This window comes from Melozone crissalis, unplaced genomic scaffold, assembly GCF_028551555.1.
Source record: "Melozone crissalis strain CALT ecotype California unplaced genomic scaffold, PUWL_Pcris_2 ptg000077l_1, whole genome shotgun sequence".
In the NCBI taxonomy this organism is placed as follows: Eukaryota; Metazoa; Chordata; class Aves; order Passeriformes; family Passerellidae; genus Melozone; species Melozone crissalis.
This window is the reverse complement of record NW_026535854.1, coordinates 2,060,546-2,202,808: the sequence shown is the minus strand read 5'-3', so window position 1 is coordinate 2,202,808 and position 142,263 is coordinate 2,060,546. Positions and strand designations below refer to the sequence as shown.

Genomic DNA, 142,263 nt, shown 5'->3' with positions numbered 1-142,263 from the left:
GTTTAAAATGTAACACAGTACGGTAATGAAACGATTCTTATAGGCTGTATGTAAATGCTGTGGGATTTGTATATTGGACCAGATTGGTTAGTGAGAATTAGAATATTCAACAGAGAAGAAGATTTATTGTATTGTGGTCGGAACCTCACTCTCTTACCCTTTTATGCTCTTAGAGTTTTATGTTCTTACCCTTTTACACTCTTACCATTTTATGCACTGACTCTTTCACTCTCTTACCCTTTTTATTCTCTCACCCTTTTACTCATTTACCTTTTTTACTCTCTTACTCTCTCACCCTCTCATCCTCTCTCCCCTCTCTTCTCCCAGCCCTGCTCCAGCTGTGCCTGGCAGCTCCCAGCAGGGCCCTGCAGTTCGTCCTTTGCAATAAACCCCAAATGCCACAACCTGGCTGCAGAGATCTCTCGTGTCCATCCGTCTGTCCTGACCGTTCTTCGCCCGGATGCTCCTGCAATGCTGGTTGGGGAATGGGGCCAAGCCCGGCACATCAATAGCACCAGCATCAGAACTGCAACCACCAGTATAAGCACATTTCCCACAGAAATAGGATCCAGAATCCTCGTCCTTGAGGTTGTTCATGGTCAGCATCACCGAGCTCTGCCCGTTGTCCCTTGAGATCGTGACCTGGCCCTTGACCGATGGCGCATACTCGGTGGAGCCACCAGTGTTGCTGATATCTGCAACAAATTCCAGCCCTTGCCCAGGTCTCTGGCGGACCCAGAACATTTTATAACTCCCGAAATTGAACCCGGACCCTTGGGAGAGGAGGCACAGGGAACCCCCGGGGGGCTGGAGGTCCCCCCCTCACTCCAGCAGGGTCACGGCCGCCCGGAGCCCTGCGGGACAAAGCGGAGATGGGGATGAGGGGTTGCAAAAGTCAGGCAGAGCTGTCCAATTAATTAATGAGTGGACTGGGGCTCATTGCAGGGCTTAAAGCACTTTACAATTCTGGAAATCTCTGTTGGAGATTTGGGGCAAGAAAAAGGGAATTTGGGGCAAACCAGTGAAGGTTTGGGGATGCGGGAGAAGCCGTGACCCTGCTGGAGTGCGGGGGGGACCTCCAGCCACCTGGGGGGTCCCTGCGCCTCCTCTGCCAAGGGTCCGGGTTCGATTTTGGACAATTTGGGATGGGCTGGATGCGCCAGAGACCTGGGCAGGGGCTGGAACACATTGGAGGGATCCAAAGCGATGGCAGCACCTACTACGATCCATCGTTCAGGGGCCAGGTCACGATCTCCAGGGACAACGGGCAGAGCTCGGTGACGATGACCATGAACAACCTCAAGGACGAGGATTCCGGATCCTATTTCTGTGCCAGATGCAGTGATGGTGGTTGGAATGGTGCTGCTGTTGCTTATGGTGACAATCCTCAGCATCGTCCCAAGGCCGCAGCCCGAGTTCCCAAAATTTCCCTAATTACTTCTCCCAAATCCCAACCCTTGACCCCTTTCTTGACCTTACTCCCCAGTTTCCACTATTGCTGTCCGAATTCCTGATGTTTTCCCAGATTTGCCCATTTCACCCAAATTTCCCCCAGTTCCCCGGGCCCTGATTGGCTGAGTTGGCACAGGCAGAAATGGGAACTCTTGGAGAGCAAGGCCTGAACTGGAGCCCAGGCTTGAAGGTTTGGGGCCAATGGTTGAGTTTTGGGGCAGGAGCAGGGGAGGGTTTGGGGTCAGTGCTGACCATTGGTGCAAATGGGGGAGATTTGGAACAAAGAGTCAAGGGCTGAGGTGTGGGGGACAATTTGAAGGAAGGGTCTGGGTTTGGGGACAGGTGAGGACACAGAGATGGGGACAGATCCACCACGGCCATCGTCACTATAAGCAGCAGCACCACCACCATAACCACTACCAGCAGCTTTGGCACAGAAACAGGATCCAGAATCCTCGTCCTTGAGGTTGTTCATGGTCAGCGTCACCGAGCTCTGCCCGTTGTCCCTGGAGATCGTGACCTGGCCCTTGACCGACGGTGCGCAGTCGGTGCTGCCACCACTGCTGCTGATACTGGCGATGTATTCCAGCCCCTGCCGGGGTCACTGGTGGATCGAGAACATTCCATAAGTCCCAAAACTGAACCCAGAGGCACGGCACAGCAAGTTCAGGGACCCCTCGGGGGGATGGAGGTGCCCCCGCACTCCAGCAGGGTCACGGCCGCCCATAGCCCTGCGGGACAAAAGGGAGATGGTGAGGAATAAAAAAACTACCCAAATTTTAATTCTTGCAGGCAGATCCTGATGTTGGCCCCAAATTGGGACCCTTGGACGGCCCCATCCTCCTCCTGCAGCACCTGCTGGCCCTCCCAGGTGGATCCCACACCCTTTTTCTGGCATGGCGACGCCCACTTTAGGTCCAAAACCAATCCAGCTCCCCAACCCCATCTCCCCTTTGTCCTGCAGGGGTCCGGCCAGCCATGACCCTGCTGGAGTGCAGGGGGGACCTCCAGCCCCCCTGGGGGTCCCTGACGTTGCTGTGCCACACCTCTGGCTTCAATTTCACAAAATCTGCAATGTTCTGGATCCGCCAGAGACCTGGGCAGTGGCTGGAATTCGTCGCAGGGATCAACGGTGCTGGTTCCACCCCCAGATATGTGCCATCATTCAAGGGCTCAGTCAGGATCTCCAGGGACAACGGGCAGAGCTCGGTGACGCTGACCATGAACAACCTCAAGGACGAGGATTCCGGATCCTATTGCTGTGTCAAAAACGCCTATGATGGTTGGGGTTGGGAGGCTCATGCTGCTGGTTCTACTTTTGGTCCTGGCCACATCCGTGTGTCCCCACCTGTCCCCGTTCCCCAGGTCCTTCCCCCCTACCCTTGACCCCATTGTTGACCCCCACAGACCCAAATCTGGACCATTTTTCCTAAATCTTGACCATTTGCACCCAGGTTTGGGGGACCTTGGTTGAGCCTTGTAGCCAAGAGCTGAGGTTAGGGGCCGAGAGCAGAGATTTGGGGCACAACCAGCAGAGTTTGGAGCCAATGGTCACAAGTGAACCCCGCTGTGATCTGGGGAACACAGGGCACGGTTTTGGGGATGAACCTTTGAGAATCATTTCAAATTCTGAAAGCCCCATGGAAATGTGTGAGGTGAGACAGTGATTGGGGAGATTGGGGAAAACGGTCAAGATTTGTGGCCAACACTAAAGATTTGGAGGAAGAATGTGGGGTTTTGGGATGTTTGTGGGCACAGCATCGAGGAGGGGCCACCATAGGCATCGTCATAATAACAAGCATCAATATTAGGACCACAACCACTGCTGTAACATTTGGCGCAAAAATAGGACCCGGAATCCTCGTCCTGGAGGTTGTTCATGGTCAGCGTCACCGAGCTCTTCCCGTTGTCCCTGGAGATCGTGAACCGACCCTTGACTGAATCCGCGTAGCCGGAGTTGCCACCATCGTTCCTGATCCACGCGAGCCATTCCAGCCCCTGCCTGGGTCTCTGGCGCACCCAGAACATGTCGTAGCTACTGAAACTGAACCCGGCCCCTCGGCAGAGGAGGCGCAGGGACCCCCTGGGGGGCAGGAGGTCCCCCCTGCACTCCAGCAGGGTCACAGCCACCTGGAGCCCTGCAGGAAAAAGGGGAGAGGATGGAAATCAAAAGTCTGATAGGTCAAGGGCCTCCAAGTGGGTGTGGCCAGCTGGACAAAGGGGTAGAATCCTCCTGGGGGGAGGGTGATAAACTCCAAGGGTCCCAATTTTGGGCCAAGAGTCAGGATTGGGGTCAAGGGTTGAGCTTTGGCCCAATCCCCATCTCCCCTTTGTCCCGCAGGGCTCAGGGCGGCCGTGACCCTGCTGGAATGCGGGCGGGACCTCCAGCCCCCCGGGGGATCCCTGCGCCTCCTCTGCCGAGGGTCCGGCTTCGATTTTGGCAGTTTTGGCATGGGCTGGTATCGACAGAGGCCTGGACAAGGGCTGGAGTACATCGCAAGGATCAGTGACAGTGGAGGTTACACCAAGTACGCGTCATCGGTCAAGGGCCGGGTCACGATCTCCAGGGACAACGGGTGGAACTCGGTGACGCTGACCCTGAACAACCTCAAGGACGAGGATTCCGGATCCTATTTCTGTGTCAAAGCTCCTGGTGGTGGTGGTGCTCCTGCTGATTATATTGATGGTGCTTGTACTGTCCCCATCTCCTCGTGTCCCCCTGTCCCCATTGCCCAGACCCTTCCCCCAGACCCCCAGCCCACACCCAGCCCTTGACCATTGATCCCAACCTTGCTCTGCCTCGGCCCCAATTCTCACCCGCTGACCCCAAACAACAACTCCTGACCCCAAATCTCCACTCTGCACCCAAAACTTGATTCTGAAAGTGGATACTTCTGGTCATGGGTTAAGATTTCAGTAAACTTTGTGGTTGAGAGTGGAGAATTTGGGGCAGAGCCAGGGCAGGGTTGGGAGATGGGGTCAGAAATGGGGTCAGGGGCAGGGTTTGGGAGAAGGGTCTGGGGAACCTGGACAGGTGGGGACACAGCCATGGGGATGGGGTCAATACCATCAGCAGCAGCACCCCAAGTATCATAGGCAGCTTTCCCGCAGAAATAGGATCCGGAATCCTCGTCCTTGAGGTTGTTCATGGTCAGCGTCACCGAGTTCTGCCCGTTGTCCCTGGAGATCCTGAAACGACCCTGCACTGATGATGCGTAGGCGTAGCTGGATCCATCTTTCTTGATCGCTGCGACGAATTCCAGCGTCTGCCCGTGTCTCTGGCGGATCCAGTACATGGTGAAACTCCCGAAACTGAACCCGGACCCTCGGCAGAGGAGGTGCAGGGACCCCCCGGGGAGCTGGAGGTCCCCCCCGCACTCCAGCAGGGTCATGGCCGCCCGGAGCCCTGCGGGATAGAGGGGAGATGGGGATGAGGCCAAAGCTCAACCCTTGACCCAAACCCTGACTCTGGGCCCCAAATTTTGACACTTCTGCCTCCACATCCTCCCTCGACTGCCCTCTCAAGTGGGTCCTGCCAATTTTTTCTGCAAGCCATGCCCCTTTTCGTGTTCTGGACCAATCTGAGTCCTTGTTTCCATCCTCTCCCCATTGTCCCGCAGGGCTCCTGGCGGCCGTGACCCTGCTGGAGTGCAGGGGGGAACTCCAGCCCCCCGGGGGGTCCCTGACGTTTCTGTGCCGAGGGTCCGGGTTCAATTTTGGCAGTTTTGGCATGCAGTGGTTGCGCCAGAGTCCCGGGCAGAAGCTGGAGCCAGTTGCAAGTATCAGCAAATGTGGCAGCACCTACTACACGCCATCGGTCTAGGGCCGGTTCAAGATCTCCAGGGACAACGGGCAGAGCTCGGTGACGCTGACCATGAACAACATCAAGGACGAGGATTCCGGATCCTATTTCTGTGCCAAAGCTTTTTGTGCTGGTTGTTGGGCTCCTGTTAGTCATGGTGATGGTGCCTGTGATGGTGTGAAGCTCCTGGTATTTGCTCTGGTCTCATCATTTTATTCCCAAAGCTCTGATTTTCATCCCAAACCTCACCCATTGACTCAGATCTTCATCCTTTCTGCCCGTTTACACCAATGGTCAGCACTGACCCCAAACCCTCCCCTGCTCCTGCCCCAAATCTGAACCATTGGCCCCAAACCTTCACCCATGGCCTCCAATTCAGGCCTCCTCCAATCAGGGCCCGGGAGCTGGAGGGGATTTGAAGACATCGGGGAGATTTGGGGTGAATTTTGCTGCAAACTTTCCTTGTTTGGGGCAGAACCTGTCGGGGCTTTTTGGCTCCATGGTTGGCGTTGCTGAAAATGGGGGAGATCGCTGGGAAAGGCTCAGGAATGGGGCTAAGAGCAGTGATTTGGGGAAGGGTCTGGGGACTGGGGACAAGAAGGGCTCACAAATGGTGGTGTGACCACCGGCAGGGTCAATATTAGCAGCAGCATCAGCACCACCACCATAAGTAGATTTGGCACAGAAATAGGTGGCGGAATCCTCGTCCTTGAGGTTGTTCATGGTCTGCATCACCCAGCTCTGCCCGTTGTCTTTGGAGATCGTGACCCGGCCCTTGACTGAAGGTGCGTAGCCGGTGCTGCCACCACTGCTGCTGGTACTGGCGATGTATTCCAGTGTCTGCCCGGGTCTCTGGCAGATCCAGAACATTCCATAACTCCCGAAAGCGAACCCGGCCCCTCGGCAGAGGAGGCGCAGGGAACCCCTGGGGGGCTGGAGGTCGCCCCCGCACTCCAGCAGGGTCACGGCCGCCCAGAGCCCATCCCCAAATCTTCACGAATTTCACTCATAACTCCCCCTCTTTGGTCCCAAATCTCCACCAGATTTTTCTGGTATCCTAAGGTTTCTCAAACCCTGCAATTTAATTCAATATTCTCATTAATTAATTGGACACCTGCTCCTCAGTTTTCCACATTGACTTCAAAAGTAATATCGTATTAACGACCGCCAAAACGTTCCAAGACCCCAACCCTGTCACATCCAAGCCACGGCCTTGAGCTCCCTCCGGCTCCTGGCCCTGCTGATCCTGCTGCCCTTACCAGGTGGGTCCTGCCCCGTTTTCCCACTGGCCACGCCCACTCTGAAGCCCACGACCAATCAGATTACTCATTTTTAATCACCCGTTCTTCCCGCAGGGCTCCGGGCGGCCGTGACCCGGCTGGAGTGCAGGGGGGACCTCCAGGCCCCCGGGGGGTCCCTGCGCCTCCTCTGCCGAGGGTCCGGGTTCAGTTTAGGGAATTTTGACATGTACTGGATGCGCCAGAGACCCAGGCAGGGGCTGGAATATGTCGCAGGGATCACCAGCAATGTTGGCAGCACCTGGTACGCGCCGTCGGTCAAGGGTCGGTTCAGGATCTCCAGGGACAACGGGCAGAGCTCGGTGACGCTGACCATGAACAACCTCAAGGACGAGGACTCCGGATCCTATTTCTGTGCCAAATATGCAGGCGCTGGTTGGGCTGTTACTGCGAATCCTTTTGTCCCCATCGACATTGGTGTTTCCCCACTTGTCCCCATTTTCCAAATTCTTTCCCCAAACCCCAGCCCCTGACCCCATTCCTGTCCCCGTGTCCCAGCTCTGCCCTGCTCTGGCCCCAAATCTCAGCTTCTGGACCCAAATCAGGGCCAGTTTCACTCTGAGCTCGGCCTCATCCCTCCTATCCCAACCACTGCGCCCAGACTTGTTCAATTTTACCCCAAATCTCCCCTGCGGGCACCGAGTCACAGCCACCCACCCAAATCTGCCCGTTGGCCTCACATCAGGAATTTTGGGTCAAATTTGAATTCTTGATCCCTTATCCTAACTTTGGGCCCAAATCCAGGCATTTCGGGGACATTTGGAGATCGAGGGCACTGAGAGTGGCCCAAAGGGGACATTTAGGGCAGAGCCAGAGCAGGGCTGGGACACAGGGTGAGGAATGGGATTTGGCGGAAGGGTCTGGGGTGCGGGGATGCAGACAGGGACCCAGTGATTGGATCAGTTGTATCAAGAGCAGCAGCACCTCTACAACAAATCACCACTACTTTTTGCACAGAAATAGGAACCGGAATCCTCGTTCATGAGGTTGTTCATGGTCAGTGTCAGCGAGCTCTGCCCGTTGTCGCTCACCTTAGTGAACTGGCCTTTGACGGAGTCCGCATAGTAGATGCTTCCAATTTTTCTGCTGATCCCCGCCACCCATTCCAGCCCATGCCCAGGTCTCTGGCAGATCCACAGCATAGCAAATTTTTCGAAATCAAACCCAGAGGTGCGGCAGAGGAGGCGCACGGACCCCCCGGGGGGCTGGAGGTCCCCTCCGCACTCCAGCAGGGTCACGGCCGCCCGGAGCCCTGCGGGACAGAGGGGAGATGGGGATGAGAAACCTGATTGGTCCAGGGACTCAAGGTGGGTTTGGCCAGTTCGAAAAAGTGGCGGGACCCTCCTGGGGAAGGATGATGAAAACCAAAGATCCCAATGTGGGGCCAAGGGTCAGGATTTGGGTCAAGGGTTGAGCTTTGGCCTCATCCCCATCTCCCCTTTGTCCCGCAGGGCTCCGGGTGGCCGTAACCCTGCTGAAGTGCGGGGAGGGCCTCCAGCCCCCCGGGGCTCCCTGCGTCTCCGCTGCCAAGGGTCCGGGTTCAGTTTTGGCAGTTTTGGAATGAGCTGGGTCCGTCAGAGACCCGGGCAGGGGCTGGAGTGACTCGCAGGGATCAGCTGCAATTGTGCTTACACCGAGTACGCGCCATCGGTCAAGGGCCAGTTCACGATCTCCAGGGACAACGGGAAGAGCTCAGTGACACTGACCATGAACTACCTCAAGGACGAGGATTCCGGATCCTATATCTGTTCCAAGGGTGCTGGTGCTACTGCTGGTGACAATGATGCCTATGGTAATGGCCCCACCCCCATAGCTCTTTCACCACTTGCCCTCACCTGTCCCAGACCCTTCCCCAATCCCCAGGCCCCTGACCCCATTCCTGTCCCCGTGCCCCAATCCTGCCCTGACTCTGCCCCACATTCTCAGCTCCTGGCCCCACACCTCAGCTCGGGGCCCACTCGGGTCCATTCGGGCTCCTGAGCTCTAGTAGGCCATTCTGACCCTGCCCTGCACCGATGGAACGTTCCAGGTGACTCCACCCTTGCACCCATCTGCTTCTCTCAGCAAGGAGCCCTTGCCTCGAGATCAATTTCAACAATTTCATCTCCCCTAACTTTCATGTGTTTTTGGGAAAAAAAAAGGGTTTTTTCTCCATAGATCCCTGAGAGGATTCCAGCCCAGCCCCAAGGAGCAGCCCCAGACACCGAGGCCGCTGAGGGAGAAGTGAAGCACCAGGTGGGAGTGACAGAGGGAGGGAGGGAGGAGAAGACGCCGTGATTTTGGGGCTCCGCAGCCTCCACCCACTTCCTCCCCGGCAGCTGCTACGGCACGGCTGGGGTGGGAAAGGAAACAGAGAGTTCCTGGTTTTGGTCATTGTGAACATCTGTGTTTGGCAGAGGGCAGCTCAGCCTCTGGGTGCTGCGGCAGAGCGCCGGCTGCACAAAAAGCTTTGTGTGCAAAGGGCCCTGGAGCGATCCCCGTTCCACACTGGGACGGAGGGGAAGGGACAGACTGTGGAGGAATGGGGAAAATTGGGGGGAAATTGGGAATTGCGGAAGTGATGGTGGAGTTTGGGGGAAAATATCTGAGATGTGAGAAAAAGAGCCGGGATTTTGGGGAAGGATATGAGAATGCTGTGATTTGTGGAAACACAGAAGAAAGGGCTTAAGGCCACAACCACCATCAACACCATAAGCATAAGCAGCATTACCACAACAACTGGTGTAACATTTGGCACAGAAATAAGCGGCGGAATCCTCGTCCTTGAGGTTGTTCATGGTCAGTGTCACCGAGATCTGCCCGTTGTCCCTGGAGATCCTGAACCGGCCCTTGACCGATGGCGCGTACTAGGTGCTGTCACTGTTGCGTATAGCTGCGATGTATTCCAGTGTCTGCCTGGGTCTCTGGCGCACCCAGCCCATCCCAAAACTCCAGAAACTGAACCCGGACCCTCGGCAGAGAAGGCACAGGGACCCCCTGGGGGCTGTAGGTCCCCCCCCGCACTCCAGCAGGGTCACGGCCGCCCGGAGCCCTGCGGGACAAAGGGGAGATGGGGATGGGAAATCTGATTGGTCCAGAAGGGGAAAAGGGGAGTCACTTCCAGGAAAAAGAGGCAGGGCCACCTGGGAGGGGCAGCAGGAGCAGCAGGGCCAGGAGCCGGAAGGGAGCTCGAGGCCAAGGCCGGGATGTGCCGGGTTGGGATCCCAGGGGGAATTGGGTGTCGTTCACGGTGTATTAACTGTGCAATCAATGCAGAATGCTCAGGATGAGGTGTCTAAGTAATAAAAGAATGGATTGGGGTTAATTGCAGGTTTTGAGGCATGTTGAGATATGGAAAACTCTGGGGGGGTTTTGGGACCAAACAAGGGGAGTTATGGGAGAAATTGGTGAAGGTTTGGGGATGGGCTCCGCGTGGCCGTGACCCTGCTGGAGTGCGGGGGGGCCTCCAGCCCCCCAGGGGGTCCCTGTGCCTCCTCTGCCGAGGGTCCGGGTTCGATTTTGGCAGTTTTGGGATGGGCTGGATGCACCAGAGACCCAGGCAGGGCTGGAATGGATCGCAGCGATCTGGAGCAATGGTGCCACCTACTACGTGCCGTCGGTGCAGGGTCGGTTCAGGATCTCCAGGGACAACAGGCAGAGCTCGGTGACGCAGACCATGAACAGCCTCAAGTATGAGGATTCCAGATCCTATTTCTGTGCCAAGGATGCTGATGGTTATGGTGCTGCTCCTAATGCTGGTTGGGGATGGGGTGACCTTCACCGTCAGTATAACCAGCACCATAATTATAGTAACCAGGAGCAGATCTGGCGCAGAAATAGGATCTGGTATCCTCGTCCTTGAGGTTGGTCATGGTCAGGGACATGGAGCTCTGCCCATTGTCCCGGGAGATTGTGAACCGGCCTTGCATCGACGGCGCGTAGAAGGTGTAACCCCCACTGCCGTAGTAGATGCTGGCGATGAATTCCAGCCCCTGCCCAGGTCTCTGATGCATCCAGAACAGGTCAAATTTTTCAAAATCGAACCCAGACCCCAGGCAGAGGAGGATCAGGGACCCCCCGGGGGGCTGGAGGTCTCCCCCGAACTCCAGCAGGGTCACGGCCGCCAAGAGCCCTGCGGGACAAAGGGGAGATGGGGATGGGGCCAAAGCTCAACCCTTGACCCAAATCCTGACAGTTGGCCCTAAACCGGGACCCTTGAATTTCATCATCCTCCTCCCAGGTGGGTCCTGCCCCTTCTTCCCGCTGGCCTTGCCCACTAAGAGGCCTTCGACCAATCAGGTTTCTCATCCCCATCTCCCCTTTGTCCCGCAGGGCTCCGGGCGGCCGTGACCCTGCTGGAGTGAGGGGGGGACCTCCAGCCCCCCAGAGGGTCCCTGCACCTCCTCTGCCGAGGGTCCAGGTTCGATTTCGGGAGTTTCTCCATGATCTGGATCCGTCAGAGACCCGGGCAGGCTTTGGAATACTTCGCAAGCATCTACTACAATTTTGCCAACACCTACTACGCGCCATCGGTCAAGGGCCGGGTCACGATCTCCAGGGACAAAGGGCAGAGCTCGGTGACGCTGACCATGAACAACCTCAAGGACGAGGATTCCGCCGTTTATTTCTGCGCCAAACGTAGCAGTAATGGTTTTGGTTCTGCTGGTCCTGCTCGTATTGACAATTCCTGCCATGGCCCCTGCTCCATTGCAGTCCCAAGTGCCCACAAATCCCCAGAGATCCTGCCCCGACTCCCAGCTCTGTTCATCAAATCTTCACCAGTTCCTTCCAAACTCCGCCCCTGCTGCCCCAACTCTACGCTTTCCCCCAGTTTTGCCCATTTCACCCAAATCTCCCCCAGCTCCCCGGGCCCTGATTGGAGGAGGCCTGAACTGGAGGCCAGGGGTGAGGATTTGGGGCCAATGGTTGAGTTTTGGGGCAGGAGCAGGGGAGGGTTTGGGGTCAGTGCTGACCATTGGTGCAAATGGGGGAGATTTGGGACAAGGGGCCAAGGGCTGAGGTTTGGGGGCAGGGTCTGATGACTCGGGGCATTTGGGAACCCATCAAGAAAGGCAGGGCTGAAACCAACATCAATACCAGCAACGTATTCCCACACCTGCCCGGGCCTCTGGCGGATCCATTGCACCCCAACACTGCTGAAACTGAACCCAGACCCTCGGCAGAGGAGGCGCAGGGATGCCCCGGGGGGCTGGAGGTCCCCCCCACACTCCAGCAGGGTCACGGCCGCCCGGATCCCTGCGGGACAAAGGGGCGAAGTGTGGAGAGCTTTGTGGACAGCTGGTTGGCTGTTAAAGGCGACATCGACATAATGCCGCTGGTTAAGCTTGAAGGGGACAAGTACAGGAGCCAGCAGCCAGTGTCCAATGACAGGCGAAAACATTGTGCCCTTGGTGCAGCAGGAGGAAAAGGGGAGAACATCTTTGGCAGAAATACGAAGAGAAGTTTCAATAAAATATCCACAAGATTGCAGAAGGAGGCGCAGTTGGCTGATAAGTAACCGCCCAATTGTGAGCTCGCCTTTGCAATACGCATGAGCCCCATTAACACCGATATAAAGATGTGTGCCTGTCAATAAAGTTCAAGATTTGCTGATCACTCATATCGCGTGCCACGTTTCTCTCGCCCATCCCAACAGAGATGGGGATGGCCAAAGCTCAACCCTTGACCCCAACGTCCCAGCTATTTGCACCAGGTTGTGACAATTTGTTATTCTCCTCCTGCTCCTGGTCACCCTCCCATGTGGGTCTCATCCCTTTTTCCAGCTGGCCACATCCACTTAGGGCCAACAGCGAATCAGGTTTCTCATCCCCATCTCCCCTTTGTCCCGGAGGGCTCCAGGCGGCCGTGACCCTGCTGGAGTGCAGGGGGGACCTCCAGCCCCCCGGGGGTCCCTACGCCTCTTCTGCTGAGGATCCGGGTTCGATTTCGGACAGTCTGGAATTATGTGGATCCACCAGAGACAGGGGCAGGCTCTGGAATGGGTCGCAGGGATCAGCAGTGGTTCCTACACCGCGTACGCTCCATCAGTGCAGGGCCGGTTCACGATCTCCAGGGACAACGGGCAGAGCTCGGTGACGCTGACCATGAACAACCTCAAGGATGAGGATTCCGGATCCTATTTCTGTGCAAAATCTCCTTATGCTGGTTCTAATTACGAAGCCTATTGTATTGATGTTGTTTTCAGCCCTGCCTTTCTAGATGGGTTCCCAAATGTCCCCAGTCCTCAGACGATTCCCCCAAACATCAGCCCTTGACCCTTTGTCCCAAATCTCCCCCATTTTCCCCAATGGTCAGCACTGACCCCAACCCTCCCCTGCTCCTGTCCCAACACTCAACCATTGGCCCCAAAACTTCACCCCTGGCCTTCAGGTCAGGCCTCCTCCAATCAGGACCCGGGGAGCTGGGGGAGATTTGGGCGAAATGGGCAAAACTGGGGGAAATGCGAGAGTTGGGCAGCAGGGGCAGAGTTTGGGGGAAAAGGGCTGAGATTTCAGGAGAAGGGCTAGGATTTTGGGGAAGGATCAGATAATTTTGTGATACTTGGGAACTCAGAAAAAAGGGCTCGGGACCACAACCACAATCAACACCATAATCATAAGCGCCATTACCACAGCCACTGCTGTAACATTTGGCACAGAAATAGGATCTGGAATCCTCGTCCTTGAGGTTGTTCATGGTCAGCGTCGCCGAGCTCTGCCCGTTGTCCCTGGAGATCATGAACCGGCCCTTTAACGATGGCACGTAGAAGGTGTTGGCACCACCACTGCTGATCCCTGCAAGCCACTCCAGTGCCTGCCCGGGTCTCTGGCGATGCCAGCCCATCCCAAAACTGCCAAAACTGAACCCGGACCCTCGGCAGAGGAGGCGCAGGGAGCCCCCGGGGGGCTGGAGGTCCCCCCCGCACTCCAGCAGGGTCACGGCCGCCCGGAGCCCTGCGGGAAAAAGGGGAGATGCGGATGAGGCCAAAGCTCCATCCTTGACCCACGTCCTAACTATCGGCCCCAAACTGGGAGCCTTGGAGTTCATCCTCCTCCTCCCAGGTGGGTCCCGCCCCTTTTTACAGCTGGCCTTGCCCACTAGGAGGCTCTGGACCAATCAGGTTTCTCATCCCCATCATCCGGGCTCGATTTCGGGAGCAATGGAATGTTCTGGATGCTCCAGAGACCCGGGCAGGGACTGGAGTGGGTCGCAGGGATCAGCAGGGACGGTTCCATCGCCCACTACGGGGCGTCATTCAAGGAGCGCGTGAGGATCTCCAGGGACAACGGGCAGAGCTCGGTGACGCTGACCATGAACAACCTGAAGGACGAGGATTCCGGATCCTATTTCTGCGCCAAAACTGCTGATAATTATTCACGGAATAATGCTTATAATGTTGACCCCATCCCCATGGCTGTGTCCCCACCTGTCCCCGTTCCCCAGACCCATCCCCCAGTCCTCAGCCCCTGACCCCATTCCTGTCCCTGTGTCCCAGCTCTGAACTGGTTCTGCCCCAATCTCATTTCCTGGCCCCAAACCTCAGCTCTGGACTCCACGTCCCAAACAATTCCCCAAAACTGACGAGGATGTCCCAGATCTGGCCCCACTGTGTCAATCTGCCTTTGCTTTGTGTGATTGGGCACAAACCTCTCGCGGTGAGCGGCGCCATTGAGTTCTGTTTGTGCTGCCAGGGCCGTGAGCCACCGGCACCTCCCCATGGCCACAGCCCGGTGAGGGGAGCGATGGTGGGAAACCGAACGGCTCCAGAGGGGTCCCCACAGCCCCGTCCCGGTGGGGATTGGGACAGAGACCCCCGGGCGAGGTTGGGCCAAGGGCTGAGAATTGGGGGAAATGTTGGGGGTTTTGGGACAGGAGGGGACGCTGAGATGGGGGCGTGGATCCACCATTGAGGTCTTCAGCATAAGGAACAGGATCCCAATCACTAGCATAACCAGATTTGGCACAGAAATAGGATCCGGAATCCTCGTCCTTGAGGTTGTTCATGGTCAGCATTACCGAGCTCTGCCCGTTTTCCCTGGAGATCCTGAACCAGCCCTTGACTGATGGCGTGTAGAATGTGCTGCCACCATTGCTGTAGATGCTCGCGAGCCACTCCAGCCCATGCTCGGGTCTCTGGCGCACCCAGTTCATGGCAAAATTGCAAAAATCGAACTCGGACCCTCGGCAGAAGAGGCGCAGGGACCCCCCAGGGGGCTGTAGGTCCCCCCCGCACTCCAGCAGGGTCACGGCCGCCCGGAGCCCTGCGGGACAAAGGGGAGATGGGAATGAGAAACCTGATTGGTCCAAAGCCCCAAAATGGGGGTGGTTGGCTGGAAAAAGGGGTGGGACCCACCTTGGAGTCCAAGCAGGAGCAGCGGGAGAAAGCAGATGGGGAGACCCAAGGGTAAAATTCTGGGTCAAAGAATCAGGATTTTGGGGTCAGTGGTTGAGCTTTGTCCATCCCCATCTCCCCTTTGTCCCGCGGGGCTCTGGACAGCCGTGACCCTGATGGAGTGTGGGGGGGACCTCCAGCCACCCAGGGGGTCCCTGTGCCTCCTCTGCCGAGGGTCCGAGTTCAGTTTTGGGAGTTTTGGATTCAGTTGGCTTCGCCAGAGACCCAGGCAGGGGCTGGAATGGCTCACGGGGATCAGCAGTGGTGGTAACACCGAGTATGCGCCATCCTTCAAGGGCCGGGTTACGATCTCCAGGAACAATGGGCAGAGCTCGGTGACGCTGACCATGAACAACCTCAAGGACGAGGATTCCGCCATCTACTTTTGGGGAAAATCGGTTGGTACTGGTGATGGTGGTGCTTCTGCTAATATAGGTCCTGATGATGTTTGTGTCCCCATCTCCGTGTCCCCCCCTGCCCCTTTTCCCCAGACCCTTCCCCCAAACCCCCAGCCCACACCCAGCCCTTGGCCATTGATCCCAACCTTTCTCTGCCTCGGCCCCAATTCTCACCCGCTGACCCCAAACCACAGCTCCTCACCCCAAATCTCTTTGTGCCCCAAAACTTTTCTCTGAAGGTCGGGGTTTGAGGCCCAGGGTCCCGATTTGGGGACAAAGGTTGAGGATTTGTGTCAGCAGCTGTGGCTGGGAGCGCTAAGTGGGGTGTTGGGGCAGAATCGGGCGATTTCTGGTGCAAACTTAGTTGGATTTGGGGCAGAACCAGTTCGCGGGTTTTGGCTCTGTGGTTGGTGGTGTTGGAAATGGTGGAGAACTGGGACAAAGGGTCAAGAATGGGGTCGAGGACTGAGATTTGGAGGAAGGGTCAGAGATTTGGGAAGAGGAGGGGCTAAGAAATGGCGATGCCACCTCCGGCACAGTCAGTATAAATAGCAGCAGCAGCGCTACCAGTGCTGTAAGATTTGGCACAGAAATAGGATCCGGAATCCTCGTCCTTGAGGTTGTTCATGGTCAGCGTCACCGAGCTCTGCCCGTTGTCCCTGGAGATCCTGAACCGGCCCTTGACCAAATCCGCATAGTAGGCGCTGCCACTGCTGCTTATAATTGCGACTGCTTCCAGCCCCTGCCCGGGTCTCTGTCGATGCCAGCCCATCCCAAAACTGCCAAAATCGAACCCGGACCCTTGGCAGAGGAGGCGCAGGGACCCCCCAAGGGGCTGGAGGTGCCCCCCGCACTCCAGCAGGGTCACGGCCGCCCAGAGCCCTGCGGGACAAAGGGGAGATGGGGATGGGAAACCTGATTGGTCAAGGGCCTCAATGCAGATGTGGCCAGCTGGAAAAAGGGGTGGGACCCTCCTGGGAGGAGGATGATAAACTCCAAGGGTCCCAGTTTGGGGCCAAGAGTCAGGATTTGGGTCAAGGGTTGAGCTTTTGCCCCATCCACATCTCCCCTTTGTCCCACAGGGCTCTGGGTGGCTGTGACCCTGCTGGAGTGCGGGGGGGAAACTCCAGTCCCCCGGGAGGTCCCTGCGCCTCCTCTGCCGAGGGTCCGGGTTCAGTTTTGGCAGCAATGCCATGTATTGGGTTCGCCAGAGACCCGGGCAGGGGCTGGAGTGGCTCGCAGGGATCTGGGGCAATGGTGGAGACACCCGCTACGCGCCATCGGTCAAGGGCCGGTTCAGGATCTCCAGGGACAACGGGCAGAGCTGGGTGATGTTAACCATGAACAACCTCAAGGATGAGGATTCCAGATCCTATTTCTGTGCCAAGCGTGCTGGTGCTAATTGGGCTGAACATGCTGGTCACAGTGACAATGGCCTTTCTGTCCCTACCCCGATCTCCGTGTCCCTCCTGTCCCCGTTGCCCAGACCCTTTCCCCAAACCCCCAGCCCACACCCAGCCCTTGACCATCGATGCCAACCTTGCTCAGCCCCGGCCCCAATTCTCACCCACTGACCCCAAACCACAACTCCTGACCCCAGATCTCCTCCTTGGGGCCCAAACTTTGCTCTGGAGGTCGGGGTTTGAGGCCCAGGGCCCTGATTTGGGGATAAAGGTTTAGGATTCGTGTCAGCAGAGTTGGCTGGGAGCGCTAAGTGGGGTTTTGGGGCAGAACCAGGCGATTTCTGGTGCAAACTTAGTTGGATTTGTGGCAGAACCAATTTGGGGGTTTTGGCTCCATGGTTGGTGTTGTGGAACTGGGGGAGATCTGGGACAAAGGGGCAAGAATGCGGTGAAGGGCTGAGACACAGGGGAAGGGTCTGGGGACTGGGGACAGGAGAGGACACTGTGGTGGGGGCTTGGATCCACCATGGCTGTCATCTAAATTAGCACCAGGACCCACATAACCAGCATAAGCACGTTTGGCGCAGAAATAGGATCCGGAATCCTCGTCCTTGAGGTTGTTCATGGTCAGCGTCACCGAGCTCTGCCCATTGTTCCTGGAGATCGTGACCCGTCCCTGCACTGAACCCACGTACCAGATGCTGCCACCATCATTGCTGATATCTGCAATGTATTCCAGTGCCTGCCCGGGTTTTTGGCGCACGCAGTTCATGTCGTAGCTCTCGAAATCGAACCCAGACCCTCAGCAGAAGAGGCGCATGGACCCCCCCGGGTTGCTGGAAGTGCCCCCCCCACTCCAGCAGGGTCACGGCCGCCCGGAGCCCTGCGGGACAAAGGGGAGATGGGGATGAGGCGAAAGCTCATCCCTTGACCAAAATCCTGACTCTTTGCCCCAAATTGGGACCCTTGGAGTTCATCATCCGCCCCCCAGGTGGGTCCTGTCCCTTTTTTCCTCGATGGCCACGCCTACTTTGAGGTCCTCAACCAATCAGGTTTCTCACCCCCATCATCTCCCCTTTGTCCCGCAGGTCTCCGGGACGCCGTGACCCTGCTGGAGTGCAGGGGGGACCTCCAGCCCCCTGGGGGGTCCCTGCGCCTCCTCTGCCGAGGGTCTGGGTTCAGTTTTGGGAATTATGGCATGTACTAGGTGCATCAGAGACCCGGGCAGGGGCTGGAGTTTGTGGCGAGCCTCACCAGTGATGGCGCCACTCCCAGATACACTCCATCATTGAAGGGCCGGGTCACGATCTCCAGGGACAACGGGCAGAGCTCGGTGACGCTGACCATGAACAACCTCAAGGACGAGGATTCCGCCGTTTATTTCTGTGTCAAACTTTGCAATGGTTACGCTGGCAATGCTATTTATGCTGGTTTTGGCGTCACTTCTGGTAGTGACCATGATGGTCACCAAATGTCTCCAATCCCAGAGATCCTTCCCCAAAATCCCAGCCCTTCTCCTATAACTTCACCATTTTCCCCCAAACTCTGCCCCTGCAGACTCAACTCTCCGTTTTCCCCCAATTTTGCCCATTTCTCCCCAGTCTGGCCCTTCCCCTCCATCCCAGTGTGGAACGGGGATCGCTCCAGGGCCCTTTACACACAAAGTTTTTTGTGCAGCTGGCGCTCTTCCGCAGCACCCCGTGGCTGAGCTTCCCTCTGCCAAACACAGATGTTCACAGTGACCAAAACCAGGAACTTTCTGTTTCCTTTCCTGGCCCAGCCGGGCCCCGGCAGCTGCCGGGGAGGAAGCGGGGGTGTGGTAGATAGGGAAAAGGCGCTGCGGAAGATCTCGCGATGTCACGGAAAGGCAGGACCCTGTGTTCCCCTTAGGTAAGACCATCTGCTTCCCGTAGATAAGAAACTAACATAGGAAGGTAGCCTCCCTCAACCAAATACCGGTAATTTTCCATCCCCTACCCAGTAACAGTCCACCCCTTACTAACCATAGATGGTAAAGACAGACCCACGCTGATGTAGAGACCCCTTAGACTATAAAAACCCAAGAGAGGAGATAATAAAAGCCTTTTGACCGTCCATCACATTGATGCCTGCGTGTGTCATTGGCCCGAGCGGCCCTGGAGAGTTTGGGCCGCCGTGCTGTTCCTCTGAACCAGGTCGCCTGCCTTGCTCCAGAAGGCAATATACTAGTGCCGACACCCGGGAAAGCTGCAGGGCCTGGGGAACGGGAATTCTCCTGGACAGAGGACGGCGGCTGTAGCGGCGGGTCCGACTACAGCGGGAGGGATGCCTCCGGACCAGCGTGGACCATGGGATCCACAGTGAAGGTCGTAAGTCAGGCTCATGAGCAATGGGGAATTAAAGGTGAGCTCAGGAACTCTAATCTTGCTATTGCAAGGCTCCTAGAGCTGGGGACGATCGAACGTCTGGTAAATATATTATATTCGGAAGCGCGGGAGAAGTGCACTGCCGCCTCAGCAGAGGACTCAAAGTCCGCAGGCAGTGGTAAAAACCTCAAAGCGTGGGGGAAAGTAGAAGAGGCCCTACGCGAGACGTTAGAAGAACAGGAGACACGGAAAGCCGCGCGTACACGTTTATTAGCTACACCAAAGCTGGGGGTGGGGGCCGCGACACAAACCGCCTCTGAGAGCAATCGGATTGACGGCGGGAACATGCGGGGGCCGGGCGCGTTCCACCCCTCCCCGAGCCCGAGCTCAGACTCCCCGGAGCCCCCAGGAGACCCCCCATAACCCCCAGGGGACCCCCCGACCTTCCCACGGAGCCCGCCGGGTCCTAGCCCCCCCACGGAACCATCCGAAAAAACCGCGGTTTCTCTATCCGTCCCTTCCCCGCCGGTCGCCCATCCAGCACAAGAGGCAGAGCAGCGCGCGCGATGCTTCTGGCAGAGACCCGCGGAGAAGGCGTGGAACGCGGCCGGATTGTCGGGCCCCATAGGGATCGGTAAAAACTCGCCCCTGCCATGTGCGTTTAAAAATGGCGCCGAACCACATGGCGAGGGCGGAAGGGAGGAGGAGAAGGGCGGAAATGCAGTCAGCCTGCTTAACAACGTATGCGCGGGCGAGCGGGAAGGGGGGGCGGTCCCCGCGGTAGAGTGCAAAACCAACCAGAGCGCTCTATTCAAATTAGGTCCTTATAGGGCAAGGACCTCCCCCGGCAGGAGGCAGGGGGACCCCAGGGGGAGGGAGCGGCACCACCCCCAAAGGGAGGAGCGGGATCGGAGCTGCACAAAACGGCACAGAGCGCCGGAAGTGTACCGGCAGTCAGCTTCCGCCTCAGAGTCAAGTAACATCTGCTCAGACAGCTCCGAAGAGCCGACCGAGCCCGGCTGGGACTCGGAAACCGAGAGAGCAGAATCAATGCGGTTTCGAGCGAAACCGAATAAAGCTTCAAACAATATCGGGAAACAATCACAACACAAACTCACCGACTGGGGAAAAATAAAAGCAGCCTGTGGGGACCGGGCACCGGCAGCCTCCATGCACGCTTTCCTGGGGGGTGTTGCCTGAGCACAGGGGAACCAACAAAGGGCATATACCCCAGTTAACCCAAAAGAAGCCAAAGCGGTTTCAGAAATAGGGATCAACTCAGCTGTAGTACCCACTCTTGAGGACGACCTTTCTAGCAATAACGATCTGCTCACTTTTGATATTACGCAAATAAGCCGCATGCTTTTTGACGGGGCGGGGCGGATAATATTTAAGCAGGAATGGCAGGACGACTGCGTTAGCCCAGGCTTCTGGAGAAGGGCAGCAACTCAGCGAGCTGTCCCCAGCCGGCACAGCTTTCCCTGGCAGCACCCTCACTCCAAGCATCCCAGCCCTGGGGAAACGGGAGAGGGAGGGGGCGCGCGGGCCACACTCAGCCTCCTCCCGCTGCAAATGCGAGACGGCCCTGCTACAGCAACCCCCAGTGGGGCAGGGGATCCTCATACCCCATGTCCCCACAGGGAGCAGTCAACTTTGCAAAATTCTCCACCCCTGTTAGGAAGGGACGTCCTTTCCATGCTCGGATTTCGGATCACAAATTTACCATGAGGGCCACTGCCGTACACCCTCCGCTGCCAATCAAATTGACTTGGAAATCATCAGACCCTGTATGGGTTGAGCAGAGGCCCCTGACAGAGCCTCGAGCGGCAGCCTTGCTGGAACTGGTCGATCGAGAACTGCAAAAGGGTCACATAGAACCCTCCACCGGCCTATGGAACACCCCTGTATTTGTGGTCCCCAAAAGGTCCGGACAAGGCTATCGTCTTGTCCACGACCTGAGAGAAGTGAACAAGACTATCAGACCCATGGGTCCAGTCCAGACACTGCTTCCCGCGAACTCAGCCATCCCCGCAGGGCAGCCATGCGCAGTACTGGACATCAGGGACTGCTTCTTTTCAATACCCCTGCGCCCTGAGGACAGAGAGCGATTCGCCTTTTCCGTGGCACTTCGGAACGGCGAGCAGCCTAACCTTCGCTTCCAATGGAGAGTGCTTCCACAAGGCCTGGTCGACAGCCCGACCATATGCCAAATCACCGTGGACAAAGCACTGATGCTAGTCTGACACTCCTATCCCACCGCAACCATCATCCAGTATATGGACGACATCCTGGTCGCAGCACCATCGACAAGCCAAGTGGATCACCTGGTGACCACAGTCACGGAGACCCTTCAGGCCAACGGCTTCGAGATCGCGAGCGCAAAGATCAAGAGAGGACCCTGCATGACCTTCCTGGGAGTAGGTATCACAGGCTCCTACGTGACACCCCCTGAGATGAAGGTCAACCGAGACACCGAGACGCTCCACGACGTGCAACGCCTGGTAGGATCGCTGCAGTGGCTTCACAACATCGTCCAGATTCCTCCCGAGGTCATGGACCCTCTATACGACCTCCTGAAAGGAAAGAACCCCTGGGATCCCAAGGAGTTGACACCGCAAGCAACGAGCTCCCTCGACTTCATCGAAAACCAGATGTCCACTGGCACACTTGCCAGGTGGAACCCAGCCATGCCACTGGACCTGTACGTCCACTTTACACCGAAGGGGGGAGTGGGAGCGTTGGCCCAAGGATTTGCAGAAAAGGCCCGACCGATCCAATGGGTGGTCCTCGGAAGACCCGCTCGTGCATTTTCCCCAGCAATCGAGTGCATCGCCAGCCTCATCATGAAAGGCAGGAGACTCGCCTTGAAACACCTAGGGACAGAGCCGACAAGCATCCACCTTCCGTTTCGCAAGCAGCCGACCACAGAGTCAGCCGCAATATCGGAGCACCTGGCCCTTGCTCTCTCCGGCTTCAGAGGAGAAATCTCCTACTCCTCCAGACCACCCTGGACTCAGCTGCTGACCGTAGTCGACATGGACACGCCACCGAAGGTCAAGGACAGACCGCAGCCGGGACCAACGGTCTTCACAGACGCTTCCTCCACGACTTCAACCGCAGCAGCAGTGTGGCAGGCAGGAGAGCAATGGCACTGCGTCAAAGCGTGTGACTCCACGCTGTCAGTGCAACAGCTGGAGGCAGCAGAAATGGTTTTGGCGTGCGGGCTCTTCCAAGACGAACACCTCAACATCGTAACGGACTCTATATTCGTGGCAAGGCTCTGCCTAGCCATGGCAGGACCAGGAATGTCAACATCAGCAGCAGCCCTAATGCTGGAAGAAGCACTCTCCTCGCGACAGGGCACCGTGTCAGTCATCCACGTCAACAGCCATGACCCAGTCAAGGGTTACTTCCAGATCGGCAACGACAAAGCGGACGCCGAAGCAAAAGGCGCTGGGACCTTGCAAAGAGCTCGTCAACTGCACGAGTCGCTCCACATCGGAGTCAAAGCACTGGCGAAGAGATGCAAAATTTCAACAGCGGATGCAAAACATGTGGTAGCCACCTGCCCTCATTGCCAGAAGTCACCCCTTTGGACCTACAGAGTCAACCCGAGAGGTCTCAAGCCCTCAGAAATCTGGCAGTCAGATTTCACCTGGAGTCAACTGCTGAAGCCCCGAGCATGGCTAGCAGTGACAGTGGACACTTATAGCGGAACGACCATAGCTACACAGCACCCCAAAACTAACTCCAAAACCACAATTCAGCACTGGCTGACAGCCATGGCTTGGCTTGGTATCCCCAAGCAGATCAAAACGGACAACGGCTCCAATTTCACCTCCAAACAAGTACAGGAATTCGCCTCGAAATGGGGCATCACGTTAGTGCAAGGCATCCCATATAACAGTACCGGACAGGCCATAGTTGAGAGAGCAAACCAGACCCTGAAAACCAAGATAGAAGTGTTGGCAAAAGCAGAAGGCTTTGCCAATGCCATTCCCCCAGGAGATCAGGCACGTATGCTGGCAACCGCTTTGCTGGCACTGAATCAATTCCCTAGGGGAGATGAAACAAACAGTCCCATCCAAAAACACTGGGCCACTCAAACGCTAGAAGAGGGCCCACAGGTGGTAATCAGAAACGAGCTAGGCGAGTGAGAACGGGGTTGGAGGCTGATGCTCACGGGGTGAGGGTACGCAGCAGTCAAAAAGGACGGCAAAATCAGGTGGTGTCCACTTAAGTCGATTAAACCGGACCTTCATAGCGAGCAGAATGAGACTGACGAGAATTGCAAGCATTTGTTTACAGGACCTGCTCGTGAGACGTCCTCGTGACGCGCACATCCCGGTTCCAGATGAAAGAGACAGACCACCAAGCCGCCAGGCAGCACCCGAGAGACCCGCACGGGTGAGACCCAAGCACCAAGGGTTTCTGTGGGATTTTGCTGTTGGGGCTTGTTGCCAGGGAGCAAGCCAGCCCAGTCCACTACCCCCATCGGCCCTTCAGGTGCGTCATGCGACACCTTAGTAGGGGCAAAGTACTCAGAGAAATCGCCACACCGTGCTCCGCATCACCGACCGGTTTCCAGGACAGCCAAAGGTACACCCCTATTCCCCACACGTCACACACTCGTACCTATCCTACTGGTGCCCAGCCTCAAACCCTGGGAAAAGCTACTGCAATCAACCAGGGTGGGGATATTGTGGGCACTGGGGCTGCGAAACCATAGTTACAGATGCCAGACCATCAGGGCCTGGGTGGGATCCACAAGAGCCAGACAAATTCTTACAATTCACCTGGGCACCCATCGGCTGCAGAATACCCTTCTTCTCTCACGGAAACTTCCATCGAAACCAACATAAAATCCCTAGATTTCGGGCATGCACTGACTACAACATGACGGTCTTGTAGCCAGATCACCCTAGCTGGGCCACAGGCAAAACGTGGACAGCGGTCCTTCAAGGGTCAAAAGAGAGGGCGAACGTGCAAATTATCAGGCTCCAACTGTCAGCACCCCGAGCGGTCGGACCCAACAAAGCGACTAAAAGCGTACCGAAAGGGAGAAATGTAACCTACCCCAAAACCTTACCCACAGGGGTCAGCAAAGTCCCGAACGGTCAAGCGGAAACCTTTCAGATGAGCCGCTTAACTGAGTCAGACTCAGACCCAATCCTTCGTATGTTAGAAGCTACCTTTGTAGCCCTGAACGAATCCAACCCTAACCTAACCGAATCCTGCTGGCTTTGTTACAATGTCAAACCCCCCTTTTACGAAGGAGTCGCTCTAAACACTCCCTTCAGTTACTCCACAGCCAATGCCCCTCACCAGTGCAGATGGGATACCCCTCGCAAAGGAATCACCCCGAGTCAAGTCACAGGCCGAGGCAGATGCTTTGGCAATGCAACCCTAGCTAGGCGGAGGAGCAACGTCTGCACTAAAATCGTCTAGCCTAACAGGAAAAACAATAAGAGGGCAGTCCCATCCGCATCTGGGAGGTGGGTTTGCCAGTGATCCGGAGTGAGTCCTTGTGTGTTCCTTCCCAAATTCAATGACTCTAACGACTTCTGTGTCCAAGTTCTGATTGTTCCTAGGGTCCTGTACCACTCAGACGAAGAAATGTACCATCTTCTTGAGGGACCCAGCCGGATCCACAAAAGAGAAATATTGACAGGTTTCTAACAGTCGCCTTCGGACCATGCCTGCTGAACAAGCTGGTCTCGTTCGTTCAGAGCCGCCTGGAACGGACCAACATTCGGTTCTTAGGCCAACGACAATTGCAGAGAATTCAACCAGGGAATTCAACCAGGGAACACAGCCAGTCACAAGACTTTCCGAACTTGTCTGGCAAAAGCTTACTCAGGTTTCCCAAGACCCCTTTCCCTTGTCGAACTTCAACCTTATACCTCACTTCAGTACCTATGTATATGACTACCTCATTCATTTGTGAAAAAGGCGGGGGAGATGTGGTAGATAGGGAAAGGCGCTGCGGAAGATCTCGCGATGTCACGGAAAGGCAGGACCCTGTGTTCCCCTTAGATAAGACGATCTGCTTCCCGTAGATAAGAAACTAACATAGGAAGGTAGCCTCCCTCAACCAAATACCAGTAATTTTCCATCCCCTACCCAGTAACTGTCCACCCCTTACTAACCATAGACGGTAAAGACAGACCCACACTGATGTAGAGACCCCTTAGACTATAAAAACCCAAGAGAGGAGATAATAAAGGCCTTTTGACCGTCCATCATATTGATGCCTGCGTGTGTCATTGGCCCAAGCGGCCCTGGAGAGTTTGGGCCGCCGTGCTGTTCCTCTGAACCAGGTCGCCTGCCTTGCTCCAGAAGGCAAAAATCCCCATCTGCCCTTTGTTCCGCAGGGCTCCAGGCGGCCGTGACCCTGCTGGAGTGCAGGGGGGACCTCGAGCCCCCCGGGGGGTCCCTGCGCCTCCTCTGGCGAGGGTCCGGTTTCGGTTTTGGAAATTTTGGGATGGGCTGGCATCGCCAGAGGCCTGGTCAGGGGCTGGAAGCAGTAGCAAGTATCAGCAGCAGTGGCAGTGCCTACTACATGCAATCAGTCAAGGGCCGGGTCACGATCTCCAGGGACAACGGGCATAGCTCGCTGACGCTGACCATGAACAACCTCAAGGACGAGGATTCTGCCACCTATTTCTCTGCCAAATCTTACAATACTGGTAGCGCTTATGCTGCTGCTTATATTGACCCTTCCGGTGGTGGCACCACCCCATCAGAGCCCCTCTTGTCCCCAATCCCAGACCCTTCCCCCAAACCTCAGCCCTTGACCCTTTGTCCCAAATCTCCCCCATTTGCCCCAATGGTAAGCACTGACCCCAAACCCTCCCCTGCTCCTGCCCCAGAACTCAACCATTGGCCCCAAACATTCAAACACGTCCCCCAGTTCAGGCCTTGCTCTCCAAGAGTTCCCATTTTTGACTGTGCCCATCAATAAATCAGAGTTCAGGGAGATGGGGAAGATTTGAGTGAAATGGGCAAAACTGGGGAAACTCCAGGGCTGCGGCAACAGGGGCAGAGTTTGGGGGAATATAGCCAAGATTTGAGGAGAAGGGCTGGGATTTTGGGGAAGAATCTGTGGCAATTGGAGACATTTGGTGACCATCAAGGGCATGGGATCGCTGAGAGCATAATCAATAAAAACATAACTAGCGCCGCAATATTTGTGACGTCTGGCACAGAAATAGGATCCGGAATCCTCGTCCTTGAGGTTTTTCATGGTCAGCGTCACCGAGTTCTGCCCGTTGTCCCTGGAGATCTTGAACCGACGCTGGACCGATGGACTGTAGATGGTGTAGCCTCCATTGTAGGTGATGTGGGCGACAAACTCCAGCCCCTGCCCGGGTCTCTGGCGCACCCAGAACATGTCGTGATTGGCCAGAGTGAATCCAGAGTCGATGCAGAGAAACTTCAGGGACCCCCCGGGGGACTGGAGGTCCCCCCCGCACTCCAGCAGGGTCACGGCCGCCCGGAGCCCTGCGGGACAAAGGGGAGATGGGGATGGGGCGATGCAAAAGTCAGGTGGAGCTGTCGAATTAATTAATGGGTGGATTGGGGCTAATTGCAGGGTTTAAGGTACTGTACAATAATGGAAACCTTGGTAGAATATTTGAGTCCAGACAAAGGGAATTTGGGACAAAACTGGGGAAGGGTTGGGGATCAGGGAGTGGCCGTGACCCTGCTGGAGTCCGGGGAGACCTCCACTCCCCCGGGGGGTCCTTGCGCCTCCTCTGCCGAGGGTCTGGGTTCAGTTTTGGCAGTTTTGGGATGGGCTGGCATCGCCAGAGACCCGGGCAGGGGCTGGAGTGGATCGCAGCGATCTGGAGCAATGGTCCCACCTACCACGCACCATCGTTCAATGGTCAGTTCAGGATCTTCAAGGACAACGGGCAGAGCTCGGTGACGCTGACCATGGACAACCTGATGGACGAGGATTCCGGATCCTATTTCTGTGCCAAGGGTGCTGATGGTTACGATGCTGCTCCTAATGCGGGTTGGGGATGGGGCCATGGTCGGCACTCTCAATATAACCAGTAGCATAAGCGCCATCGGTACCAGGAGATTTCCCACAGAAACAGGATCCAGAGGGGCCAGGAGCTGAGATTTGGGGCCAGGAGCTGAGATTTGGGGCCAGAGCAGGGCAGGGTTGGAACGCAGGGTCAGGAGTGGGGTCTGGGGTTGCAGGGAATGATCTGGAGCATGGGGACAGGAATAGGCCAGGAACACCATCACCAACATCAGCAGCAGAAGCAGCACAACAACTGTAAGCACCCTTGGTACAGAAATAGAATCCGGAATCCTCGTCCTTGAGGTTGTTCATGGTCAGCATCACCGAGCTCTGCCCGTTGTCCCTGGAGATCGTGAACTGACCTTTGACCGATGGCGCGTAGCCAATGTTGCCACCGTTGTTGCTGATCCCTGCCATGAATTCCAGCCCCTTCCCAGGTCTTTGACGCATCCAGCCCATGTTGAAATTCCCAAAATCGAACCCAGACCCTCGGCACAGCAACGTCAGGGACCCCCCGGGGGGCTGGAGGTCCCCCCCGCACTCCAGCAGGGTCACGGACACTCGGAGCCCTGCAGGAAAAAGGGGAGATGGGGAGGAGGAGCTGGATTGGCTGCGGACCCAAAGTGGGCACCGCCATGCCAGAAGTGTGTGGGTTCCACCTGGGAGGATTGGCAGGTGCTGCAGGAGGAGGATGGTGAACTCCAAGGGTCCCAATTTGAGGCCAGCATCCGGATCTGCATGCAAGATTTAATATTTGGGTTGATTTTTTTCCCCACCCCCATCTCCCCTTTGTCCCGCAGGGCTCTGGGCAGCCGTGACCCTGCTGGAGTGCGGGAGGGACCTCCAGCCCCCCGGGGGGTCCCTGACATTGCTGTGCCAAACATCTGGCTTCAATTTCACAAAATCTGCAATGTTCTGGATCTGCCAGAGACCCGGGCAGGGGCTGGAATTCGTCGCAGAGATCTGGAGCAGCGGTGCCACCTACTACGCGCCGTCAGTCATGGGCCGGTTCACGATCTCCAGGGACAACGGGCAGAGCTCGGTGACGCTGACCATGAACAACCTCATGGACGAGGATTCCGGATTCTATTTCTGTGCCAAAAGTTGGGATGATTGTTGCGGCCCTGCTGCTGGTAAAGACATTGATTGTGATGATGTTGGTCACGGTGGTTTTTTCTGAGTCCTCAATTTTGAGTTCCATCCTCTCCCAAAACCAGACCCTTCCCCCAAACCTCAGCCCTTTACCCTTTGTCCCAAATCTCCCCCATTTGCCCCAATGGTCAGCACTGACCCCAAAACCCTCCCCTGCTCGTGCCCCAAAACTCAAACATTGGCCCCAAACATTCACCCTTGGCCTCCAGTTCAGGCCTCCTCCAATCATGGCCTGGGGAGCTGGGGGAGATTTGGGTGAAATGGAAAAAATTGGGAAGACAATCGAGACTAGGGGAAGGATGGGGCAAAGTTTGGGGGAAAATGGTGAACATTTGACACAAAGGGCTGGGATGCCCGGGAAGGATGGCTGGGCATTGGAGACATTTTTTGACCAACATGGGGGTGGACCGCTGACAGAATTGTCGACAATAAGAGCAGGACCAGAAAAACCATACTCATTATTGCTACGTTTGGTGCAGAAATAAACGGCGGAATCCTCGTCCATGAGGTAGTTCATGGTCAGCATGACCGAGCTCTGCCCGTTGTCCCTGGAGATGGTGAACTGACCATTGATTGATGGCGCGTGGTGGGTGGTGCCAACACCATTGATACTTGTGAGGTATTCCAGTGTCTTCCCAGATTTCTGGCGAATCCAGAACATTCCATAATATCCGAAATCGAACCCGGCCCCTCGGCAGAGGAGGCGCAGGGACCCCCTGGGGGGCTGGAGGTCCCCCCCACACTCCAGCAGGGTCACGGCCACCTGGAGCCCTGCGGGACAAAGGGGAGATGGGTATGAGGCCAAAGCTCAACCTTTGACCCAAATCCTGACCCTTGGCCCCAAACTGGGATCTTTAGAGTTCATCATCCTCCTCCCAGGTGGATTCCACCCCTTTGTCCAGCTGGCCACACAAACTTAGGGGCCCTTGACCAATCAGGTTTCTCATTTCCATCATCTCCCCTTTTTCCCGTGGGACTCTGGGCGGCCGTGACCCTGCTGGAGTGCGGGGGGGACCTCTAGCCCCCCAGGGGGTCCCTGCGCCTCCTCTGCCGAGGGGCCGGGTTCTGTTTTGGCAGTTTTGAAATGGAATGGGCTCGACAGAGGCCCGGGCAGGGGTTGCAGTGGGTCGCAGGGATCAGGTATGATGGTTCTTACTATGGTTCTTACCTACTATGCGCCATCATTCAAGGGCCGGTTCACGATCTCCAGGGACAACGGGCAGAGCTCGGTGACGCTGACCATGAACAACCTCAAGGACGAGGATTCCGCCACTTATTTCTGTGCCAAACGTGCTTATGGTGATAATTGGGCTTATGCTGATGCTTATCATTTTGTCCTCGTCCCCGTACCCTTGCTCCCCTCCTGTCCCCATTCCCCAGGCCCTTCCCACAAACCCCAAGCCCTGACCCCATTGCTGTCCCCTTGTCCCAACCCTGATAAGACCCAGATGTCTGATTTGTGCTGATCCCCGAGCCATGCTGGCCAATCTGGATAAATCTTGGAGACAGAGAGCCCCAACAGCCAATCAGCTCAGAGATGCCACCATCTCAGCAAGCTCCGTGACTTCAGCTCTTTAGTGATTCTCAGCTCTCAGGATTCCAGCTCTTTTATTGATTATAGCTCTCAGGGTTTCAGCTCGTAAGGGATTCTCAGCTCTCAGGATTCCAACTCTTTGCTCACTCTGTGGGGCGCCTTTGGCTGGGGCAGAAACAGACAGACAGAAAGGAGCAGGAGAGGTCCTGGTGGTTCCACAGCCATGGTTCATTGAGGGATCTGTGAGGGGTTCCAGCGACAGCTCTTCTCCAGTCAGATGGGATAAACCAGCCCCTTTTTATAGGGTACAGGGGGATCCAAACGTGCCCAACAGTGAGGGTCAGGGAGAAGTCACCAATGGGGTTACAGAGATAAGCTCTGGTGTGAGAGGCAGAAGACAGGAGATCATTTTGCTGTCCCATCATTACTGAGCAGTTCCAGCTGTTACGTCTCAATCCTGCATGGAGCTCGCGCAATCTCTGTGGACTCTGCTAAAGGACATGAGGTCAACACGATAGGCAACAGTCTCCCAGCCAGTACCATCATCAACACATTAGGCGCAGAAATAGGATCCGGAATCCTCGTCCTTGAGGTTGTTCACGGTCAGCGTCACCGAGCTCTGCCCGTTGTCCCTGGAGATCGTGACCCAGTCCTTGAAAGACGACGTGTAGGCGGTGGTGCCACCACTGGTGATCCCCGCCAGCCACTCCAGCGCCTGTCGGGGTCTCTGGCGGATCCAGTACATGGTGAAACTGCCGAAACTGAACCCAGACCCTCGGCAGAGGAGGCGCAGGGACCCTCCGTGGGGGTGGAGTTTCCCCCCGCACTCCAGTAGGGTCACGGCCGCTCCCCCATCCCCAAACCTTCAGTGGTTTTGCCACCAATTCCCTTTGTTTGTCCCCAGACATCCAACAGTGGTGTCCTGAATGGTAAAGTGCCTTCACCCCTGCAATTAGCCCCAGTGCACCCATTAATTATTCTGACAGCTCTGCCTGACTTTTGCACTTGCTCACCCCCATCTCCCCTTTGTCCCGCAGGGCTCCGGGCGGCCGTGACCCTGCTGGAGTGCGGGAGGGAACTCCAGCTCCCCGGGGGGTCCCTGCGCCTCCTCTGCCGAGGGTCCGGGTTCAGTTTCGGGGGTCACTCCATGCAATGGATCCGCCAGAGCCCTGGCAGGGCCTGGAATGGCTCGCGGGGATCCACAGCTCTGGGGGTTTCACCTACTATGCGCTGTCGGTCAAGGGCCGGGTCAGGATCTCCAGGGACAATGGGCAGAGCTTCACAGCCCTGACCATGATCGATCTGCAGGATGAGGATTCCGGATCCTATTTCTGTGCCAAAGCTGCTGGGGCTGTTGGGGATGACCATGATGCCAATGCTATTGACTCCACCCCCATCGCTGTGTCCCCAAATGTCCCCAAACCCCAGACCCTCCCCCCAATCCCAGCGCTCGTCCCCACTCTCGGTGACTGAATTCATGTCCCCAGCCCCGGGCCCAGCGCTAAGCTTTGGGGCAGAGTTTGGGGGAAGATCAATGGCCAAGGGTTGGGGTTTGGGGCCAGAGAGGGGAAAGGGAAATGGAGAAATGGTCATGGGCTGGGTCGGGGGCTGGGAGCTGGGAAAGGTCTGGGGAATAGGGACAGGGGGGGACGCAGCAATGGGGATGGGGTCAATACAGCAGGCATCGTTATCACCAGCATAAGCAGCAAAACCCTTGGCGCAGAAACAGGATCCGCAATCCTCGTCCTTGAGGTTGTTCATGGTCAGCGTCACCGGGCTCTGCCCGTTGTCCCTGGAGATCCTGAACCGACCCTGCACTGATGGTGCGTAGTCGGTGCTGCCACTGCTGTGGATACTCGCGAGCCACTCCAGCCCCTAACCTGGTCTCTGCCGATACCAGCCCATCCCAAAATTCCCAAAACTGAACCTGGACCCTCGGCAGAGGAGGCGCAGGGACTCCCCGGGGGGCTGGAGGTGCCCCCCGCACTCCAGCAGGGTCACGGCCGCTCCCCCATCCCCAAACCTTCACTGGTTTTGCCCCAGAAACCTTTTTTCTTGCCTCAAATTTCTAGCAGAGCTTTCCTGTATTGAAAAGTTCCTTAAACCCTGCAATGAGCCCCAATCAACCCATTAATTAATTGGACACCTCAGCCTGAGTTTTGCATCGCCCCATCCCCAACTCCACTTTGTCCCGCAGGGCTCCGGGCAGCCGTGACCCTGCTGGAGTGGAGGGGAGACCTCCAGCCCCCCGGGGGGTCCCTGCACCTCCTCTGCCGAGGGTCCGGGTTGCGTTTCGGGAGTTTTGGATTCAGTTGGTTTCGCCAGGGACCCAGGCAGACTCTGGAGTGGCTCACAGGGATCACCAGCAGTGGCAACGCCTACTACAATCCATCCTTCAAGGGCTGGTTCAGGATCTCCAGGGACAACGGGCAGAGCTCGGTGACACTGACCATGAACAACCTCAAGGACGAGGATTGCACCATTTATTTTTGCGGAAAATCTGCTGGTACTGGTGATGGTGGTGCTGCTACTAATTGGGGTCATGATGATGGTTGTGCCCTCATCTCCATATCCCATCCTGTCCCCGTTCCCCAGACCCTTCCCCCAAACCCCCTGCCCACACCCAGCCCTTGACCATTGATCCCAACCTTGCTCTGCCTCGGCCCCAATTCTCACCTGCTCACCCCAAACCACAACTCCTGACCCCAAATCTCCTCTTTGTGCCCAAAAACTTTGCTCGGAAGGTCGGGGTTTGAGGCCCAGGGTCCCGATTTGGGGACAAAGTTTGAGGATTCTTTTCAGCCGCTGCTGCTGCAGGGAGCACAAGTGGAGATTTGGGGCAAAATCGGGCGACTTTGGGGGCCAAAGCAGTTGGGTTTGGGACAGACCTAATCAGGGGGTTTGGCTCTGTGGTTGGTGGTGGTGGAAATGGGGGAGATCTGGGACAAAGGGTCAAGAATGGATCAAGTGCTGAGATTTGGGGGAATGGTCAGGGAATTGGGGACAGGAGGGGACACTGAGATGGGGAGGGATCCAACATGGGGGCCTTTAGCAGAAGCACCAGGACTCCAATTATCAGCATAAGCACGTTTGGCGCAGAAATAGGATCCGGAATCCTCGTCCTTGAGGTTGTTCATGGTCAGCGTCACCGAGCTCTGCCCGTTATCCCTGGAGATCGTGAATCGGCCCTTGACCAATGGTGCGTAGTAGGGGCTGCCACCTCTGGAGATACTTGCAACCAATGCAGCCCCTGCCAAGGTCTCTGGCGGATCCAGCCCATCCCAAAACTGCCAAAATCGAACCCGGACCCTCGGCAGAGGAGGCACAGGGACCCCCTGGGGGGCTGGAGGTCCCCCCCGCACTCCAGCAGGGTCACGGCCGCCCGGAGCCCATCCCCAAACCTTCACCAATTTCTCTCATAACTCCCCTTGTTTAGCCCCAAAACCCCACCAGAGTTTTCCATATCTCAACATGCCTGAAAACTGCAATAAACTCCAATCAATTCTTTAATTAATTAGAAACCTCATCCTGAGCATTCTGCATTGATTACACAGTTAATACACTGTTAACGACCCCCAATTCCCCCCGGGGCCCCAACCCGGGCACATCCCGGCCACGGCCTCGAGCTCCCTCCGGCTCCTGGCCCTGGGGATCCTGCTGCTGCTTCTATGTGGGCCCCACCCCTTTTTTCCACAAGCCACGCCCCTTCTCCCCTGCTTGCTCAATCAGGCGCCCCATCCCCATCTCCCCTTTTTCCCGCAGGGCTCCGGGCGGCCGTGACCCTGCTGGAGTGCGGGGGCACATCCAGCCCCCTGGGGGCTACCTTCACCTCCTCTGCCGAGGGTCCGGGTTCAGTTTTGGGGATTATGGAATGAACTGGATCCACCAGAGACCCGGGCAGGCTTTGGAATACATCGCAGGCATCTACTACAATAGTGCCTACACCTTCTACGCGCCGTCGGTCAGGGGCCGGTTCACGATCTCCAGGGACAACGGGCAGAGCTCGGTGACGCTGACCATGAACAACCTCACGGACGAGGGTTCCACCGTTTTTTTCTGCGCCAAGTGTGCTGCTAATAATTACCCTGAAAGTGCTGTTCATAGTGACGATTCCCATGGTGTCCCCACCCCCATCCCCGTTTCCCCCTCCTGTCCCCGTTCCCCAGACCCTTCCCCCAAACCCCCTGCGCACATCCAGCCCTTGGCCATTGATCCCAACCTTGCTCTGCCTCGGCCCCAATTCTCACCTGCTGACCCCAAACCACAACTCCTGACCCCAAATCTCCTCTTTGTTCCCAAATTTTGCTCAAAGGGTTGGGTTTTGGGCCCAGGGTCTCAATTTGGGGACAAAGGTTGAGGATTCTTGTCAGTGGCTGCTGCTGCAGGGAGCACAAGTAGGGATTTGGGGCAGATTCAGGCGATTTCTGGTGCCAACTTATTTGGATTTGGGGCAGAACCAGTTCGCGGGTTTCGGCTCTGTGGTTGGTGGTGTTGGAAATGGGGGAGATCTGGGACAAAGGGTCAAGAATGGGGTCAAGGGCTGAGATTTGGAGGAAGGGTCTGAGATTTGGGAAGAGGAGGGGCTCTGAAATGGTGATGCCACCACCGGCATGGTCAGTATAGGCAGCAGCAGCAGCAGGGCTACCAGTGCCGTAAGATTTGGCACAGAAATAGGTGGCGGAATCCTCGTCCTTGAGGTTGTTCATGGTCAGCATCACCGAGCTCTGCCTGTTGTCCCTGGAGATCGTGACCCGGCCCTTGACCGATGGCGCGTACTCGGTCCCACCAGCATTGTTGGTGATCCCCGCGACCCATTCCAGCCTCTGCCTTGGTCTCTGGCGGACCCAGTTCATCTCATAACTGCCAAAACTGAACCTGGCCCCTAGGCAGAGGAGGCGCAGGGACCCCCCAGGGGGCTGGAGGTCCCCCCCGCGCTCCAGCACCTTCACGGCTGCCCGGAGCCCATCCCCAAACCTTCACTCTGGTTGTTTGGTCCCCAATCTCTACCAGAGATGTCGGAGGAAGGAGACCCAGACACCAATTGGTTCATCCAAATCCAATTTATTGATGGAATACGGCGGGTTAAATACAGTTCTTAATAAGCTTCATACATATTGCAAAAGTTGAGCTCAGGATTGGTTAGTTACATATCAGCAACTACACCTACTTCTGCATTCTTGTGCTTATTCTTTTGTTACATTCTGCAGATATTCAGGACTAATCTCACCTCCCTTTCCTCATGTTGCAGCAAGGTCATCCGGCATTCTTGCCTGTCAGCAGTCACTGAATCAGAGACTGCTGACCTCCCTTTCAAGCTTAACCAGCGGCATTATGTCAGGATGGCCTTTCTCACTTAACCAGCTATTAACCAACCTCTCCACATTTCCCCCGTTTTCTTCTTGAGCAAGGAGATTAGTTTGCCAGGTTTTTGCTATCATACGGCTAACCATGCTTTGAATATAATTAAAGACACAAGGTAAAATAAGCAAAAACATTAAGATCACACCCAGTAAGCCGATAGCATATGTCACAATGTTCCTTAGCCATGGTCCAAGCCCTAAGCTTTTAAGCCATTTGTCAATTCCTAAACCTTCTTCTTCTTTAAGATGGTGAAGTCCCTGTTGCAGTTCTTTTATCTTAGTGTGAATGCACACCGAATGATCAAATTCATGCGACACATTCCCTCAAACTCTTCACATCCATGCCCATGTGCTAAGAGCAAAAAATCTACAGCAGCTCTATTTTGTAAAACAGTATGGTTAACACTCTGCACATCTGCAGTTAACATGTCCAGAATTTGGGATGTCTTGTTTAGCTCATTTCTTGTCCAGCACCCTAATTGCTTTGCTAAATTCATAGCCTTATTGGCAGATCCTCCTGGCAAGACAGTTGAAACTACTACTTGTCTGAATGTACCCCAAAACTGTGGATCTCCTATCTGGCTGTAGTCCAAGTCATGTATGCTACGTCTCTTCCTGTGTGAATTTTGACTCAGTTGCATTAGTAAGGACACATTAGGGTGGAACAATGACAATTTTCCCAAATAACAGGGTCCGCCCTGTGGTTTAGCTGGTACACCATTCCACGCCCTGTCTCCACAAATGAAAAATATTCCTTCGACAGTGTACCGTATTCCCTACCATGCACCAGCTGCAGGCAAAGTGGAGAGGTACAACGGACTGCTAAAAACCCGGCTGAAAGCTTTGGGTGGGGGATCTTTCAAAAATTGGGAGCAGCATTTGGCAAAAGCCACCTGGTTAGTCAACACCCGAGGTTCCACCAACCGAGCAGGTCCTGCCCAGTCTGATTCCCTGAATGTAATAGAAGGAGACAAAGTCCCAGTTGTCCCTTCCTCGGCTGTTTTATGGCCTGGAAAGTCTCAGAGATGGCCTTGGGCAGCCCGTGCTTCAAAGGACGAGAAGAGGCTTCAGGTCTTTCTCGGACTTCAGTGTTTATTGGTTGTTTATCTAAAAGATTTTTCTCTCTGCCCGACAGAGGTCCGCACAGCAAGCCAGCCACGTGCACACTGCGAGCCCCCGGGACGGTCACATATCTTTATACTCAAAATTACTCAAATCCTCCCATTCTCATACAGGTGCACACTACTCTAATTAACTTATCCCTTCACCATTTATCCCCGTGAAATCCTCCCATCCTCATACAGGTGCACACTACTCTAATTAACTTATCCCTTCACCATTTATCCCCGTGAAATCCTCCCATCCTCATACAGGTGCACACTGCGAGCCCCCGGGGCGGTCACTTATCTTTACACTCAAAATTACGTATACAATATTTACCTATTCTTTCCAATACCTTTCACCCTTATTGACCGGTGCACTTTTAGCAAGAACCAATCCCAAAGTGCCACCGCCACCACAGAAGATGGAGGCCAAGAAGAAGAAGAAGAAGAAGAAGGACAGGACACGCCCCAATTCCTCCATCTTACTTCTCCAGACCCCCCTGTACCGAAATCCTAAACCCTGTGTTTTACACTCTAATTAACTCATCCCTTCACCATTTACCCCGGTGAAATCCTCCCGTCCTCACACAGGCGTCGTCTCCCGTGCAGGATCAAAGTCCAGCCACCAGACACTTCTGGCGACATTCCAGGACCCCCGAGCCCCCCAAGGGTGGTCTCGGTCACTCTGCACCTCAGTCCTGAGGGGCTGAAATCCCACACCAGTGGTACATAGCAGAGGTTTTTTAGGGAAGACAGTTTGGATCAATCCTGCCTCAAATACACACAAACCCATTCGTGGGGTTGTTTTTGCTCAGCAAACCGGTTGCACGTGGTGGGTAATGCAAAAAGATGGAAGGACACGGTGTTGTTGTTCAGGGAGATCTGATTGTGGGGTGAGAATGATTTGGAAATGTCACCGTTCGTTGGGTGTTGCTGCCGTTGTCTGTACATCAAACGACACAGACATGAGATAGAGGGAAATGTGTAAGGGGGATTTGATGGGGATTCCAGGCATTTTGGGGTGAAATTCGCGGGTTTTGGGGGGATTTGGGGCATTTTGGGGGAATTTGGTGATTTTGGGGGGAATTTTAGCGAATTTTGGGGGGGATTTGGGATTTTTTGGGGGGAATTTTGGGGGGGGTTTTAGCGAATTTTGGGGGGGAATTGGGATTTTTCAAGGAGGATTTGGGGGGGTTTTGGGGAGAAATTTGGGGGAATTTGGTGATTTTGGGGGGGATTTTAGTGAATTTTGGGGAGGGATTTGGGATTTTTTGAGGGGAATTTTGGGAGGGATTTTAGGGGGAAATTTGGGGGAATTTGGTGATTTTGGGGGGGGGGTTAGCGAATTTTAGGAGGGGATTTGGGATTTTTCGGGGGGGATTTTGGGGGGGATTTTGGGGGAATTTGGGGGAATTTGATGATTTTTGGGGGGATTTTAGCGAATTTTGGGGGGGGGGAATTGGGATTTTTCTGGGGGAAATTTTGGGGGGGTTTTGGGGAAATTTGTGGGAATTTGGTGATTTTGGGGGGGATTTTAGCAAATTGTGGGGGGCAATTGGGATTTTTCGGGGGGAATTTGGGGGGATTTTGGGGGAATTTGGGGGAATTTGGTGATTTTGGGGGGGATTTTAGTGAATTTTGGGGGCGGATTTGGGATTTTCCCCAATTTTTTGGGGGGGAAATTTGGGGGAATTTGGTGATTTTGGGGGGGATTTTAGCGAATTTTGGGGGCGGATTTGGGATTTTTCCCAATTTTTTGGGGGGGAAATTTGGGGGGAAATTTGGGATATTGGGGGGATTTTGAATTTTGGGGGCATTTGGGAGGGGGTTTTGGGGGGCGTTTGGGGTTTTTTGGAGCGTTTTGGGATTTATGGGAGAGATTTGGAGATTTTTAGGGGGTCCCAGGAGGGTTTTGGGGTGTCTTCAGGGGGAATTTCGGGGGATTTTAGGCAGATTTGGGGTCCCGAGCAGTTTTTGGGTGATTTTGGGGGATTGTTTTGGGGGGGCCCAGAAGATTTTGGGGAGATTTGGGGGATTTTGAGGGGGTCCCAGGAGGATTTTGGGTGGATTTTGTGGGTTCTGAGTGGGATTTTGGGCGGTCCTGAAAGGGATTTTGGGATTTTGGGGTCATGGAAGGGATTTTGGGGCGGTTTTGGGGTCTCTGAGGGAATTTTTGGGGGCATTTTGGGGCGATTTGGGGTCTCTGAGGGGATTTTGGGGCAAATTTGGGTGTTCTGAGTGGATTTTGGGGTCTTGAAAGGAATTTTTTTGTCATTTGAGGTTTCTGGGGGGATTTTGGAGTCCTTGAAGTGATTTGGGGATTTTTTTGGGTGGTCTCTGAGGGGATTTTTGGGCGATTTGGGGGCTCTGAAGGGATTTTAGGGGATTTCAGATTTCTGAGGGGCTTTTGGAGCTCTGAGAGCATTTTGGGCGAATTTTTGGGATTTCTGAAGAGATTTTTAAGGGGAATTTGGGACTCTGAGGGCATTTTTGGGCTCCTGGAAGAGATTTTGGGGCGATTTTGTGAGTTCTGAGGGGATTTTAAGGGTCCTAAAAGGGATTTTGGGGCGATTTTCGGGGGGTTTGGGGGCGCCCTCAGTGAATTCGCGGCCGTGTCTCGGGGATCCCTGCCTCTGATTGGTTCCCCGGGGCGCCTCCGGACCAATCAGAAGCCGTCGCTGGGCAGATTTCCCCCCCCAAGGGCGCTCTTCCCGCGCACGGTGCTGATTGGTTGCCGCCCTTTTCTCTCGACCAATCAGCGGCCGCTGTTGAGGAGGAGGCGGGAAACTGCGGATTTGGGTTTATTTTAATTAATTTTTAAATTATAATTAATTGATTTGGGATTTTATGGCTATTTTGATTCCCTTTTTTGGCGTTTGGTTTGTTTAGTTTAATTGGATGCAATTGCAGTTTTATTTCGGTTTATTGGAGTTTGTTTAGTGTAATTAAATTAATTTCAAGTAATATAAACTTATTTTCAATTAGGACAAATTTTAATTTTTCTAATTATTTATTTCAATTAATATGAATTTATAATTTTTCCAATAAAAGTATTATTGCAATTAATGAAAGCCTATTAATATGTTTTATTCGTTTAAAAAAAAATTATTTATTTTATGAATAAATTATTATAAATTTTCTCAATCAATAAAAACCTATAAATGTATTTTATTGTTTCAAATTAATATCCATTTATAAATGTTTGAATTAAAAATTTTCTTCAATTACTAAAGCAGATTAATTTATTGCAATAATTTCCATGAATATAAGTTGATACATTTTATAAAAAAATCAATAAAATTTTTAATTAATAAAGATATACCTATTTATTCTATTTATTCCGATTATCATAAATTAATAAATTCTACCAATATAAATTTGTATTTTTATTTATTAAAAATCTAAATATTGTTATAAATTAATTTCTCTCAATATCAATTTTCTAATAATTCAATTTCCTATAAATTTATTTTTCATTTTTTATAATAAGAAATCATTGATAAGATTAAAATTTAATTAAAAAATAAAATCTAAATAACTTAAATTAAATTAAATTAAATTAAATTAAATTCCTCTTCTTGTATTTTATCAAATTTTGGGATTTAATTCCTGGATTTTCATCCGTTCCTTGAATTAATTTTATTTAATTCAATTTATTTCAATTAATCTCCTTTATTTGTTTTTCATTCCTCTGCTTTAATTGATTTTTATTTCTCTTTTCCCCCCATTTCCTCCTTAATTTGCATCAATTTCCTGCCTCTGTTTTTGCCGTTTTCTATTTTTATAAATTTATTTTCATTCCCTTTTTTCAATTGTTAATCTTGCCCTTTCTTTCCGATTGAATTCAATTTTTTATTTTAAAAATACAAATTATTAATTCCACTTATTTCCTATAATATTTCTTTTATTTCATTTTTATTTCATTGGTTTTTTTCTGATTACTCTTTTGCTCCCATTCTTTTTTAATCGTATTTTATTTTATTTTATTTTATTTTATTTTGTTCGATTTTATTCTATTCTATTCTATTTTATTTTAATTTTTTATTTTATTTTATTTTATTTTATTTTATTTTATTTCATTTTATTTTATTTTATTGGTTTTTTTTTTTCCTGTCTTTTATTTTTCTTTTTTTCCTCTTTTAGTTTAATTTAATTTTTATTTCATTTTATTTTATTTTATTTTGTTCGATTTTATTCTATTCTATTCTATTTTATTCTATTTTATTTTATTTATTTTAATTTCATTTCAAATTAATTCTAGATTAAATTTTGGTTTCTTTGAAATTCAAAATTTTTAAAATTTAAATTAATGATTTCATTTTAATTTTCATTCAAATTCATTTTAATTTTAAAATTTTCAAAATCCATTCATAGAAATAAGAATAAAGAATACGCCTTAATGAATAAAAACAAATAAAAATAAATTTTTTGTGATTAATAAAAATAATAAAAATAAATCTTAATAAATTCAATTGAATCAAAATGCAAATAATGATAAACGAATAGATTTTAATAAAATAAAGTAAAATAAAATAAAAGCAACATTAATTATATTGAATTATTTTATTTTATTTCACTGAATTTTCTATTAAATTTTGAATTTTTTTCAATTTTCCATTTATTTCATTACAATTCTTTTATTCCCTTTAATTCCATTTTCTTTCATTGATCCCCAAAGGGAAAAAACGAAAATAAGGAAGAAAACCCAGAAGAAAATGGAATTCTTGATTTTTGATTGAAATAATATTAATTAATAGCGATTAATAAACGGTCATTGACTTTAATCGATGTTAATAAAGATTAGAAAGGAAGGAACCTGGCAAAATATTAAAATAAGAAATAAAAACAATAGAAATAAAAGCAATAAAAATAAAAATAAAATAAAATAAAATAAAATAAAATAAAATAAAATAAATGAAAACAATATAAAATAAAATAAAATAAAATAAAATAAAATAAAATAAAAAATGATTTTTTTTTTTTAGTATTATTATCAAAAATATATAAATAAAAAATATTGTCATTCATAAACCTCAAATAAACAAAGTTAACAAATAATTGATGGAAGTAATTAATTAAAAATATAATTTAAAAAATAAAAATAATATAAAATAAAATAATATTTTATTGTTTTAGTATTATAATATTAATATTAATATTAATATAAAAATAAAAATATAAATTAAAACTATTGTCATTAATAAACCTCCAATAAACAAAATTAACAAATTAATGATGGAAGTAATTAACTAAAAATAGAATTAAAAAAAATAAAATAAAATAAATTTACTTTCAATTAAAATTCATTTAAATTGAAAATAATTTAATTTACTAAAACTTCCTTAAATAAAAAGGAAATAAAACAAAATAAAACTTCAAATCAATTAAATTAAATGAAAATAAACTCAATAAAAAAAAATAAAATAAAATAAATTGACTTTAAATTAAAATTCATTTACACTGAAAATAATTATATTTACTGAAACTTTGTTAAATAGAAATGAAATAAAACAAAATAAAACTTCAAATCAATTAAATTAAACTAAAATAAACTCAATAAAAATAAAATAAAATAAAAAATAAAAAACAATAAATTGACTTTAAATTTAAATTCATTTAAATTTAAAATAATTTAATTTACTGAAACTTTGTTAAATAAAAAGGAAATAAAGCAAAATAAAACTTCAAATCAATTAAATGAAACTAAAATAAACTCAATAAAAAGAAAACAAAATAAAATAGAAATAATCTACATTAAACTAAAATAAATTAAATTAAGTTAAATGAAACTAAATGAATTTAAAATCGTACTTAAATTAAAAAATTCACCTGGAAACCAATAATAACAGAAAATCACAAAAATCGGAATTAAAAGTTCAAAAATAGGCAAGAATTAAAATTCAATAAAAATAAAAATTAAAAGGAAAATAAAAATGAAACTTTTAAAAGAAATTAAATAAAAAAAAACTTTCCAAAAAAATTCACGATATGATTTAATTTAAAATGGAAATAAAAATATAAATTTTAAAATAAAATTGAAGTTATCAATAAAGAAAACATGTAATTTTAAATTAAAGTGAAATAAATCAAAATTAAAAATAAATTAAAAATAAAAAGAAATAAAAATGAAATTAAAGTTAAAATTAAAGTAAAATAAAATTAAACAAGATAAAATTAAATATATAAATTAAAAAGGAACTTAAAGGTAAAATTGAGGCTGAAATTCCATTTAGAAATTAAGATAAAATTGAAAACACAATAAAAAAATAAAATTAAAATGATGTAAGGAAAAGAAAATTAACTTAAAATAAATTTTGAAATAAAATTAGAATTGAAAATAGAATAAAAAGTTAAAATGAAGAGAAAAAAGCAAATGAAAGTTGATGTTAAAAATATAAAATAAATGCAAAGTGAATTATAGTAAAAATTAAAATTCCAAATAAAATAATCATTAAAATAAAATGATTATTTTATGTAAATTTAATTGAAATTTCAATTTAATTGAAATTTAATTGGAAAAGAACAGGAAAATTAAAAGAAAAATAAACTTAATATGAAATTAAAAAATGAAAATATACTCACAATTGTAATTAAAATTTAAATAAGTTCAAATGAGTTTAAAATGAAAATCCAAAATAAAAATTACAAATAGAAATAAAATAAGGTTGAAATTAAATTTTAAACTAAATTTAAAAATAAAAGCAATAGAAAATTAAGTTAGAAAATGGAAATAAAATAAAAATAAAATTAAATCAAACTTAAATGAGAATAAAAAAAGAAAAATAACATAAAATCATAAATTAAAATGACATAAAATGAAATAAAAGAAAAGAAAATAATAAAATAAAATAAAATAAAATAAAGCAAAATAAAATAAAATAAAATAAAATAAATTACATAAAATTGAATTAAAAAATAAATTAAACTAAAAGAGGAATAAAAAGAAAAATAAAATAAAATAAAAAAAAATGAAATAATAAATAAAATTTAAAAAAATAAAATAAGGTAAAATAAAGTAAAATAAAATAAAAAATAAATAAATTAAACTAAAAGAGGAATAAAAAGAAAAATAGAATAAAATCAGATAAAATAAAAATATAATAAAATAAAAAAATTAAAATAATTAAATAAAAAAATTTAATTAAAGTAAATAAAAGAATATACTAAAATAAAATAAAATAAAATAAAAAAAAATAAAATAAAATAATAAAATAAAAAAAGTAAAATAAAATAAAATAAAATAATATAATAAAACGAAATAAAATAAAATAAAATAAAAGAAAATAAAATTCTTTACCCCAAATCCTTACTCTGCAACCCAAATCCTCATTCTTGGCCCCAAATCTCAACCTTACACCCCAAATCTTCGTTCTTGGCCCCAAATCCCCACTCCAGGCCCCAAATCTCAACCTTTTGCCCCAAATCTCAGCTCCTGGCCCCAGACCTCTGCTCTTGGCTCCAAGGCTGAACCAATGTCCCCAAACCTGGATGCAAATGGTCGAGTTTTGGGGAAAAATGGTCCAGATTTGGGTCCGTGGACTTCAGCAATGGGGTCAAGGGCAGGAGGGAAGGACCAGGTGAACGGGGATGGGGACGGGACCAAAATTAGATCCAGCAGCATGAGCCTCCCAACCCCAACCATCATAGGCGGTTTTGGCACAGAAACAGGATCCGGAATCCTCGTCCTTGAGGTTGTTCATGCTCAGCGTCACCGAGCTCTGCCCGTTGTCCCTGGAGATCCTGAACCGGCCCTTGACCGATGGCGCGTATCTGGGGGTGGAACCATCACCGTTGATCCCCGCGACGAATTCCAGCCCCTGCCCGGGTCTCTGGCGCATCCAGAACATTGCAGATTTTGTGAAATTGAACCCAGATGTTTGGCACAGCAACTTCAGGGACCCCCCGGGGGGCTGGAGGTTCCCCCCGCACTCCAGCAGGGTCACGGCCGCCCGGAGCCCTGTGGGACAAAGGGGAGATGGGGATGAGGCCCCGGATCCAGGTGTGGGTCCGGCTGGGGGTGACCAGATCCAAAAGGGGTCCTCGAGCCCCCTGGGAGGGCCAGCAGGATCGGGAGGAGGAGAAAGTGCCAATATTTGGGGCCAACACCAGGATCTGCATGCAAGAATCAACATTTGGATGGATTTTTTCCCTGATCCCCATCTCCCCTTTGTCCCGCAGGGCTCCGGGCGGCCATGACCCTGCTGGAGTGCGGGGGAGACCTCCAGCCCCCCGGGGGGTCCCTGCGCCTCCTCTGCCGAGGGTCCGGGTTCGATTTTGGCAGTTCTGACTTTGAATGGATCCGCCAGAGACCTGGGCAGGGACTGGAATACGTCGCCTATATCAACACTGGCAGCACCACCTGGTACGCGTCGTCGGTGCAGGGCCGGTTCAGGATCTCCAGGGACAACGGGCAGAGCTCGGTGACGCTGACCATGAAGAACCTCAAGGACGAGGATTCCGCCGTTTATTTCTGCGGGAAATCTGCCTATAGTAGTTGGGTTGCTGCTGTCTATGACTTTGACCATGGCCCAATCCCTGTGTCCCCATCTGTTCCTGTTTTCCAGACCTTTCCCCCACACCCCAGCCCCTGACCCCACTCCTGACCCTTTGGCCCAACCCTGCCCTGCTTTGGCCCCAAATCTCAGCTCTTGGCCCCAAACCTCAGCTATTGGGTCCGAGTCTCAACCAAGGTCCCCAAGTCTGGGTGCAAATGGTCGGGATTTGGTGAAAATGGGCCTGATTTGGGTCTGTGGCTGTGACTCAGTTTCACCGCTGCAATTTTGGGCAAGAATGGGTCCAGTCGGGTAAAAATCTTTGGGATTTGTGGGACGAGGGTGAGCTGAGGGTGAAACCGGCCCTAATTTGGGGCCAAGAGCTGAGATTTGGGGCCAGAGCAGGGCAAGGTTGGGACAAAGGCTCAGGAGTGGGGACAGGGGTTGGAGGGAAGGTTCTGGGGCATGGGGACAGGAAGAAAATGATAAACAAAAGCACCAGCACCCCAACCAGCGCCAGAAGTAAAAGCACATTTGGCACAGAAATAGGTGGCACAATCCTCGCCCTTGAGGTTGTTCATGGTCAGCGTCACCGAGCTCTGCCCGTTGTCCCTGGAGATCGTGAACCGGCCCTTGACTGAATCCGCGTACCAGGTGCTGCCACCATCATACCTGATCCCCGCGACCCATTCCAGCCCCTTCCCAGGACTCTGACGAACCCATTCCATTTCAAAAGTCCCGAAAAGGAACCCGGACCTTCGGCAGAGGAGGCGCAGGGACACCCCGGGGGGCTGGAGGTGCCCCCCGCACTCCAGCAGGGTCACGGCCGCCTGGAGCCCTGTGGGACAAAGTGGAGATGAGGATGGGAAACCTGATTGGTTGAGGACCTCAAAGTGGGCGTGGCCATCTGGAAAAAGACATGGGACCCACCTGTGAGGAGGATGATGAACTCCAAGGGTCCCAGTTTTGGCCCAGAGTCAGGATTTGGGTCAAGGGTTGAGCTTTGGCCTCATCCCCATCTCCCCTTTGTCCCGCAGGGCTCCGGGCGGCCGTGACCCTGCTGGAGTGCGGGGGAGACCTCCAGCCCCACGGGGGGTCCCTGCGCCTCCTCTGCCACACATCTGGCTTTGATTTCATGACATTTGGCATTGGTTGGATGCGCCAGAGATCTTGGAACACGCTGGAATTCATCGCAGGGATCAGCAGAAGCAGTAGCAAAATGTTCTATGCAGATTCAGTCACGGGCCAGTTCACATTGACAAGTGACATCTGGCAGAGCTAGGTGACGCTGACCATGAACAACCTCAAGGACGAGGATTCTGCCACCTATTTCTGTGTGAAATCTGGCTTTGACAGTCGGTATGTTGCTTCTGATATTCGTTATTCTGGTGGTTGAGTTGGTTTTTTCACAGTCCCCATCTGTATCCCCATACCCCAGACCCTTCCCACATTCCCCATCCCCTGACCCCACTCCTCACCCGCTGTCCCAGCCCTGCTCTGGCTCTTTCCCAAATGTCCCCTCTGGGCCACACTCAGTGCCCTCGCACCCCAAATGTCACCGAAATGTCTGGATTTGAGCCCAAAGTTGAGCTGAGGGGTCAAGAATTCAAATTTTTGCCCAAAATTCCCATTGTGAGGCCAAGGGGCAGATTTGGGTTGGTGGATGTGACTCGGTGCCCGCAGGGGAGATTTGGGGTAAAACTGGATAAGTCTGGGGGCAATGGTTGGGATTGGAGGGGCGAGGCCGAGCTCAGGGTGAATCCAGCCTTGATTTGGGGCCAGGAGCTGAGATTTGGGGCCAGGAGCTGAGATTTGGGGCCAAGAGCTGAGATTTGGGGCAGAGCCAGTTCAGAGCTGGGACACGGGGACAGGAATTTGGTCAGGAGCTGCGGTTTGGGGAAAGAATCGGGAAAATGGGGACAAGTGGGGAAACAGCAAAGCGGATGGGGACAAAAGGATTCGCAGCAACAGCCCAAGCAGCACCAGCAGATTTGGCACAGAAATAGGATCCGGAATCCTCGTCTTTGAGGTTATTCATGGTCAGCGTCACCGAGCTCTGCCTGTTGTCCCTGGAGATCTTGAACCGGCCCTTGACTGAATCCGCGTACCTGGTGCTGCCACCATCACTGTTGATGCTGGCGATGAATTCCAGCCCCTGCCTGGGTCTCTGCCGCATCCAGCCCATCCCAAATTTCCCAAAATCAAACCCGGACCCACAGCAGAGGAGGCGCAGGGACCCCCCGGGGGACTGGAGGTCCCCCCGCACTCCAGCAGGGTCACGGCCGCCTGGAGTCCTGCGGGACAAAGGGGAGATGGGGAAGGGGAAAAAATCAACCCAAATATTGATTCTTGCATGCAGACCCTGATGCTGGCCACAAACTGGGACTCTTGGACCTCACCATCCGCCTCCTGCAGCACCTGCCAATCCTCCAAGGTGGATCCCACACACTTCTTCTGGCATGGCGGTGCCCACTTTGTGTCCATAACCAACCCAGCTCCTCCTCCCCATCTCCCCTTTGTCCTGTGGGGCTCCGGGCAGCCGTGACCCTGCTGGAGTGCGGGGGGTCCTCCAGCCCCCCGGGGGCTCCCTGCGCCTCCTCTGCCGAGGGTCCGGGTTCAGTTTTGGGAATTTTGACATGCTCTGGATCCGCCAGAGCCCCGGGCAGGGGCTGGAATGGCTCGCAGGCATCTACAGCAGTGGTTCCAGCACCGCCTACGCGCCATCAGTCAAGGGCCGGTTCAGGATCTCCAGGGACAACGGGCAGAGCTCGGTGACGCTGACCATGAACAACCTCAAGGATGAGGATTCCGCCACCTATTTCTGTGCCAAGAGTGCTCGTGCTGCTGCTGGTTCAAATACTGCGTATGCTATTGGCTCCTCCCTCATGGTCGTGCCCCCTCCTGTCCCCGTTCCCCAGACCCTTCCCCCCAGTCCCCAGCCCCTGACCCCACTCCTCACCCTCTGTCCCAGCCCTGCTCTGGCTCTGACCCAAATGTCCCCTCTGGGCCACACTCAGTGCCCTCGTTCCTCAAATTACATTTAATTTTTCAAATTTTGGGGCCAAAGTTAAGGTCAGGACTCAAAAATTCAAATTTTGGCCTGAAATTGCCGATGTGTGGCTAATGGGCGAGATTTGGGTCGGTGGCTGTTACTCGGTGCCCGCAGGGGAGACTTGGGGTAAAACTGGACAAGTCTGGAGGCAATGGTTGGGATTGGAGGGATGAGGCCGAGCTCAGGGCGAAACTGGCCCAAATTTTGTGCTGGGAGCTGAGATTTGGGGCCAAGAGCTGAGATTTGGGGCTGTGAGCTGAGATTTGGGGCCAGGAGCTGAGATGTGGGTTCAGAGCAGGGCAAAGTTGAGACAAAGGGCAGGAGTGTGGTCAGGGTTTGGTGGGAAGGGTCTGGGGAACAGGGACAGGTGCGTCCCAATAGCCGGCCAATAGCACCAACATTATAACCACCAACAGCATCAGATTTGGCACAGAAATAGGATCCGGAATCCTCATCCTTGAGGTTGTTCATGGTCAGCGTCACCGAGCTCTGCCCGTTGTCCCTGGAGATCCTGACCCGGCCCTGCACCGACGGCACGTACATGGAGCTCCAGCCCTCCTTCCGAATGCTCCCAACCCACTCCAGCCCCTGCCCGGGTCTCTGGCGCACCCAGAACATGGTGATGCCACCAACATCCAACCCGGACCCTCGGCACAGCAATGTCAGGGACACCCCAAGGGGGCTGGAGGTCCCCCCCGCACTCCAGCAGGGTCACGGCCGCCCGGAGCCCTGCGGGACAAAGGGGAGATGGGGATGAGAAACCTGATTGGTCAAGAGTGCCCAAATAGGCATAGCACGCTTGAAAAAAGGGATGTGACCCACCTGGGAGGAGGATGATGATGTCCAAAGGTCCCAATTTGGGGCCAAGAGTCAGGATTATGGGTTCAAGGGTTGAGCTTTGGCCTCATCCCCATCTCCCCTTTGTCCCGCAGGGCTCCAGGCGGCCGTGACCCTGCTGGAGTGCGGGGGGGACCTCCAGTCCCCCCAGGGGGGGTCCCTGCGCCTCCTCTGCCAAGGGTCCGGGTTCAGTTTCAGCAGTTTTCCCCTGCAATGGATCCGCCAGAGACCCGGGCAGGGGCTGGAATACGTTGCGGTGATCTGGAGCAGTCCTGCTTACACCTACTACAGTCCATCGGTCAAGGGCCGGTTCACGATCTCCAGGGAAAACAGGCAGAGCTTGGTGACGCTGACCATGAACAACCTCAAGGACGAGGATTCCGGATCCTATTTCTGTGCCAGGGGTGCTGATGATAATGGTGCTGTTAATGATGCCTATGGCATTGAGGCCACGCCATGGCTGTGTCCCCCCATGTCCCCATTCCCCAGACCCTTCCCCAATCCCCAGCCCCTGACCCCATTCCTGTCCCCGTGTCCCAGCTCTGAGCTGGCTCTGCCCCACATTCTCAGCTCTTGGCTCCAAACCTCAGATCTTGGCTCCACGTCTCAGTCTAGGTCTCCAAACCTGGGTGCAAATGGCCGAGATTTGGGGAAAATGGGCCAGATTTGGGTCTGTGGGAGTCACCAATGGGGTCAAGGGTTGGAGGGAAGGATCAGGGGAAGAGGGTAGGGTGGCACACAGGGATAGGGATGCGGTCCAACAGCAGCACCAGCAGCATAAGCACCCAAACCAGCAGAAGCACATTTGGCACAGAAATAGGATCCGGAATCCTCGTCCTTGAGGTTGTTCATGGTCAGCGTCACCGAGCTCTGCCCGTTGTCCCTGGAGATCGTGACCCAACCCTTGAACGCAGACGGGTATCTGGTGTATCCATCGCTGTCAATGTCTGCGTCAAATTCCAGCCCCTGCCCAGGTCTCTGGTGCACCCAGCTGATCCCAAATTGTCCAAAACTGAACCCGGACCCTCGGCAGAGGAGGCGCAGGGACCCCCCGGGGGGCTGGAGGTCCCCCCCGCACTCCATCAGTGTCACGGCCGCCTGGAGCCCTTCCCCAAATCTTTACCAATTTCCCTCATAACTCCACTGGTTTGGTCCCAAATCTCCATCAGATTTTTCTGGAATCCTGAGGTCCCTCAAACCCTACAAGTTAACTCAATATTCTCATTAATTAATTGCACACCTTGTCCTGAGTGTTCCACATTGATTTCAAAACTAAAACCAGCATTAACCATCCCCAACCCCGGCACATCCCGGCCACGGCCTCAAGCTCCCTCCGGCTCCTGGCCCTGCTGCTCCTGCTGCCCCTCCCAGGTGGCCCCACCCCTTTTCCCCTTCTGAACCAATCAGATTTCTGATCCTTATCTCCCCTTTGTCCCGCAGGGCTCCGGGTGGCCTTGACCCTGCTGGAGTGCGGGGGGGCCCTCCAGCCCTCCGGGGGGTCCCTGCGCCTCCTCTGCTGAGGGTCCGGGTTCAGTTTTGGCAGTTTTGGGATGTTCTGGATCCGCCAGAGACCTGGGCAGGGGCTGGAGTGGGTTGCGAGTATCAGCTACAATGGTGGTTGGACCGCGTACACGCCATCGTTCAAGGGTCGGTTCACGATCTCCAGGGAAAACGGGCAGAGCTCGGTGACGCTGACCATGAACAACCTAAAGGATGAGGATTCCGGATCCTATTTCTGTGCCAAACGCACTGGTGCTGGTGCTGCTCCTTATGCTGCTGATGTTTGAGGTTTCGGCCCCATCCCTGTGTCCCCTCCCGTCCCCGTTCCCCAGACTCTTCCCCAAAATTCCAGCCCCTGACCCCACTCCTGTCCCAGTGACCCAACCCTTCCCTGCTCTGGCCCCAAATCTCAGCTCCTGGCCCCAAATCTCAGCTCCTGGCCCCAAATCAGGGCCGGTTTCACCCTGAGCTCGGCCTCGTCCCTCGAATCCCAACCACTGCCCCCAGACTTGTTCAGTATTACCCCAAATCTCCCCTGCAGACACAAAGTCACAGCCACCGACCCAAATCTGCACCATTGGCCTCAGATTGGGAATTTTAGGCCAAATTTGAATTCTTGATCCCTGATCTTAACTTTGGGCCCAAATCCTGACATTTTGGTGACATTTGAGGAACGAGGGCACTGAGTGTGGCCCAGAGGAGACATTTGGGAAGAGCCAGAGCAGGGCTGGGACAGAGGGACAGGAATGGGGTTTGGGGGAAGGGTCTGGGGCGCGGGCATGCAGACAGGGACACAGTGATCAGATCAGTTTGATCAAGACGAGCTGCAGCATTACAACAACCATCTGTACTGGTTTTGGCACAGAAATAGGTGGCGGAATCCTCGTCCTCGAGGTTGTTCATGGACAGCATCAGCGAGCTCTGCCCGTTGTCACTCGTCAATGTGAACCGGCCCTTGACCGAGTCCAAGTAAAAGATGCTGCCACTTCTTCTGCTGATCCCTGCCACAATTTCCAGCCCCTGCCCGGGTCTCTGGCGGATCCACAGCATTGCAAATTTTTCGAAATCAAACCCAGAGGTGCGGCAGAGGAGTCTCAGGGCCCCCCCGGGGGCTGGAGGTCCCCCCCGTGCTCCAGCAGGGTCATGGCCGCCCGGACCCCATCCCCAAACCTTCACCAATTTCTCTCATAACTCCCCTTTTTTTAGCCCCCAAAACCCCACCAGAGTTTTCCAAATCTCAACATGCCTCAAACCCTGCAATTAACCCCAATCCATTCTTTAATTACTTAGACACCTCATCCTGAGCATTCTGCATTGATTACACAGTTAATGCACTGTTAACGACCCCCAATTCCCCCCGGGACCCAAACCCGGGCACATCCCGGCCACGGCCTCGAGCTCCCTCCGGCTCCTGGCCCTGCTGCTCCTGCTGCCCCTCCCAGGTGGGTCCCAACCCTTTTTCCTGGAAGTCACGCCCCTTTTCCCCTTCTGGACCAATCAGGTTTCCCATCCCCATCTCCCCTTTGTCCCGCAGGGCTCCGGGCGGCCGTGACCCTGCTGGAGTGCGGGGGGCACCTCCAGCCCCCCAGGGGATCCCTGCGCCTCCTCTGCCGAGGGTCCGGGTTCGATTTTGGGAGTTATAAAATGTTCTGGGTGCGCCAGAGACCCGGGAAGGGGCTGGAATACGTTGCAGATATCAGCAACACTGGTGGCTACACCGACTACGCGCCATCGGTCAAGGGGCGGTTCAGGATTTCCAGGGACAACGGGCAGAGCTCGGTGACGCTGACCATGAACAACCTCAAGGACGAGGATTCCGGATCCTATTTCTGTGGGAAATGTGCTTACACTGGTGGTTGTAGTTCTGATGATGGTGCTATTGACGTGCCGGGCATGACCCCATCCCCAACCAGCCTTGCAGGAGCATCCGGGCGCAGGACGGTCAGGACAGACGGACGGACACAAGAGATCTCTGCAGCCAGGTCTGGAATTTTGGGTTTATTGCAAAGGACGAACTGCAGGGCCCTGCTGGGAGCTGCCAGGCACAGCTGGAGCAGGACTGAGAGAAGAAAGGGGAGAGCGGGAGAAAGGGTGAGGCGGTAAAAGAGGAAGAGAGTAAGAGAGTAAAAAAGGTCAGAGAGTAAAAAGCGTGAGAGAATAAAAAGGGTAAGAGAGTGAAAAAGTGAGTGAATAAAAGGGTAAGAGCATAAAACTGTAAGAGAAAAAAAGCATGAGAAAGTGAGATTCCCACCACCATACAATAAATCATCTTCTGTGTTGAATATTCTAATTCTCACTAACCAATCTAGTACAATATACAAATGCTATAGCATTTCATCCAGCCTATAAGAATCATTACATTACTACACTTTGTTACATTTTAAACCCTAAAAACTCCTCTTTGGAGTTACTTTAAACCCTAAAAACCCGTCTTTGGAGTAACTTTAAACCCTAAAACTCCTCTTTGGCCCCTTCTGCCAAGCTGTGGGGTCTGCTGTGACCCTTGGAGCTGTCTGCAGGCAGAGGGTGTTGTTCCATCAAAATGGGATCACCTTCAGCTGGCCACACCGTTATTTTCCAGTTGTTCAGTCACTGAGGGATCTCAAAGCTTACTTTCATTTCAATCTTGCTGATGGTTTCCATATTCTCAAAATCTTTTGCCAGGCAATCATAGTGATAAGGCTTTGCTGTTCCATCCTCCCCAAACAGCATCAGCATAAGCACCGTGACCATCGGTGTTCTTGGCGCAGAAATAGGATCCGGAATCCTCGTCCTTAAGGTTGTTCATGGTCAGCATCACCGAGCTCTGCCCATTGTCCCTGGAGATCGTGAACCGGCCCTTGACGGAATCCGCGTACCAGGTGCTGCCACCACTGCTGGTGATGGTTCCGACCCACTCCAGCCCCTGCCCAGGTCTCTGGCGGATCCAGGCAATCCCAAAATTGCCAAAACCGAACCTGGCCCCTCGGCACAGCAACGTCAAGGACCCCCCGGGGGGCTGGAGGTCCCCCCCACACTCCAGCAGGGTCACGGCCGCCCGGAGCCCTGCGGGACAAAGGGGAGATGGGGATAAGGCAATGCAAAACTCAGGCAGAGCTGTCCAATTAATTAATGGGTGGATTGGGGTCAATTGGAGGCTTGAAGGCACTGTATAATACTGGGCATCTCTCTTGGAGATTTGGGGCCAGACAAATGTAATTTGGGACAAAGCCAGTTAAGGTTTGGGGATGGGGGAGGGGCCGTGACCCTGCTGGAGTGCGGGGGGGACCTCCAGCCCCCCAGGGGATCCCTGCGCCTCCTCTGCCGAGGGTCCAGGTTGAATTTTGACAGTTTTGGGATGGGTTGGTATCGACAGAGACACGGGCAGGGGCTGGAATTAATTGCACAGATCAGCAAAGGTGGCAGTACCGACTACGCGGATTCGGTGCAGGGCCGGTTCAGGATCTCCAGGGACAACGGGCAGAGCTCGGTGACGCTGACCATGAACAACCTCAAGGACGAGGATTCCGGATCCTATTTCTGTGGGAAAGCTTCGTGCTCTGGTCGTGTTCCTAGTGCTGGTTATGTTGATGATGCCCGTTATGGCCTCCAGCTCCTGGTTCCGATACCACTCCCAGCACTGACTCCCAAGAGTTCTGATTTTCGTCCCAAATCTCACCTCTTGACCCAGCCCTTGACCCTTTGTCCCCATTTGCCCCAATGGTCAGCACTGACCCAAAACCCTCCCCTGCTCCTGCCCCAACACTCAACCATTGGCCCCAAACCTTCACCCCTGGCCTGCAGTTCAGGCCTCCTCCAATGAGGCCCAGGGAGCTGGAGGAGATTTGAGGACATCAGGGAGATTTGGGGTGAATTTTGCTGCCAACTTACTTTGGTTTGGGGCAGAACCAGTAAGGGCTTTGTGGCTTCGTGGTTGGTGTTGCTGGAAATGGGGGAGATCTGGGGGAAAGGCTCAGGAATGGGGTCAAGAGCTGTGATTTGGGGAAGGGTCTGGGGACTGGGGACAGGAACGGCTCACAACTGGTGGTGTGACCACCGGCAAGGTCAATATAAGCAGCAGCATCATCACCACCACCATAAGCAGATTTGGCACAGAAATAGGTGGCGGAATCCTCGTCCTTGACATTGTTCATGGTCAGCGTCACAGAGCTCTGCCCGTTGTCCCTGGAGATCGTGAACCGGCCCTGCACCGATGGCCCGTACCAGGTGCTGCCACCACTGCTGCTGATCCCCGTGAGCCACTCAAGCCCCTGCCCGGGTCTCTGACGCACCCAGAACATTTCAAAATTCCAAAAATTAAACCTGGCCCCTCGGCAGAGGAGGCGCAGGGACCCCCCGGGGGGCTGGATGTGCCCCCCGCACTCCAGCAGGGTCACGGCCGCCCGGAGCCCTGCGGGACAAAGGGGAGATGGGGATGATGAGATGCAAAACTCAGGTGGAGGTGTCCAATTAATTATTGGATGGATCGGGGGTAATTGCAGGGTTTAACATAAGTTAAAATATAAGGAACCTCTGTTAGATATTTGAGGCCAGACAAAGGGAGTTTGGGGCAAACCAGAGAAGGTTTGGGGATGGGGGAGCGGCCGTGACCCTGCTGGAGTGCAGGGGGGACCTCCAGCCCCCCGGGGGTTCCTTGCAGCTCCTCTGCCGATGGGCAGGGTTCAGTTTCGGGAGTGTTGCCCTGAAATGGCTCCGACAGAGACCCGGGCAGGGGCTGGAATGGGTCGCGGGGATCTGGAGCAGTGGTGTCAACACAGAGTACGTGCCATCGTTCAAGGGCCAGGTCACGATCTCCAGGGACAACAGGCAGAGCTCGGTGACGCTGACCGTGAAAAACCTCAAGGACAAGGATTCCGGATCCTATTTCTGTGCCAAGGGTGCTGGTGCTACTGCTTCTGATAATTATGCCTATGTTATTGTCCCCGCCCCCATCGCTGTGTCACCACTTGCCCTCACCTGTCCCAGACCCTTCCCCAATCCCCAGCCCCTGACCCCATTCCTGTCCCCGTGCCCCAACCCGGCCCTGGCTCTGCCCCACATTCTCAGCTCCTGGCCGCACACCTCAGATCAGGGCCCACTTGGGGCCATTTTGGCTCCTGAGCTCTCCTTGCCCATTCTGACCCTGCCCTTGACCAATGGAACCTTCCAGGTGACTCCACCCTTAGACCCATCTGCTTCTCTCAGCATGGAGCCCTTGGCTCGTGACAAATTTTAAAAATTCAATTCCCCCAATATTTTATGTGTTTTTGCGTAAAAAAACAGGGTTTTTTCTCCATACCTCCCAGAGAGGATGCCAGCCCAGCCCCAAAGAACAGCCCCAGACACCGAAGCCGCTGAGGGAGAAGTGAAGCCCCAGGTGGGAGCGAGGGAGGGAGGGAGGAGAAGACGCCGTGATTTTGGGGCTCCGCAGCCTCCCCCCACTTCCTCCCCAGCAGCTGCCGGGGCCCGGCCGGGGCAGGAAAGGAAACAGAAAGTTCCTGGTTTTGGTCATTGTGAACATCTGTGTTTGGCAGAGGGCAGCTCAGCCTCTGGGCGCTGCGGCAGAGCGACGGCTGCACAAAAAGCTTTGTGTGCAAAGGGCCCCAGAGCGATCCCGGTTCCGTATTGGGACGGAGAGGAACTGGGGGAGATTGTGGCGAAATGGGCAAAACTGGGGGAAACCAAAAGCTGGGGCAGCGGTGGAGTTTAGGGGGAAATGGTCAAGATTTGAGAAACAGGGGTGGGGATTTTAGGGAAGCATAGGAGAATTCTGAGATATTTGGGAACAGAGAGGAGAGGACTTTGGACCAAAACCACCATCAACACCATAACCAGCACCACCACCACCACAACTACTACTGTAACATTTGGCACAGAAATAGGTGGCGGAATCCTCGTCCTTGAGATTGTTCATGGCCAGAGTCACCGAGCTCTGCCCGTTGTCCCTGGAGATCCTGAACCGGCCCTTGACCGACGGTGCGTAGTCGGTGTAACCTCCAGTGTAGTAGATCCTTGCGACATATTGCAACCCCTGCCCGGGTCTCTGGCAGATCCAGAACATGTCAACAATCCCGAAACTGAACCCGGACCCTCGGCAGAGGAGGCGCAGGGACCTCCCGGGGGGCTGGAGGTCTCCAGCAGGGTCACGGACGCCCAGAGCCCCGCGGGACAAAGGGGAGATGGGGATGATGGAAAACATCCGCTCAAATGTTGATTCTTGCATGCAGATCCTGATCTGATATTGCCCAAAAATTGGGACCCTTGGACCTCACCATCTTCCTCCTGCAATTCCTGCCAGTCATCCCGGGTGGATCCCACACGCTTTCTCTGGACTGGCAGCGCCAACTTTCACCGCACAGCCAATCCATCCCCTCTGCCGAGAGTCCGGGTTCAGTTTCGGCAATTTTGCCATGAACTGGGTGCGCCAGAGAACCGGGCGGGGGCTGGAATTCGTGGCGTACATAAACATTTGTGGAGCCACTTACTACGCGCCATCGGTCAAGGGCCGGTTCACGATCTCCCAGGACAACGGGCAGAGCTCGGTGACGCTGACCATGAACAACCTCAAGGTCGAGGATTCCAGATCCTATTTCTGTGCCAGGGCTGCTGATGGTTATGGTGCTGCTGCTAATGCTGACGATGCCCCTGATGGTCACAAGCTCCTGCATTTCATCCCACTTCCATCATTGAGTCCCCAGAGTTCTGCTTTTCATCCCAAACCTCACCCATTGACCCAGCCCTTGACCCTTTGTCCCCTTTTGCCCCAATGGTCAGCACTGACCCCAAACCCTCCCCTGCTCCTGCCCCAAAACTCAACCATTGGCCCCAAACCTTCACCCCTGGCCTCCAGTTCAGGCCTGCTCCAACCAGGTCTTGGGAGCTGGTGGAGATTTGGGAGGAATGGGAAAAACTGGGAGAAATTCGGGGGTTGGGGCAGCAGGAGCGGAGTTTGGGGTAAAATGGCCGAGATTTTATGAAAAGGGCTGAGATTTGGTGGAGAGATCAGAGGACTATGGGATATTTGGGAACAAAGTGGAGGGATCTGGGACCAAGATCAGAACCAGCAATAAATGCCACACAAACAGTACCATCACTATTGGCACAACCACCATCAATGCATCTGGCACAGAAATAGGATCCGGAATCTTCGTGCTTGAGGTTGTTCATGGTCAGTGTCACCGAGTTCTGCCGGTTGTCCCTGGAGGTCCTGAACCGGCCCTTGAACGATGGCGCGTAGGCGATGCTGCCACCATTGTCCTTGATACCTGCCACGAATTCCAGCCCCTGCCCGGGCCTCTGGCGCACCCAGGACATGGAGAAATTCCCGAAATTAAACTCGGACCCTCGGCAGAGGAGGCGCAGGGACCCTCCGGGGGGCTGGAGTTCCCCCCCGCACTCCAGCAGGGTCACGGCCGCCCGGAGCCCTGCGGGACAAAGGGGAGATGGGCACCAGGACCAGCTGTGCCATTCTCATTCCCAGCACGAAGTCAGACACCATTCCCTCTCTCTCTCTGTCTCTCTCTCTCTCTCTCTCTCTCTCTATCTCTCTCTTTCATTTACATGATTTTTCCTGGAGCAGCACAGAGAGAAGATGAAGAGGAAACAATTCCCACCTCTCCTCGCTGCTCCTGCTGTTTCTGCACGTGTGGAAAGTGTCAGGGGGATTGTTCCCCTCCAGGGATTCATCATTTGGGTTCTGCTGCAGATTGTTTTGTTTCCTTGGCCAATGGGCTCCAAGCCATGACCTGGCTCTGTCAGACTCTCATGGGGATTCTTTAGGATTTTTTCGTGTCTTTTGTACGGAATTCTTTTAGTATCTCTTTAGTACAGATGTAATATAGCATTAATGAGATATAATATAGTATTAATGAGATATAATATAGCATAAATGAGAAGTTATATAGAATTAATGAGATATAGTATAGCATTAATGAGATGTAATATAGTATTAATGGGATATAATATAGAATTAATGAGATATAATATAGTATTAATGAGGTATAATATAGCATTAATGAGATGTAATATACCATTATGGAGATGTAATATAGTATTAAAGAGATGTAATATAGTATTAATGAGATATATTACTAATGAGATGTAATATAGTAATAATGAGATATAATATTGTAATTATGTAATAAAATATAATATTAATGTAATATAGTAGAGATTAATTAGAGCAATTGTTCAGCATTCTGCATAATGGAGTCAGATGCCGTGACCCTGCTGGAGTGCGGGGGGCACCTCCAGCCTCCCAGGGGGTTCCCTGCGCCTCCTCTGCCGAGGGTTTGGGTTCAGTTTTGGGAATTTAGGGATGCAGTGGGTCCGCCAAAGAGCCGGGCAGGTGACGGAGTGGCTGGGGGGGATTAAGAGTGATGGTTCCAGCACCGGCTACGCACCCTCAGTAAAGGGCCAGGTCCCGATCTCCAGGGACAACGGGCAGAGCTCGGTGACGCTGACCATGAACAACCTCAAGGACAAGGATTCTTCCACCTATTTCTGTGCCAAATCTGTTAATGTTTGGTATGATCCTGCTGGTGATGTTTATAGATTTGACATTGCCCCCCATCCCCGTGTCCCCCCCTGTCCCCGTTGCCCAGACCCTTCCCCCAAACCCCCAGCCCACACCCAGCCCTTGACCATTGATCCCAACCTTGCTCTGCCTCGGACCCAATTCTCACACGCTGACCACAAACCACAACTCCTGAGCCCAAATCTCCTCTTTGTTCTCAAGACTTTGAATTAAAAGTGGAGATTTAAGGCCAAGGTTAAGACTTGGGTCAACTTTCTTGCCAGGTATGGAGAATTTGGTGAAGAACCACTCTAGGGTGGGGACAGAGTCAGGATTGGGCAAAAGTGTTTGGGTTTTAGGGAAGGGTCTTGGATTTGAGAGCAGGTCGGGACACGGCCACGGGGTCCAGACCAAAACCATCCACACCAGCACCAGTGCCCCAATTGTTATAAGCAGATTTCATGCAGAAATAGGATCCGGAATCCTCGTCCTTGAGGTTGTTCATGGTCAGTGTCACCGAGCTCTGCCCGTTGTCCCTGGAGATCATGAACCAGCCCTTGACCGACGGCGCGTACCAGGTGCTGCCACCAGTGTTGATCCCTGTGAGCCACTCCAGCCCCTGCCCGGGTCTCTGGCGCATCCAGTTCATGTCGTAGCTCCCGAAACTGAACCCAGATGCTCGGCAGAGGAGGCGCAGGGACCCCCAGGGGGGCTGAAGGTGCCCCCTGCACTCCAGCAGGCTCATGGCCGACCAGAGCCCTGCGGGACAAAGGGGAGATGGGGATGAGGCCAAAGCTCAACCCTTGACCCAAATCCTGACTCTTGGCCCCAAATTCTGACCCCTGGACCTTCTCATCCTTCTACAAAGTGGGTCCCAACTCTTTTCCAACTGGCCACACCCACTTCATGCCCACAGCCAATCAGGTTTCTCATCCCTATCTCCCCTTTGTCCTGCAGGGATCCGGGCGGCCGTGACCCTGCTGGAGTACGGGGGGGACCTCCAGCCCCCCGGGGAGTCACTGACTTTGCTGTGCTGAGGGTCCAGGTTCAATTTTGGGAGTTTTGCAATGCAATGGGTGCGCCAGAGACCCGGGCAGGGGCTGGAATTCTCGCCTACATCAGAAACACTGGTGGCGCCATCTACTACGCGCCATCAGTCAAGGGCCGGTTCAGGATCTCCAGGGACAACAGGCAGAACTCGGTGACGCTGACCATGAACAACCTCAAGGACGAGGATTCCGGATCCTATTTCTGTGCCAAAACCTCTGCTACTGGAAATGTTAATCCTGGTTATGGTATTGGCCCCGTCCCCATCTCTGCATCCCCCCCTGCCCCCGTTCCCCAGACCCTTCCCCAATCCCCAGCCCCTGACCCCATTTCCTCACTCTCTGCCCCAGCCCTGCTCCGGCTCTGAACTACATGTCCCCTCTGAACTACACTCAGTGCCCTTGTTCCCCAAATGTCACCGAAATGTCAGGAATTGGGCCCAAAGTTTAGATCAGGGATCAAGAATTCAAATTTTAGCCCAAAATTCCTGATGTTAGGCCAAGGGGCAGATTTGGGTCAGTCGCTGTTACTCGGTGCCTGCAGGGGAGATTTGGGGTAAAACTGGACAAGTCTGGGGGCAATGGTTGGGTTGGAGGGCCGAGGCTGAGCTGGGGGTTAAACCGGCCCTGATTTGGGGCCAGGAGCTGAGATTTGGGGCCAGGAGCTGAGATTGGGGGCCAGAGCAGGGTGAAAGGAACAGGAGTGGGGTCAGAGGTTGGAGGGAAGGGTCTGGGGAACCGGGACACAGTTGGGGCTGAAACCACAAATATCAGCAACATAACCACTAGCACCAGTAGCATCGTGTTTGGCACACAAATAGGATCCGGAATCCTCGTCCTTGAGGTTGTTCATAGTCAGTGTCACGGAGCTCTGCCCATTGTCCCTGGAGATCCTGAACCGACCCTTGATGGAATCCGCGTACCTGGTGCTGCCACCATCACTGTTGATGCTGGCGATGAATTCCAGCCCCTGCCCGGGTCTCTGGCAATACCAGACCATCGCAAAACTGCCGAAACTGAACCTGGACCCTCGGTAGAGGAGGCGCAGGGACCCCCCGGGGGACTGGAGGTCCCCCCGCACTCCAGCAGGGTCACGGCCGCCCGGAGACCTGCGGGACAAAGGGGAGATGGGGATGGGGCCAAAGCTCAACCCTTGACCCAAATCCTGACTATTGGCCCCAAATTGGGATCTTTAGAATTCGTCATCCTCCCAGGTGAATTATACCCGTTTGTCCAGCTGGCCACACCCACTTGGAGGCCCTTGACCAATCAGACTTTTGATTTCCATCATCTCCCCTTTGTCCCGCAGGGCTGCGGGCGGCCGTGACCCTGCTGGAGTGCGGGGGGCACCTCCCGCCCCCCGGGGGTTCTCTGCGCCTCCTCTGCCGAGGGTCCGGGTTCGATTTTGGGAATTTTGGGATGGGCTGGATGAGGCAGTACCCTGGGGAAGAACTGGAGTGGGTGGCAGGGATCAGCACCAGTGGCAGCACCATGTGCAGCCCATCAGTGCGGGGCCAATTCACGATCTCCAGGGACAACGGGCAGAGCTCAGTGACGCTGACCATGAACAACCTCAAGGACGAGGATTCCGCCACCTCTTTCTGTGCCAAGGATGCTTATGATGCTTCTGGCAATGCTTCTGAATATATTGAAGAGGGCAGTGTTAAATCCATCCCCATCTCATTGTCCCCTCCTGTCCCCAAAGGCCCAGACTCTTTTTCCAAATCTCAGCCCTTGACCCCATTCTTGACCGTTTGTCCAAAATCTCCCCCATTTTCACCCATGGTGACCACAGACCCCAAACCCCGACTGGTTCTGCATCAAACCCAACTGAGTTGGTGCCAAGATTTGCCCACTTTCACCCCAAATCTCGACCCTTTGAGATCTTTCGGGGAACGAGGGGGAGATTTGGGGCCGAGAGTTGAGTTTGGGGCCAGACCCAGGGGAGGGTTTGGGGCCAATGGAGAGCGTTGGGGCTAAGGGGGCGGGGCTGGGACAAAGGGTCAGGGGTGGGTCAGGGGGGTTTGGGGAAGGGTCTGGGGACAGCTGAGGACAGGGACGGCGCCAGGACCCCAAACACCAACCCAACCACCCATAAAAAGCAGTAAGAGCAGTGCTAACGCCAGAAGATTTGGCACAGAAATAGGATCCGGAATCCTCGTCCTTGAGGTTGTTCATGGTCAGCGTCAGCGAGCTCTGCCCGTTGTCCCTGGAGATCCTGAACCGGCCCTTGACTGAACCTTCGTACCTGGTGCTGTCACCACCACTGTTGATGCTGGCGATGAATTGCAGCCCCTGCCCGGGTCTCTGTCGAACCCAGCCCATTGCAAATTTCCCAAAATCAAACCTGGACCCTCAGCAGAGGAGGCGCAGGGACCCCCCGGGGGGCTGGAGGTCCCCCCCGCACTCCAGCAGGGTCACTGCCGACCAGAGCCCTGCGGGAGAAAGGGGAGATGATGGAAATCAAAAGTCTGATTGGTCAAGGGCCCCCAAGTGGGTATGGCCAGCTGGACAAAGGGGTAGAATCCTCCTTGGGCGAAGGTGATGAACTCCAAGGATGCCAGTTTTAGGCCAAGAGTCAGGATTTGGGTCAGTGGTTGAGCTCTGGCGTCATCCCCATCTCCCCTTTGTCCCACAGGGCTCCGGGCGGCCGTGACCCTGCTGGAGTGCGGGGGCGACCTCCAGCCCCCCGGGGGGTCCCTGCGCCTCCTCTATCGAGGTCCGGGTTCAGTTTTGGCAGTTTTGGGATGGTCTGGTATCGACAGAGACCCGGGCAGGGGCTGGAACACATCGGAGGGATCCAAAGCGATGGCAGCACCTACTATTTGCCATCGTTCAGGAGCCAGATCAGGATCTCTAGGGACAACGGGCAAAGCTCAGTGACGCTGACCATGAACAACCACAAGGACGAGGATTCCGGATCCTATTGCTGTGCCAAAAACGCCTATGATTGTTGCGGTTGGGAGGCTCATCCTGCTGGTTCTAATTTTGGTCCCGTCCCCACCCCCGTTCACCAGGTCCTTCCCTCCTACCCTTGACCCCATTGTTGACCCCCACAGACCCAAATCTGGACCATTTTTCTCAAATCTTGACCATTTGCACCGAGGGTTGAGAGCCTTGGTTGAGCCTTGGAGCCAAGATCTGAGTTTTGGTTCCAGCAGCTGAGATTTGGGGCAGAACCAGCTGAGTTTGGAGCCAATGGTAACAAGTGAACCCCGCTGAGATCTGGGGCACAAAGGGCAGGGTTTTGGGGATGAACCTTTGAGAATAATTTCTGAATTCTGAAAGCCGCATGGAAATGTGTGAGGTGAGACAATGATTGGGGAGATTGGGGAAAATGGTCAAGATTTGTGGCAAACACTAAAGATTTGGGGGTAGAATGTGAGGTTTTGGGAGGTTTGTGGGCACAGTATCGTGGAGGGGCCACCACTGGCATCGTCACCATAAACAGCAGCAATATTAGGACCACAACCACTGCTGTAACATTTGGCGCAGAAATAGGATCCGGAATCCTCGTCCTTGAGGTTGTTCATGGTCAGCGTCACAGAGCTCTGCCCGTTGTCCCTGGAGATCCTGAACCGGCCCTGGACTGAATCCGCGTAGCCGGAGTTGCCACCATCGTTCCTGATCCACGCAAGCCATTCCAGCCCCTGCCTGGGTCTCTGGCGCACCCAGAACATGTTGTAGCTCCCAAAACTGAACCTGGAGCCTCGGCAGAGGAGGCGCAGGGAACCCCTGGGTGGCTGGAGATCCCCCCCGCACTCCAGCAGGGTCACGGCCACCTGGAGCCCTGCGGGACAGGGGGGAGATTGGGATGAGGCGATGCAAAAGTAAGGCAGAGGTGTCCAATTAATCAGTGGGTGGATTGGGACTAAATGCAGGGTTTAAGGCACTTTACCATTCAGGATACCTCTGTTGGATGTTTGGGGCCAGACAAAGGGAATTATGGGCAAAACCAGTGAAGGTTTGTGTATGGGGGAGCGGCCGTGAGCCTGCTGGAGTGCGGGGGGGACCTCCAGCCCCCCGGGGGGTCCCTGCGCCTCCTCTGCCGAGGGTCTGGGTTTGATTTTGGACAAACCAGTTTTATTTGGGTTCGCCAGATGTCTGGGCAGGGGCTGGAATGGGTTGCACGGATTGACTACGATGGAGACACCTTCTATGGGGATTTGGTGCAGGGCCGATTCACGATCTCCAGGGACAACGGGCAGAGCTCGGTGACGCTGACCATGAACAACCTCAAGGACGAGGATTCCGGATCCTATTTCTGTGGCAAAGCTCCAGAAGGAAAATATGCTCCAGCTTCTGTTTATGGTTTTGACCCCTTTCCCATGGCTGTGTCCCCACCTGTCCGGGTTCCCCAGACCCTTCTCCCAAACTCTTCCCCTGACCCCATTTCTGACGCCATCTCCCAACCCTGCTCTGGCTCTGCCCCAAATTCTCCACTCTTGACCACAAAGTTGACCGAGATTAACCCTTGACCAGAAGTATCCACTTTCAGAATCAAGTTTTGGGGAACAAAGTAGAGATTTGGGGTCAGGAGTTGTGATTTGGGGTCAGCGGGTGGGAATTGGGGCCAAGGCAGAGCAAGGTTGGGATCAATGGTCAAGGGCTGGGTGTGGGCTGGGGGTTTGGGGGAAGGGTCTGGGCAATGGGGAGGGGGGGGACACAGGGATGGGGATGGGGACACCATGGGCATCGTAACTACGAGCAGCATGTTCAGAGTAATTATTAGCAGCACACTTGGCGCAGAAATAAATGGTGGAATCCTCGTCCTTGAGGTTGTTCATGGTCAGCGTCACCGAGCACTGCCCGTTGTCCCTGGAGATTGTGAACCGGCCCTTGACCGATGGATTGTAGTAGGTGGTGCCACCAGTGCTGTAGATGCCTGCGACGTATTGCAAACCCTGCCCGGGTCTCTGGCGGATCCAGTACATTCCATAACTCCCAAAACTGAACCCGGACCCTCGGCACAGCAACGTCAGGGACCCCCCGGGTGTCTGGAGGTACCCCCCGCACTCCAGCAGGGTCACGGCCGCCCGGAGCGCTGCGGGACAAAGGGGAGATGATGGAAATCAAAAGTATGATTGGTCTAGGGCTTTTAAGTGGGCGTGGCCAGCTGGACAAGGGGATAGAACACTCCTGGGAGAAGGATGATGAACTCCAAGGGTCCCAGTTTGGGGCCAAAGGGCAGGATTTGAGTCAAGGTTTGAGCTTTGGCCTCATCCTCATCTCCCCTTTTTCCCGCAGGGCTCCAGGCGGCCGTGACCCTGTTGGAGTGCGGGGGGCAATTCCAGCCCCCCTGGGGGTCCCTGCGCCTCCTGTGCCGAGGGTCCGGGTTCAGTTTCCGGAATTTTGGGATGGGCTGGATCTGCCAGAGACCCGGGCAGGGGCTGGAATGGGTTGCAGTGATCAGCTGGGGTGGTTCCTACACCTACTACGCGCCATCGGTGCAGGGCCGGTTCAGGATCTCCAGGGACAACGGGCAGAGCTCGGTGACGCTGACCATGAACAACCTCAAGGACGAGGATTCCGGATCCTATTTCCGTGCCAAGGATTCTTATGGTGGCTGGAATGCCGCCGATGCCATTGGTTTCACTCCCGGTGTTTGGGTTGGTGTTTGGGGTTTCAGCCCCGTCCCTGTCCCCAGCTCTCCCCAGACCCTTTCCCAAACCCCCCTGTCCCACCCCTGACCTTTTGCCCCAGCCCCACCCCCTTTGCCCCAACGCTGCCCATTGGCCCCAAACCCTTCCCTGGGTCTGGCCCCAAACTCAGCTCTCGGCCCCAAATCTCCCGCTCGTGCCCCAAAAGTGCCCAAAGGGCCGAGATTTGGGGACAGCGGGTGAGGTTTGGGTCAGCGGGTGTGCCTGGGAGCCCAAAGTGGGGATTTGAGGAAGAATCGGGCGAGTTTTGGGGCCAAAGCAGGAGGGTTTGGGACAGAACCCGTTTGGGGGTTTTGGCTCAGTGCTTGTTGTTGGACTGGGGCATGGTTCTGGGCAAACTCTCCAAGGGCGAGGAGGAGAAGGCTGAGATTGGGGAAAAATGATAAAAACTGAGGGGAAGGGCAGAGTTGGGGCAGCAATGGCAGAATTTAGGTGAAAATGACAGAGATTTGGGGGAAAGGGCTGGGATTTGGGGAGGGATCAGAGAATTCTGTGATACTTGGGCACAGAGAGGAGAGGGCCTGGGACCACAGCCACCAACACCATGGTCACCAAAAGCAACAGCATCACAATCACAACTACTGCCGGCACATTTGGCGCAGAAATAGGATCCGGAATCCTCGTCCTTGAGGTTGTTCATGGTCAGCGTCACCAAGCTCTGCCCGTTGTCCCTGGAGATCGTGAACCGGCCCTTGACCGATGGCGCATAGCCGGTTTTGGAACCACTGCTCCAGATCCCTGTGACGCATTCCAGCGCCTGCCCAGGTCTCTGGCGGATCCAGAACATTCCATAATCACCAAAATTGAACCCGGACCCTTGGCAGAGGAGGCGCAGGGACCCCCCGGGGGACTGGAGGTCTCCCCCGCACTCCAGCAGGGTCACGGCCGCCCGGAGCCCTGCGGGAGAAAGGGGAGATGGGGATGAGCCCAAAGCTCAACCCTTGACCCAAACCCTGAACCTTGGCCCCACATTGGGACCCTTGGAGTTCATCATCCTCCTCCTCCTGCTCCTGATGCTCCTCCCAGGTGGATCCCACTCCATTTTCCAGTTTAACATCCCCACTTTGACCTCACTTCCAATCAGGTTTCTCATCCCCATCTCCCCTTTGTCCCGCAGGGCTCTGGGCGGCCGTGACCCTGCTGGAGTGCGGGGGGTACCTCCAGCCCCCCGGGGGGTCCCTGCGCCTCCTCTGCCGAGGGTCCGGGTTCAGTTTCATGACTTTTGAAATGGATTGGGTTCGTCAGAGTCCTGGGCAGGGGCTGGAATGGCTCGCGGCGATCATGTACGATGGTGGCAGCACCTGATACGCGGATTCAGACAAGGGCCGGGTCATGATCTCCAGGGACAATGTGCAGAGCTCGGTGACGCTGACCATGAAAAACCTCAAGGACGAGGATTCCGGATCCTATTTGTGTGCAAAATCTCCTTATGCTGGTTCTCATTACGAAGCTTATATTATTGATGTTGGTTTCAGCCCTGCCTTTCTTGAGGGGTTCCCAAATGCCCCAAGTCCTCAGACCCTCCCCCCAAACCTCAGCCCTTGACCCTTTGTCCCAAATCTCCCCCATTTGCCCCAATGGTCAGCACTGACCCCAAACCCTCCCCTGCTCCTGCCCCAAAAATCAACCATTGGCCCCAAACCTTCACCCCTGGCCTCCAGTTCAGGCCTCCTCCAAACAGAGCCCGGGGAGATGGGGGAGATTTGGGTGAAATGGGCAAAACTGGGGGAAAGCCGAGAGTTGGGGCAGCAGGGGCAGAGTTTGCAAAGAACTGGTGAAGATTTGATGAACAGAGCTGGGAGTCGGGGAAAGATCTCGGGGGATTGTGGGCACTTGGGACTGCAGTCGGGCTGGGGCCACGGCAGGAATTGTCAATACGAGCAGGACCAGCAGAAACATAATCATAACTGCTACGTTGGGCGCAGAAATAAACGGCGGAATCCTCGTCCTTGAGGTTGTTCATGGTCAGCGTCACAGAGCTCTGCCCGTTGTCCCTGGAAATCGTGACCCGGCCCTTGACCGATGGCGCGTAGTAGGTGTTGGCACCACTGTAGTAGATGCTTGCGAAGTATTCCAAAGCCTGCCTGGGTCTCTGGCGGATCCAGTACATGGAGAAACTCCCGAAATCGAACCCTGACCCTCGGTAGAGGAGGCGCAGGGACCCCCCGGGTGTCTGGAGGTCCCCCCCGCACTCCAGCAGGGTCACGGCCGCCCAGAGCCCTGCGGGACAAAGGGGAGATGGGGATGAGGCCAAAGCTCAACCCTTGACCCAAATCCTGACTCTTGTCCCAATACTGGGACCCTTGGAGTTCATCATCCTCCTCCCAGGTGGGTCCTGCCCCTTTTTTCCCGATGGTCACGCCCACTTTGAGGTTCTCAACCAATCAGGTTTCTCATGCCCATCTCCCCTTTGTCCCGCAGCGCTCCGGGCGGCCGTGACCCTGCTGGAGTGCGGGGGGGACCTCCAGCCCCCCGGGGGGTCCCTGATCCTCCTCTGCCTGGGGTCTGGGTTTGATTTTGACAAATTTGACCTGTTCTGGACCCAGCAGAGACCCGGGCAGGGGCTGGAATTCATCGCTAGCATCTACTACGCCAGTGCGGGTTACACCTTCTACGCGCCGTTGGTGCAGGGCCAGTTCACGATCTCCAGGGACAACGGGCAGAGTTCCATGTCCCTGACCATGACCAACCTCAAGGACGAGGATTCTGGATCCTATTTCTGCGCCAGATCTGCTCCTGTTTACTATAATTATGGTGCTGGTTATACTGACGGTGAACATCACCCCATACCCAACCAGCATTAGGAGCAGCAGCATAACGATCAGCATCTTTGGCACCGAAATAGGATCCGGAATCCTCGTCCTTGAGGTTGTTCATGGTCAGCGTCACCGAGCTCTGCCCGTTGTCCCTGGAGATCGTGACCCGGCCCTTGACCGATGGTGCGTAGCCGCTGCTGGAACCATTGCTGTTGATGCTGGCGATGTATTCCAGCGTCTGCCCGGGTCTCTGGTGGATCCAGTGCATTCCAAACTGTCCGAAACTGAACCCGGACCCTCGGCACTGCAACGTCAGGGACCCTCCGGGGGGCTGGAGGTCCCCCCCGCACTCCAGCAGGCGCACGGCCGCCCGGAGCCCTGCGGGACAAAGGGGAGATGGGGATGAGGCAAAAGCTCAACCCTTGACCCAAATCCTGATTCTTGGCCCCAAACTGTGACCCTTGGAGTTCATCATCCTTATCCCAGGTGAGTCACATCCCATTTTCCAGCAGACCACACCCGCTTTGACCCCACAGCCAATGAGGTTTCTCATCCCCTTTTTCCCACAGGGCTCCTGGCGGCCGTGACCCTGCTGGAGTGCGGGGGGAACCTCCAGCCCCCCGGGGGGTCCCTGACGTTGCTGTGCCAAGGGTCTGGGTTCAATTTTGGGGATTATGGAATGTATTGGATCTGCCAGAGACCCGGGCCCGGTTTGGAATATGTCGCAGGGATCTACAGCACTGGTGGCACCATCTACTACTCACCATCGGTCAAGGGCCGGTTCAGGATCTCCAGGGACAACGGGCAGAGCTCGGTGACGCTGACCACGAACAACCTCAAGGATGAGGATTCCGCATCCTATTTCTGTGGGAAAGCTTCGTGCTCTGGTTGTGTTCCTAGTGCTGGTTATGTTGATGATGCCCGTTATGGCCTCCAGCTCCTGGTTCTGGCACCACTCCCATCATTGAGTCCCAAGAGTTCTGATTTTCGTCCCAAATGTCACCCATTGACCCAGCCCTTGACCCTTTGTTCCCATTTGCACCAATGGTCAGCACTGACCCCAAACCCTCCCCAGCTCCTGCCGAAAGCTCAACCACTGGCCCCAAACCTTCACCCCTGAGCTCCAGGTCTGACCTTGCTCTCCAAGAGTTCCCATTTTCACCTTTGCCAGCTCAGACAATCAAGGCCCGAGGAGCTGGGGGCGATTTGAGGAGAACGTGGGGATTTGGGGCGAATTTTGGTGCCAACTTACTTTGGTTTGGGGCAGAACAAGTAAGGGCCTTTTCGGCTTCGTGGTTGGTGTTGCTGGAAATGGGGGAGATCTGGGGGAAAGGGTCAGGAATGGGGTCAAGGGCTGAAATTTGGGGAAGGGTCTGGGGACTGGGGACAGGAAGGGCTCAGAAATGGTGGTGCCACCACCGGCAGGGTCAATATCAGCAGCAGCATGAGCACCAGCACCATAAGCAGATTTGGCACAGAAATAGGATCCGGAATCCTCGTCCTTGAGGTTGTTCATGGTCAGCACCACCGAGCTCTACCCGTTGTCCCTTGAGATCATGACCCGGCCCTTGACCGATGGCGAGTAGCAGGTGCTGCCACTTTTGGTGATACTGGCGACTGGCTCCAGCCCCTGCCCAGGTCTCTGGCAATGCCAGCCCATCCCAAAACTGCCAAAACTGAACCCGGACCCTCGACAGAGGAGGCGCAGGGACCGCCCAGGGGGCTGGAGGTCCCCCCCGCATTCCAACAGGGTCACGGCCGCTCCCCCATCCCCAAACCTTCACCGGTTTTTCCTCAAATTCCCTTTGTCTGGCCTCACATCTCCAACAGCTATTTCCAGTATTGTAAAGTGCCTTCAACCCTTCAATAAGCCCCAATCCACCCATTACAATTTCTTGTCATCCTGCTGCTCCTGCTGGCCCTTCCGGGTTGGTCTCCCCGTGTTTTCATCAGGCAACACCCACTTTAAGGCTCTCGACCAATCAGGTTCCTCATCCCCATCTCCCCTTTGTCCTGGGCAGCCGTGACCCTGCTGGAGCGCGGGGGGGCCCTCCAGCCCCCCGGGGGGTCCCTGCACCTCCTCTACCAAGGGGCCGGGTTCAGTTTTGGGGATTATGGAATGCACTGGATCCGCCAGAGACCCGGGGAGTGGCTGGAATTCGTCGCCTACATCAGCAACACTGGTGGCAGTACAAACTACGCCCCATCGGTCAAGGGCCGGTTCACAATCTCCAGGGACACCGGGCAGAGCTCGGTGACGCTGACCATGAACAACCTCAAGGACGAGGATTCCGGATCCTATTTCTGTGCCGAAGCTGCTGGTGCTGGTGGTGGTGCTGCTGCTGATAGGTTTGGCCCTGTTCCTGTCCCCACGTCCCCTCCTGTACCCGTTCCCAAGATCCTTCCCTCAAACCCCAGCCCCGGACCCCGTTCCTGTCCCCTCTCCCAGCTCTGAACTGGCTCTACCACAATCTCAGCTCCTGGCCATGTACCTCAGCTCTTGGCTCCAAGTCTCAACCAAGGTCTCCCAAACCTGGGTGCAAATGGCCGAGATTTGGGGAAAATGGGCTGGATTTGGGTCCATGGGGGTCAACAATGGGGTCAAGGGCTGAAAGGAAGGATCGAGGGAACGGGGTGGGAGGGGCACACAGGGATGGGGATGGGGTCCAACAGCAGCACCGGCAGCATAAGCACCCCAACCAGCAGAAGCACATTTGGCTCAGAAATAGGATCCGGAATCCTCATCCTTGAGGTTGTTCATAGTCAGCGTCACCGAGCTCTGCCCGTTGTCCCTGGAGATCCTGAACCGACACTTGACAGAATCCGCGTACCAGGTGCTGCCACCATCGTACCTGATCCCTGCGACCCATTCCAGCCCCTGCCCGGCACTCTGACGAACCCAATCCATCCCAAAACTGCCAAAACGGAACCCGGCACCTCGGCAGAGGAGGCGCAGGGATCCCCCGGGGGGCTGGAGGTCCCACCCGCACTCCAGCAGGGTCACGGCCGCCTGGAGCCCTGCGGGACAAAGGGGAGATGGGGATGAGAAAACTGATTGGCAGTGAGGTCAAAGTGGGGGTGTTAAACTGGAAAATGGGGTGGGATCCACCTGGGAGGGGAAGCAGGAGCAGCAGGAGGAGGATGATGAACTCCAAGGGTCCCAATTTGGCGCCAAGGTTCAGGGTTTGGGTCAAGGGTTGAGCTTTGGGCTCATCCCCATCTCCCCTTTGTCCCGCGGGGCTCCGGGCGGCCGTGACCCTGCTGGAGTGCAGGGGGGGACCTCCAGTCCCCCGGGGGGTCCCTGCACCTCCTCTGCCGCGGGTCCGGGTAAAGTTTTGGGAGTTTTGGAATGAACTGGATCCGCCAGAGACCCGGGCAAGGGCTGGAATACATCGTCAGTATCAGGAGCCGTGATTCCAGCGCGTACTATGCGCCATCGGTGCAGGGTCGGTTCAGGATCTCCCGGGACAACGGGCAGAGCTCGGTGACGCTGACCATGAACAACCTCAATGACGATGATTCCGGATCCAATTTCTGTGCCAAACATGCTGATAGTGGTTGTTGTAGTACTGCTGCTTATAGTGACGATGGCTGTGGTGGATCCATCCCCATCTCTGTGTCCTCACTTGTCTGCAAACTGAGACTGTCCCTTCAAATTGTCCCCCAAACCTCAGCCCTTGACCCTTTGTCCCAAATCTCCCCCATTTGCACCAATGGTCAGCACTGACCCTAAACCCTCCCCTGCTCCTGCCCCAAAAATCAACCATTGGCCCCAAACCTTCACCCCTGGCCTCCAGTTCAGGCCTGCTCCAATCAGGGCCTGGGGAGCTGGGGGAGATTTGGGTGAAATGGGCAAAACTGGGAGAAAGTGGGAAATTGGGGCAGCAATGCCAGAGTTTGGGCGTAAGTGGTGAACATCTGAGGAGAAGGTCTGGGATATTGGGAACGGATCTGCTGGGATTGGGGACATTTGGTGACCATCATGGCGGGTGGGACCATTGCCGGAACTGTCACTAAGAGCAGCACTATCATAACCGTAACTACTACCAGTACCACGTTTGGCACAGAAATAGGATCCTGAATCCTCATCCATGAGGTTGTTCATGGTCAGGGACACGGAGCTCTGCCCGTTGTCCCTGGAGATCGTGACCCGGCTCTTGACCGACGCCACTTAGTCGGTGTAAGCACCACTGCTGATACTCGCAATGTATTCCAGCGTCTTCCCAGTTTTCTGTCGGATCCAGATCATTCCAAAACTGCCAAAATCGAACCCGGACCCTCGGCAGAGGAGGCGCAGGGACCCCCCGGGGGGGTTGGAGGTCCCCCCCGCACTCCAGCAGGGTCACGGCCGCCCGGAGCCCTGCGGGACAGAGGGGAGATAGGGATGAAGCCAAAGCTCAACTCTTGACCTAAATCCTGACACTTGGCCACAAATTGGGACCCTTGGAATTCATCCACCTCCTGCAGAATTTGCTGTCCCTCCCAGGTGGATCCCACACCCTTTTTCTGGAATGGCAGCGCCCACTTTGACCGCAAAGCCAATCCAGCTCCTCATCCCCATCTCCCCTTTGTCCCGCAGAGCTCCGGGCGGCCGTGACCCTGCTGGAGTGCGGGGGAACCTCCAGCCCGCCGGGGGGTCCCTGATGTTGCTGTGCCGCACCTCTGGCTTCAATTTCACAAAATCTGCAATGTTCTGGATCCGTCATAGACCCGGGCAGGGGCTGAAATATGTCACGGGGATCAACAGTGATGGTTCCACCCCCAGATACGCGCCATCGGTCAAGGGCCGGGTCACGATCTCCAGGGACAACGGACAGAGCTCGGTGACGCTGACCATGAACAACCACAAGGACGAGGATTCCGGATCCTATTGCTGTGCCAAAAACGCCTATGATTGTTGCGGTTGGGAGGCTCATCCTGCTGGTTCTAATTTTGTTCCTGTCCCCATCCCCGTTCACCAGATCCTTCCCTCTTATCCTTGACCCCATTGTTGACCCCCACAGACCCAAATCTTGCCCTTTTTTCCCAAATCTTGACCATTTGCACCAAAGGTTGAGAGCCTTGTTTGCGCCTTGGAGCCAAGAGCTGAGGTTTGGCGCCAAGAGCCGAGATTTGGGGCAGAACCAGCTGAGTTTGGAGCCAATGGTAACAAGTGAACCCCGCTGAGATCTGAGGCACAAAGGGCAGGGTTTTGGGGATGAACCTTTGAGAATAATTTCTAATTCTGAAAGCCGCATGGAAATGTGTGAGGTGAGACAATGATTGGGGAGATTGGGGAAAATGGTCAAGATTTGTGGCCAACACTAAAGATTTGGGGGTAGAATGTGGGGTTTTGGGATTTTTGTGAGCACAGTATCGAGGAGGGGGCCACCACTGGCATCGTCATCATAACCAGCATCAATATTAGGACCACAACCAGTGCTGTAACATTTGGCACAAAAATAGGATCCGGAATCCTCGTCTTTGAGGTTGTTCATGGTCAGCGTCACCGAGCTCTGCCGTTGTCCCTGAAGATCATGAACCGGCCCTGGACCAAATCTGTGTACCTGGTGCTGGAACCATCGCTGTTGATGCTGGCGTTGAATTCCAGCCCCTGTCCGGGTCTCTGGCGGATCCAGCCCATTGCAAAATTCCCGAAATTGAACACAGACTCTCGGCAGAGGAGGCGCAGGGACCCCCCGGGGAGCTGGAGGTTCCCCCCTGCACTCCAGCAGGGTCACGGCTGCCCGGAGCCCTGCGGGACAAAGGGGAGATGGGGATGAGGCCAAAGCTGAACATTGAGCCAAATCCTTACACTTTAGCCAAAACTGGGACCCTTGGAGTTCATCATCCTCCTCCCAGGTATGTCGCAATCCTTTATCAAGCTTTCCCCTCCCAGTTTTTGGCCCTGAACCAATCAGGTTCCTCATCCCCCTCTCCCCTTTGTCCCGCAGGGCTCCGGGCTGCCGTCACCCTCCTGGAGTGCGGGGAGGGCCTCCAGCCCCCCGGGGGATCCCAGCGCCTCCTCTGCCGTGGGGCTGGGTGCGATTTCTAGAGCAACGGAAATTTCTGGATGCGTCAGAGACCCGGGCAGGGACTGGAGTGGCTCGTGGTGATCAGCAGGGAGGGTTCCAGCGCCCACTACGGGGCGTCATTCAAGGAGCGCATGAGGAGCTCCAGGGACAACGGGCAGAGCTCGGTGACGCTGACCATGAACAACCTGAAGGACGAGGATTCCGGATCCTATTTCTGTGCCAAATCTGCTGATAATTATTCGGGGAATAATGCTTATAATGTTGACCCCATCCCCATGGCTGTGTCCCCTCCCGTCCCTGTTCCCCAGACCCTTCCCCCAGTCCCCAGCCCCTGACCCCATTCCTGTCCCCGTGTCCCAGCTCTGCCCCAATCTCAACTCCTGGCCCCACACCTCAGCTCTGTGCTCCAAGGCTCAACCAAGGTCCCCAAATCTGGGTGCAAATGGTCGAGATTTGGGGAAAATGGGCCAGATTTGGTCCGTGGCTAGGACTCAGTTCAACCACTGGGATTTTGGCACACAGTGGGTCCAGTCTGGGGGCCATGATTGGGATTTCATAGACGAGGCTGAGGTCAGGGTGAAACCGGCCCTGATTTGGGGCCAGAGCTGAGATCTGGGGCCAGAGCAGGGCAGGCTTCAGACAAAGGGTCAGGAGTGGGGACAGGGGTTGGAGGGAAGGGTCTGGGGAATGGGGACAGGGACGGAGATGAAACGACAACCAGCAGCAGCATTCCAAACACCAGTGCGTGGTTCTTTGGCACAGAAATAGGTGGCAGAATCCTCGTCCTTGAGGTTGTTCATGGTCAGCGTCACCGAGCTCTGCCCGTTGTCCCTGGAGATCCTGACGCGATCCTTGAACGATGGCGCGAGGTTGGTGCCGGAACCATCGCTCCTGATGCTCCTGACCCATTCCAGCCCCTGCCCGGGTCTCTGGCGGACCCATTGCATGGCAACACTGCCAAAACTGAACCCGGACCCTCGGCAGAGGAGGCACAGGGAACCCCTGGGGGGCTGGAGGTCCCCCCCGCACTCTAGCAGGGTCACGGCCGCCCGGAGCCCTGCGGGACCAAGGGGAGATGGGGATGAGGAACCTGATTGGTCGAGGACCTCAAAGCAGGCGTGGCCATATAGAAAAAGGTGTGGGACCCACTTCGGAGGGCCAGCAGGGGCAGGAGCACACACCTGCTCCTCCCAACCGGTTCGGGAGGGATTCTTCAGAAATGAGTAGTAAGCACCTGTTTATTTCACAGGCACGGCACCCCCCAGCACAGAAAATAAACAACACCAAATGACGCCACTCCTTCATTGCTCTGAAAAAGATGACAAATTCAGAAAGTCTCCCTCAGGGTTTGTCGCTCTGTTATCAGTCCCTCCGGTGCTGGGGCAGCTGCTGCAGCCACAAGGTGCAAACTCTCGGTGTTTCCCAGGTCCTAGTCCAGAGCAGGTCCAAAAAAGGGAAAGGAGAAACAGTCCAGGGAAAATTCTGATTGCCAGGTTGAACTAACTAAAGAGCAGGAGCAAAAAGCAAGAGCAAAATATGCCCTGCGTACTGCCCCGTCTCTGTGTGCCACCGACTGCTGGGGGAGTGAAAAGCTGATAACAAAATAAAAGAAAACAAAAACAAAACAAATCAAAACAAAATATTCTCTCTTAGAGCCATTCTTGAAGTCACAGACCATAATAGCCAGCAAAAAAGAAAAATTACAGGGGATGCAAGACACCTACTGACACCCTAGGACAACAAGGAGTCAAAAACTGGAACAAAGGCCAAGCTTTGGGGCAAAACTCGAGTGTTTGGGGACACAATGATGAGTGCGGATCAAATACCAGAGCTCCAGGCCATGGCCAGCACCGTAGGCCAACAACTGGTACAAGAAGATTTCATGCAGAAATAGGATCCGGAATCCTCGTCCTTGAGGTTGTTCATGGTCAGCGTCACCGAGCTCTGCCCGTTGTCCCTGGAGATCGTGAGCCGGCCCTTGAACAACGGCGCGTAGTAGGTGCTGCCACGGCTGCTGATACTGGCAATGTATTCCAGCCCCTGCCCAGGTCTCCGGCGCACCCAGCCCATCCCAAATTGTCCGAAACTTAACCCGGACCCTCGGCAGACAAGGTGCAGGGACCCTCCGGGGGGCTGGAGCTCCCCCCCGCACTCCAGCAGGGTCACGGCCACCCGGAGTCTTGCGGGACAAAGGGAAGATGGGGATGAGGGAACAAATCCACCCAAATGTTGATTCCTGCATGCAGATCCTGATGTTGACCCCAAATTTTGGAACTTTCTCCTCCTCCCGATCGTGCTGCCCCTCCCAGGTGGGTCGAGGCCCCTTTTTGGATCTGGTCACCCCCAGCACAGCCCACTCCCGGATCCGGGGCCTCATCCCCATCTCCCCTTTGTCCCGCAGGGCTCCGGGCGGCCGTGACCCTGCTGGAGTGTGGGGGGGACCTCCAGCCTCCTGGGGGGTCCCTGCGCCTCCTCTGCTGAGGGTCCGGGTTCGATTTTGGGGATTTTGGAATGATCTGGATCCGACAGAAATCTGGGAAGACGCTGGAATACATTGCGAGTATCAGCAGTGGTGCTTACACCGACTACGCGCCGTCGGTCAAGGGCCGGTTCAGGATCTCCAGGGACAACGGGCACAGCTTGGTGACGCTGACCATGAACAACCTCAAGGATGAGGATTCCGGATCCTATTTCTGTGCCAAACGCGGTACTGTTAGTAGTTACGGTTATGATAGCGCTGCTCTTAGTGACAGTTCCGGCAACGGTCCCACCCGCCATGATGGTCACCAAATGTCTCCGATCCCCGCAGATCCTTTCCCAATATCCCAGACCTTCTCCTCAGATGCTCACCATTTACCCCCAAACTCTTGCATTACTGCCCCAATTTCCCACTTTCTCCCAGTTCTGCCCATTCCATCCAAATCTCCCCATGCTCCCTGGGCCCTAATTGGAGGAGGCCTGAACTGGAGGCCAGGGGTGAAGGTTTGGGGCCAATGGTTGAGTTTTGGGGCAGGAGCAGGGGAGGATTTGGGGTCAGTGCTGACCATTGGTGCAAATGGGGGAGATTTGGGACAAAGGGTCAAGGGCTGAGGTTTGGCTGACAATTTGAAGGAAGAGTCTCAGTTTGCAGACAGGTGAGGACACGGAGATTGGGATGGATCCACCACGGCCATCGTCACTATAAGCAGCAGCATCACCATAACCACCAGTAGCACGTTTGGCACAGAAATAGGTGGCGGAATCCTCGTCCTTGAGGTGGTTCATGGTCAGCGTCACCGAGCTCTGCCCGTTGTCCCTGGAGATCGTGACCCGGCCCTTGAACGACGGCGCGTAGTTGGTGCTGCCACCGCTGCTGCTGATACTGGCGATGTATTCCAGTGTCTGTCCGGGTCTCTGGCGCATCCAGAACATTCCATAGCTCCTGAAAGTGAACCCAGAGGCGTGGCACAAAAACGTCAGAGACCCCCCGGGGGGCTGGAGGTCCCCCCCGCACTCCAGCAGGGTCCCAGCTGCCCGGAGCCCTGTGGGACAAAGGGGAGATGGGGATGAGGCCAAAGCTCAACCCTTGACCCAAATCCTGACTCTTGGCCACAAATTGGGAGCCTTGGACTTCATCCTCCTCCTCCCAGGTGGGTCCCGCCCCTTTTTCAAGCTGGCACTGCCACCCATTCATGCCCACAGCCAATCAGGTTTCTCATCCCCATCTCCCCTTTGTCCGGCAGGGCTCCGGGCAGCCGTGACCCTGCTGGAGTGCGGGGGGGACCTCCAGCCCCCCGGGGGGTCCCTGTACCTCCTCTGCCGAGAGTCCGGGTTCAGTTTCGGCAGTTTTGGATTCGGTTGGTTTCGCCAGAGACCTGGGCAAACTCTGGAGTGGCTCGCAGCGATCAAAAACGATGGCAGCACCTACTACACACCGTCGGTGCAGGGCCGGTTCAGGATCTCCAGGGACAACGGGCAGAGCTCGGTGACGCTGACCATGAACAACCTCAAGGACGAGGATTCCGCCGTTTATTTCTGCGGGAAATATGCTGATACTTGTGCTGGTGGCACTGCTGCTGGTTATGTTGACAATGCCAGTGTTGTCCCCACACTCATCCCGGTGTCCCCACCTGCCCTCATGTCTCAGACCCATCCCCCAAACCCCAACCCCTGATGCCATTCCTGTCCCTGTGTCCCAGCCCTGGGCTGATCCTTCCCCAAATTCTCATTTCCTGGCCAACTGGTTGACCCAAATCTTGACACTTGGCCTGAAATTGTCCTTTTTAATACGAAGTTTTGGGGCACAAAGAGGAGATTTGGCGTCAGGAGTTGTGGTTTGGGGTCAGCGGGGGAGAGCGGGGGCTGGGGCAGAGCAAGGTTGGGATCAATGGTCAAGGGCTGGGTGTGGGCTGGGGGTCTGGGGGAAGGGTCTGGGCAATGGGGACAGGGGGGGAAATAGGGATGGGGATGGGGTCAAAGCATTCAGCACCAGCAGTACCATCATAGGAACCAGCATCAAAACATTTGGCACAGAAATAAGATCCAGAATCCTCGTCCTTGAGGTTGTTCATGGTCAGCGTTACCGAGCTCTGCCCATTGTCCCTGGAGATCGTGACCCGGCCCTGGACTGATGAGGCGTACATGGTGCCACCATCGCTCCAGATCGCTGCCACCCACTCCAGCCCCTGCCCGGGTCTCTGGCGCACCCAGAACATGGTGAAACTCCCGAAACTGAACCCGGCCCCTCGGCAGAGGAGGCGCAGGGACCCCCCGGGGGGCTGGAGTTCCCCCCCACACTCCAGCAGGGTCACGGCCGCCCGGAGCCCTGCGGGACAAAGGGGAGATGGGGATGGAAAAAGCTCAATCCTTGACCAAAATTGTGATTATTGTCCCCAAATTCTGACCCCTGGATATTCTAATCCTTCTCCAAAGTGGGTCCCGACTCTTTTCCAACTGGCAACTTCCACTTTGAGTTCCTCAACCAATCAGGTTTCTCATCCCCATCTCCCCTTTGTCCCACAGGGCTCCGGGTGGCCGTGACCCTGCTGGAGTGCAAGGGGGAACCTCCAGCCCCCCGGGGGGTCCCTGCACCTCCTCTGCCGAGGGCCTGGGTTCAATTTTGGCAGTTTTGACATGGCCTGGATCCACCAGAGACCCGGGCAGGCGCTGGAATTTGTCGCAAGGATCAGCAGCTCTGCTGGTTCTAGCACCGAGTACGCGCCATCGGTCAAGGGCCGGCTCACGATCTCCAGGGAGAACAGGCAGAGCTCGGTGACGCTGACCGTGAACAACTTCAAGGACGAGGATTGCGGATCCTATTTCTGTTCCAAGGGTGCTGATGTTTACGGTGCTACTCCTAATGCTGGTTGGGGATGGGGTGACATTCACCGTCAGTATAACCAGCACCATAATTATAGTAACCAGGAGCAGATCTGGCGCAGAAATAGGATCCAGAATCCTCGTTCTTGAGGTTGGTCATGGTCAGGGACATGGAGCTCTGCCCGTTGTCCCTGGAGATCGTGAACCGTCCCTGCACCGACGGCGCGTAGAAGGTGTAACCCGCACTGCGGTAGTCGATGTTGGCGGTGAATTCCAGCCCCTGCCCGGGTCTCTGCTGGGTCCAGAACAGGTCAAATTTGTCAAAATCAAACCCAGACCCTTGGCAGAGGAGGATCAGGGACCCCCTGGGGGGCTGGAGGTCCCCCCCACACTCCAGCAGGGTCACGGCCGCCCGGAGCCCTGCGGGACAAAGGGGAGATGGGCATGAGAAACCTGATTGGTAAAGAACCTCAAAGTGGGCGTGGCCATCAGGAAAAAAGGGACAGGACCCACCTGGGGGGAGAATGATGAACTCGAAGGGTCCCAGTTTTGGGACAAGAGTCAGGATTGGGGTCAAGGGTTGAGCTTCAGCCTCATCCCCATTTCTCTTTTGTCCCGCAGGGCTCCGAGCGGCGGTGACCCTGCTGGAGTGCGGGGGGGACCTCCAGCCCCCCGGGGGGTCCCTGCGCCTCCTCTGCCGAGGGGCCGGGTTCCATTTCAGCCGTTCTGATCTGCACTGTATTCGCCAGAGCCCCGGGCAGGGGCTGCAGTGGGTGGCCGCCATCGACAGCCACGGTGGCACTGACTATGCGCCGTCACTGCGGGGCCAGGTTGCGATCTCCAGGGACAACGGGCAGAGCTCCATGTCCCTGACCGTGAACAACCTCAAGGACGAGGATTCCAGATCCTATTTCTTTGCCAAGGAGTCCAGCACTAACATTGCTGCTGGTGTCCTCGAATCTATTGACCTGTGCCCATCCGCGTGTTCCCACCTGTCCCCGTTCCCCAGGTCCTTCACTCCAACCCTTGACCCCATTGTTGACCCCCACGGACCCAAATCTTGCCCATTTTTCCCAAATCTCAACCGTTTGCACCCAGATTTGGGGACATTGGTTGAGCCTTGGAGCCCATAGCTGAGGTTTGGGTCCAGGAGCGGAGATTTGGGGCAGAACCAGCTGAGTTTGGGGCCAATGGTCACAAGTGAACCCCGCTGAGATCAGGGGCACACAGGGCAGAGCTTTGGGGATAAAGCTTTGACATTTGGGACAAAAGCTGAAAGGTGCAGAGAGATTTGAGAGGTGAGGCAGTGATGGTGGAGACTGGGGGGGAAATGGTCAAGATTAACCTTTTAGACTAAAGATTTGTGGGTAAAGTTTGGGAATTTTGGGATGTTTTAGGGTTTTCAACGGCTGGGGTGGGTCCACCACTGGCATGGTCAATAAGAGCAGCATAAATATAAGTTGGACCACAGAGACTGCTGTAACATTTGGCACAGAAATAGGATCCGGAATCCTCGTCCTTGAGGTTGTTCATGGTCAGCATCACCGAGCTCTGCCCGTTGTCCCTAGAGATCCTGAACCGGCCTTTGACTGAATCCGCGTAGCCGGAGTTGCCACCATCGTTGCTGATCCACGCGATGTATTCCAGCCCCTGCCCGGGTCTCTGGCGCACCCAGAATATGTCGTAGCTCCCGAAACTGAACCCGGACCCTCGGCAGAGGAGGCACAGGGAGCCCCCGGGGGGCTGGAGATCCCCCCAGACTCCAGCAGGGTCAAGGCCACCCGGAGCCCTGCGGGACAAAGGGGAGATGGGGATGAGGAGCTGGATTGGTTGTGGACACAAAGTGGGCACTGCTGTGCCAGAAGAAGGGTGTGGGATCCACCTGGGAGGGCCAGCAGGAGCAGGACGAGAAGGAGGATGAACTCTAAGGGTCTCAATTTGGAGTCAGTTGTAGGGATTTTGGGTTCCAGGGTTGAGCTTTGGCCTCATCCCCATCTCCCCTTTGTCCCGCAGGGCTCCGGGCAGCCGTGACCCTGCTGGAGTGCGGGGGGGACCTCCAGCCCCCCGGGGGGTCCCTGATCCTCCTCTGCCGAGGGTCCAGGTTCAGTTTTGGGAGTTATGAAATTTTCTGGGTCCGCCAGAGACCCGGGCAGAGGCTGGAATACGTTGCAGATATCAGCAACACTGGTGGCTACACCGCCTACGCGCCGTCGGTCAAGGGCCGGTTCAGGATGCCCAGGGACAACAGGCAGAGCTCGGTGACGCTGACCATGAACAACCTCAAGGATGAGGATTCCGGATCCTATTTCTGTGCCAAATATGCTTACACTGGTGGTTGTAGTTCTGATGCTGGTGCTATTGACGTGCCGGGCTTGGCCCCATTCTCCAACCAGCACTGTTGGACCATCAGGGCGCAGGACGGTCAGGACAGACGGACGGACACGAGAGATCTCTGCAGCCAGGTTTTGGCATTTGGTTTTTATTGTGAAGGACGAACTGCAGGGCCCTGCTGGGAGCTGCCAGGCACAGCTGGAGCAGGGCTGAGAGAAGAGAGGGGAGAGAGGATGAGAGGGTGAGAGAGTAAGAAAGTAAAAAAGGTAAATGAGTAAAAGGGTGAGAGAATAAAAAGGGTAAGAGAGTGAAAGAGTCAGTGAATAAAATGGTAAGAGTGTAAAAGAGTAAGAACATAAAACTCTAAGAGCATAAAAGGGTAAGAGAGTGAGGTTCCCACCACAATAAAATAAATCTTCTTCTCTGTAGAATATTCTAATTCTCACTAACCAATCTAGTACAATATACAAACCCTAAAGCATTTACATACAGTCTATAAGAATCGTTTCATTACCATACTCTATTACATTTTAAACCCAAAAAACTCCTCTTTGGGCCCCTTCTGCCAAGCCTAAGACCTGCTCTTTGGAAACCCTAAAAACTCCTTCTTGGAGTAATTTTAAACCCTAAAAACTCCTCTTTGGACTAATTTCAAATGCTAAAAACTCCTTTTTGGAGTAACATTAAACCCTAAAAACTCCTCTTTGGCCCCTTCTGCCAAGCTGTGGGGTCTGCTCTGACCCTTGGAGCTGTCTGCAGGCAGAGGGTGTTGTTCCATCAAAAGGGGATCACCTTCAGGCAGCCACACCGTTGTTTTCCAGTTGTTCAGTCACTGAGGGATCTCAAAACTTACTTTCATTTCAATCTCGCTGATGGTTTCCATATTCTCAAAATCTTTTGCCAGGCAATCACATTGATAACGCCTTCCTGTTCCATCCTCCCCAAGCAGCATCAGCATAAGCACCGTGACCATCGGTGTCCTTGGAACAGAAATAGGATCCGGAATCCTTGTCCCTGAGGTTGTTCATGGTCAGCGTCACCGAGCTCTGCCCGTTGTCCCTGGAGATCCTGAACCGACCCTGCACTGATGGTGCGTAGTCGGTGCTGCCACTGCTGTGGATACTCGCGAGCCACTCCAGCCCCTGACCGGGTCTCTGCCGATACCAGCCCATCCCAAAATTCCCAAAACTGAACCCGCACCCTCGGCAGAAGAGGTGCAGGGACCCCCCGGGGGGCTGGAGATCCCCCCCGCACTCCAGCAGGGTCACAGCAGCTCCCCCATCCCCAAACCTTCACTGGTTTTGCCCCAGAATTCTTTTTTGTTGCCTCAAATGTCCAGCAGAGGTTTCCTGTATTGAAAAGTTCCTTACACCCTGCAATTAGCCCCAATCAACCCATTAATTAATTGGACACCTCTGCCTGACTTTTGCATCGCCTCATCCCCATCTCCCCTCTGTTCCGCAGGGCTCCGTGCGGCCGTGACCCTGCTGGAGTGCGGGGGGGACCTCCAGCCCCCCGGGGGTTCCTTGCACCTCTTCTGCCGAGGGTCCGGTTTCAGTTTTTGGAGTTTTTCCATGCAATGGGCCCGACAGAGACCCGGGCAGGGGCTGCAGTGGGTCGCGGGGATCAGGAACGATGATGCTGACACTGGCTATGTGCCATCAGTCAGGGGCGCGGTGAGGATCTCCAGGGACAACGGGCAGAGCTCGGTGACGCTGACCATGAACAACCTCAAGGACGAGGATTCCGGATCCTATTTCTGTGCCAAATCTGCTGCTGCTGGCAATTGGGGTGATGCTGCTGCATATGCTGAAGACACCAGTTGTGGATCCACCCCCGTCCTCATGTCCCCCCTGTCTCGGGTCCCCAGACGCTTCCCCCAAACCTCACCCATTGACCCTTGGTCCCAAATCTCCCCCATTTGCCCCAATGGTCAGCACTGACCCCAAACCCTCCCCTGCTCCTGCCCCAAAAATCAACCATCGGCCCCAAACCTTCACCCCTGGCTTGCAGGTCAGGTCTTTTCCAATCAGGGCCCGGGGACCTGGAGGAGATTTGTGTGAAATGGGCAAAACTAGGGGAAAGTCGAGAGTTGGGCAGCAGGAGCAGAGTTTGGGGGAAAAGGGCTGAGATTTCAGGAGAAGGGCTGGGAATTTTTGGGAAGGATCAGAGAATTTTGTGATACTTGGGAACATAGGAAAAAGGGCTTGGGACCACAACCACCATCAACACCATAAGCATAAGCGCCATTACCACAGCCACTGCTGTAACATTTGGCGCAAAAATAGGATCCGGAACCCTCGTCCTTGAGGTTGTTGATGGTCAGCGTCACCGAGCTCTGCCCGTTGTCCCTGGAGATCGTGAACCGGCCCTTTAACGATGGCGGGTAGAAGGTGTTGGCACCATCACTGCTGATCCCTGCGAGCCACTCTAGCCCCTGCCCGGGTCTCTGGCGAACCCAGAACATGGAGAAACTGCCAAAATCGAACCTGAACCCTAGGTAGAGGAGGCGCAGGGACCCTCCGGGGGGCTGGAGGTGCCCCCTGCACTCCAGCAGGGTCACGGCCGCCCGGAGCCCTGCGGGACAAAGGGGAGATGGGGATGAGGCCAAAGCTCAACCCTTGACCCAAATCCTGATTATCAGCCCCAAACTGGGACACTTGGAGTTCATCATTCTCCTCAAAGTTGGGTCTCGTCCCTTTGTCCAGCTGGCCCTGCCCACTAGGAGTCTCTGGACCAATCAGGTTTCTGATCCTCATCTCCCCTTTTCCCGCAGGGCTCCGGGCGGCCGTGACCCTGCTGGAGTGCGGGGGGGAACTCCAGCCCCCCGGGGGGTCCCTGCGCCTCCTCTGCCGAGGGTCCGGGTTCAGTTTCAGGAGCTACAACATGAACTGGGTGCGCCAGAGACCCGGGCAGGGGCTGGAGTGGCTTGCAGGGATCAACACTGGTGGCAGCGCCTGGTACGCGGATTCAGTCAAAGGCTGGTTCAGGATCTCCAGGGACAACGGGCAGAGCTCGGTGACGCTGACCATGAACAACCTCAAGGACGAGGATTCCGGATCCTATTTCTGCGGGAAATCTGCTTGTAACAATTGGGGTACTGGTGCTGGTGTGGATGGTTTTGGTCCGGACCCCGTGGCCGTGTCCCGACCGGCTCCCAAATCCAAGACCCTTCCCTAAAACCCAAACCCTTTTGCCCATTCCTGACTCTGTCCCAACCCTAGAGCGGTTCTTCACCAAATTCTCCATACCTGGCAAGAAAGTTGACCCAAGTCTTAACCTTGGCCTTAAATCTCCACTTTTAATTCAAAGTTCAGGGCACAAAGAGGAGATTTGGGGTCAGGAGTTGTGGTTTGGGGTCAGCGTGTGAGAATTGGGTCCGAGCAGAGCAAGGTTGGGATCAATGGTCAAGGGCTGGGTGTGGGCTGGGGGTTTGGGGGAGAGGGCTGGGCAACGGGGACAGGGGGGGACACGGGGATGAGGGGCGCAGTCAAATCTATAAACAACACCAGCAGGATCATACCAAACATTAACAGATTTGGCACAGAAATAGGTGGAAGAATCCTTGTCCTTGAGGTTGTTCATGGTCAGCGTCACCGAGCTCTGCCCGTTGTCCCTGGAGATCGGGACCTGGCCCTTTACTGAGGGTGCGTAGCCGGTGCTGGAACCATCACTCTTAATCCCCCCCAGCCACTCCGTCACCTGCCCGGCTCTCTGGCGGACCCACTGCATCCCTAAATTCCCAAAACTGAACCCAAACCCTCGGCAGAGGAGGCGCAGGGAACCCCCTGGGAGGCTGGAGGTGCCCCCCGCACTCCAGCAGGGTCACAGCATCTGACTCCATTATGCAGAATGCTGAACAATTGCTCTATTAGATTTCTACTATATTACATTAATATTATATTTTATTACATTAATACAATATTATATCTCATTATTACTATATTACATCTCATTAATAATATATTATAGTTCATTAATAATATATTAAATCTCATTAATTCTATATTATAACTCAATACTATATTATATCTCATTAATACTATATTACATCTCTTTAATACTATATTACATCTCGTTAATGGTATATTACATGTCATTTATACTATATTATATCTCAATAATTCTATATTATATCTCATTAATGCTATATTACATCTATACTAAAGAGATACTAAAAGAATTCCGTACAAAAGACACGAAAAAATCCTAAAGAATCCCCATGAGAGTCTGACAGAGCCAGGTCACGGCTTGGAGCCCATTGGCCAAGGAAACAAAACAATCTGCAGCAGAACCCAAATGATGAATCCCTGGAGGGGAACAATCTCCCTGACACTTTCCACATGTGCAGAAACAGCAGGAGCAGCGAGGAGAGATGGGAATTGTTTCATCTTCATCTTCTCTCTGTGCTACTCCAGGAAAAATCCTGTGACAGAAAGAGAGAGACAGAGAGAGAGAGGGGGAGAGAGAGAGACAGAGAGATAGAGGGAGAGAGAGAGAGACAGAGAGAGAGAGGGAATGGTGTCTGACTCTGTGCTGGGAATGAGAATGGCACAGTTGGGCCTGGTGCCCATCTCCCCTTTGTCGCGCAGGGCTCTGGGCGGCCGTGACCCTGCTGGAGTGCGGGGGGGACCTCCAGCCCCCCGGGGGGTCCCTGTGCCTTCTCTGCCAAGGGTCCGGGTAAAATTTCGGGAGTTTCTCCATGTTCTGGGTGCGCCAGAGGCCCGGGCAGGGGCTGGAATTCGTGGTAGGGATCAAGGACAATGGTGGCAGCATCGCCTACGCGCCATCGTTCAAGGGCCGGTTCACGATCTCCAGGGACAACGGGCTGAGCTCGGTAATGCTGACCATGAACAACCTCAAGGACGAGGATTCCGGATCCTATTTCTGTGCCAAATGCATTGATGGTGGTTGTGCCAGTAGTCATGGTACTGTTGGTGTTGCATTTATTTCTGGTCCTGATCTTGGTCCAAAATCCCTCCACTTTGTTCCCAAATATCCCATAGTCCTCTGATCTCTCCACCAAATCTCAGCCCTTTTCATCAAATCTCAGCCATTTTACCCCAAACTCCGCCCCTGCTGCCCCAACTCCAGAATTTCTCCCAGTTTTGCCCATTTCACCCCAATCTCCGCCGGCTCCCAGGCCCTGATTGGAGGAGGCCTGAACTGGAGGCCAGGGGTGAAGGTCTGGGGCCAATGGTTGAGTTTTGGGGCAGGAGCAGGGGAGGGTTTGGGGTCAGTGCTGACCATTGGTGCAAATGGGGACAAAGGGTCAAGGGCTGGGTCAAGAGGTGAGGTTTGGGATGAAAAGCAGAACTCTGGGGACTCAATGATGGGAGTGGGATGAAATGCAGGAGCTTGAGACCATCAGGGGCATCGTCAGCATTAGCAGCAGCACCATAACCATCAGCAGCCCTGGTACAGAAATAGGATCAGGAATCCTCGTCCTTGAAGTTGTTCATGGTCAGCGTCACCGAGCTCTGCCCGTTGTCCTGGGAGATCGTGAACCGGCCCTTGACCGATGGCGCGTAGTAAGTGGCTCCACCAATGTTTATGTATGCCACAAATTCCAGCCCCTACCCGTGTCTCTGGCGCACCCAGTTCATGGCAAAATTGCCAAAACTGAACCCGGCCGCTCGGCAGAGGAGGCGCAGGGACCCCCCGGGGGGCTGGAGGTCCCCCCCGCACTCCAGCAGGGTCACGGCCGCCCGGAGCCCTGCGGGACAAAGGGGAGATGGGGATGAGGCGATGCAAAACTCAGACAGAACTGCCCAATTAATAATGAGTGGATTGGGGCTAATTGCAGTGTTTAAGGCACTTCTCCATACAGGAAACCTCTGTTAGATATTTAAAGCCAGACAAAGGGAGTTTGGGGCAAAAGCGGTGAATATTTGGGCATGTGGGAATGGCCGTGACCCTGCTGGAGTGCGGGGGGGACCTCCAGCACCCCAGGGGGTCCCTGCGCCTCCTCTGCCAAGGGTCTGGGTTAAGTTTCGGGGATTATGGAATGTACTGGATCTGCCAGAGACCCGGGCAGGCTTTGGAATACGTCGCAGGCATCTACTACAATAGTGCCAACACCTACAACGCGCCATCGGTCAAGGGCCGGTTCAAGATCTTCAGGGAAAACGGGCAGAGCTCGGTGACGCTGACCATGAACAACCTCATGGATGAGGATTCCACCGTTTTTTTCTGCGCCAAGGGTGCTGCTAATAATTACCCTGAACATGCTGCTCGTAGTGAGGATGTCCATGGTATCCCCATCCCCATCCCTGTGTCCCCCCCTGTTCCTGTTCCCCTGACCCTTCCTCGAAACCCCCAGCCCACACCCAGCCCTTGACCATTGATCCAAACCTTGCTCTGCGTCGGCCCCAATTCTCACTCGTTGACCCCAAACCACAACTCCTGACCCCAAATCTCCTCTTTGTGCCCCACAACTTTGCCCTGAAGGTCGCGGTTTGGGGCCCAGGGTCCCAATTTGGGGACAAAGGTTGAGGATTCGGTCAGTGGCTGCTGCTGCAGGAAGCACAAAGTGGGGATTTGGGGCAGAATCAGTTTGGGGGTTTTGGCTCCGTGGTTGGTGATGTGGGAAATGGGGGAGATCTGGGACAAAGGCTCAGGAATGAGGTCAAGGGCTGAGATTTGGGTAAAGGTTCTGAGATTTGGAGACAAGAGGGGCTCAGGCAAGGGCGCTGCCACCACCGGCACATTCAATGTAAGTAGCAGCAGCCCAAGCAGCACCAGCAGCTTTGGCACAGAAATAGGATCCGGAATCCTCGTCCTTGAGGTTGTTCATGGTCAGCGTCACAGAGCTCTGCCCGTTGTCCCTGGATTCGTAAACCGGCCCTGCACCGACAGCGCATAGATGGTACTGGAACCATCGCTCCCGATCCATGCGACCCATTCCAGCCCCTGCCCGGGTCTCTGGCGGACGCAGAACATGTCAGAGCTGCCAAAACTGAACCTGGACCCTCGGCAGAGGACCCCCCAGGGGGCTGGAGGTGTCCCCCGCACTCCAGCAGGGTCACGGCCACCCGGAGCCCTGTGGGACAAAGGGCAAATGGGGATGAGGGAAAAAATCCGCCCAAATGTTGATTCCTGCATGCAGATTCTGATGTTGGCCTCAAATTGTGGCACTTTCTCCTCCTCCCGATCCTGCTGGCACTCCCAGGTGGGTCCAGGTCCCTTTTTGGATCTGGTCACCCCCATCACAGCCCACGCCCAGGTCCGGCACCTCATCCCCATCTCCCCCTTGGCCCGCAGGGCTCTGGGTTGCCGTGACCCTGCTGGAGTGCGGGGGAACCTCTAGCCCCCCGGGGGGTCCCTGCGCCGCCTCTTCCGAGGGCCCGGGTTCAGTTTCGGCAGTTTTGGGATGGGCTGGATCCGCCAGAGACCCGGGCAGGGGCTGGAGTTGGTCGGAACCATCACCAGCAGTGGTAGCAGCACCTGCTATGCGGATTCAGTCAAGGGCCGGTTCAGGATCTCCAGGGACAACAGGCAGAGCTCGGTGACGCTGACCATGAACAACCTCAAGGACGAGGATTCCGGATCCTATTTCTGTGCCAAGGACACTGATGGTCACGGTGCTTATGCTGATGCTGGTTGGGGAAATGGAACAGCAAAGCCTTATCAGTATGATTGCCCGGCAAAAGATTTTGAGAATATGGAAACAATCAGCGAGACTGAAATGAAAGCAAGCTTTGAGATCCCTCAGTTACTGAACAACTGGAAAACAACGGTGTGGCCGACTGAAGGTGATCCCATTTTGATGGAACAACAACCTCTGATTGCAGACAGGCCCAAGGGTCAGAGCAGACCCCACAGCTTGGCAGAAGGGCCCAAAGAGGAGATTTGAGCATTTAAAGTTAGTCCAAAGTGTAGTTTTTAGGGTTAAAAGTTACTCCAAAGAGGAGTTTTTAGGGTTTCCCAAGAGCAGGTCTTAGGCTTGGCAGAAGGGTCCCAAAGACCAATTTTTAGGGTTTAAATTGTAATAGAGTATGGTAATGAAACGATTCTTGTAGGCTGTATGTAAATGATGTAGGGTTTGTATATTGTACTACACTGGTTAGCGAGAATTAGAATATTCTACAGAGAAGAAGATTTATTTTATTGTGGTGGGAACCTCACTCTCTTACCCTTTTATTCTCTTAGAGTTTTATGTTCTTACTCTTTTACACTCTTACCATTTTATTCACTGACTTTTTCACTCTCTTACCCTTTTTATTCTCTCACCCTTTTACTCATTTACCTTTTTTACTCTCTTACTCTCTCACCCTCTCATCCCCTCTCCCCTCTCTTCTCTCAGCCCTGCTCCAGCTGTGCCTGGCAGCTCCCAGCAGGGCCCTGCAGTTCGTCCTTCGCAATAAACCCCAAATGCCACGACCTGGCTGCAGAGATCTCTCGTGTCCATCCGTCCGTCCCGACCGTCCTGTGCCCGGATGCTCATGCAATGCTGGTCGGGGAATGGGGCCAAGCCCGGCACGTCAATAGCATCAGCATCAGAACTGCAAACACCAGTGTCAGCACATTTCCCACAGAAATAGGATCCGGAATCCTCGTCCTTGAGGTTGTTCATGGTCAGTGTCACCGAGCTCTGCCCGTTGTCCCTGGAGATCCTGAACCGACCCTAGACTGAATCTGCGTACCAGGTGTTTCCGCCAGTGTTGGTGATCCCTGCGACGAATTCCAGCCCCTGCCCGGGTCTCCGGCGGACCCAGAACATTTTATAACTCCCAAAATCGATCCCGGGCGCTCGGCAGAGGAGGCACAGGGACCCCCTGGGGGGCTGGATGTCCCCCCCGCACTCCAGCAGGGTCACGGCCACCCGGAGGCCTGCGGGACAAAGGGCAGATGGGGATGAGGAGCTGGATTTGTTATTGACCCAAAGTGGGCACCGCCATGCCAGAAGAAGTGTGTGGGATCCACCTGGGAGGATTGGCAGGTGCTGCAGGAAGAGGATGCTGAACTTCAAGGGTTCCAATTTGAGGCCAGCATCAGGATCTGCATGCAAGATTAAATATTTGGGTTGATTTTTTTCCCCATCCCCATCTCCCCTTTGTCCCGCAGGGCTCTGGGCGGGCGTGACCCTTCTGGAGTGAGGGGGGGACCTCCAGCCCCCCAGGGGGTCCCTGCGCCTCCTCTGCCGAGGGTCCGGGTTCAGTTTCGGGAGCTACGACATGTTCTGGGTGCACCAGAGACCCGGGCAGGGGCTGGAGTGGGTTGCAAGTATCAGCTACAATGGTGGTTTGACCAGGTACACGGATTCGGTCAAGGGCCGGTTCACGATCTCCAGGGACAATGGGCAGAGTTTGGTGATGCTGACCATGAACAACCTCAAGGATGAGGATTCCGGATCCTATTTCTGTGCCAAGTGTGTTGATGATTGTGCTGGTTGGGCGAATGTTGCCTGTCGTTTTGACCTCAACCCCATCGCTGCTTCCCCCATGTCCCCATTCACCAGACCCTTCCCCAGTCCCCAGCCCCTGTCCCCATTCCTGTCCCCTGTACCAGCTCTGAAATGGCTCTGCCCCAAATCTCAGCTCTTGGCCCCAAATCTCGGCTCTTGGCTCCACGTCCCAACCAAATTCCCCAAAACTGAGGTGGACTGGTCAGATCCGGCCCCACCGTGTCAATCTGCCTTTGCTTTGTGCGATTGGCCACAAACCTCTCACGGTGAGCTGCGCCATCGAGTTCTGTGTGTGCTGCCAGGGCCGTGAGCCGCCGGCACCTCCCCATGGCCACAGGCCGGTGAGGAGAGCGATGGTGGGAAACCAAACGGCTCCAGAGGGGTCCCCACAGCCCCGTCCCATTGGGGATTGGGACAGAGACCTCCGGGCGGGGATGGGCCCAGGGCTGAGGATTGGGGGAAATGTTGGGGGTTTGGGGACAGGTGGGGACACTGAGATGGGTGCGTGGATCCACCACTGGGGTCTTCACCATAAGCAGCAGGATCCCAAGTACCAGCATCACCAGATTTGGCACAGAAATAGGATCCGGAATCCTCGTCCTTGAGGTTGTTCATGGTCAGCGTCACCGAGCTCGGCCCGTTGTCCCTGGAGATCCTGAACCGGCCCTTGACAGATGGCATGTAGAAGGTGTAAGCACCATCGTTCCTGATCCCCGCAACCCATTCCAGCCTCTGCCCGTGTCTGTGGCGCAACCACTGCATGCCGAAACTCCTGAAACTGAACCCGGACCCTTGGCAGAGGAGGCGCAGGGACCCCCTGAGTGTCTGGAGTTCCCCCCCACACTCCAGCAGGGTCACGGCCGCCCGGAGCCCTGTGGGAAAAAGGGGAGATGGGGATGAGAAACCTGATTGGCTCTGGGCCCTAAGTGGGTGTGGCCAGCTCGAAAAAGGGGTGAGACCCACCTGGGAGGGTGAGCAGGAGGAGGAGGAGAAGAACAAATTGTCACAACCTGGGGTCAATAGCTGGGACTTTGGGGTCAAGGGTTGAGCTTTGGCCATCCCCATCTCTGTTGGGATGGGCGGGAGAAATGCGGCACACAATATGAGTGATCAGTAAGTCTCAAATCTTTTTAATAGGCACGCATCTTTACATCGGTGTTTATGAGGCTCATGCATATTGCAAAGGCGAGCTCAACATTGGTCGGTTACTTATCAGCCAACTGCGCCTCCTTCTGCATTCTTGTGGATATTTTATTGAAACTTCTCTTCGTATTCCTGCCGAAGATGCTCTCCCCTATCCTGCTGCTCCACCAAGGGCACAATGTCCTCGCCTGTCATTGGACACTGGCTGCTGGCTCCTGTACTTTTCCCCTTCAAGCTTGACCAGTGGCATTATGTCAACGTGACCTTTAACAGCCAACCAGCTGTCCAAAAATCTCTGCACACTTCTCCCCTTTGTCCCGCAGGGCTCCGGGCGGCCGTGACCCTGCTGGAGTGCGGGGGGGACCTCCACCCCCCGGGGGGTCCCTGCGCTTCGTCTGCTGAGGGTCCGGGTTCAGTTTCGGCAGTGTTGCCATGCAACGGGTCCGCCAGAGACCCGGGCAGGGGCTGGAGTGGGTCGAGAGCATCAGGAGCGATGGTTCCGGCACCAGCCTTGCGCCATCGTTCAAGGATCGCGTCAGGATCTCCAGGGACAACGGGCAGAGCTCGGTGACACTGACCATGAACAGCCTCAAGGATGAGGATTCCGCCGTTTATTTCTTGCCAAAGAACCACGCACTGGTGGTTGGAATGCTGCTGCTGGTTGTCCTTTCAGCCTCATCCCTGTCCCCATTCCCCAGACCCTTCCCTCCAACCCCTGACCACATTCCTGACCCTTTGTCCCAAGACTGCCCTGCTCTGTCCCCAAATCTCAGCTCTGGCCCAAATCAGGGCTGGTTTCACCCTGACCTCAGCCTTGTCCCACAAATCCCAACCATTTTTGCCAAATGGACCCGTTCTGCCCCAAAATCTCAGCGGTGGAACTGAGTCACACCACAGACCCAAATCTGGCCCATTTTCCCCAAATCTTGATCATTTCCACCCAGGTTTGTGGACCTTGGATGAGACTCGGAGCCCAGAGCTGAGGTTTGGGGCCAAGAGCTGAGATTGGGGCAGAACCAGTTTAGAGCAGGGACAGGGGGACAGGAATGGAGGAAGTGTCAGGGAAATGGGGATAGGGGGGGACCCAATGATGGGATCAGATTGATCAAGAATAGCACCAGCACTGCAAAAACTATTATCAATATATTTGGCACAGAAATAGGATCCGGAATCCTCATCCTTGAGGTTGTTCATGGTCAGCGTCACCGAGCTCTGCCCGTTGTCCCTGGAGATCGTGAATTGGCCCTTGACCGACGGCGCGTAGTAGGTGGCACCATTGCTCCAGATCGCTGCGATCCACTCCAGCCCCTGCCCGGGTCTCTGGCGCATCCAGCCCATGTTGAAATTCCTGAAATCGAACCCGGACCCTCGGCAGAGGAGGCGCAGGAACCCTCCGGGGGGCTGGAGGTCTCCCCGGACTCCAGCAGGGTCACGGCCACTCCCCAGTCCCCAACCCTTCACCAGTTTTGTCCCAAATTCCCTTTGTCGGGACTCAAATATTCTACAGAGGTTTCCATTTTTGTAAAGTTCCTTAAATCCTGCAATTAGCCCCAATCCACCCATTAATTAATTCGACAGCTCAACCTGGCTTTTGCATTGCCCCATCCCCATCTCCCGTTTGTCCCACAGGGCTCCGGGTGGCCGTGACCCTGCTGGAGTTCAGGGGGGACCTCCAGCCCCACAGGGGGTCCCTGACGTTGCTCTGCATGGGCTCTGGGTTCACTCTGGCCAATCACGACATGTTCTGGGTGCGCCAGAGACCCGGACAGGGGCTGCAGTTTGTCGCCCACATCACCTACAATGGAGGCTACACCATCTACAGTCTGTCGGTGCAGGGCCAGTTCACGATCTGTTACAGCGCCTGAGTGGGTCGCTGCTGGTGAGAGAGAGACGGTGAATCTTGTTTCTTGATCAGAAGGCTGGATTTATTGATATATGATATATAATGCATTATAACTGTACTAAATAGAATAAAGAGAGAAGTTGCAGATGCTTGCTAAGCGAAGAATAGAAAAGAAAGAATCCAAAACAAAGTTGTGCCCAGGGACTCGGTCCCCTGGCTTGCTCTTGTGATTGGCCCTCAATTATAAACATACAAACATGAGCCAATCAAGGTGTCCCTGTTACATTCCACAGCAGCTGATAACAATTGTTTACATTCATCTTCTGGGGCCTCTGGCCTCCCAGAAAATGCAGAAATCTGAAAGAAAGGATTTCTGTGAAAAAATGTCTGCGACATCTCACCTTTCTAAATTGTATAAAATAAAAGAAAAATGCTGATGTGGAATGAACAGGAAATTTCTTCACCTGTAAAATATACAATACTAACAAATCACTAAAAACAATCCTACAATCTAAGAAAATGCAAAAAACAATGCAAAGAGAATTCAAGTCCATGCAGCTGAGTTTCAGGAACAGTCCATCAGCTGAAGTTGTTTCTTTTGGACATCTGAGAGTCCTTTTTGGTCCTGAAAACAAACTTGCTGCAAAAGAGTTCCATCAATAGTTATCAAAAAACCATTGACAGTCATAACACAATTTCAAACAATTTGAACAACTTTGGAATGTCCTTTTCTGGCCCTTCAGTGCTTCAGTGCTTCAGAGCTGCTGCCTGCTATTTTCAATCTTTTTTATTTAATTTTAATTTTTTTTTTTTTTTTTAATCGAAAAACAAAAGAGCAGCAGCCGAGCAGAGCAGTGCCCGAGAAGGAAAGGCCCTGGGGGCCCTGGCCCATGCTGGACCAGGAACCCCAAAACTGGCCCACAAAGGGGGACCAGGACCTGTAGGACAGACCACAACCCCCAGAAACACCAAGAGGCCAAATGCTGGCCCTGGCCCAGCAACCTCCTGAGCCCAAGGACCCAGGCCAAACCCATAAGGCAGGCTCTGCATTCCTGCAGGCCTGAACCCCGCTGCCAGTACAAGGGCAGCACGGGTAGTGAGATGCTTCCTTTCCCCAAAACCACTGAGGCATGCCAGCAGTGAGGAAATAGAAGCCTTCCCCAGCAATCCCATCTGGGGTCTGGAGATGTTTGTTTCCCACAGCAAACCAGCTATGGTCTCCTCCAGCTGTGCCATCTTCCCCTGCACTGCATCGGGTTTGTCTCTCATCCGCCCCGTGGCATCACCATCCCCATCCCCTTCGGGCTGGGGATCAGAGGCAGGGCTCTCGGGATGCACCTGCCCCCCCATGCCACTAGGACGCAGGAGAGGCGGCAGCCTCCATGGGACAGCAACCGAAACACCACCCCCCAAACCGCCGAGCTTGAAAGCCGGCAGCCGGGCTGCCGCAAGAGTCAGCTGGCGGGCAGCCCCCGCTCCACCGAAGGAGAGACCCCCGGCCGGGGCAGCTGCGGGGGCAGCCGGTCCGGGACGGTCCGGGCTCGAACCAGCCGCCGGTGCCATGGCAGTCTCTGACGCCGACACGGAGGACAGAGCCTCCGACAACGCCAGAGCCGCTGGAGCGGCCAGTCCGAGCGGCGAGGGGGGGGCCGGAACTGGGGAGGGAACCGCGCTGAGAGTGGGATCAGCCGCGGGCTGCTCGGAGGGTCCCGCAGGTTCGGCGCCGTTTTCAGCCCCATCCTGAACAGGAACTGTCTCGCCTTGAGGCGGCGGGGATGCGCGGGAACACGCTGTTGCTGCGTCCCTTGGCTCTGAAAGCGGCGGCAGGCACGGCACAGGCAGCAGCGGAGCCGGGAGAAGCGGCGGAGCATCGCTGTTGCTTAGCAACAGCTCAAGCACAGGAAGTGCTGTCTCTTCTGCCTTCTCCGACGCTGAGCCGGAAGCTGGAGACGCATCCTCGTCGTTGCCTAGCAACAGCTCAGGGGGCGGGGAGGCCGGTGAAACCGCGGGCGGGACAGCCTGGAGAGGCGGAGACGGGATCTCCTGGAGAGGCGGAGCTGGCAGGACCGGAGAAACCTCAGAGACCGGTGCCGCCCCCATGTCTGAAGGCGGAGTCTGAGAGGCCGGCGCTGGCTTGAGCGGCCACTCCCATCCCCCCGGAGAGAGAGAAGGGGGGAAAGGAGAAAACTCCATCTGAGCATGCTCCGGAGCAAGAGTGAAAAAAACTTCTTCGCCCAGCGAAGTTTCAGCCCCCCCCGCCGCGAAGCAGGGCGGGGGGAAAAGCCCAAAGTCATCACCCACCGGGTCTTCTGCCAAGGAGGGGGGAAACGGTGCCTGGCCATAACAATTAGAAATCCATTGGAAACAAGCTGCTCTGCGTTTCAGAAGTGGGAAAAGCTGTATAAATGCTGGGTAGATAGAAGGCAGGACACGTCCCTGGCTCCAGACGAACTGGAAAATGGAGTCCATGCACTCCCAGACAAAAGCATCTAAAGCGTACAGGACATCAGTAAAGAACCCAAAAAGCTTTGCCCATCTAAAGAATTTATAGAGATCTGTTTCTGACAAAAAGCAACCATCTTCTCTAGACCAATGGTTCCAGAGGGCTATAAGTTTCTCCTCTGAAGGGGAGAATTGAATCTCTTCTGGCAAGGCATGTGTCTGCCATACAAACAGCCACAAGCTACGAAGGGCTGGTTCATCAGGGATAGAAAAGCCCACAGTACCTTTTGAAAGAGTCCAGCTTGCTCTGGCCAGCTCCACAGGTCTGCTGCTCTTTTCCATCATCTTTCCTGACAGTTTTCCAGAAGAAGGTTCTGTTGTGGTTAGCCTTGGCTGTGAACTGTCCAAATCAGGATCTTCAGTTCTTCAGCTCCTGGCTTGAATCCACTTCTGTGGTCGCTTCAAAGCAACCATCAAATGCTACACATACAGGATTTTTACCCAGTGCAGCAATTTTGCTCCTCTGGTCTTATCAAATTAATTTTTGCTCTGATGCGAGGGGTCACCAGATGTTACAGCGCCTGAGTGGGTCGCTGCTGGTGAGAGAGAGACGGTGAATCTTGTTTCTTGATCAGAAGGCTGGATTTATTGATATATGATATATAATACATTATAACTGTACTAAATAGAATAAAGAGAGAAGTTGCAGATGCTTGCTAAGCGAAGAATAGAAAAGAAAGAATCCAAAACAAAGTTGTGCCCAGGGACTCGGTCCCCTGGCTTGCTCTTGTGATTGGCCCTCAATTATAAACATACAAACATGAGCCAATCAAGGTGTCCCTGTTACATTCCACAGCAGCTGATAACAATTGTTTACATTCATCTTCTGGGGCCTCTGGCCTCCCAGAAAATGCAGAAATCTGAAAGAAAGGATTTCTGTGAAAAAATGTCTGCGACAACGATCTCCAGGGACAACGGACAGAGCTCGGTGATGCTGACCAAGAACAACCTCAAGGACGAGGATTCCGGATCCTATTTCTGTGCCAGATGTCACAAATATTGGGGCCCTGATTTTGTTTTTATTGACGATGGTCTCAGTGATCCCATGCCCTTGATGGTCACCAAATGTCTCCGATCACCACAGATTCTTCCCCAAAATCCCAACCCTTCTCCTCAAATCTTGGCTATATTCCCCCAAACTCTGCCCCTGTTGCCACAGCCCTGGAGTTTCCCCAATTTTGCCCATTTCACTCAAATCTCCCCCATCTCCCTGAACTCTGATTGGCTGATCGGGCACAGTCAGAAATGGAAACTCTTGGAGAGCAAGGCCTGAACTGGAGGCCAGAGCTGAAGGTTTGGGTCCAATGGTTGAGTTCTGGGGCAGGAGCAGGGGAGGGTTTGGGGTCAGTGCTGACCATTGGGGCAAATGGGGGAGATTTGGAACAAAGGGTCAAGGGCTGAGGTTTGGGAGAAGGGTCTGGGATTGGGGACAAGAGGGGCTCTGATGGGGTGGTGCCACCACCGGAATGGCCAATATAAGCAGCAGCATCAGTGCTACCAGCATTGTAAGATTTGGCACAGAAATAGGTGGCAGAATCCTCGCCCTTGAGGTTGTTCATGGTCAGCGTCACCGAGCTCTGCCCGTTGTCCCTGGAGATCCTGAACCGGCCCTTGACCGATGGCGCGTAGTAGGCGCTGCCATTGCTGCTGATACTGGCGACTGCTTCCAGCCCCTGTCCAGGCCTCTGGCGATGTCAGCCCATCCCAAAACTGCCGAAACTGAACCTGGACCCTCGGCAGAGGAGGCGCAGGGAACCCCCGGGGGGCTGGAGGTCCCCCCCGCACTCCAGTGGGGTCACAGCTGCCCGGAGCCCCGCGGGAAAATGGGGAGATGATGGAAATGAGAAACCTGATTGGTCAAGGGCCCCTAAGTTATTGTGGCCAGCTGGACAAAGGGGTGGAATCTGCCTGGGAGGAGGATGATGAACTCTAATGATCCCAGTTTGGGGCCAAGGGTCAGGATTTGGGTCAAAGTTTGAGCTTTGGCCTCATCCCCATCTCCCCTTTGTCCCGCAGGGCTCCGGGCAGCCGTGACCCTGCTGGAGTGCGGGGGGCACCACCAGCCCCCCGGGGGGTCCCTGCGCCTCCTCTGCCGAGGGTCTGGGTTCAGTTTCGGCAGTGTTGCCATGCAATGGGCGCGCCAGAGACCCGGGCAGGGGCTGGAGTGGCTCGCAGCAATCCACAGCGGTGGCAACACTGAGTACGCGCCATCAGTCCAAGGCCGGTTCAGGATCTCCAGGGACAACGGGCAGAGCTCGGTGACGCTGACCATGAACAACCTCAAGGACGAGGATTCCGGATCCTATTTCTCTGCCAAATCTGCTGGTGATGATTGCAATCCTGGTGCTAATTAGTAAGAGGTCTGAGGTGGATCCACCCCCATCTCAGTGTCCCCTACTGTCCTCAACCCCCAGGTCCTTCTCCCAAATCTCTGCCCTTGACCGTTTGTCAAACGTCTGCCCCATTTCCACCCACGGTGACCAAAGACCCCAAACCCCGACTGGTTCTGCCCCAAACCCAACTGAGTTGGTGCCAAAATTTGCCCAATTTAACCCCAAATGTCGGCCCTTTGGGATTTTTCGGGGGTCGAGGAGGAGATTTGGGGCCGAGAGTTGAGTTTGGGGCCAGACCCAGGGCAGTGTCTGGGGCCAATGGGCAACGTTGGGGCACAGGGAGCGGGGTTGGAACAAAGGGTCAGGATGAAGGTTTGGGGCCAATGGTTGAACTTTGGGGCAGAAACAGGCGAGGGTTTGGGGTCAGTGCTGACCATTGATGCAAATGGGGACAAAGGGTCAAGATCTGAGAAAAGAGGTGAGGTTTGGTACGAAAATCTAAGATTTGGAGATGCAATGATAGGACAGGAGAAAAAACTGAAAATTTGATGCTATCAACAGCATTGTCACCATGATTAGCAACAGCCCAACAACCAGCACAAAAAGCCCTGGCACAGAAATAGGATCCGGAATCCTCGTCCTTCAGGTTGTTCATGGTCAGCGTCACCGAGATCTGCCCGTTGTCCTTGGAGATCGTGAACCGACCCTTGACCGATGGCGCGTAGCCAATATTTCCACCAGTGTTGGTGATCCCCGCGAGCCACTGCAGCCCCTGCCCGGGTCTCTGGTGGATCCAGCCGACCCCAAATTGGCCAAAATCGAACCCGGACCCTCGGCAGAGGAGGCGCAGGGACTCCCCGGGGGGCTGGATGTACCCCCTGCACTCCAGCAGGGTCACGGCCGCCCGGAGCCCTGCGGGACAAAGGGGAGATGGGGATGGGAAACCTGATTGGTCAAGAGTGCCCAACTTTGTATGGCATGCTTCAAAAATGGGACAGAACCAACCTGGGAGGAGGATGATGTACTCCAAGGGTCCCAATTTGGGGCCCAGAGTCAGGATTTGGGTCAAGGGTTGAGCTTTGGCCTCATCCCCATCTCCCCTTTGTCCCGCAGGGCTCTGGGAGGCTGTAACCCTGCTGGAGTGCGGGGGGGACCTCCAGCCCCCCGGGGGGTCCCTGCGTCTCCTCTGCTGAGGGTCCGGGTTCAGTTTTGGGAATTATGGCATGTACTGGGTGCGCCAGAGACCCGGGCAGGGGCTGGAATGGGTCGCAGGGATCAACAGCAATGCTGGTTGGACCGGCTATGCGGATTCATTCAAGTGCCGGTTCAGGATCTCCAGGGACATCGGGCAGAGCTCAGTGACGCTGACCATGAACAGCCTCAAGGACGACGATTCCGCCGTTTATTTCTATGCCAAATGTTACACTAGTGGTTGTGGTAGTGGTGGTGCTGGTTATGGTGTTGATGGTGGTTGTGGTCCCAAGCCCTCTCCTCTCTGTTCCCAAATATCTCAGAATTCTCCTATCCTTCCCAAAAATCCCCACCCCTGTTTCTCAAATCTTGACCATTTCCCCCTAAACTCCACCCCTGCTGCCCCAGCTTTTGGTTTTCACCCAGTTTTGCCCATTTCTCCCCAATCTCCCCCAGTTCCCCTCCATCCCAGTGTGGCACAGGGATCGCTCCAGGGCCCTTTGCACACAAAGCTTTTTGTGCAGCCGGCGCTCTGCCGCAGCACCCAGAGGCTGAGCTGCCCTCTGCCAAACACAGATGTTCACCATGACCAAAACCAGGAACTTTCTGTTTCCTTTCCTGCCCCAGCCGGGCCCAGCAGTTGCCGGGGAGGAAGTGGGGGGAGGCTGCGGAGCCCCAAAATCACGGCGTCTTCTCCTCCCTCCCTCCCTCCCTCCCTCCGTCGCTCCCACCTGGGGCTTCCCTTCTCCCTCAGCGGCCGCGGTGTCTGGGGCTGCTCCTTGGGGCTGGGCTGGAATCCTCTCAGGGAGCTCTGGAGAAAATCCCCTTTTATTTACCCAATAACACATGAAATTTTGGGAAATTGAATTTTTCAAATTGATCTCGAGCCAAGGGCTCCATGCTGAGAGAAGCAGATGTTGAAACAGCCATGACCCCATGAGAAATTAGAACAGAGTATTAGAGAAGAGCAGTACAGTACTTCCAGGAGAAGAAGAAAAATGAGATTTCAGTTCCCAGGGATGAGGATGATTTTAGAGACACACAGCAATGAGGATTTTACCTTGGAACAGCTCATCTTTAAAACAATTCCCAATAAATTAACACGGCCCATGAGGAGCTGTGGGAAGGTTTGTGGTGATGGGAAGGATTTCACTGTAGGGGCTGCTGCTCGTGATGAAATTACAAACCACCCAAAAAACTGGATTTTTACTCTCACAAAGAAATCTCCATGACCTCAACAAGAGGGACTTAATCAGTGAGATGATAAAAGATGATGTTAGATCAGATAAACTGACTGAAATTTTAGGTTTTTGTTATTTACATTTTCTGTGGTAATTAAAAGGTTGTGGAGGGAGGAGAAGAGTTCTGAGGAGTTTGTTTTCATTCTTGAATTTTTTCCTTTTAATTGCTTTAATAAATTTCCTTTTTAGCCTTTTAAAGGTTTTGAGCCAGCTTTGCCTCTCTCCAAATCCTCTCTCAGAGCAGGAAGCAAGGGCACGGCTGATTGGGCAGCTCTGAGCCCACCACAATGATGGGAAATGGGGTGAGAAATGTCAAAATTGGGGAAATCCGAAACTGGTGGTGCAAAACCACAAAACCTGGCCCGGGGCACCCATGGAGAGATCAACCAGGCCAGGAGGGGACAGAAGGGGAAGGTGGGGCCAGGGGAGGATCTGGGGACAGCTGGGGACACCATGCGGACACGGCCATGGGGTCAAAACCATCAATAGTGTCAGCATTGTGGGAATAAATGTGTTTGGCGCAGAAATAGGATCCGGAATCCTCGTCCTTGAGGTTGTACATGGTCAGCATCACCGAGCTCTGCCCGTTGCCCTTGGAGATCGTGGTGAACCGGCCCTTGACCGATGGCGCGTAGTAGGTGTTGACACAATCAGGATTGATCCCAGCAATGAATTCAGGTGCCTGCCCGGGTCTCTGGCGAATCCAGAACATTCCATTGCTCCCAAAACGGAACCCGGACCCTCGGCAGAGGAGGCGCAGGGACCCCGCGGGGGCCTGGAGGTCCCCCCCGCACTCCAGCAGGGTCACGGCCACCTGGAGCCCTGGGGGACAAAGGGGAGATGGGGATGAGAAACCTGATTGGCTGTGGCTCAAGGTTCGCATGTTGAGATCCAGACATGGGTGGGACCCACCTGGGAGATCCAGCAGGAGAAGAATGAGGAGGATGAGGAACGGCAAGGGTCCCAGTTTGGAGCCAAGAGTAAGGATTGTGGGTTCAAGGGTTGAGCTTTGGCCTCATCCCCATCTCCCCTTTGTCCCGCAGGGCTCCGGGCGGCCGTGACCCTGCTGGACTGCGGGGAGGACCTCCAGCCCCCCGGGGGGTCCCTGACGTTGCTGTGCCGAAGGTCCGGGTTTGATTTCGGGAATTTCAACATGGGCTGGATGCGTCAAAGACCTGGGAAGGGGCTGGAATTCATGGCACGGATCAGCAACAACAGTGGCAACATTGGCTATGCGCCATCGGTCAAAGGTCAGATCAGGATCTCCAGGGACAACGGGCAGAGCTCGGTGACGCTGACCATGAACAGCCTCAAGCATGAGGATTCCAGATCCTTTTTCTGCGCCAAGGGTGCTTACAGTTGTTGTGCTGCTTCTGATGCTGATGTTGGTGATGTTGTTCTTGGCCCTGTTCCTGTCCCCGTGCCCCAGATCATTCCCTCCAACCCCAGACCCCACTCCTGACCCTGCGTCCCAACCCTGCCCTGCTCTGGCCCCAAATCTCAGCTCCTGGCCCCAAATCTCAGCTCCTGGCACCTCCGGATCCTTTTTCTGCCGGAAATCTCCTGGTAGCGGTGGCGCTTATGCTGCTGGTTATATTGAGAGTGCCGACCATGGCCCCATCCCCAACCAGCATTAGGAGCAGCACCGTAACCATCAGCGTCCTTGGCACAGAAAAAGGATCTGGAATCCTCGTCCTTGAGGTTGTTCATGGTCAGCGTCACCGAGCTCTGCCCGTTGTCCCTGGAGATCCTAAACCGACCCTTGAACGATGGAGCGTAGTAGGTGGCACCATTGCTCCAGATCGCCGCGATCCACTCCAGCCCCTGCCCGGGTCTCTGGCGCATCCAGCCCATCCCAAATTTCCCAATAGTAAACCCGGACCCTCGGCAGAGGAGGCACAGGGACCCCCCGGGGGGCTGGAGATCCACCCCGCACTCCAGCAGGGTCACGGCCGCCCGGAGCCCTGCGGGACAAAGGGGAGAAGTGTGCAGAGCTTTGTGGACAGCTGGTTGGCTGTTAAAGGTCACGTTGACATAATGCCACTGGTCAAGCTTGAAGGGGAAAAGTACAGGAGCCAGCAGCCAGTGTCCAATGACAGGCAAGGACATTGTCCCCTTGGTGCAGCAGCAGAATAGGAGAAAACATCTTTGGCAGAAATACGAAGAGAAGTTTCAATAAAATATCCACAAGAATGCAGAAGGAGGCGCAGTTGGCTGATAAGTAACCGACCAATGGTGAGCTCGCCTTTGCAATATGCATGAGCCCCATTAACACCGATGTAAAGATGCGTGCTTGTCAATAAAGTTCGAGATTTGCTGATCACTCATATCGTGTGCCGCATTTCTCCCGCCCACCCCAACAGAGATGGGGATGGCCAAAGTTCAACCCTTGGCCCCAAAATTCCAACTACTGGCCCAAGGTTGTGACAATTTGTTCTTCTCCTCCTGCTCCTGGTCACCCTCCCAGGTGGGTCTCATCCATTTTTCGAGCTGGCCACACCCACTTAGGGCCCACAGCAAATCAGGTTTCTCATCCCCATCTCCCCTTTGTCCCGCAGGGCTCCGGGTGGCCGTGACCCTGCTGGAGTGCAGGGGGGACCTCCAGCCCCCCGGGGGGTCCCTGCGCCTCCTCTGCCGAGGGGCCAGGTTCAATTTTGGGAATTTTGGGATGGGCTGGATGCACCAGAGACCCGGGAGGAGTTTGGAGTTTGTGCAAGTGTCACCACTTATGGCGCCATTCCCAGATACGCGCCATCGTTCAAGGGCCGGTTCAGGATCTCCAGGGACAACGGGCAGAGCTCGGTGACGCTGACCATGAACAACATCAAGGACAAGATTTCCGCCGTTTATTTCTGTGTCAAACTTTGCAATGGTTATGCTGGCAATGCTATTGATGCTAGAATCAATCCAGATAGTGACCATGATGGTCAAAAAATTTTCCCAATCCCAGAGATCCTTCCCCAAAATCCTGGCTCTTTTTCTCACATCTCAGCCATTTTCCCCCAAACTCAACTGTCACTTCCCCAATTCCCAATTTCCCCCAATTTTGCCCATTTCTGCCAAGTCTGTCCCTTCCCCTCCGTCCCAGTGTGGCACGGGGATCGCTCCAGGGCCCTTTGCACACAAAGCTTTTTGTGCAGCCGGCGCTCTGCCGCAGCACCCAGAGGCTGAGCTGCCCTCTGCCAAACACAGATGTTCACAGTGACCAAAACCAGGAACTTTCTGTTTCCTTCCCTGCCCCGGCCGGGCCCAGGCAGCTGCCGGGGAGGAAGTGGGGGGAGGCTGCAGAGCCCAAAAATCGCGGCGTCTTCTCCTCCCTCCCTCCCTCCGTCGCTCCCACCTGGGGCTTCACTTCTCCCTCAGCGGCCGCGGTGTCTGGGGCTGCTCCTTGAGGCTGGGCTGGAATCCTCTCTGGGAGCTGTGGAGATAAAACCATTTTTCTTCCCAAAATCACATGAAATTTTGGGGAAATTGAATTTTTCAAATTGATCTCGAGCCAAGGGCTCCATGCTGAGCAAAGCAGAGGGGTCCAAGGGTGGATTCACCTGGAACGTTCCATCGGTCAAGGGCAGGGTCAGCACGGCCAGGGACAGCCCAGGAGCCAAAACGGCCCCGAGCGGGCCCCGAGCTGAGGTTTGGGGCCAGGAGCTGAGAATGTGGGGCAGAGCCAGGGACGGGCTGGGGCACAGGGACAGGAATGGGGTCAGGGGCTGGGAACTGGGGGAAGGGTCTGGGGAAGGGGGACAGGGGGGACACAGTGATAAGGGTGGGGTCAAAACGATCAGGAGCAGCCCAACCATCAGCAGAAGCTTTGGCACAGAAATAGGATCCGGAATCCTCGTCCTTGAGGTTGTTCATGGTCAGCGTCACCGAGCTCTGCCCGTTGTCCCTGGAGATCCTGAACCGACCCTGGACTGGATCCGCGTAGCTGATGCCTCCACGAGTGTTGAACCCTGCGACAAATTGCAGCCCCTGCCCAGGTCTCTGGCGCACCCAGCCCATCCCAAAACTGCCGAAACTGAACCCGGCCCCTCGGCAGAGGAGGCACAGGGACCCACCGAGGGGCTGGAGGTCCCCCCTGCACTCCAGCAGGGTCACGGCCGCCCGGAGCCCTGCGGGACAAAGGGGAGATGGGGATGAGGCCAAAGCTAATCCCTTGTCCCAAATCCTGACCCTTGGCGCCAAATTGGGACCCATCCTGCAGTGCTGGTTGCAGATGGGGCCATGCCTGGCACGTCAATAGCATCAGCATGAGAACTACAACCACCAGTATAAGCACATTTTCCACAGAAAAAGGATCCGCAATCCTCGTCCTTGAGGTTGTTCATGGTCAGCGTCACCGAGCTCTGCCCGTTGTCCCTGGAGATCGTGAACTGCCCCTTGACCGATGGCGCGTAATCGGTGTAGCCAGCACTGTTGCTGATATCTGCAATGTATTCCAGCCCCTGCCCGGGGCTCTGGTGGACCCTGAACATTTTAAACCTCCCAAAATCGAACCTGGACCCTCGGCAGAGGAGGCGCAGGGACCCCCCAGGGGGCTGGAGGTCCCCCCCCGCACTCCAGCAGGGTCACAGCCGTCCGGAGCCCTGCGGGACAAAGGGGAGATGGGGATGGGAAACCTGATTGGTCCAGAAGGGGAAAAGGGGATGACTTCCTGGTAAAAGGGGCTGGGCCACCTTGGAGGGGCAGCAGGAGCAGCAGGGCCAGGAGCCGGAGGGAACTCAAGGCCAAGGCCGGGATGTGCCTGGGTTGGGGTCCAGGGGGGTTTTGGGGGTGGTTGACAGTGTATTAACTGTGTAATCAATGCAGAATGCTCAGGATGAGGTGTCTAATTAATTAAAGAATGGATTGGGGTTAATTGCAGGGTTTGAGACATGTTGAGATATGGAAAACTCTGGTGGGGTTTTAGGGCTAAACAAGGGGAGTAATGAGAGACATTGGTGAAGGTTTGGGGATGGGCTCCAGGCGGCCGTGACCCTGCTGGAGTGCGGGGGGGACCTCCAGCCCCCCGGGGGGTCCCTGCACCTCCTCTGCCGCACCTCTGGGTTTGATTTCAAAAAATTTGCAATGCTGTGGATCTGCCAGAGACCCGGGCAGGGGCTGGAAATGGTGGCAGGGATCAGCAGAAGAAGTGGCAGCATCTTTTACGCGGCCTCGGTCAAGGGCCGGTTCACATTGACAAGTGACAACGGGCAGAGCTCGGTGACGCTGACCATGAACAACCTCAAGGACGAGGATTCCGGATCCTATTTCTGTGCCAAAACCAGTTCTGATGGTTGTTGTAATGCTGCTGCTCATCTTGATCAAACTGATGCAATCACTGCGTCCCTGTCTGCATCCCCGCACCACAGACCCTTCCCCCTGACCCCACTCCTGTCCCTCTGTCCCAGCCCTCCTCTGGCTCTGCCCAAAATGTCCCCTCTGGGCCACACTCAGTGCCCTCGTTCCTCAAATGTCACCAAAATGTCAGGATTTGGGCCCAAAGTTAAGATCAGGGATCAAGAATTCAAATGTGGCCTAAAATTCCCGATCTGAGGCCAATGGCGCAGATTTGCGTCGGTGGCTGTGACTTTGTGTCCACAGGGGAGATTTGGGGTAAAACTGGACAAGTCTGGGGGCAATGGTTGGGATTGGAGGGACGAGGCCGAGCTCAGGGTGAAACCAGCCCTGATTTGGGGCCAAGAGATGAGATTTGGGGCCAGGAGCTGAGATTTGGGGCCAGAGCAAGGCAGGGTTGGGACACGGGGACACGAGTGGGGTCAGGGGCTGGAGTTTTGGGGAAGAGTCTGGAGAACGGGGACGGAGGGGACACAGGGATGGGGCCGAAACGTCAAACATCAGCAGCATAAGGAGCAGCACGAGCACCAGTGCGCTTGGCAAAGAAATAGGATCCAGAATCCTCATCCTTGAAGTTGTTCATGGTCAGCGTCACCGAGCTCTGCCTGTTGTCCCTGGAGATCGTGAACCGACCCTTGAACGATGGCGTGTACGCGGTCCAACCACCATTGTAGCTGATACTCCAGCCCCTGCCCGGGTCTCTGGCGGATCCAGTTCATGTCGTAGCTCCCGAAACTGAACCCGGACCCTCGGCAGAGGAGGCGCAGGGACCCCCTGGGGGGCTGGAGGTCCCCCCCACACTCCAGCAGGGTCACGGCCGCCCGGATCCCTGCGGAACAAAGGGGAGATGGGGATGGGGCCAAAGCTCAACCCTTGACCCAAATCCTGGCCCTTGGCCCTGAATTGGGACCCTTGGACCTCCTCTGCCACAGCGCCCAGAGGCTGAGCTGCCCTCTACCAAACACAGATGTTCACAATGACCAAAACCAGGAAATTTCTGTTTCCTTTCCCTGCCCGGCCGGGCCCCGGCAGCTGCCGGGGAGGAAGTGGGGGGAGGCTGCGGAGCCCCAAAATCGCAGCGTCTGCTCCTCCTTCCCTCCCTCCCTCCCTCCCACCTGGGGCTTCACTTCTCCCTCAGCGGCCGCGGTGTCTGGGGCTGCTCCTTGGGGCTGGGCTGGAATCCTCTCTGGGAGCTATGGACATGGCGAGGATGCTGGTGGTAGCCCCAAACCCCCATCCCTGGCTCCCCAAATGTCCCAAAATCCCCAAATCCTGCCCCAAATCCCAACCCTTGACCCCATTCTTGACCTTCTCCCGCAGTGTCCACCAACTCTGCCCCAACTTTTGACCTTATCCCAGTTTTGTTCATTTCACCCCAATCTCCCCCAGCTCCCCAGGCCCTGATTGGAGGAGACCTGAACTGGAGGCCAGAGCTGAAGGTTTGGGTCCAATGGTTGAGTTGTGGGGCAGGAGCAGGGGAGGGTTTGGGGTCAGTGCTGACCATTGGGGCAAATGGGGGAGATTTGGGACAAAGGGTCAAGGGCTGAGGTTTGGGGGGAAGGATCTGAGATTGGGGACAGGGGGGAACAGGGGGACTGGACTGGATCCACAACTGGCGTCTTCACTATAAGCACCAGGTGTACAACAACCGCTATTTGCACGTTTGGCATAGAAATAGGATCCGGAATCCTCGTCCTTGAGGTTGTTCATGGTCAGCGTCACCGAGCTCTGCCTGTTGTCCCTGGAGATTGTGAACCGGCCCTGCACTGACGGTGCGTAGTGCGTGCCACCACTAGAGTCAATCCCTCCAAAGTATTCCAGCCCCTGCCCGGGTCTCTGACGCAGCCACAGCACAGAGAAACTGCCAAAACCAAACCCGGCCGCTCGGCAGAGGAGGCGCAGGGACCCCCCGGGGGGCTGGAGTTCCCCCCCGCATTCCAGCAGGGTCACGGCCGCTCAGAGCCCTGCGGGACAAAGGGGAGATGGGGATGAGGAATCTGATTGGTCCAGAAGGGGAAAAGGTGCGTGTGTTCCAGAAAAAAGGGGCGGGGCCACCTGGAAGGGGCAGCAGGAGCAGCAGGGCCCAGAGCCGGAGGGAGCTTGAGGCCGAGGCCGGGATGTGCCGGGGTTGGGGTCTCGCGGGTTTTGGGGGTCATGAGCTATTAATTGTGCAAGCAGTGGAGAAGGATCAGAAGGAGGTTTCCAAGTGATTAAGGAATGGGTTGGTGTTAACTGCAAGATTTGAGGCAAGGTATGATGCAGAAAATCTCTGGTAGAGATTGGGGACCAAACAACCAGAGTGAAGGTTTGGGGATGGGCTCCGGGCAGCCGTGACCCTGCTGGAGTGCGGGGGGGACCTCCAGCCCCCTGGGGGGTCCCTGCGCCTCCTCTGCCGAGGGTCCGGGTTCAGTTTTGGCAGTTTTGGGATGAACTGGGTCCGCCAGAGACCTGGGCAGGGGCTGGAATGGGTCGCGGGGATCACCAACAATGGTGGTTGGACTGGGTACGCGCCATCCGTCAAGGGCCGGGTCACGATCTCCAGGGACAACGGGCAGAGCTCGGTGACGCTGACCATGAACAACCTCAAGGACAAGGATTCCGGATCCTATTTCTGTGCCAAATCTTACAGCACTGGTAGCGCTGCTGCTGCTGCTGCTTATACTGACCGTGCCGGTGGTGGCATCACCATTTCTGAGCCCCTCCTGTTCCCAAATCTCAGACTCTTCCTCCAAATCTCAGCCCTTGACCCCATTCTTGACCCTTTGTCGCAGATCTCCCCCATTTCCAACACCACCAACCACGTAGCCGAAACCCGCGAACTGGTTCTGCCCCAAATCCAACTAAGTTGGCACCAAAAATTGCCCAAATCTTCCCCAAATCCCCACTTGTGCTCCCTGCTGCAGGAGCCACTGACACGAATCCTCAACCTTTGTCCCAAAATTGAGACCCTGGGCCCCAAAACCCGACCCTCTCAGCAAAGTTTTGGGGCACAAAGAGGAGATTTAGGGTCAGGAGTTGTGATTTGGGGTCAGCGGGTGAGAATTGGGGCCGAGGCAGAGCAAGGTTGGGATCAATGGTCAAGGGCTGGGTGTGGGCTGGGGCTTTGGGGGAAGGGTCTAGGGAACGGGGACAGGGGAGATACAGGGATGGGGGGCACGGTCAAAACCATGCACAGCACCAGCAGGATCATACCAAACATTAACAGGTTTGGCACAGAAATAGGTGGCAGAATCCTTGTCATTGAGGTTGTTCATGGTCAGCGTCACCGAGCTCTGCCCGTTGTCCCTGGACATCCTGAACCGGCCCTTGACTGAGGGTGTATAGCCGATGCTGGAAGCATCGTTCTTTATCCCTCCGAGCCACTCCGTCACCTGCCCGTGTCTTTGGCGCACCCACTGCATCCCAAAATTCCCAAAATCGAACCCGGACCCTCGGCAGTGGAGGCGCAGGGAACCCCCGGGGTCTGGAGGTCCGCCCCGCACTCCAGCAGGGTCACGGCCGCTCCCCCATCCCCAAACCTTCACTGGTTTTGCCCCAAACTCCCTTTGTCTGGTCTCAAATCTCCAACAGAGATTTCCAGTATTGTAAAGTTCCTTCAAGCCTGCATTGAGCCCCAGTTCACCCATTAAATAATTGGACAGCTCTGCCTGATATTTGCATCTACTGATCCCCATCTCCCCTTTGTCCCGCAGGGCTCCAGGCGGCCGTGACCCTGCTGGAGTGTGGGGGGGAACGCCAGCCCCCCGGGGGGTCCCTGACATTGCTGTGCCAAGGGCCCGGGTTCAATTTTGGGAGTTTTGGAATGTTCTGGATCCATCAGAGACCGGAGCAGGCACTGGAATTCGTGGCATACATCAACATTGGTGGCACCACCATCTGCTCGCAGTCGGTCAAGGGCCGGGTCACGATCTCCAGGGACAACGGGCAGAGCTCGGTGACGCTGACCATGAACAACCTCAAGGACGAGGATTCCGCCGTTTATTTCTGTGCCAAACATTCCAATGATTATGCTGGCAATGCTCATGCTGCTGGTTTTGGCATCAATCCTGGTAGTGACCATGATGGTCACCATATTTCCCCAATCCCGGCAATCCTTCCCCCAAATCCCAGCCCTTCTCCTCAAAAGTTCACCATTTTCCCCCAAACTCCATCCCTGCTGCCCCAGCTTTGGACTTTTCCCTCAATTTTGCCCATTTCCCCCAAATCTCGCCCTTCCCCTCACCCTGGGACCGTTTGCCCAGAACCATCCCCCAAATCTCGGCCTTTCACCCCAGATTTCCACTCCCTTCCCTTGTGACGGCGGGCCTGAAAATCCCTCTGGGGCAGCCCCAAATCTGCACCCCTGGCCCCAAACCTGCGCTGGGGGCACCGAATCCGGAGGGTTTGGCACAAAAATTGGCACCAACGGTGAAGGGGTGGGGCCAAGATTTGGGAATTTGGGGGAAAATAGGGGAGATTTGGGACAGAGCTAGTGCAGGGCTGGGACACGGGGACAGGAATGGGGTCAGGGGCTGGGGACTGGGGAAGGGTCTGGTGAACTGGGACGGGAGGGGAACCTGGGGGCATGGACAGGGCCAAACGATAAGCAGCAGCCTGATTTTGGTAACAACTATGAGCACCCTTGGCAAAGAAATAGGATCCGGAATCCTCGTCCTTGAGGTTGTTCATGGTCAGCGTCACCGAGCTCTGCCCGTTGTCCCTGGAGATCGTGACCTGGCCCTTGACCGATGGCGCGTAGCCGGTGCTGGAACCATCCCTGTAGATTCCTGCGAGCCATTCCAGCGCCTGCTCTGGGCTCTTGCAGATCCAGTACATGGTGAAACTGCCGAAACTGAACCCGGACCGTCGGCAGAGGAGGCCCAGGGACACCCCGGGGGGCTGGAGGTCCCTCCCGCACTCCAGAAGGGTCATGGCCGCCCGGAGCCCTGCGGGACAAAGGGGAGGTGATGGAAATGAAAAACCTGATCACTTCAATGTCTCATAGTGCATGTGGTCAGCTGGAAAACGTGATCGGACCAGCTGGGAGGTGGATGATAAACTCCAAGGGTCCCAATTTGGGGCCCCAGAGTCAGGATTTGGGTCAAGGTTTGAGCTTTGGCCTCATCCCCATCTCCCCTTTGTCCCGCAGGGCTCCTGGCGGCCGTGGCCCTGCTGGAGTGCGGGGGGCACCTCCAGCCTCCCGGGGGTCCCTGACGTTGCTGTGCCGAGAGTCTGGGTTCAGTTTCGGACAGTTTGGAATGCACTGGATCCGCTAGAGACCCGGGCAGACACTGGAAAACATCGCCAGCATCAACACGATGGTTCCAGCACCGGCTATGCGCCATCTGTCAAAGGCCAGGTCACGATCTCCAGGGACAACGGGCAGAGCTCGGTCACGCTGACCATGAGCAGCCTGAAGGACGAGGATTCCGGATCCTATTTCTGCTCCAAACGTCCTGATGCTGGTGGTGGTGGTTATAGTGTTGGTCCTATTGAGCAGCTATTGGGGACCCCCATCTCCCCAAACCCCAACCCCAGACCCCACTCCTGACCCTTTGTCCCAACCTTGTCCTGCTCTGGCCCCAAATCTCAGCTCCTGGCCCCAAATCTTGGCCCCAAGGAGCGGCATGGCCAGGAAGGTCATTTTGCCCCCTTACCTGGCACAGGTGAGGCGACACCTCCAGGGCTGTGCCCAGCTCGGGCCCCTCATGTTGGGCAGGACCTGGGGGAAATTTAGGTTGGAAATCAGGAAAAGGTTTTTCATAAAAAGTGTCGAAAGGAATTGGATTGGTTTGCCCGGGGAGGGCGTGGAGTCACCAACCCTTGGTGGATTCAACAAAGCCTGGAGGTGGCACTGAGTGCCATGGTTGAGGAGTTGGGGCTGGGTTGGAGCCAATGGCCTTGAAGGTCTCTTCCAACCTGTGAATTCTGTGAATTGTGTGAATTGTGTGAATTGTGTGAATTTGGACACACGATTTTGGAGAATGAGAAAAAAACCTGAAGAATTCAGTAAGGGGTGGAGCTTTGAAGGGACGACCTGGGGAGGAGCAAAGGTGGGGTCCCAGCCATGGGGGTCAGATGGAGGCCAAAACCATCAGCACCATAACCAGCCCAAGCACCAAAATGTTTGGCACAGAAATAGGATCCAGAATCCTCGTCCTTGAGGTTGTTCATGGTCAGCATCACCGAACTCTGCCCGTTGTCCCTGGAGATCCTGAACCGACCCTGCAACGACGGTGAGTACTTGGTGCTGCCACCGCTGCTGATCCCTTCCAGGAACTGCAGCCCCTGCCCGAGGCTCTGGCGGATCCAGAACATGTCAACACTCCCGAAACTGAACCCAGACCCTCAGCAGAGGAGGCGCAGGGACCCCCCAGGGGGCTGGAGGTCCCTCCCGCATTCCAGCAGGGTCACGGCCGCCCGGAGCCCTGCAGGACAAAGGGGAGATGGGGATGGGAAACCTGATTGGTCAAGAGTGCCCAACTTTGCATGGCATGCTTTAAAAATGGGACAGGACCCACCTGGGAGGAGGATGATGAACTCCAAGGGTCCCAATTTGGGGCCCAGAGTCAGGATTTGGGTCAAGGGCTGAACTTTGGCCTCATCCTCATCTCCCCTTTGTCCCGCAGGGCTCCGGGAGGCCGTGACCCTGCTGGAGTGCGGGGGGGACCTCCAACCCCCTGGGGGGTCCTTGCGCCTCCTCTGCCGAGGGTCCGGGTTCAGTTTTGGGAATTATGGCATGTACTGGGTGCGCCAGAGTCCCCGGCAGGGGCTGGAATGGGTCGCGGGGATCAACAGCAATGCTGGTTTGATCGGCATTGCGGATTCTGTCAAGGGCCGGGTCAGGATCTCCAGGGACATCGGGCAGAGCTCGGTGACGCTGACCATGAACAGCCTCAAGGACGACGATTCCGCCGTTTATTTCTGTGCCAAATATTACACTAGTGGTTGTGGTAGTGGTGGTGCTGGTTGTGGTGTTGATGGTGGTTGTGGTCCCAAGCCCTCTCCTCTCTCTTCCCAAATATCTCAGAATTCTCCTATCCTTCCCAAAAAATCCCCACCCCTGTTTCTCAAATCTTGACCATTTCCCCCTAAACTCCACCCCTGCTGCCCCAGCTTTTGGTTTTCCCCCAGTTTTGCCCATTTCTCCCCAATCTCCCCCAGTTCCCCTCCGTCCCAGTGTGGCACGGGGATCGCTCCAGGGCCCTTTGCACACAAAGCTTTTTGTGCAGCCAGCGCTCTGCCGCAGCGCCCCAAGGCTGAGTTGCCCTCTGCCAAACACAGATGTTCACAATGACCAAAACCAGGAACTTTCTGTTTCCTTTCCCGCCCCGGCCGGGCCCCGGCAGTTGCCGGGGAGGAAGTGGGGGGAGGCTGCGGAGCCCCAAAATCACGGCGTCTTCTCCTCCCTCCCTCCCTCCCTCCCTCCGTCGCTCCCACCTGGGGCTTCCCTTCTCCCTCAGCGGCCGCGGTGTCTGGGGCTGCTCCTTGGGGCTGGGCTGGAATCCTCTCAGGGAGCTCTGGAGAAAATCCCCTTTTATTTACCCAATAACACATGAAATTTTGGGAAATTGAATTTTTCAAATTGATCTCGAGCCAAGGGCTCCATGCTGAGAGAAGCAGATGTTGAAACAGCCATGACCCCATGAGAAATTAGAACAGAGTATTAGAGAAGAGCAGTACAGTACTTCCAGGAGAAGAAGAAAAATGAGATTTCAGTTCCCAGGGATGAGGATGATTTTAGAGACACACAGCAATGAGGATTTTACCTTGGAACAGCTCATCTTTAAAACAATTCCCAATAAATTAACACGGCCCATGAGGAGCTGTGGGAAGGTTTGTGGTGATGGGAAGGATTTCACTGTAGGGGCTGCTGCTCGTGATGAAATTACAAACCACCCAAAAAACTGGATTTTTACTCTTACAAAGAAATCTCCATGACCTCAACAAGAGGGACTTCCTATGTGAGCTGAAAAAAGATGATTTTAGATCTGATAAACTGACTGAAATTTTAGGTTTTTGTTATTTACATTTTCTGTGGTAATTAAAAGGTTATGGAGGGAGGAGAAGAGTTCTGAGGGGTTTGTTTTGATTCTTGCATTTTTTCCTTTTTATTGCTTTTAATAAATTTCCTTTTTAGCCTTTTAAATGTTTTGAGCCAGCTTTGCCTCTCTCCAAACCCTCTCTCAGAGCAGGAAGCAAGGGCACGGCTGATTGGGCAGCTCTGAGCCCACCACAATGATGGGAAATGGGGTGAGAAATGTCAAAATTGGGGAAATCCGAAACTAGTGACGCAAAACAACAAAACCTGGCCCAGGGCACCCATGGAAAAATCAACCAGGCCAGGAGGGAACAGAAGGGGCAGGTGGGGCCAGGGGACTATCTGGAGACAGCTGGGGACACCATGGGGACACGGCCAAGGGGTCAAAACCATCAGCAGTGTCAGCATTGTGGGAATAAACGTGTTTGGCGCAGAAATAGGATCCGGAATCCTCGTCCTTGAGGTTGTTCATGGTCAGCATCACCGAGCTCTGCCCGTTGTCCCTGGAGATCGTGAACCGGCCCTTGACCGATGGCGCGTAGTAGGTGTTGACACCATCAGGATTGATCCCAGCAATGAATTCAGGTGCCTGTCCGGGTCTCTGGCGGATCCAGAACATTCCATTGCTCCCAAAACGGAACCCGGACCCTCGGAAGAGGAGGCGCAGGGACCCCCCGGGGGGCTGGAGGTCCCCCTCCGCATTCCAGCGGGGTCACGGCCGCCTGGAGCCCTGGGGGACAAATGGGAGATGGGGATGAGGCGATGCAAAAGTCGGGCAGAGGTGTCCAATTAATTAATGAGTGCATTGGGGGTAATTGCTGGATTTAAGTAATTTTTCCATACAGGAAATCTCTGTTGGGCCTTTGGGGCCAGACAAAGGGAATCTGGGGAAAAACCAGTGAAGGTTTAAGAACGCGGGAGTGGCCGTGACCCTGCTGGAGTGCGGGGGAAAAACTTCAGGCCCCCGGGGGGTCCCTGCGCCTCTTCTGCCCAGAGTCCGGGTTCAGTTTCCGCAGTTCTGACATGCTCTGGATCCGCCAGAGCCCCGGGCAGGGGCTGCAATTCCTGGCAGGGATCAGCAGCGGTGGCAGCACCAAGTACTCACCGTCGGTGCAGGGCCGGTTCAGGATCTCCAGGGACAACGGGCAGAGCTCGGCGACGCTGACCATGAACAACCTCAAGGACGAGGATTCTGGATCCTATTTCTGTGCCAAACATTTTGGTGCTTGGGCTGGTTATGGTGCTGATGGTTTTGGCCTCCATCCGACCCCCATGGCTGAGACCCCATCTTTGCTCCTCCCCAGGTCGTGCCTTCAAAGCTCCACCCCTTACTCAATTCTTCAGTGTTTGTTCTCATGCACCAATAACGTGTCCAAATTCACAGAATTCACAGAATTCACAGCTTAGAAGAGACCTTCAAGACCCTCGAGTCCAACCCAGCCCCAACTCCTCAACCATGGCACCCAGTGCCACATCCAGGCTTTGTTGAATCCACCAAGGGCTGGTGACTCCACCCCCTCCCCGGGGCAAACCAATCAAATTCTTTTTGACTCTGTTAATGAAAAACTTTTTCCTGATTTCCAACCTAAATTTCCCCCAGGTCCTACCCAACCTGAGGGGCCGGAGCCAGGCACAGCCCTGGAGGTGTCGCCTCACCTGTGCCAGGTAAGGGGGCAAAATGACCTTCCTGGCCATGCCGCTCCTTGGGGCCAAGATTTGGGGCCAGGAGCTGAGATTTGGGGCCAAAACTGTGCCAGGTTGGGACAAAGGGTCAGGAGTGGGGTCTGGGGTAATGGTTGGGGGAGATGGGGGTCCCCAATAGCTGCTCAATAGGACCAACACTATAACCACCACCACCAGCATCAGGATGTTTGGCACAGAAATAGGATCCGGAATCCTCGAGCTTGAGGTTGTTCATGGTCAGCGTCACCGAGCTCTGCCCATTGTCCCTGGAGATTGTGAACCAAACCTTGAACAATGGAGTGTTCCGGGTGCCACCACTAGGGTTGATCTCTGCAATGTACTCCAGACCCTGCCTGGGTCTCTGTCGGATCCAGAACAGGGTGACACTGCCAAAATCGAACCCGGGCCCTCGGCACAGCAATGTCAGGGACCCCCCGGGGGTCTGGAGGTCCCCCCGGGGGTCCAGCAGGGTCACGGCCGCCCGGAGCCCTGTGGGACAAAGGGGAGATGGGGATGGACAAAGCTCAACCCTTGACCAAAATTCTGATTATTGGCCCAAAATTCTGACCCCTGGACCTTCTCATCCTTCTCCAAAGTGGGTCCCGACTCTTTTCCAACAGGCGAAACCCACTTTGAGGCCCTGGACCAATCAGGTTTCCCATCCCCATCTCCCCTTTTTCCCGCAGGGCTCTGGGCAGCCGTGACCCTGCCGGAGTGCGGGGGGGACCTCCAGCCCCCCGGGGGGTCCCTGCACCTCCTCTGACGAGGGTTCGGGTTTGATGTTAGGAGTTTTGGGATTGGCTGGATCCGCCAGAGACCCAGGCAGACACTGGAATGCATCGCCAGTATCAACAGCAATGGTGGCAGCACCGACTACGCGCCATCGGTCAAGGGCCGGTTCACGATCTCCTGGGACAACGGGCAGAGCTCGGTGACACTGACCATGAACAGCCTCAAGGACGAGGATTCCGGATCCTATTTCTGTGCCAAAAGTGCTTATGCTGGTTATGTGGGTCCTGGTGCTAATTTAGATGACACCCATGGTGGATCCAAGCCCCCATGCACTCCAGCAGGGTCTCGGCCGCCCAGAGCCCTGCGGGACAAAGGGGAGATGGGGATGGGGCCAAAGCTCAACCCTTGACCCAAATCCTGACTCTGGGCCCTAAACTGGGACCCTTGGACCTCCTCTGCCACAGCACCCCGAGGCTGAGCTGCCCTCTGCCAAACACAGATGTTCACAGTGACCAAAACCAGGAACTTTCTGTTTCCTTCCCTGCCCCGGCCGGGCCCCGGCAGCTGCCGGGGAGGAAGTGGGGGGAGGCTGCGGAGCCCCAAAATCACGGCGTCTTCTCCTCCCTCCCTCCCTCCCTCCGTCGCTCCCACCTGGGGCTTCACTTCTCCCTCAGCGGCCGCGGTGTCTGGGGCTGCTCCTTGGGGCTGGGCTGGAATCCTCTCTGGGAGCTCTGGACATGGTGACGATGCTGGTGGTGGCCCCAAATCCCCATCCCTGGCTCCCCAAATGTCCCAAAAATCCCCAAATCCTTGCCCAAATCCCAACCCTTGACCCCATTCTTGACCTTCTCCCCAAGTGTCCACCATCATTGCCCCAACATTCGACTTTATCCCAATTTTGCCCATTTCACCCAAATCTCCGGCAGCTCCCTGGGAACTGATTGGAGGAGGCCTGACCTGGAGCCCAGGGGTGAAGATTTGGGGCCAATGGTTGAGTGTTGGGGCAGGAGCAGGGGAGGGTTTGGGGTCAGTGCTGATCATTGGGGAAAATGGGGGAGATTTGGGACAAAGAGTCAAGGTTGAGGTTCGGGGGAAGGGTCTGGGTTTGGGGACAGGTGGGACTTGGAGATCGGCGTGGATCCATAACTGGCGTCTTCATCAGAAGCAGTAGCACTCCAATCATTATCATAGCCAGATTTGGCACAGAAATAGGATCTGGAATCCTCGTCCTTGAGGTTGTTCATGGTCAGCGTCACCGAGCTCTGCCCATTGTCCCCGGAGATCCTGAACTGACCCTGGACTGACGGCGCATAGTAGATGGTGCCACCAGTGTTGCTGATGTAGGCGACGAATTCCAGCCCCTGCCTGGGTCTCTGTCGGACCCATTGTAGGGCAAAACTACCAAAACTGAACCCGGACCCTCGGCACAGCAACGTCAGGGACCCCCCGGGGGCTGGAGGTCCCCCCCGCACTCCAGCAGGGTCACGGCCGCCCGGAGCCCTGCGGGACAAAGGGGAGATGGGGATGAGGCCAAAGCTCAACCCTTGACCCAAATCCTGACTCTGGGCCCCAAATTGAGACCCTTGGAGATCATCATCCTCCTCCCAGGTGGGTCCGGTACCTTGTTACAGCTGGCCACACCCACATTAAGGCTCTTGACCAATCAGGTTTCTCATCCCCATCTCCCCTTTATCCCGCAGGGCTCCGGGCGGCTGTGACCCTGCTGGAGTGCGGGGGGGACCTCCAGCCCCCTGGGGGGTCCCTGACGTTGCTGTGCCGAGGGTCCAGGTTCTGTTTCTGGGGTCATTTCATGCAATGGTTCCGCCAGAGCCCCAGGCAGGGGCTGGAATGGCTCGCGGGGATCCACAGCTCTGGGGATTTCATCGACTGCCCCCCGTCGGTCAAGGGCCGGGTCAGGATGTCCAGGGACAATGGGCAGAGCTTCACAGCCCTGACCATGATCGACCTGCAGCACGAGGATTCCGGATCCTATTTCTGTGCCAAAGCCACTGGGGCGGATGGGGATGACCATGATGCCAATGCTATTGACTCCGCCCCCATCGCTGTGTCCCCAAATGTTCCCAAACCCCAGACCCTCCCCCCAATCCCAGCCCTCATCCCCGCTTTCAGTGACTGAATTCGTGTCCCCAGCCCCGGGCCCAGCGCTGACCTTTGGGGCAGAGTTTTGGGGAAGATCAATGGCCAAGGGTTGGGGTTTGGGGCCGGAGAGGGGAAAGGGAAATGGGGAAATGGTCACGGGCTGGGTCAGGGGCTGGGAGCTGGGCAAGGGGCTGGGGCATGGGGACAGGTGGGGACGAAGCAATGGGATAGGGGTCAATACAGCAGGCATCGTTATCACCAGCATAGGCAGCAAAACCCTTGGCGCAGAAATAGGATCCGGAATCCTCGTCCTTGAGGTTGTTCATGGTCAGCGTCACCGAGCTCTACCCGTTGTCCCTGGAGATCGTGAACCGGCCCTTGACTGATGGCGCATAGTAGATGTAGGAACCAACGCTGTGGATCCCCGCGAGCCACTCCAACACCTGCCCAGGTCTCTGGTTGATCCAGCTCATGTGGTAATTCCCTAAATCGAACCCAGACCCTCGGCAGAGGAGGCGCAGGGACCCCCCGGGGGCCTGGAGATCCCTCCCGCACTCCAGCAGGGTCAAGGCCGCCCGGAGCCCTGCGAGACAAAGGGGAGATGGGGATGGGGCGTCGCAAAAGTCAGGCAGAGATGTCCAAGTAATTTATGGATGGATTGGGGCTAATTGAACGGTTTAAGGCACTTTACCATTCAGGATACCTCTGTTGGAGATTTGGGGACAAACAAAGGGAACTGGGGGCAAAACCAGTGAAGGTTTGGGGATCGGGGAGCGGCCGTGACCCTGCTGGAGTGCGGGGGGGACCTCCAGTCCCCCGGGGGGTCCCTGCGCCTCCTCTGCTGAGGGTCCAGGTTCAGTTTCGGGAGTTTTGGAATGTTCTGGATCCATCAGACACCCGGGCAGGGGCTGCAATGGGTCGCAGGGATCTACAGTAGTGGTGCTTACACCGACTACGCGCCATAGGTCCAGGGCCGGTTCAGGATCTCCAGGGACAACGGGCAGAGCTCGGTGACGATGAACAACCTCAAGGACGAGGATTCCGGATCCTATTTCTGTGCCAAATGTGCTGGTGCCAGTTGGGGTAATGATGTCTCTGCTCTTGGCCTCTTCCCCTTGACTGTGTCCCCTCCTGTCCCCAGTCCCCAGACCCTTCCTCCAAAACTCAGCCCTTTACCCCATTCTTGATCCTTTGTCCCAGATCTCCCCCAGTCCCACCCACACCAACCACGGAGCCAAAACCCCCAAACTGGTTCTGCTCCAAACCCTCCAAATGACTGGGAATGAACTTAGCTGTATTGGGACAGACAGGGCTGCCCTGGGAGGGACTGGAGGGACACTGGGGTTGAACTGGGTTCTACTTGGGATGAAATGGGCTTTACTGGCGTTATACTGGTCTGTACTGGGAATGAACTGGGCTGTAGTGGGAGGGACTGGCTGAGGGTCATTTGGCTGTTCCCACCTCCACCACATGCCATTTGCCGAGGCTCCCGCCCACCATGGCCCGCTGCCAATCAGTACTGGAGATCTGGGACTCAGGGGCGGTGCCATAGATGGGCGCCAGAATTTATTTTTGCCTACAACTCCCGTCCTGCCCTGCAGCCTGGTTGAGCCTTATTGCAGCCGGGACTACAACGCCCGTCATGCCCCGCGCTCCACAGAACACCGGCATCCGCCCCCATCTCTCCCATAAGCGTGTCCCAGACCCTCTAGGATCCCTCAGCGCCCCCTCAGCACCCATTCGGGATCCCCCAAAAGCGTCCCTGGATCCCCTGAGTGCTCCCAGCCTCACAGATGCCCGGTACAGCCACTTCTGGGAATTCATCTCCTCTCATCCCCCGCGGCCCCAGGGCCCATCAGAACACAGTCCCGCGCCTAAAACTCTTGCCGTGCCCTGCGCCCTAAAGAGCCCGTTTAGGGCTCCCTGAGCTCCCCCCAAGGGTTCTCGAACCATTTAAGTTTCCCCCCAGGGCCTCAAGTCGCGGCTCGGATGCAAAAGTGTCTCCCAAGAGCCTTCCTGGATCCCCAAACATCGTGTTCGAGCCACTTTCGGGACTGCAGCTCCCATCATGCTCCGCGGCACACGTCCAGCGCTATTCCAGCTGGGACTTCATCTCCCGCCATGCCCCACGCTTCCACTGAGAGCAATTGCAGCTGCGCCCAGAACTCCCGTGATGCTCCGCAGCCTCGTTAAACCCCAGGATACCCGCGTCTCCAACTCCCGTCACCTCCCGCACCCCAGAGAGCCCCGTCAGAGCCCCCCAAGGGCCTGCCCGGACCCCAAAGGGTGCCAAATTCCCCTCCCTGACCTCCAAGGGCCCCCCTGGACCGCCAAGTTCTGCCCCAGACCCCAAACTGTTCCTCAGAATCCCTGAGTGCCCCTCCAAGTTCCCACTCGGCTTCCCCAAGTGTCCTCCAGACCCTCAGGTTTTCTCTGAATTCCCTCCGCAGACGCAAAACTGCCCAAAATGTGACCCAGGAATATCTCCAGGGACCCCGAAGTGCATGCCCCCCTGATCCTCTCTGAGAAAAAGATGATAAAAAAGATGACAAAAAGACTACAAATATAACTAATAACCATAAAGAGAAAGAAATAAATAGCCAATAGAAATTAATAATTCATGAAGGGAATTGTGTTACTTAGAACCAATGATGAATAATTTTCTTGGTTGCTAGAAATGTATCAAATTCTAGTATAAATATACAAATTATGTAATAAAAATATTACATAAGACTATCGTAAATTAAAATAATATAATTTTAATTTTGTTATTAATAAATTTTATTTAAAAGGAAAAATGCTAAAATTTTTCTTATGTTTTGGGATGTCAGTCCCAGGTGGGCGATGTCAGACATGGTGAGGCTGGGCATGAGGAGCAGGTTGTCCAAACAGGCTTAGCCTGCAAGGGGCTCATTCTTATCCATGCCCAGACCTCCTCAGGAGACATTTAGCATCCAGATCACTTGGGGAATGCTTCTATCCCCTCTTCTCATAACTAAAAAATAAAAAAATACGGATGTGATTAAAAAACCAAAAATCATGAGGTGCATTTTGAAATCTTCCTCTGAAGACAACTCCAAACTGACTCCAATCACTGCACAAGCCCTGGAGACCCAAAGACAATGGAAAGGACACAAAGAGCTCCTGAGGGCTTTCTGTATTTCAATCAGCCCCACACTGGATTTGGGGCTGGGTCCAGGAGCCTCAGGCACGCAGAGAAGGATGAAGAAGCTGCTCAAGGAGTCAGCAGCAAAACTCCAAGTGCCTTGGAGCATGGCTGGGCCCCAGTGAGGGCAGGGAGTACCAAAGGCTGCCCAGGGCCTGGTGAGAGCACATCCTTGAGGCCAGGATTGCAGGGAGCCCAAGGCTCTGAGCAGGGAACTGCAATGCTGAGCAAGGCCTGGCTTGGCTGCAGGAAGCAGAAAGGCCAAGCCCTGAGCCCAGCCTGGGCCAGCAGGGCCTGTCCCTCACGGCTGCCTCAGGGCTGTTGGTGGGCCAGGGGGATGTGAGGGGCAGTAAGGACAAATGCCCCAAACCCGTGTGACACTCCAGATCCTCAGGGAACCAAGGGGCCTGTGGGACACTGTGGGAAGTTGTGGAACCAAGAGGATCACTGTGGCACTGTTGGGGCCTGTGGAACCAAGGGGCCAGTGTGACACTGTGGAGCCTCATGGAAACAAGAGGCCATTGTGAGCCTGCATGGCTGAGACACCCCAAAACACTCAAATGCTTGGGGCAACAAAAGACTCCTTTACTCGACTTTGCTGCACAGGAGAAACACCAACCAGATATTCTCAAGAGGTCAAAATGACACAGTTTTACTGGTAAAGTACAAAATCCATGAAACTTTGGAAAAGGATTCAATGTAACATCCAATTCAACATAAAACACTTACCATACCAGTAATTTCATTAACTTGGCCCATTTAAACTGGAAACCTTTAAACACTTCAGATGTTGAGGTACCCAAAAATGTTCCATAGGAAGAGTATTAGAAGGAGAGGAAAGAGTGAGACAGAAAGACAGAATCTCTATAGAAGGACACACATATGGCTACCAGCTCCTGGGGTTCCAGCGTGGGTGAGACACAAACCCAGGAGAAGGAGAGTTCATACCAGGGGCTGACCTTGTGCTCTGTGTTTTTAAGCCCCTGGGCCTTTGTGGGGCTCCCCCCCAGGTGGGATTTTTGATTGCTCGGGCAATCAGGGCTGGGTTAGCACTGTCCCCACTGTGTGACTGAGTGACAGCTCACCCCAAGGTGTCTCGGGACACTGATCTCATCCAGCCTCTGACAGCGACCATGGTGACACTGGGGAACCTCACTGAACCAAGGGTCAGCAGTGACAATGTGGGTCCAAGGACACCATGGTGACACTGGGGAACCTCACTGAACCAAGGGTCAGCAGTGACAATGTGGGTCCAAGGACACCATGGTGACACTGGGGAACCTCACTGAACCAAGGGTCAGCAGTGACAATGTGGGTCCAAGGACACCATGGTGACACTGGGAAACCTCACTGAACCAAGAGGCCCTTGTGACACAGTGGGACCTCATGGAAATGAGGAGACCATTGTGAATGATAAGGAAGATTCATTACAGACAATTTGATGGGTGAAGGTTTTGGTGTTAACATCTTTGAAATGGTCTTAATGTGTCCATTAACTTTATTACAGAGCCCAGACAGCTTGGCTCCTGAAACAGACACGTGGGTCTGCATGAGCCTGAGTTTATGAACTTTGGGGTAAAATGACAGCTTTGAGAGGGTAGTATGTGACAGGTGGTTTGGGAAAGCTAAACCTTCCTAGTACCTCGGCCAGTGGGGACAGGAAGAGGGCAACGTGCAGCCAGGAGTTTGGATAAAAGGAGGCTGCACCCTCTGAAATCTCGAGAGAGAAAACCCTGTGGGTATGTGCCCTGGTGGACTCTTTCCCTTTATCGGAATAAAGTTGCAGGACTCCTCTGTCTCCTTTATGAACACTGGCTTTCCCTAGTGATTTTCCGTACATGACACTTTGGAATGTCACCAAACCAAGGAGCCGTTGGGACACATCAAGGCCTCGTTGGAACAAAGAAACCATTGCTGACAGTACAGAAACTCATGGAACCAAGGGGCCATTGTGGCATTGCAGAGCCAAGGACACCATGGAGACACTCTGGAACCTCATGGAATCAAGGAGACCATGGAGACACTCTGGAACCTCATGGAATCAAGGAGACCATTGTGAAGCTCAGGGACCCTATGGAACCAAGGCTCAAGGATGAAGATGTGGGGCCATAGAACCAAGGAGCCATTGTGACACAGCGGGGCCATGTGGAGCCAAAGGGACATGGTGACACCTCAGGGCTTTGTGGAACCAAGAAGCCATTGTGACAATGCAACACCTCATGGAAGCAAAGATCCATTATGACTCTACAGAAGCAAGGAGAATATTGTGACAAGGAGAACATTGTCACAAGGAGAACATTGTCACACTTACAGAGACTCAGGGAACCAAGGAGACCATTGTGATACTGTGAGGCCCCATGGAATCCAGGGAACATGAAACAGGTCTTGACTGTTTGACTGGCTTGGCCTTCTGAGGGCCACCTGACAGGTCTGGCTGACCTTGGCATGTCAAGGGCTGCTTCTCATTAGCCCCTGAAGCACTGGGGCTCTGGGCTCTCCTTCCTATGGAAAAAACTGTCCCTCTTTCCAGGTGTCCATGGCCAAAATTGAGATTCTTTCTCCATTTTTCCTTATATGCAAAGATTTTTCCCAGATGAAATCCGCCAGGACAGACAGATCTTTCTGGCTTGGCCACCCCAAGTCCACTTCTCATCTGCCTTTGAAACACTGGGGCCATGTGCTTTTCTTTCTTTTGGGAAGAAATCACTTTTCACGTCCAGGTCCCCATGGCCAATGCTGGGAACCCACCTCCAGAATTCCCTATATCCAAGCATGTATCCCAGACAAAACCTGCTAGAAGATACAAATCTGGCTGGCCTTGGCTTCCTGAGGGCTGCCTCTCATCTGCCTTTGAAACACTGGGGCTCTGGGCTTTCCTAATGAAAAGAACTCTCCTTCCTGGCCAGGCACCCACAACCAAAACTGAGACTCCACTTCCAAAATTCCCTATATCCAAGGATTTGCCCCAGATGAAAGATGTCAGGAGGTGTCTGGCTCTCTTGGCCCACGCGTGGCCACCTCTCATCTTCTTCCAAAAAACTTGGGCTTCGCACTTTTCTTTCCTCTGGGAAAACCTTCCACCTTGACCTGGTGCTCATGGCCGAAACCGGGATTCCACCTCCAAAACTCAATCCATCCAAGGATTCCTCCCAGGTGAAAGCTGCCAGGACAGACAGGTCTGGCTGCCCTTGGCCTCTTGGGGGCTGCCTCTCACCTGCTTTTGAAACACTGGGGCTTGGTGCTTTCCTTCCAATGGAAAATAACCTTCCTTTTCATCAGCATGTCCAGGGCTGAAATTGAAAGTCAGCCCCCCAAATTCTGAATATCCAAGGATTTCTCGGTGACAAAAGCAGCCTGGAAAAATAGGTCTGGCTGGCTTGGCTATCTGGAAGCCACCTGTCTACTCTTCTGTCTTTGAAATACTTGGGCTCTGTGCCTTCCTTCCAATGGGAAAAATCCATCCTTCTCACCTAAGCAGAAATGGCCGAATGTAGGGTTCCACCTGCAAAATTCCCAATATCCAAGGGTTGGTTTCAGACAAAAGCTACCAGGACAGAGAGGTCTGGTTGGCCTTGGCCTCTGATTGCCACCTTTCATCTGCCCCTGAAACACCAGTGTTCCGTGCTTTTCTTCCTGTGGAAAAGAACCATCCTTGTCCTCCAGGCATCCATGTCCAAAAGTGGTATTCTGCCTCTAAAACTCAAAATAGCTGAAGATTGCTTTTTTCCAAATAGCATATATGATAGCTTGCTACCAAGCCCCGGGATTGACTGGCAGGGGCTTCTCCCAGTCAGGTCTCTTATGAAGCTGCAAGCATTTCACTGGCCAGATCCCGAGCGGGTATGGAGTTCAGACCAACGAGAATATCCACACTGGTCTTTTAAATGTTCTATATAAAGGGTAGCCTGGAAAATAAACTTCTTCTGTGCCACAAGATCATCAGGGATGAGTTGTCTGGGTGTACTTGCCCCTCACCCCCCGCACATGGCGTAACAATGGCTCCCAGATGAAATCTGCCAGCACTGTCCAATATGTCTGCCCTTGGCCTCTGGTGACTGCCCCTCACCTGGTCCTGGAACACTGGGGCTCTGTTGTTTTTTCCTGTGGAGACCATAGTGACACTGTGGGGCCTCGTGGCACCAAGGCCATCACTGTGGCACTGCTGGGCCACATGGTCCCAAGGGCCCAGTGTGAAGCGGCAGGGCTTTGTGGAATCAAGAGGCCATTGCTGCATTTCAGGGCCTCGTGGAACCAAAGGGCCATTTTGATCCTGCAGGGCACCGTAGATCCATGGAGAGCATTTTTGAATTGCAAGGCCCCATGGAATCATGGAGACCATTGTGACACTGTGGGGCCCCACAGAACCAAAGGGCCACTGTGACCCTGCAGGGTCTCATGGAAGCACGGGGCCATGGTGACACTGCAGAAGCAAGGAAAACATTGTGACACTGCAGGGCCTCCTGGAACCAAGGAGAGATGGAACAGGTCTGGCTGGTTTGGCCTCTCAGGGGCCACTGGACAGGTCCAGCTGATCATGAAATACTGGGGGCTGATTCTCATCAGTTCTTGAAGAACTGGGGCTCTGTGCTTTCCTTCCTATGGAAAAGAACCATCCCTCTTTCCAGGTGCCCAAGGCCAAAACTGATACTCCTCCTAAATAATTCCCTATCTGCAAGGGTTCTCCCAGACAAAAGCTGCCAGGACAGAGAGCTTTGGCTGGCCTTGGCCTCTGGTGGTCACCTCTCATCTCAAGGAAGCCTGAAGAAAGAATTTGAACAGGTTTGACTACTGGAACATCAATGAGTCTGTCTTCCTCTGAAAAACTCAGACAACCATCTGATCATATGTGTCTTTTTTTTCTCATTGTGTATTTTGCATGAAACATTATTTTCAGCTAAAAATGTTATTCTTCTCACTCTACCTAACACTCTACCAGTATTACCTGACACAAAACACCTACTCTATGTATGGATCCAGGTCACCTGCATAAGCAGACACAAGAAAGAATGCCGCAGGAATTATTTGTCTGTGCTCCCATCTGTCCCATCTCCTCTGGAGCTAGAGGTGCAGCCCCAGAACTTGGCAGGGCCCAAGGGCTCACAAGTTCAGCTCCCACCCAGAGAACTTGCAGACCCTGGGCTGCTCTTCTTGGCCCCTGCACGCTCAGCCAGGCTGAGATGGACACTGATGGTTTCTGGGCCAGGCTCTCTGAGCCCAGCTCAGCTTCCTGCAAGCTCTGCCAGCTGCCCTGAGCTCTGGGCAGCACCAAGGGTCTCTCCCCAGCCCAGCCCAGCCACCTCTGGCCCCATAGCTCTGCCCAGGCCAGGCTGCTCTGGACACTGCCCCATGGCCCCAGCCCCTGGCAAAGGCACAGCAGCAGCTGCGGCTGCCACAGGACTCAGCCCCAGCCATGGGGGAACGTGCTTGGCCAAGGGAAAGGAGGCTCCCTGGCTGCCCTGCTCTCCTCTGCAGGAGATGCTGAGAGCTCTGCAGCCCCTGCTGCCATCCCATGTGCCCAGGGCAGCACAAGAGCCCTGGCCTTGGGGCCCTCAAGAGCTGCTCCTGCTCCAGGCCCAGGGCCCATCCCAAAGCTGGGCCAGCCATCTGTGCCCATTTCTGTTCATCCATGCTCTGATCAGGATGGATTCGCAGCCACTTACAGGTTGGTGATTAATTTTACTTTTCCAGAGGCCTCTTCTTTCTTGAGCTTCTCATTTGAGAAATTCAGTGACAAAGGCTCATAAAGATTTGTTCAAAACACCCAAACAACAAAAGCCTATGGGAATAATTCAAATCTTCAGTTCTTCTGTGGTTAATTGGACAGATTTCAGAAGTGTCTTCAAACCTGGTGAGTTCTACTATATTGAAAACAATGAAGAGAGAATTGTTTTGTCCTTTATAATTTCCCTGTTTATAGATTGCTATCAGCAATCCCCAGTTGATATTGATCCCCAGCACCTCCTCATGCAGACTGAACAGATACGAAAATCAAGACCCTTCATGGTTGACAATCAATCACACTTTGTCCCTACCCCCTCCCCACCATTTCCCTCATCCAGCCCTGGCACTCAGAGCAGCTGAGGAATGGAGTTACATCCAGGGATGTCCCCAAGGCTCAGGATTGGGGCCAGGCCTGTGAAATCTCTTTATTGCTGATCTGGATGAGGCCATCGAGGGCACCCTCAGTCAATTCCCAGCTGAGCCCAAGCTGGGTGGCAGTATGGCTGTGCTGGAGGGCAGGAAGCTCTGCAGAGGGATCTGGCCGGGGGGGGAATAAACAGGTTGCTCGATGCTCCCCCACCCTTCCGCCAAATCCAGGCCTACCGTAGATGGGCCACGGGGCTTTCCCCTCCCCCAGCCCAGCCAGCAACGGGGCCGGGGGAGGGAGACGCAGCACCTTCACGCCAGAAATCCCAAGAGGGCTCTGAAGGACAAGAGCCCTGCTTTAACTCCTTGGGTTTGTAGTCTCAAGAGGCGGATCCAAATGCCCCACTGGTCAAACCAGGTGCTCATCTTCAAATCCGACCACCCATTGGTAACCACAGCAAAACAACATATCCCAGATGTCCCATTTCCGGTCAAACCACGACAGGTTCCTTCATCCCTGCACTGCCAGGGACTCTCTGGGACAAGGGAGCTCTGCTCTGGGGATGGAGGGAGGCGCAGGTGCCACCACTGGAGTGGGAACCAGAACTCACCAGGTTTGTGTCCTTTGGGGGTCAGAAACTGGTGAGACTCAGAGGCACAGGAAGTTTCTCTTCATGGCCAACAGACCACAGTTGAACAGGACACAACTCAATACCAACCACGCTCTTCCCTGAGCTATGTGCAACATCCCAGCAGCATCTGATGAGTCCACCATCCACAAGTGATTTCCATACTAAAATTATTTTTAGAAAAATATGGTTCTATGATAAACACAGTGAAGTTTTTGTATCAGGATGCCCATCCTGGAGTGGGGGCAAAGCAGCCTGAACAATTCCTGATATGCAAAGCTGACAGTGGTGGATGGAGAAGAGGGTCAAGCTGCTTTTAGTGTTGAGGAAATGCTGAAACTAGCCTGACTCATTTCATCTGCTCATGCCATGGCTGATCTCCCCTCTTTCCCCTTCCACCCATCAGCTTTTGTCTCCCCCCAGCACCCTGGTGAAGAGCCTGGCTCTGTGTTCTCCATCCCCTCCTCGCTGGCACTGCCAGGCTGGGATGAGGAGCCCTTCAGCCTTCCCTGCTCTGGGCTGGACAAACCCAGCTCCCTCAGCCTCTGCTCACAGCCCGGGGGCTGCAGCCCCACCTTGGAGGCCCTTCCCAGACCCTGCTCCAGCTGCCAGATATCTTTCCTGTCCTGGGACCCCAAACCAGGCCACAGTGACCTGGATAATCCACATCCTTGATGTTCTGGTCACACAGCCCAGCCCCTTGTCCCCATGTTAGGTTCTGTTGACCTTATGGAACAGCCTTGAGGGAGGCTGTGGCTCCAGGTGGACCAGGGAGATACCAGGAGACCTCACTTGGCATGCACAGCTTTGGACTTCTGGGGGGAATCTATGAGGGGAAGCTGGGGCAGAATGACCAACCCAGTGACTGTAGGTGCACAGTTTGTGGTAATTGGCAGTTGGGCTGTGGCTGAGCCTCATCCCTAAGGGGCTACAACCATGTAGGACTGGTGAACAGGATTTAAGGCAATGAGACATGGAGTGCGGAACCAAGTGACCAACCAAGAAAGGGTACAGAGGGCACACAGGTGCAATGCATGTGAGATGAAGGGTACAAAAGGTTGTACTGAAGAACAATAAAGGGCTGATGTTTGATGCCTTTATTGGTGTCAGTTTTATCCCCCAGCAGTGACACTGGTGACCCCGATGTGATTCTGAGGTGAGTTGGGCAGACCACTGTGGACCCAAAAGCAGTAAGATGGTGGAGCCAGGCAGACTAGGAGCCTGAGATGTGATTCAGGTGGACCATGAGCCGGATGAGTTATAGCCAGGCAGATCTGAGAGCCTGAAAGAAATGTAGGCAGGCCTGAGAACCTAAAAGTCTGTAGAATGTATGAGATACAACCCCCAAGAGGAAGGGTGCTGGATATGAGGATAGGCACTACACACTTTGCTTATTTGTACACAAGAAATAGAGTGAGGTTATGCACTTTGCTTGTTTGGAAGGCGATGGCTTGGGAGGTAATATACAAACTGCTTTTTTTTTTTAAATGTGGGAGAGTACCAGCCACACTTTCACTTGTGCCACTGCCTGCCGCTCTCTGCAGGTGCATTGGATCAACCCCTGTGCCCCCTGCCAAGGTATGGCCACAGTCAGGTGGGGACCAAGGACGGTGCTGTGTTCCTCTGAATGGCAGTGTGTTCAGTGGGATACAGAAACGGTGCAATGGAAGTGGCAAATGGCATGGCCACAGCAGCAGCCGGTGCCTCAGCACCAGCACAGTCCTGAGGAGTGTGAGGGAGGCTTGCTAAGTTGCTGCTGCACGAGCACTGGAGAACAAACAACATCAAACTCTGAGAGGCAGAGTCAGAGCTGCACAGAAAGCACATAAGAGAAGCTTTCTGAAATTCTATGGTGACCAACTCCACAGTGATCCGATGTGATTTGGGTTTGGGCTGTAGAGCGAGGTACAGCTGGAGATGGAGCCTGGCATAGCACTGAGAGCAGCAGGGGGATGCTGCTTGGTCTGGACCAGAGTGATTCTGACAACTGGGGTACAGGTGAGTCTCTGGGGACAGAATGGGAAATAACTTAGCAAGCATAAAACAGATTGTTTTGTCTACATGGAAAGCTTTGTTGGAAAGAAAAGGCTTTAAGACTACTGACTACACCCTTCATAGTGTTTTACTATGGGCAAAGTCACAAGATTTTGAGACTGATGCAAGTACTGCTTTTAGTGTCAGAACATAGAAAGAAGTTGTGGAAAGTCTATGGGACATGATATCAAAAGGGGCAAGGCAGCTGCAGATTTGACTATCACCTGGAGATTGCTCTATGAGACTTGAAGAGAATGGAACACGGAGCAGGACAAGAGAGGCTTGCAGTGACCAATTAATACAAAAAAACTGTAAAAGGAAGAAGAGAATTTATGAAAGTAGCAGTGGGAGCTGGAGACAGAGTAGCTCTACATTCAGTACAGTGTATTTGTTTGCTGATAAAATGTGTATTTCGTTTGTGAATTGCACTACTAATCTTTGATTAGGCATAAATTTAAAAGTTTATATTCCATATACATAAGTACACTCGACAGGTACTGGAGTTCGGTGGGTGCCTGCTCATTGCATTCGGATTGTGTTGGATGACAGCCCTCAAAGCAATGAACCCGGCTATGGCTCACTTGACTCCCTGGAATAAGCAAAAATGTCTGGGTGATAGGAATGTATTGACTCTCTCTTATCCTTGTATGTTGCTTTATGAAATTGTACAGCTACTGAAGTTGTTCAAGTTGTATAGCCTTTGATAAAATTATATGGCTATTGATTTTGTTACTATCCTAATAGATGGCCTTTAGCTTATTCTTGTGTGTTGCCTTATTAAGTTGTACAATTATTGGTATTGTCAATAGTCTAGAAGTGGAGGCATAAGGATTTTTGATGATAGGTAATGTGAGTTTGGGGAATTAATCAAGGTCAGCACATGGATGCATTCCAGAGTTAGTGGAATCTACACAAGGGATACTTGTACCATGTTTGCTATTTCTTCTGCAAGGGCCCTGTAGAGGTATCGTAGACATGGCATTTATTTAAAAGAAAAAAAAAAAGGAAATTGTAGGCACACAGTTTGTGGTAACTGGGAGTGGGGCTGTGGCTGAGCCTCATCCCTAAGGGCTACAACCATGTAGGACAGGTGAACAGTATGAAAGGCAATGAGACATGGAGTGCTGAGGTGTACTGACCAACCACAAAAGGGTACAGAGGGCACACAGGTGCATTGCATGTAAGATGAAGGGTATAAAAGGTTGTACTGAAGAACAATAAAGGGCTGATACTTGGAGCCTTTATTGGTGTCAGTTGTACCCCCAACGGCAACAAGTAATGTCACACAGCCTCCCTGTGATGTCAAAGCTCTTTCTCTAATGTCACAGCCAAGTCTGTGATGTCATAGTCTGCCCTGTGATGTCTGACCTCTGCACTGTGATGTCACACCTGGCTCTGTGATGTCACAGAGACAGCCTATGATGCTGTAGTTGCTCAGTGACCTAACATAACCCACTCTGTGATGTCATGACCTACTCTGTGATGTCATGTTACCAGATGATAAATTGTCTACATCAGGTGAGCACACACAATGCTGGTTCTCCAAAACCCCAGGCCTATGGAAATCACACAATGCCCATTATGTGAGAAGGGGAACTGAAATTCAACAGCCTCAGTGTCCTGCCAGCTCAGCCAGGCCCACGGGAACATTGGGGTCCACGAGCACCAGGGACCACCAGAGAGATCCCCCAAGAACAGGAGAATGCATGGGTAAAGGGGAGGGGAAATATGTTAATGATTTTGGGGAAATGATTATCATATGTTTGTTTCGTCCAGGACAATCAATGAATATGTATGCAAAATACAGAATATAAGCAGAAACTTTCCTGTACTCAGCATGTACAGCTTTGGGTGGAGCTATCCCCCTGTGCATCTGGCCAAATAAAGAATGCTGCTTCTTAATGCTACATTGGGATTATGGAGTCTTATTATTTTGCCAAATTTTTGGCAACAGTCCCACTCCCAAGGAAAGCTCTGTCTGCTGCTGGTCACAGTGAAGGGCTGGTGGGAGATGTGGTGGTCAGAGGCTGCCTGGGGCACAGTGACCATGAAATAATCAAGTTTCCAATATTCTGTGAAAGAAGGAGGGGCAGCAACAAAACTTCAACACTGGAATTATGCAGGGCAGACTTTGGATTCAGGATGCAGTTTTGGAGAGTACTGAATCAGGTACTGATTTTTTAAAGGAAAAACACTTAAAAACAAAGGTGTTCAGGAATGACGGACACACCTCAAGAAAGGAATCTTAAGGGGGAAGGAGCAGCCTGTCCCTCTGTGCCAAAGTTGAACCAGAAAGGAAAATTGCTGTCCTGGCTTGGCATGAGCTTTTGTGGGAACTGAGGAAAAAAGAGAGTGCGTCACCATTGGACAGAAGGTCAGGCATCTCAGGAATTGTTTAAGGATGTTGTTAGGTCATGCAGAAAGAGAAGTAGAGTGGTGAAAGGTCAATTAGAGCTTAGCCTGGCCACGTGAAAACTATAAAAAATACTTTTAAAAAAAACTAAAAGCAAAAGAAGAGACAAGTAGAACATCTACTCTTTATTGGAGGCAGTGAGGAATAGAGTAACTAAGGAAAAGGAAAATCTGAGCTGCTTAACACCTTCTTTGCCCCAGTTTTCAACATTAGGACAGGTTGTCTTCAAAACAAGTGTTCTTCTTAGCTGGTGGATGGGCACAGAGAGCAGAACAGCCCCCCTGTAATGCAGAAGGAAGCAGCTGGGGACCTGCTGAGCTAGGTTGGCAAGAAGGCCAATGGCTCCTGGCCTGGATCAGGAATGGTGTGGCCAGTAGGAGCAGGACAGTGATTCTTCCCCTGCACTTGGCATTGGTGAGGCCACACCTCGAGTTCTGTGTCCAATTCTGGGCCCCAGTTTAGGAAGGTCGTGGAGGGGCTAGAGCATGTCCAGAGAACGGCAACAAGGCTGGGGAGGGGTCTGGAACACAAGTCCTGTGAGGAGTGCCTGAGGGATCTGGGGTTGTTAATCCTGGAGAAGAGGAGGCTCAGGGGAGACCTCATCACTCTCTGCAACTCCCTGACAGGAGGGTGCAGCCAGGGGGCATTGGGCTCTTCTCCCTGGGAACAGTGACAGGACAAGAGGACAGAGCCTTCAGCTGCACCAGGAGAGATATAGGCTGGAAATGAGGAAATATTCTTTACAGAAAGAATGATTGGGCATTGTAATAGTCTGTCCAGGGAGGTGGTGGAGTCACCATCCCTGGAGGTATTTAAGGAAAGACTGGATGTGGCACTGAGTGCCATGATCTGGGTAACAAAGTGGTGTTGGCTCACAGGTTGGAGTTGCTGATCTCCAAGGCCTTTTCCAGCCTGGTTAATTCTGTGATTCTGTGATGATTGTGACACTGCAGGGCCCTGGGGAAGCAAGGGGCCATTGTGACACTGCAGGGCCTCGTGGGACTAAGAGGATCACAGTGACACTGCGTACTGAAGGCACCACAGAACCAAGGCCCCACTGTGACACTGTGGGGCTGAATGGAAGCAAGGAGTCCAGTGTGACACTCTGGGTGCTCGTGGAACCATGGAGGCCACTGTGACACTGCAGGGCCTTGTTGAACTTAGGGGCCATTGTGAACTATGGAACCAAGGAGACTCTTGTGAGACCCTGGGGCCCAGTGGAACCAAGGGGCCATTGTGACACTGCAGGGACTGGTGGAACTAAGGTGTGGGGGGTTCAGTGCTGGCTAAATGCCAGTGCCCCCACTAGAATATACTTACTCTTTTTCTGCTGTGAGATAGGATTAGGAGGAAGGCAAAACAGGCTTAGAGACTTTAAAAGGGTACACAGAAAACTTCATTAACTAAATGAAAAAATAATGAGAATCAGAATAAAACTTTTAAAACATTTCTCCTCCCTCCTACAACCTTTTCTTTCCCACTAACAATGGACAGAAACGATTCAGTCAGTTTATCACCTCCAGAATAGTCTTTCTTCAGTTCACTTAGGGAGACGTGTCCCTCTTGTCATTTTATGGAAACTTCTCAACAAGAAAACAGTTCCCTTGTTACTTTTAATTTCCACAAACAGCAGCTGCCCAGGAATCAGCAATTGTGATGTCCCTCCCATCTCTTCACAGCCTTCCCACAGCTGTGTTTATGGACTATATCAATTTATGGGATATAAATTTCGGTATGAGCGATCAAGAGCAAAGTTTCTCTTTATCTGTTTCAGAGATCAACTTAATCTCTGGGAACAGAGGTCTTCTTCTTTCCCTGGGGCCAAAGGGTCTTCATTACTCCTCTCTCTGTTTGAACTTCTCATGGGATTACAGCTACTTTAACATTTCTTGCTTTAGCAGAAATGCCTTTGCTCATATCTACAATTTGAACACTTAATCCCAGTATACTTTCAAAGAGTTACAGGGAAAAAAGAGTCTGATAGATCAGTTATATTTTCTCCATAGCCTTACACGAGGATTTCAGCCCAGGACTGAGGCATCTCCTCAACCCTCCCATCTTGGATTTGACTTCATCTAACTGACCTTCATGTCTCATGTTGTTCTCTGCATGTCTTCACTCTGCCCTTCTCTTTCACTCGAGGCAGGACTGAAGGTCTGTAAGCCTTATCTATGCACTGAAAGAGTTAATATCTCACCTGGGCCCTGCAGATGCTCATGTGATTCCTGCTGTGTGGCAGCTGAAGCAATCACGGTGATGGATTTTTCAGGCTGCCCTGGGGGCTGTGTCAGGATCAGCCCCATGGCCGGGCTCTGGCCCCTGCTGCGTTCAGTTCCAGGCACAGGGCCACTCTCTGTGTGGGCTACAAGGCCGCCTCTGGCCTCAGCCACATGATCTCGTGCAGCGGCCACACTGGGGGGGAATGGCTGAGAACTCAGCTGGAACACACCACGGGCTGATGGCCTCCCCTGCCTGCCTGACAGCTGCTGGTGCCCAGCTGTGCTGGGACAGGGCTGGGCAGGGTCCCTGAGAAAGGGCCCAGCCCCATGACAGTGCCCATCCAGGCCCGCTGAGACGGGAGCCAGGCCGACCTTGTTACAAGTTCCCAGGCCAGAAGGGAGCATTTCTCCCAGGGTTTGTTTATTTTTGACATGTGTGTTCATAGAGGTGTGTTCAGCTTTCTAGTGGTTTAAAAAGTTGTCAGTCTTCAAAACCAGTCACTGATTGCTGCTTTTAGGCACAGAGGAAGCTCTCAGCAGCTCTTCTCAGAATAATCATTTCTGTGGGTGGTTTCTTCACTGCTCACCAAATATCAATTAATGCAAAACCAGCACATAGGGAACAATTGTGACACTCTGGTGCCCCATGGAACAAAGAGTCCCTCGTGACACTGCAGGATCTTGTGTGAGCAGGGGTCCATTGTGACACTGCACCACCTGGGAATCCATTGGGGCACTCTGGGGCCTCATGGGACCAAGGGACCACTGTGACACTGTGTGGCCTTGTGGAACCATGGAGGCCATTGTGACACTGCAGGAGCCCGTGCAATGACGGGGCCATTGTGACACTGCAGGGCCCCATGGAACCAAGGGGCCAATGAGTCCCTGACAGGGACAACGTGGTGGCCTCTTGGAACCAAGAGGCCATTGTGACACTGTGGAACCAAGGAGAACATTGCTGCACTGTGAGAGATCATGGAACCATGGGTCCATTGTGACACTGCAGAGCTCAAAGATCCAAGGAACTTTTTGACATCAAGGGGTCCCAGGGGAAAAAGGGGCCTTTTTGGCACTTTACGGCCTCATACAACTGTGGTGACCAAAATGGCTGCAAGTGCTGTTCTGCTGGACGGTAGGAGGGCTCTGCACAGGGCCCTGGACAGGCTGGATCCAGGGCCCAAATCCAACAAGGTGAGGTTTAACAAGACCAAGTGCCAGGCCCTGCACTTTGGCCACAACAACCCCTGCAGTGCTACAGGCTGGGGACGGAGTGGCTGGACAGCGGCCAGGCAGAAAGGGACCTGCAGGGGTGATGGACAGCAGGCTGGACATGAGCCAGCAGTGTGCCCAGGTGGGCAAGAAGACAAATGGCTTCTGGCCTGGCTCAGGAATGGTGTGGCCACCAGGAGCAGGGCAGGGATTCTTCCCCTGTGCTCAGCACTGGTGAGGCCACACCTTGAGTGTTGTGTACCATTCTGGGCCCCCAACTTAGGAAGGCCATGGAGGGGCTGGAGTGTGTTCAGAGAAGGGCAACAAGGCTGAAGAGGGGTCTGGAACAGAAGTCTGGTTGAAAGGACATATGGGAGTTGCGGTAGTATAATCTGGAGGCTTAGGGCAGACAATATGGCATTAGGGTGTAGGTTAGAATTGGTGAACTCAAAGGGTCATCACAATAAACCTGAGTGGTTTCCCTGGCGTCCCCCAGCCCTTGCTGGCCCCAGGGACTGATGGCATTTGTGCTCCCTCAGGTTCATGTCCCCACACCAACAGCATGGGGGTGCTCCCCCTGCTGTGTGCATGCAAACAGGGGCTGCTGAGCCAGCGCTGCAGTGTGTGTGCCTGCAAGGATGGGGCACCTGTGTGAGCTGGGGAGAGGCCGGGGCTGCAGAGGGGAGGATGTTGTTGGCAGCTCCATGAGGATGCTCTAGGATGCTGCCCTGGGCTCTGCAGCGCACTGGGGATGGATCAGCCCCTGCTCTGCTGCTCCTTCCCGTCTGCCCCAGGGCCCTTGCAGAGCCCCAGCCATGCTGTTTGCCCCCAGCCTGCCCACAGCCAGCCTGGGGCTGCTCACGGGGCTTTTCTGTGCTGAGCATTGGCCTGGGTGTGTTCTTGAGAGAGCCTGGGCAAGGAGCCTGGAGCCCCCAGGGCCTGGGCTGAGGTGTCAGTGCTTCCCCAGCAGTGCCCATGGCCTGTCCCTGCTGCAGCCCCGGCACTGCCACCCCCAGGGCTGTGCCCAGCCCCGAGAGCACTCAGGCCCTGCAGCAACACCAGGGCCAGCAGGGCAGCGGGGCAGGGCCACGGCAGCAGCACTGGCAACACCAAGTGCTGCTGCTGCTGGGCACAGCTGCTGGGCCAGCACTGATCTGCCTGGGGATCTACTCTACACACAGACATTGCTGCTGCAGCTCCAGAGAAGGCAACAAAAGGGCATCTCTGCAGAAAACTTTCCTGGGAGATCCTTTAGTTCATTTACAGCCACTGAGAGCACAGCTCCTCATAGAAACAGGCTGTGTGTCAGGGTAAAGAAGAAGGGGAAAAAAAATGAGAAATGGCACAAACAATGACATCACTTTGTAGACAATATTTAAAATTAAAAAAAGGTAAAGAACCTCCAAAATGAAACTAACAAGAAGTATTGAAGATTATTTTTATTACAAGTGATTGGCAGAAACAGGCCAGTAGTTTAATGTCTCTGAAAGCATCCAGTCATCATTGTCCACATGGAAGCCTTGAGCTCCTGGTTCCTCAGGCTGTAGATGAGGGGGTTCAGGGCTGGAGACACCACTGAGTACAGAACTGACAGGGCCAGATCCAGGGATGCGGAAGAGATGGAGGGGGGCTTCAGGTAGGCAAAAAAGGCAGTGCTGAGAAACAGGGAGACCACAGCTAGATGAGGGAGGCAGGTGGAAAAGGCTTTGTGCCGTCCCTGCTCAGAGGGGTCCTCAGCACAGCCCTGATAATCTGCACATAGGAGAAAATAATGAAGACAAAGCAGTTTGAGCCTACACAGACACTTGCAGCAAGAAGCCCAAGCTCCCTGAGGTAGGATTTGGAGCAGGAGAGCTTGAGCATCTGGGGAATTTCACAGAAGAACTGGCCCAGGGCATTGCCATGGCACAGGGGTAAGGAAAATGTATTGGCTGTGTGCAGCAGCGAATAGAGAAAGGCACTGGCCCAGGCAGCTGCTGCCATGTGGGCACAAGCTCTGCTGCCCAGGAGGGTCCTGTAGTGCAGGGGTTTGCAGATGGACACATAGCAGTTGTAGCACATGATGGTGAGCAGGGAAACTTCTAATGACATGAAAAACACAAACAGAAAGAGCTGTGTAGCACATCCTGTGTAGGAGATGTTCCTGGTGTCCCAGAGGGAATTGTGCATGGCTTTGGGGACAGTGGTGCAGATGCAGCCCAGGTCGCTGAGGGCCAGGTTGAGCAGGAAGAAGAACATGGGCGTGTGCAGGTGGTGGCCGCAGGCTACGGCGCTGATGATGAGGCCGTTGCCCAGGAGGGCAGCCAGGGAGATGCCCAGCAAGAGGCAGAAGTGCAGGAGCTGCAGCTGCCGTGTGTCTGCCAATGCCAATAGGAGGAAGTGCCTGATGGAGCTGCTGTTGGACATTTGCTGTCTCTGGCCACTGGGAGTTGTTCATGGAGAAAAGTCATTGACAAACCTCTTCCAGCAAAATGAAAGCCTTTTCCCACAGACCCTTCTCCTGTAACACTCTGACACCCTTTTCAATTTCCAGAAGATTTTCCTTCAGCTCCAAGTGTGGAGCCCTGGATGGTGCTGCCTGACTGGGACTTCAGGTTCAGGGCAGCTACACACAGTGGTTTTTATAGTTCAGCCTTGCTGTTCAGACATGGGAGAGGGACAGGGACCTGTCCTCGTGTTCCTCTTTGAATCTCTGTTAACACAGAAGGCCCTGTCAGCATCTGCCCTCCCACTGCCAGAGAACAGGAATGGTATAGTGTGTTTAAATGTACTAGTGTTATTTACAGCTTTTCTTCATCTCCCCTGCTGATTATTTTTGGATGTCAGAAACTCTCTGCATTTCTGCTGCCCTCAGGGAGAACAGTGAGTTCTCTGAGGCAAGGTGGTGAGTGGAGAGGGAGAGAAGGAGGTCTGTCACCCTGTCCTGTTCTAGGATTCTCTAGGCTTTCACCTTTCCCAGACAGAGGATGATCACCCTCCCATGTTTCCTTTAAAAACCATCCTGACATTGCTGAGAACAGATGGATCCCCACAGTCCACCAAATGTCCATCCCCTTCTCAAGGTCTCAGCCCCACATTTGTACCCAGGACAGGGCTCATTTCACCAACCCAGCAGCATTTTCTCATCACAGACCTTCTGTGTCTCACCATGGGGCTTTTAGATAACACAGATATGCTACAGGACAGGTTTGTATCCTGGAGGGAAGCTCAAAGCTTGGACTGAAATCTCAGGGATATTCGAGGTGTCCTTATGCTGGCATTGGATTGAGGGAGATGCAGCTCCTTCCCTGGCTGCACTGACAGCATTGCCCAGAGCCGGGCACTGGGGACAGCGACACCCTGAGCCAGCTGTGCCCCCTGCCAGAGCCCCCAGGGCCGGGCAGCTGCTCCCAGCCCTGTGCTCTGCAGAGGGAACTGGGCCCGGGGCTGCAGAGCTGCCCCACGGCTCTGCTGCAGCTCTGCCTGCACAGGAGGGGCTGCACGCCTTGGAGCCCCGGCCCTGAGGGCAGAGGCTGGGCTGGGGCACAGGAGGGAGGCGGCTTGTTCAGAGGGAGGGGCTGCACTGGAGGGGATCCTGTGGGCATCTCTAAACTCTCCCTGCCACAGCATTGCTGTGTTTTGTTTTCTCTCATTGCCTGATCTTTTCTCTGCTTCCTGGAGATTTTCCTCCTGCAGGTGTTTCCCAGTGCCTGATCTCTCTGTGCCAGCACTCACAGACCCCAAATATCTGTGCCCTCTCCTTGGCCCTACAGAATCCTGCCTGTTTGCAGGGCACTGGCTGGAGCAGGTTCTGTTTGCAGGTGGGAGACAGGACAGCTCAGACTGAGCCTGATGGCTCCAGCAAAGGGGATGCTGGTGCTATGCTTGGGCAGAGTGGCTGAAAGCACATTAGGGATCTCCTGTGAATCTACAGAACACAAAAATAACAGTTCCAATGTCTTGGGAACTTTTAAAATTTCATAATTAATAATTCATAATCAATCTTTAATATTAATGCCCCCGCTCCCTGCCATTCTCCGATATTAGGAAACTGAATACAAAGTCTTTGGAAATGTCCTAATTTTTAATGAAATCCTTGTATTGGAAATATTTTATGACTGACAAGCATTCCTCAGAATGTCAAAGCTTCATGAGCATTTCACCTCCCCTGCACCAGAAATATTCAGTCTTTTACTCACAGAGTCTGTAGGCATTGGGATGTTCCAGCTTTAGGAGATCACTCCAGGAGCTGCAGCTGCATTGTCCTGCAGCCAGAGGTTCCTGTGCCAAGGGCTGGCAGTGATTCTGCCCCAGGCACTTCTCAGCACCTTCCCAGCCCTGAATGCTGGAAGCTCTCTGTGCCTCTGTGCTGTGCCCGGGGTGGCTGCAGGCAGTGCCCCTGCCCTGCTGGGCTGGGAGAGGAGCTGCTCCTCGGGAGAAATGTCTTTTTGAAGCTCTTCTTGGTTTGCAAGGAGCTGCCTCTGGGCCAGGAGCCCAGCCCAGCTCAGCAGCACAGACACAGCACAAGGACTTTAATGACCCTCTTGGGGCTTTGGTGTTGTTTACATCAGACTCAGTCCATGAGAGAGTGTCTTCAAAAAACTTCTCAAGCACTCAAAGTTAAATTTAGACTCCAAAGTTTCTTGAAGTTTTTATGGGTCCTACTGAGGAACTAAACTCAGAAAGTGTCCCCAGGTTCCAGTTAGAGCAGAACATTGGAGGCAGTGATGACAGCTGGGGACAAGCAAGGGAAAGCTGTCTCTGGTGCTGAGCAAAGCTGGATGTGTTTGAGGAATGCAAAGGGCCAAGGCCTGAGCCCCAGCCCCTGGCCAGGCAGATCCTGTCCCTCCCTCCTTGCTCAGGGCTCTTCCCGGGATGGGCACTGGCATGTGGGGATGTGCAATGGCAAGGGCAGGAGCATGGGGCGGCCCCTGCCAGGCTGCTGAGCAGGGACAAGGAGGCAATGAGGCCCCAGGCCTGCAAGGGTCACTTGTCTCCTGCTCCTGCCTCAGGCCCAGGCCCAGCAGCCATGGCCAAAGTGCTGCCCAAGTTGGCTCTGGCAGGGCTAACTGGTAGAATTACATGTCCACGTGAGATTGAGGGTTATGCCTCCTAGACCTCAGGCCTGAATAAATGATACCCTCTGAAATAGCAAATGAGTGTTAAGGAGCCTTATTCTGATATTTAAGAGATTTGCTGACAGCGGGGCCTCATAGAAGCAAGGAGTCAGCTGTGACACGGTGCAAACTCATGGAACAAAGGG

General features: G+C 53.9%; 1 pseudogene and 6 gene segments (V, D, J or C); 4 read left to right on the top strand and 3 right to left on the bottom strand.

The window, feature by feature from the left end:
- Positions 1-3,801: 3,801 nt before the first annotated feature.
- Positions 3,802-5,275, top strand: LOC128946186 (Ig heavy chain V region 6.96-like; the record flags this gene model as incomplete). The annotated part of the segment is given in 3 exon segments: positions 3,802-4,144; positions 4,672-4,742; positions 5,201-5,275. Coding segments are annotated over 3 exon segments (489 nt in total), but the record flags the coding sequence as incomplete, so codon positions are not given.
- Positions 5,276-44,457: 39,182 nt separating this feature from the next.
- On the top strand, positions 44,458-44,844 carry LOC128946185 (immunoglobulin heavy variable 3-48-like; the record flags this gene model as incomplete). The annotated part of the segment is given in 1 exon segment: positions 44,458-44,844. A coding segment is annotated over 1 exon segment (387 nt), but the record flags the coding sequence as incomplete, so codon positions are not given.
- A 2,436-nt stretch (positions 44,845-47,280) lies between these two features.
- Positions 47,281-49,249, top strand: LOC128946183 (immunoglobulin heavy variable 3-23-like; annotated as a pseudogene).
- Positions 49,250-51,554: 2,305 nt separating this feature from the next.
- Positions 51,555-52,890, top strand: LOC128946182 (Ig heavy chain V region 6.96-like; the record flags this gene model as incomplete). The annotated part of the segment is given in 3 exon segments: positions 51,555-51,576; positions 51,669-52,075; positions 52,885-52,890. Coding segments are annotated over 3 exon segments (435 nt in total), but the record flags the coding sequence as incomplete, so codon positions are not given.
- A 4,074-nt stretch (positions 52,891-56,964) lies between these two features.
- On the bottom strand, positions 56,965-57,529 carry LOC128946181 (immunoglobulin heavy variable 3-23-like; the record flags this gene model as incomplete). The annotated part of the segment is given in 2 exon segments: positions 56,965-56,993; positions 57,202-57,529. Coding segments are annotated over 2 exon segments (357 nt in total), but the record flags the coding sequence as incomplete, so codon positions are not given.
- Positions 57,530-65,632: 8,103 nt separating this feature from the next.
- Positions 65,633-68,358, bottom strand: LOC128946180 (Ig heavy chain V region 6.96-like). The segment is given in 3 exon segments: positions 65,633-65,697; positions 67,249-67,528; positions 68,257-68,358. Coding segments are annotated over 3 exon segments (447 nt in total).
- A 5,217-nt stretch (positions 68,359-73,575) lies between these two features.
- Positions 73,576-86,523, bottom strand: LOC128946179 (Ig heavy chain V region M603-like). The segment is given in 4 exon segments: positions 73,576-73,695; positions 77,207-77,599; positions 79,620-79,741; positions 86,517-86,523. Coding segments are annotated over 4 exon segments (642 nt in total).
- Between the last annotated feature and the right edge of the window lie 55,740 nt (positions 86,524-142,263).